Source organism: Pan paniscus, chromosome 2 (genome assembly GCF_029289425.2).
Source record: "Pan paniscus chromosome 2, NHGRI_mPanPan1-v2.0_pri, whole genome shotgun sequence".
Taxonomy (NCBI): domain Eukaryota; kingdom Metazoa; phylum Chordata; class Mammalia; order Primates; family Hominidae; genus Pan; species Pan paniscus.
In genome coordinates this window covers 25,652,058-25,791,134 of record NC_085926.1, presented here as the reverse complement: position 1 = coordinate 25,791,134, position 139,077 = coordinate 25,652,058, and the positions used below count along the sequence as shown (strand labels likewise).

The following is a 139,077-nucleotide window of genomic DNA, read 5'->3' as shown; positions in this document are numbered from 1 at the left end:
AGCAACCATGTGGCCCCCGAACTAAGATTCCTAAAGTCATTCTCAGTCTAGGCAGTGATGCTCCCTCATTTTTTTTAGGCAAGCAGCTCTTTCTCCAAATGAAACTTTGGACAGGAGCTACAGCTGAGCTGATTTGACTGACACTGTGGTAAGGGCAGCTGCCTGGGCAAACGGGAAGCCTCCTCTGAACCGTTGAGAGACTTGAGAAGAACAATGCACCAAGCACAGTCTGAAAATTTGTACAGCTTTCTGCTCGACTTCCCCTTTCATTCCTGAAGATGGAGCTCCTGAAGTTAAGCACACATTTTTTTTTCTTCTTTAGTCCCAACTCTTCTCTAGAATTTGTATTTCTCTTCTATCATAAAGATCAGTCTATTTCAATGACGGGGTGCCAAGATAACTTCTAGACACAAAAACAGGGAATTTGTTGACAGTCTCAATGGAATGTTTCATGATCATCGTATCCTGGGATTTGATTTGGCTTCAAGTAAACCAGAAAACAAAACACTGTTCATGATGATTCTTTGCTTTAAAATTTATTTAATCAATTCTTGAGAATTCTTACCTTTTTAACCTTAAAAATATACCACAGTAATGAAAATTCCATTGTTTCTGCTGATTCTGTGTCCTCCTGAAAGTTATCCATTTAACAAAGGTCTTACTCTGCATGCCCACAGTTGCTTGATGAGGGAAAGCTTCTCCACAAGTCAGGAAAATCAAATCAAATCAAAACTGGAGAGAAAGCAAAAATATTAAAACAGTCTAGACCCAGGATAAGGCTTTACAAGAGCAGGGCTTTCATCTGAAACTGTTCCTAGTACAAATCATTCTTCAAGGCCCATTTACATAATTGGCTTAACTGAGAGGTCTGCTGTCTGGCAAGCACCCACTTATAAATTTGGTTCTTCCAGTCCTATGTTAGGCAGAGCTGGCAGCTGTGCTTTGAAATTTCTCCTTTTACTATCCTGGCACACTTCTACATGTGCTTGCATAAAATTCCATCTGGTAGTATATGGGGTGATTTTCACTGGAAGACTGCATTTGGCGAGTAGATGAGATAATGCATCAAAAGTTTTCCACATGATGAAATTGCCTCTCCTAGCATTATGCTTTTTGATTAACTGACTAGGCTAAACTACATTGTTTTTGAGCAAAAGCTTTCTATTCAAATCATGTCTTACGACCGAAGGAGCTGTCATGCTCTGAACTATCACACTGACCGGGGGGCTTTCTGTAAAGTAAACTCTGACAGCTGCCAGAGGCTCTATAGAAAGTAACGTATGGCACAGAGATTCAATGAGTATGTTTGATAACTGCTCTGCCACAATTGGTGTAAAGAGAATAAATATCCAGCTGAGAAAATTATAGGTATCCAAACTCACATTACTTAATTAAGCTTAGCCAGGACTGAATGCACTAGTCATTTTGCCCAGAGCATGCCCTGGTTTCATTTCTCTTTCTTAAAATGTTACTGTATACCCATCCCCAGACTTAGGTTAAATTCTAGTTTTCTCTCTGGGTTCAAGTGTAGACTTCAAAGCTAAACAATGCAATACTTCTCATAGCTCGATGCCATATATACAAGTTCTATTGGTATCATTTTCTTTCTGTCCAGAGAACTTTCCCATTGATTCTGACTGTATTCCATATTTGTTTTATGCATCAAGTGTTGCTGATGAGAAGTCTGATATCATTCTGTTTTTCTTTCTTTTGTAGATAGTCTATGATTTATCACTGTTAGGTTTTTGGATTTTTTTTTATCCCTAGTGTTTTCAGGATTTTTCCCCCCTAGTGTTAACACTACAATTGGTTAATATTTGTCAAAGGTGTAAGGTCTGTGTTTAGGTTCATTTTTTTGCATATAGATTTACAATGGTTCCAGTACCATTTGTTGAAAAGGTTATTCTTCCCCTATTGAATTGCCTTTGCTCCTTTGTCAAAGATCTATGTGGGTCTATTTCTGGGTTCCTTAGTCTATTCCATTGATCTATGCCAATCTTATATGTCTATTCTTCCACTAATACCATGCTATCAGTTTTCCCTATGTCTTCATCCATTTTCTGTCACTATAATAGACTACCTAAGGCTAGGTAACTTATGAAGAAAAGAGTTTTATTTCTTACCGTTCTGGAGGCTGGGAAGTCTACGATCAGGAGCCACATCTTATCAGCGTCTGGTGAGGGCCTCATGCTGTGTTATAACATGGCAGAAGGCATCACAGGGCATGACGGGTACACTGAGAGCCAAACTAACTTTTATAACAGGCTCATTCTTATAACTAACCGATTCCTGTGATAACCTGTTAATCCATTAATCCATGAATGTATCAATTCATTCATTAGAACAGAGCCCTCAGACCCAGTCACCTCTTACAGGCCCCGCTTCCTAATACTGTTACACTGGGGGTTCAGTTTTGACATGAACTTTGGAGGAGCCAAACATTCAAACCATAGCAATCCCAAGAAAGGTTTACCAATATACGCTCTTTTAAAAAAATTTTTATTTTAGATTTGGGAGTATGAGTTATATAGATAAATTCATGTCATAACGGTTTGCTGTACAGATTGTTTCATCACCCAGATATTAAGCCCAGTACCCAATATTTATATTTTCTGCTCCTCTTCCTCCTCCCACCCTCCACCCTCAAGTAGACCCCAGTATCTTTTATTTCTTTCTTTGTGTTCATGAATTCTCATTATTTAGCTCCCACTTATAAGTGAGAACATGTGGTATTTGGTTTTCTGTTCCTGTGTTAGTTTGCTAAGGATAATAGCTCCCAGCTCCCTCCATGTTCCCGCAGAAGACATGATCTCGTTCTTTTTTATGGCTGCATAGTATTTCATGGTGTCTACGTACCACATTTTCTTTTAATGACATTGATTTACATTGACCTGTTCCCTACACCCCTAGCAAGACTAAATGTTATCTATCCTTTTACATTTTTTCCAATCTATTAGATTCCTCCCCCAAAAAAAGCCTTTTTTTATTTAAAAAAAAAAGTCTACTTGCACTTTGATGTAATATATTCCATTGTATTTTTAAGCGATTTATCAGTACCATTTACATATTGTGTTGACCTTTTGTTACCAATGTTGCAACTAGTTCCTTCCAGTTTCTTAGTTATCTTCTGGCTTTTTTTCCTTTTAGTGTACAGAAACTCTTCATTTTTATGCAGTCAAACCTGTCTTTTAGGTTTCATGTCTGGCAGAAGCATTTTACTTCTGGGTTTTGTTTCTTACTTAGAAAAGCCTTCAGCATCTACCAGATGCCTACAAATCAAATTCTTAATCTAATTGCAGCAAGCATGTGGAATGTGTGGCTTACATACTTTCATTTGAAATTTTCACTTTTTCATCTCAATATTCTTTTCTTATCCATATTTTTACTTTTCTTAATGTTATTTAATATCCAATTTACCTAATATATGTAATACCACCTCAATAAATATTTGTATCTTACAGGAAATATGCTTCCAGAATAAAGTGAGTAAACATAAATATACATTCCACTCCTAGATATATACTCAAAAGAATTGAAAGAGGCGTTCAAACAAAAACCTGTATGCAAATGGTCATAGTAGCACTACTTATAATAGCCAAAAAGTAGAAACAATCCAAATGTCTATCAAATGATGAATGGATAAAGAAAATGTGGTAGACCACACAATAGAAAATTATTCGATCATAAGTAGGAATGAAATACTGATACATGCTACAACCTGGATGAACCTTGGAAACAGTATGCTGAATGAGAGACCACACACAAAAATTTGCCTATCATATGATTTCATGTATATGACATCAGGAATAGGTAAATCCATAAAGACATAGAGCAGATTAGTGGTTTCCAGGGGCTTTGGGACAAGCGTAATGGAGAGTGACTGTTTAATGAGTATAGGGTTTCCCTTTGAAGTGGCAAAAATCTTTGGGAACTAGACAAAAGCTATAGTTGTAAATGTTTATGCGTATACTACATGCCACTGAATTGTAAGCTTTAAATGGTTTTTTTTATGTTACCTGAATTTAGCTCAGTTTGTTTTTCAAAACTGCAAATATATCAATAAAAATCTCTTTCTAAAGTGGAAATCTTAATCTCTACCTACCACAAGTAATTGTTCTACTGCTTAGATGATATACAGTAAGTTAAAATATTATATAAATATAAGATATCATAATATATTTATATATTAAATAAATATATACTAATCTTATCATGGTTAGTTTCCTTTCTGGAACAAATTTTGCCTTCATTTCAAAATCTCTCAGCTGTGGTTCACCATATGTAAATACGTTAGGATGACAAACCACTTGGTCTTCACCACTGCTCAGTCTTGAATTTCAATATAAAAAATGTCATGGTTATAATGCTACCCCATCTCTGAACCTGCTCCAGTTAGAAGCAGGCAGCTGGTATTCCTACTAACTGGATTGCAGACAGTATGGGCTCTAAAAAGCACAAAAGGGAATAACTGTGAGCCCTTCCCTAAAAGCAGAGTTCACTTCAGTGCTTCCATAATAGCATTGCTGTTGCATTTTCTTGTTAAAAAATCAAACAATTTTTAGCACCCACTATAAGCCAGTCACTGTTGCAGGTACTTGGGATACATTCACCACAAACTAGTCAAAAATGCCGGCTCTTCTGGATCTTGCCTTCTGCAAAGGGTGAGAGAAAAATAAATAATAAACTTAATAAGGAAATAGATTTTATAGTCCGTTGGAAGGTGATGGAGTGCTGTGGGAGAAAGAAAAGCTGAGGAGCATTAGGAGTCTAACAGGGTGGCATTTTTAATGAAGTCATCAGGTAAGCCTCTGAGAGAATGGCATGGAACAAAGACACTAAGGAAAGAAGAGTTAGACCTCTAGGGCTGTAACACTCATCATTAAATAAGGGTTGCTCCAGGCCAGGCACAGTGGTTCACACCTGTAATCCCAACACTTTAGGAGGCAAGGTGGGCAGATCACCTGAGACCAGGAGTTCAAGACCAGCCTGGCCAACATGGAGAAACCCCCTCTCTACTAAAAATACAAAATTAGCCAGGTGTGGTGGTGCATGCCTGTAATCTCAGCTACTCAGGGGGCTAAGGCAGGAGAATCTCTTGAACCCAGGAGGCAGAGGTTGCAGTGAGCCAAGACTGCACCATTGCACTCCAGCCTGGGTGACAGAGCAAGTCTCCTTCCCCCCCAAAAAAAAAAAAGATAAGGATTGCTCCAGGCAGAGCCTGCCTGCTCCAGGAAGAGCCTGTGCAAATTTCCTAAGGCAGAAGCCACAGTGTGGTGGCAATGTGTGTGTTGGTACAGAGCAGGAAATGAGATAAAGTCAGGGAAGGAAACACTTTGGTTATTAAGATGAGAGAAACAGGGAGCCATAGCAAGGTTTCGAGAAGAGGCCTTAGCTGTGTCCTGCTTGACTTCTCATTGTCTCAGGTGTATTTTCCTCAATGACTCTGGCTTAGTATGTCGCCTCCTGAATCAGATCCATCTTGTACACATTTCAAAATGTTCTTGGCTCCATCTCTTACTCTAGCCATTGCTTCAGTTTTATGCAGTCTTTGATCTTTCTTGTGCCAGAGCAAATGGATTATATCTTGCCTTAAGCTACACTGCATACCTCTTGCTTTCTGCCAAGAGATTCCTTTGAAGCTAGCCCAAGATGTCTTCCAAATCACCTGGAATTCACACATTCTTTTTTTTTTAATTTAGACTTTTCTTTTAGATACAGGGGGTACATGTGCGGGTTTGTTACATGGGTATATTGCACCCAGATAGTGAGCATCATGCCCCATAGGTAGTTTTTCAACCCACAACCCCCTTCCTTCCTCCTTCCTCTAGTAGTACACAGTGTCTGTTATTCTCATGTTTATGTCCATGTGTGCTCAATGTTTAGCTGCCACTTATAAGTGAGAACATGCAGTATTTCCCTGCATTAATTCACTTAGGATTATGGCCTCCAGCTCCTTCCATATTGCTCCAAAAGACATGATTTCATTCTCTGTTATGGCTGAATAGTATTTCATGGTGTATATCTACCACTTCTTCTTTATTCAATTCACCATTGATGGGCACCTAGGTTGATTCCATGTCTTTGCTATTGTGAATAGTATAGTGATAAACATAATGAGTGTATGTGTCTTTTTGCTATAATTATGTATATTACTTCAGAAATATACCCAGTAATGGGATTGCTGGGTCAAATGGTAGCCCCATTTTAAGTCCTTTGAGAAACCTCTAAACTGCTTTCCACAGTGGCTGAACTAATTCACATTCTACCAACAGTGTAAAAGTGTTCCCTTTTCTGTGCAGTCTCACCAGCATCTGCTATTTTTTTACTTTTTAATCATAGCCATTCTGACTGGTATGAGATGGTATCTCATGGTTTTGATTTGCATTTATCTGATGATTAGTTAAGATGAGCATTTTTTAAATGTTTGTTGGACACTTCTATGTCTTCTTTTGAGAAGTGTCTGTTCATCTCCTTTGCCCATTTTTTAACGAGGTTGCTTGTTTTTTGCTTGATTTGTTTAAATTCCTTATAGACTCTGGTTATTAGACCTTTGTCAGGTGCATAGTTTGCAAATATTTTCTTTCATCCTGCTCACTCTGTTGATACTTTCTTTTGCTGTGTAGACCTCTTCAGTTTAATTGGGTCCCATTTGTCAGTGTTGATTTTTTGTTGCAATTGCTTTTGGGGACTTAGCCAAAAATTCTTGCCAAGGCTGATGTCAAGAAGGGTATTTCCTAGGTTTTCTTCTAGGATTTTTGTAGCTTGAGGTCTTACATTTAAATTCTTATTTCATCTTGAGTTAGTTTTTGTATATGGTGAAAGGGAAGGGTCCAGTTTCATTCTTTTGCGTATGGCTAGCCAATTATCCAAGCACCATTTATTGAATAGTGAGTCCTTTCCCCATTGCTTATTTTCATCAGCCTTGTTGAAGATCAGATAATTGTAAGTGCACAGCTTTATTTCTGACTTTTCCATCCTGTTCCATTGGTCTATGTGTCTGTTTTTGTATCAGTACCATGCCATTTTGGTTACTGTAACCTTATAGTATACTTTCAAATTGGGTAGTGTGATGCCTCTAGCTTTGGTCTTTTTGCTTAGAATTGCTTTGGCTATTTAGGCTCTTTTTTAGTTCCATATGAATTTTAGAATAGTTTTTTCTAGTTTTGTGAAGAACAACATTGGTACTTTGATAGGAATAATGTTGCATCTGGTAGCTGTTTTAAGTTATTTGAGAAATCTTCAAATTGCTTTGGGCACTATGGCCCTTTTAACAATATTGACTTGCATGCCTGAGCACAGTGGCTCATGACTGTAATCCCAGCACTTTGGGAGGCCGAGGCAGATGGATTGCCTGAGGTCAGGAGTTCGAGACCAGTCTGGCCAACATGATGAAACCCCATCTCTACTAAAAATACAAGAAACTTGGCCAGGCATGGTGGCACGTGCCTGTAATCCCAGCTACTCAGGAGGCTGAGGCAGGGGAATTGCTTGAACCAGGGAAGTGGAGGCTGCAGTGAGCCGACATTGCGCCACTGCACTCTAGCCTGGGTGACAGGGCAAGACTCTGTCTCAAAAAAAAAAAAAAAAAAAAAAAATTGACTTCCAATCCATAAGCATGGGATATTTTCCCATCTATTTGTGTTGTCTCTGATTTATTTCAGAAGAGTTTTGTAGTTCTCTTTGTAGAGATCTTTTACCTCCTTGGTTAGCTGTATTCCTGGGTATTTCATTTTCTTTGTGGCTATTGTAAATCAGATTATGGTCTTGATTTGACTCTCAGCCTGAACGTTATTGGTATGTAGAAATGCTACTGATTTTTACACATTGATCTTGTATCCTGAAACCTTACTAACATTGTTCATGAGTTCTGTAGACTTTTGGCAGAATCTTTGGGGTTTTCTCTGGGTAGAATTTTATTGTCAGTGAAGAGAGACCATTTGGCTTCTTCTTTTCCAATTTAAATGGAATTCATGCATTCTTAGCCCAGGTATACAGAGGGGTCAACATTAGTGAGGCCATCCTTGACCATGGGGCACAGAAGCCAATGAGTAAAGTCTCTTTTCTTGCATTTCCCAAGCAAACAGTTTATTTTATAAGACTCCTCACAAGGTTCTGCTGGATCCAAAACTAGACACTTACAGCACTGGGCCAACCCAATAATGACTCCTTGTACTGGCTTTCCTCCTTCCCTGTTGCATTCCTCCATCCTCCACCCCTGCTTCCTGGGATTATATTTCCAAATAAACAGATTTCACACAAGTTTATATCTCAAGCTCTGCTTTAAGGGAAGCCAAGCCCAAGATACTTCCCTACACTTTCAAACTGTTTCTTTATTCCTCCAGAGTGGAGCCCCCTAGAACATGGCACCTGCCTGGGATCTTACAAACCGTCACATTCACCTGACATTTACTGACAGCCAGCTCTACTCTGATTGCCCCTTCAGTCACTTCTAGTTTCCAATTACCTTTCAGTACCTCTTGGCTGAGAGGCAGAAAATAAAGCTACACAATAGGCGGCCACTAGATTGCGAAAGCCTTGGATGCCATGCTTAGAATTTATAGGCAGAAGAGTTCCACTGAGTATTTTTAATCAGAGTGATCATGTTTAGAAAAATAACCAATGCATTATAGAAGCTGGATGAGAGGAAGAAAGTCTAGAGCCATGAAGATTAGAAACAAAAAATGTTGAGGGATATCTGCTTTGATGATTGCTATTTTTCTCTTCAAAACCAGTCATCTGTCAATAGTGCTGGGTATAAGAGTAAAGCCAGGGCCTGAAGAGACTGGTAGATGTGCCCTTCAATGAGATCCTCCTATGAAGAGCTGGGTTACTCTGGGTTCGGGGCTGTTATGGTAGGTGCAGTAGAAGGATAAACAGATGAAGTAACTTGGTGATGTGAGAAATATGGCTGAAGGGTGGATCATGAGAGTCAGATTGGATAGGGAAGGTAAAGAAGTCAGGAAGTAGGACTGATAAATTCAAAGAGTAAAAAAGTGATGACTTCGAGGAGAAAGGAGACAAAACCTTAAAATGTCCATCTTATTCCTTTATTACAATTCTGAGTGGAAGGCTTGTTATAGGAAACAGGGATACTAATCATTTAAATGAGGTTTGAGGATTATCTCTGGATTTCTAAGATAATTAGATTGAATATGCAATGAAATTCAATCCTGCTTAACTTATAGGAACTATCTCATTTTAAAGTCTAAAGTGAGAATGGACAAAAACTTCTATTCATAGAATACATTCAGCAGAAATATTAATATGGACCAATAGTTGTAGAGCTAGAAAAGTGAGGCCAGAACCAATAAAGAACCTTGGTATTGGCAAATAAGAGTTTTAGCAATTATTAAAAATAAAATCCAGAGCCATGACCCTAAATGTATTGAGAATAATGCTCATCGTGGTCAGAAACTTAAATCACACAGCATTTGAAAGATTGAAGAAGCTGATAAAAAATGCAAGAAAATTAACATCTTTCAAGTTAACTTTACAAATAAATTTGGTCCACTAATTTGGTAATTTGCCCTTGGTTTTAGTAATTTAACTTTTCCATTTTCTTTCTGTAAATGGATAATTACTTGTCTTCTTTTTCACTATTGAAAATATTTTCGTATATATACTTAAAGCCAAGATAAATGCAAAAAGCAAAGTTAGAAATCAGGTTTAGAAACTATCAAGGAGGAGAGATGGAGAGAGGGAGGTAGGGAAGGAGGAAGGGAAGGGAAGGAAGGGAAGGGAAGAAGAGAAGAAAGAAAGGGAGGGAGAGGAGAAAAGAAAAGAAATAAACTAGTAAGTAGGTTTTTGCTTGTTTGTTTGTTCTTTTATCCAATTTTAATGTGTATTGTCACTTCAGCATGACTGCATTTGTTACCTCAAATAATATCCAGAAAAAATATACCAAGGCTTTAAAAACTACAAATTAATACAAGTACCAATTTAAAAAATGGTTAAATTCCACTGTATCAGTTGCCTATTTCCACATTAATGCTCTGTAGCAAACAACCACAAATCCTCAATGACATACAAAAACAAGTGTTTAGTCTTAACCTGCCTGTGGGTTAGCCCCATAGTTCTGTGATCAAGTGGCTGTGAGTTGAGCAGGTGGCTCTGATTTAGTCAGAACTTTATTGGATCAGCTTAGCTGGGGAAATCATGCTTCTATTGTTCTGAAACTATGCACCATTACACCCAGCTAATTTTTAAGTTTTTGTAGAGATGAGGTCTCCCTATGCTGTTCAAGTGGGTCCCAAACTCCTGAGCTCAAGCGGTCCGCCTGCCTCGGCCTCCCAAAATGCTGGGATTACAGGCGTGAGCCACCGTGCTTAGCCCAGTCTTCTTTTTATGTGAAATTCTTTATTGTTTAGTCACCATTCACCAAATATCCTGTCATGTGTAGCTGTTATCTCTGATTCTCCATTCTCTATCAAGACCTTCCTCACAGCATTGGTGTAATGAATGGGAAAAACATTGAGGACAGTAAATGGCTATGAAAATTGATTTATCTACAAATCAAAGCAAAAGATATTCTCACGTTTTCAACCACTGTTAATGGATTATTTCCTCAAATCCCAAAATCAACAAGTAAAGAAAAGCATACCATAAAAGCAAAACCATAAATGAAAAGCAAAATCTCCTGATGAACAATTATTAAATTTCACATATCTCTAGATTATCTTCCTTTCAAAGTGAACTCCCAGAACCTCATTTGACCAACTCCAAGAATTAAGTTTTTGATGATTACAGCATTATTTTGAATAATAGAGATTTTATTCTCCTTAAAGATGGCCAGGAGACATTTTTCTGGAATAGTTATAGCAAATATGTACTAATTACAGGATAACTGTGAAGGGTCTTTTTCTATCACAGGTTGTACACTAACCTGCCGTAACTAACTTACTGTGGGTAATGGCTTAGTCACCTACAGTAGCAATATAATTACTCAGCATTTACAGATAGGCCTTTATCAAGTGAAGTCATACAAATACTATAGAATAAACTGTTAAGTACAGCAAATGCATAGTACAGGAAAGGCATAAGTGGTCTATTTTCCGGTTGTCTAGTCTACGATTCAGGATGATTTGTTCCTCTCAGATGCACATATTTGTGTGGGTGATCCCAAACTGCTTGAACTCAGACATACAAACGAGTTGAGAGAGAGAGAGAGACAGAGAGAGAGAGAGAGAGCTCAATCTTCCCCTGAACTAAGAGGCTCAGGCTTGAAGACTTCAGGCTGGTTAGAGTAGCCTGCAGTGACCACTATTTTCATCTGCTCTGTATACACACTTTCCTCTGTTCTTTTTGTTAACAAACTTTCCACTAGCCACAGGGTTGGCAGATGACCCAAACTGAGTCAGTCAAGTGCCACATACTACTGACCCCAGTGATTGCTTCAGGAATGTGCATGTGACCTAAGCAGGGCCAGTCAGAAGCCTTCTTTTGGCTTACTATATGAATGTTAGGAGAAATCCATTTTCATTCTAAGTGAATCAGCTCAGCACACAGGAAAAAAACTAGTTTCATTGTTTGGGTCAGGCTTTTAGCTTTTGCATAACTGGCAGGTTGCCAATTCAGATGACTTCTGACAAATATGCACTAGTTAACGCAAGGATGCTCCTTGGATTGCTGCTCCAAATTGCTTTAACTGCTCCTCCAAATGGTAGCAAACAAAAAGTAGATGGTGAGTTCAGCTATAATCTGACTTGGGGTAGAAAGAAAAGATTTGGATTAGCTATGCCATTGAAACAATGATTAACATAACAAAGAGAAGTAAAGAGTAATTGACAGTAAAAATTAATTGACCCAAAGAAGAGAAGAATGTGTAACAGCAATATCAAAATATCATATAAGCCTTATATGTAATTTTAAATTCTCCAGTAGCCACATTTCAGAAAGTAAAATAAAGTGAAAAAAATTTACAATGTATTTTATTTAATCTAAATATACCCCAAATCTTACCATTTCAACATGTAATCACTATTTTTAAGTTATTAGTGAGATACTTAACTTACTTGTATTAGTACTAAGTCTTGAAAGCCTACATGTATTTCATACTAACTTATAGCTCATCTCCATTCAGACTACCCACATTTCAAATGCTCAAATTATCAGTAGCCACATGTGGCTAGCTAGTGGCTGCCATATTGAACAGTAATAATCTGGAAAATAAAACATCTTGGTTTGTAATTTTTGATGGCAGTTCCCTAATATCTTTTTGAGCTAGCAACCAGAGTGATCCCCTACATCCAAAACCCCGCTTACTGGTACAATAAGCAGGGTAAAAATTCCATCCTGGGGATTTAAATGGCAAGTTCCATTATTACAGGTGAATATGGGCACACCCAAGCCTGTGTGCCAAGAGTCTCAGACACTTCTTGTGGACTATTATGCCTACCTACCCTGAGAAAACACAAATATAAATTCCTACTCAGCACTTACATTCAGGTTATTGAGCTCTCTCAGAGAAAATAACATAACCGTGAGCACTGGTAGCATCATAAATTCGAGGCTTTAAACCTCAAGTGGAAACTCAGTACTAGTCAGAAATCCTGTCCCTGATCAATTCCCTTTCCTGTTTTCCTCAATAGCTACTTACATCTTCATCATGTTCCTTAAGCCACTACCTTTGTATACAACCTTTTTTAAAAGATCATTTTTCCATGAGCAACCCTAATCTTTCTTCCCAGAGAAATGGAAACCTCAAGTAAGAATTGCATTTCACCAAAATTCTGTTTCCTAATTCAACCTTCAAACGTAGATACTCTTGACCCATCATTTTTGCTTATTGTCTGAGTCTCAGTCCAGTCACCTCCCATTTTCTTCGAAATTGCTCCATCAACTACTCCACCTCTTGCATATTCAACCTTTTCTTCTCTGCTTCCTCTTTCTCTTCAGTATATAAACATGCTCAAATTTCTCTTTCTTGAAAGTTATCCACATCCATTTATTGCTACTGCTTGCCTTCTCTGCATTTTTCACTGAAGCAATCTATCCTCCTTACTCCATTAAAACTGCCCTAAATAATCAGATACTTTCTCCTGAAAAATCCAACAGAGCCTGTTCTATCTTTAACTTCCTGTTTCTCAGCAGCATCTCAGAGTTGGGCACATCCTCTGTCTTGAAAATCTTCCCACCATTGACTCTATGACACCAATATCTCTCTTGACTTCTTCCATCTCTGCCACTTTTTAACAATCTCTTTGTAGCTTTTTTCCTTTTGCCTATTATTTAAATGGTGTTGTTACTCAAGTTTCAATCATCTACCTCTTTGGTTTTCCAAGTGTGGACTGTAAATAAGCAAAAGCAGCTTCACTATCTGGGAGCGTGATGCAAATTCAGAATCCCGGGCCTCACCCCAGACCCTCTGGATCAAAATCTGCATTTTAACAAGATACTCAGGTGATTTGTGTGCACATGATGCAGCTTTGAAAAGTGTTACTTTACTCTTGACTCGTCTCAATCTAGACTTTCTCCCTGAGTAATCTCATGCTCTGTGACTTTCATAACTACCCATATATTAATGACTTCCACATTTGTATCCCCAGCCCAGTTCTCCCTCATGAATTCTACTACATATATAGAATTTTTTACTGAACATCTCTGCCCATTTGCATGACAGGCGTATCAAGCTTTGTATGACTCCACAGACATATCTGGCCACATGTGTTCTAATAAGAGAGTAAACATAAGGGATCCCGAGTATTTGGATAAGAAGAAGATCATTAGTTAAGGGTAATTATAAAAGACCTCATGTTGGCTTTGGAGTTGAACTTGATCTGAACCCTAACAGACAGGTTGGAATAGAGGAAGAGATTTAGATAAATGGAAGATGACGGAAAGCATAAAGCACATTTTATCTTCAGAATTGATAAGTAACCCTTTCTCTCAAGGCAGTAGTCTTCTGCCAGGGAATCTAAAGAAAAGGAAACTACTAAGCGTTTTTTTTGCTGGTATGAGAAATTATCTAAATCTCTTGGTCTCTGTCCATTACTAATTTCTTTTCACTTCTTGAACAGACATTTATTGAGCTTCAACTACTATGTCAGGTACTGTTCTAGGTGCTCGAGATAGAGCAATAAATAAAACAGACAAAAATTGCTGCACTCACATTCCTGGTCGCAATATTAATTTTCTTCCCTTAATGAGTCATTTGAAAATGAATTGTCATGCAGGGTGAGTCCCTTTGTGATCAACTCCCTGTTAAGCTCCAGGGCTCAGAAAGAATTACAAATCATCACATGAAATATTGGGAGGCAAAGGCTTTGTACTGGGGAAACTTACAAGCAAGGCTCAGTAGGGAAAGAAAGCCTCGATCCCGCATGTTCTCTTTGCCACCACAAAGAAGCTTGCTGGAAACTGATACCCTTGTCACCCAAAAATGACTGATATGACCCCAAAATGTGCTTACATATGCTGGACCATGATATCACAAAGAGGAATAATATCTCTGCCCCTTTGCAGGGACATGAAGCAAAGTGTGAATGGAATGGTGCAAATCTACCATCAGAACTGAGAAACTTTTTCAAAGTAGATGAGTAGCTTCATCAGTGTATATAAAAACAGTATAAAACATTCTGTTATATCCTTATTTTATACAGATTTGACTTGTCATACATTCCCCGTTGCTTTGAGAGACTAAAACCAGTACCAGAGTTCAACCACAATAGTGCATCATAAAACTAGTAAACATAAAACTAGTGACACACACCCACAAATGTGAAAGTAATCTATTGGAGTTCAGTTATGAGCAGACAAAAATACTGATAACAGAACACTAAACCACAGAAAATTTACAGGTGAATTATAGAGTAACTGAAATATGTGCCACACTCCTGACACTTCCATCAAGTAATGTTTTCCTCAAACCCCAAAGGTCTTGCTCTTAAATATGTTTGATAATTGTAAAAAGTTTGAACACCACACTCATCTCTTTACATTTCTGTTTTTATATTGCATTTTAGTGCTGACAAAATGGAGGAGAAAAAAGTAAAGCTTTGATATCAGGCTTCTTACTGCTTTATTTGATTTCAGCCCCATTATCACATATTTCCAGAAATACACAATAATGCCAAATCACTTTCTCCATTTTGGGTTGGTTTCTCGGTATATTAGCTGTCAGTGTAAAATTATTGTGCCTCCTGCATGGCAACTAAAATCCCAAACAATGGTTACTGACAAATTTCTCTATAGTTCACTGATTCCTCAAAGAAAATGAATTTTCTACCCGGCTAAGATTAATTACCATTGTTACAGAAATTGGAATGCATCTGACAGCTTGAACAGAAAACACTGTGCTTTGCTTTCCTTTCTATTGTATCATAATCACATGCTCCAAAATCAATTAGAATCACATAATCTTCCTAAAGAAATGCCTACCCACTCTAAATGCTTAACTGTAGAAAAGTCAGGAGATGTGAAAAGTGGAGATGCAGGTTTGGGGAGGCATCTTGGAGGCATCTTTTCATTACCTCTAGCCTGCCCCAAGAATATGCAAGATCTGGGAAGATGATACTATGGTTCTAGGCAGCCCAAGGTGGGAAGTTCCAGGCTGTTTTTGAAGTGGGAGAGTTCCCTGCCCCCAACCCTTCACAGGACATGCGACAGGGACGTGACTCTCTGTTTGGCTACCACAAGCTCAAACTCCTTACAGAAGGGAGAGCATGAAGATGGGCAGGTGCAGGAACCAGGGCAAGTGATCTGGGGCTCTGGCCCCACAGCAGCTTATAGGGGTAGGTGTCTGCCACTCCCAAAGCCCAAGTGGGCACGTGTTACAGTGCACTCTTTTAGCCTTACCATCTGCGGATGGCCTAAGGGTTAACCAGCTCATTGGATCCTCTGCCTTTTTGCAAAGGGAGGGGGCCAGTATGACAGCTTTCTGTATCAGGAGCTCTTGTGCAGCATCCCAGAAGAATCAGGTCACACACAGACTTGAAGGATAAATACGGAGGTTTTATTGAGTGGTGGAGGTGGCTCTCAGCAGGACTGATGGGGAGCTGGACAGGGGATGGAGTGGGAAGATGATCTTTCCCTGGAGTTTGGCCATCCAGTGGCCAATTCTCTGACCATCCCCAGCCAAATTCCTCCCAACATTCCTTCTTTTCTCTCCTTCTCTGCCTCACCATTCTGCTGTTCATCTATTCATACCCTCATCTCCTTGTCTGCTTCTGGAGCCTGGAGTTCAGGGTTTTATAAGGGTACAGGATGGGGGCATGGCAGGCCAAAAGGCAACTTTGGGGGCATTAAAACAGGAATGCCTGTTCTCACTTAGGGCCACAGTTATCCAGGCTTGAGGGTGGGGCCTTTGCCAGGGAACCACGCTTTTCTACCCAGTATTTCCCTGTCTCCTCTCCATATCATTTTTGTTAGTATATCTTCCTAACAAACCACCTAAACTTTAGTGGTTTAAAACAACACGCCAGGTGGTTGGTGCACACCTATAATCCTAGTTTCTCTGATGGCTGAGACAGGAGCATCTCTTGAGCCCAGGAGTTTAAGTCTGCCATGACCTATGATTGTGCCACTGTACTCCTGCCTGGGTGGCAGAGGAAGACCTTATCTCTCTTAAAAACAAAACAAATTGCTTTCCACAGTGGCTGAACTAATTTATATTCCCACCAACAGTGCATAAGCATTACTTTTTCTCTGCAGCCTCACCAGCATCTGTAGTTTTTTGACTTTTTAGTAATAGCCATTCTGACTGGTGTGAGTATCTCAGTGTAGATTTGACTTGCATTTCTCTGATGATTAGTGATGATGAGCATTTTTTCATGTTTTTGGCTGCTTGTATGTCTTCTTTTGACAAGTGTCTGTTCATGTCCCTTTGCCCATTCTTTAAAAGGGTTATTTTTTGTTTGTTGATTTGTTTAAGTTCTCTATAGATTTTGAATATTAGACCTTTGTCAGATGCATAGTTTGTGAATGTTTTCTCCCATATTGTAGCTTGTCTGTTTACTCTGTTGATAGTTTATTTTGCTGTGCAGAAGCTTTTTAGTTTAATTAGATTCCACTTGTCAATTTTTGTTTTTGTTGCAATTGCTTTCGGGACGTAACCAAAATTTTTTTCCCAAGGCTGATGTCAAGAAAGGTATCTCCTAGGTTTTCTTCCAGGATTTTTATAGTTTGAGTTTTACATTTAAATCTTTAATCTATTTTGAATTAATTTTTGTATTTAGTAAAAGGTAAGGGTCCGGTTTCATTCTTCTACATATGGCTAGCTAGTTATCCCAGCACCATTTATTGACTATGAAGTCCTTTCCCCATTGCTTGTTTTTGTCAGCCTTGTCAAAGATCAGATGGTTGTAGGTGTGTCACTTTATTTCTGAGTTTTTGTATTCTGTTCCATTGACTTTTGTACCTGTTTTTACACCAGTGCCATGCTGTTTTGGTTACTGTGGCCTTATAGTATAGTTTGAAGTTGGATTGTGTGATGCTTCTGGCTTTGTTCTTTTTGCTTAGGATTGGTTTGGCTATTCAGGTTCTTTTTGATTCCATACAAATTTTAGAATGTTTTTTTTCTAATTCTGTGAAGAATGACATTGGTAGTTTGACAAGAATAGCATTGAATCTATAAATTGCTTTGGGTAATATGGCCAACAATCCCATTACTGGGTATATACCCAAAGGAGAATAAATCATTCTACCAAAAAGGCTTGTGCACTTGGCTGGGTGCAGTGGCTCAAATGCCTGTAATCCCAGCATTTTGGAAGGCCAAGGCAGGCAGTTCACTTGAGGCCAGGAGTCTGAGACCAGCCTGGCCAACATGGTGAAACCTCATCTCTAGTAAAAATGCCAAAAATTGGGCAAGGCTAGATGGCTCACGCCTGTAATCCCAGAACTTTGAGAGGCTGAGGCGGGCAGATCACTTGAGGTCTGGAGTTTGAGACCAGCCTGACCAACATGGTGAAACCCCATCTCTACCAAAAATATAAAAATTAGCTAGGCAGTGGTGATGTAGCACCTGTAATCCCAGCTACTTAGGAGGCTGAGTAGGAGAATTGCTTGAGCCTGGGAAGTGGAGGTTGCAGTGAGCCGAGATCATATTACTGCACTCCAGCCTGGGTGACAGAGTGAGGCCCTGTCTCAAAAAAAAAAAAAAAAAAAAAAAAAAAGCCAAAAATTAGGTGGGCATGGTGGCTCATGCTACTTGGGAGGCTGAGGAAAGAGAATCGCTTGAACCCAGGAGGTGGAGGTTGCAGTGAGCCAAGATTGCACCATTGCACTCCAGCCTGGGCAACAGAGAAAGACCCTGGAGAAAAAAAAAGACACATACACTCATATGTTCACTGCAGCACTATTTACAATGGCAAAGATATGGAATCAACCTAGGTGCCCATCAGTGGTGGATTGGATGAAGGAAATATGGTACTATACACAATGGAATCCTACATTGCCATAAAAAAAAAAAAAGAATGAAATCATGTGTTCTGCAGCAACATGGATGCAGTTGGAGGCTACAATCCTGAGTGAATTAACACAGGAACAGAAAATCAAATCCCACATGTTCTTACTTACAAGTGGGAGCTAAACATTGAACACACATGGACATAAACAAAGGAACAAGAGACACTGTGGACTACTAGAGGGAGAAGGAAAAGAGGGGGACATGAGTAAAAAAAGCTACCTATTCGGTACTGTACTCACTACCTTGGTGACAAGATCAGTACCCCACACTTCAGCATCACACAATATGCCCATGTAACAAACCTGCACATGTAACCCTGTATCTAAAACAAAAGTTGAAATTTAAAAAGAAAAAAAATTCCTGTGGTTCAAGTGACAAAAAATGAAAACAAAAAACCCACATGTATTATGTCTCATATATCTGTAGGTCAGTCAGGCAGGTTGTTGATCTGAGCACACTCCTGTAAGCAGTTAGCTGGTAGGTTGGCTATGGACTGGGTGATCAGTAATGGCTCCAGCAAGGACAGCTAGGAGGTCTCAGCTCTGCTGCATATGGTCTTCTCACCTTTCAGCCAACTAGATCAGGCTTATTTGCCTTGTAGTAGCAAAGAGAGAACAAAAGCACACAAGAGCCCTTGATGACTAGGCACAGAATTGACATACCGTCACATCCACTGCATACTATTAGCCAAAGCAAGTCAGTCACCAGTCAGTGCAGACTCAAGAGGTAGGGAAATGGACTCTGCCTCTTGACAAGGAGATCTTTAAAGTCACATTGCAGTGTTTAAAAATAGAGGTAAAAAAATTAAAGTATTTCAGTTACAAATCTACTACCCATGAGAAATTTCTGGGTCGCCTCTCTGGGTATCACATTTCAAAATTGGGGATCATGGTCTTGCTGGGACTGTATCTTACTGTGACTCTGTTTTGCACATGCTGTTACACTCTAAAGGGAAAGTCAGACAAAGGATGAGGCAAGAGGAAAAGAGGAAGATGTTGCCTGTGTCTGTGGAATTTTATTGTCCTTCAGCAGCCACCAAAAATACATCCAAAACCTTTTCTATGGCCTTATGGTGGGTGGAATAAGCTTGCCTGCCCCTCAACTTTAAGAGGGGCCATGTGCCTTGCTCTGGCCAATGGGATGTGCAATCAAAAAAGGCTTAAAATGTGCTTATGCATAAAGCTTATACTACTGCACTTAGTAGAAAAACAGACCCCATGTAGATATTATCTTTTCAGCATGGAGCAGAATCAGCTCTGCCAACCTACAGGTACCTGAGCCAGAAACAAATACTTATGGTTGCATGCAACTGAAATTGTGTGGCTGTTAGACAGCAAAAGTTGATGGATAAAGTGAATTAGAAGAGTAGAAGAAGGCAAGGAGGAAAATGGGGATTCTAAAGGCAGAAATCTAGTAGAGAGGGGATGAAATCACCATCTTCATTACGAGTTCATTGAATATACAAATCTTCTGGAGAGAAGTCATGCAGCGAGCCTTTTCTCCTCACTGAGCATTACAAGCATTGATCCAAGGGTATCTTTGTGTGTGTGTGTGTGTGTGTGTGTGTGTTTAAATATGTTTCTTGTTTAATAGTAGGTGCTGGTTGTAGCCACCCATTAGGAGAGAACTTTGCACTATTTTTGTTAGCATAACAGGATATATTGGCATTTGCTTAGGAACTGTCCCATATTCCCCCATCTGTGAAATGGAGATTAACATGCTAAGACACCTCAAAGGGTTTTGTTTTATGGTTTGGGGTTTTTTTTTTCCCAAAGAGTAATGAAAAAAGTAATTGAAAACATTTTAAAAAATACAAAGCGATATAAACACTAAATAATAATTACTTGTGAGAATTGAAATGAGAATTGCTTTGCCAAGAATCTTGGGTTGATTATAGTCCCAATATTTGTGAGGAACAGCTAATAAGAATCTTCATTAAAATTTCTAATTTTCTACTGACTGCCTCCTTATCAGGTGAAAATTATTAGCAAATCCATATCAACCGTCATGAAATGGAATGATATTCAGGGCAACCAGCTTAATTTTCTTCTGGGATACAGCTGACCAAGGTTGTTTGAAGTCACATAAGCATTGCAGAAAGACGTAGTGCTTTCAGTTAGAGAGGAAAATAATCTTTCCCCCTGGCAGATAAAGTTCCACAGGAATACTCTTGAATCATGGTTGGAAGGCTAACTGATGTGATATTTGTACTACTACCATTCCAACATACTTATTATTGATTACTTAAGCACACTGGTAATAATAATAATAGTTGCTACTTATTGAACAACTATTGTCAGGCCATATATACATTCATATGTATATATATTCTTATATTATTACAATACCTATTATGTACATTCTTTGTATATAATAGATGCCAATAAATACTTAATGAATTAATGAATAAATACTTACAAGGTAAGAATTGTTAACTCTTTCTTACAGATAAGAAAAATGGTATTCAGAGAACTTAAATAATTTGGGTAGTAAATGACAGAGTCAGAAATTAAAGAAACTTTTTTAACCCAAAGCCTTGTCTCTTTCTGTCTCACTTTCTCCCGTACACCCCCAAAAACTAGAATGTAAACTAATGGAGTCCTCATGCATTAGACATTTCTGGTTCAAATCACAGTAAAGTTACCTATAATAACTTGAGTTCTGCTGGGTCCAGCTGTCCCATGCAAGGAAAGGTAGAAGGACATGGACCAGATCAAGGTGACTTTCTCTATACCCTTCTCTGATCCCTTTGAGGCTGTGCCCTCTGAAAATCAGTTTGATGTAAAGTATCCTGGTGCTTCCAAGCAGAGTCCACCCAGCTGGTCTCTCAACTTCACTCCTTTCCTATTTCTTCTAATTGTTCTACTGGCCTGCAAAAGTACTGATCTTCCCTTGTTTGTCTTGTCCTACCAAGAGGTTCCTGTTACCCAGCTCTGGGAAAATCAACAGGTAAATTGGGGTTTCCAGGCTCCCTTTATCTTCCTAATTTTCCTCTTATAGATATGGCTGCCTGGAATACTCCCCCATCCCACTTAGTTCATCGTGTTCTTTTCTGATGTTTGCTCTAGTATAATGAACACAAAATTTGGAGCCAGAAATCCTAGCTCTGCCATTTACTAACTGACTTTGAGAATGTCTCAAAATCATCCTGGGTGATTACAGATGGTTTTCTCATCTATAAGGTAGGGATGAACCTAAACAGAAAAAAATGCACTTTAATGCAACTTTGAAGTCTCACCAAAGGTATTATTAATTCAGGTACTTCAGATAGAATACTATGACAAGTTGTGGTGAAGGGGAGCAATTTTTTACAGCGTGAGCTCTTCCTATGACCCTAAAATCATTCACTCTGGGAGACTGACCGGCCCCCTTCTATATTAGCCCTGAATCATATCTCTTAAAGGAGTTAGAAGTAATAAAAACTCAGTGAGGGCAAAAATCTTTGTTTCATTCACTGATATATCCTAAGGACCTGGAATGTAGTCAACACTCAACCAATATTTGTCGAATAAGTGAATACAGAAATTGCCATAAGTAATGAAGCTTAGAGCAATTCCATCCACTGGGGAAGTATTATATTTGTGGTTTAAGGCAGGGATTTAGGGGTCAGATATATTTGAGTTCCAGTCCTGTCTCTGCATTTTTCCATCTATGTGAGCTTGGGCAGGAGCTAAACTTTCCTAGAGCTGAGTTACATCATCTGGAAATGGGAGTAATAATTTCCTATTTTCTTAGGGTTCTTTGAAGGACTAAATGAGATAATACTTAGAAACTATTTCACATAGCACCTGGCACAGACTGATTGCCTAGGAGGAAGAAAGACACACAGTATTTGGGAGGGGATGATCAGAGGTCCTTTGGCTCATAAAATACATTTGTTTTCTCTTTGTAGGTATAAGTGATAGCAATTCAATCACTCATTCAACAACTATGTTTTAGGCACCTCCTGTGTGCCAAACATTGTTTTAGGCACATGGGATAATTTAGTGAACAAAACAAAGAATCCTGTCATTAGGAAACTGACCTTCAGGCAGAAACAAACAGAAAATAAACAATAGATGTAATAAGTAAATTAAAAGGTATGGTGGTAGAAGATGACTAATGCCTTAGAAAATTAAAAAGTGAGGGGGTTAACAGTAATCAGTAGTGTGGAGGCAGGGGGCCAAATGCAATATTTACTAGAGGGATCAGACTAGGAATTTTGTTATTGTTTTTGTTTTTGTTTTGAGACAGGGTCTCGCTCTGTCGCCCAGGCTGGAGTGCAATGGTGCGATCTCGGCTCACTGCAACCTCCGCCTCCTGGGTTCAAGCAATCCTCCTGTCTCAGCCTCCCAAGTAGCTGGGACTACAGGCGCATGCCGCCACACCCAGCTAATTTTTTCTATTTTAGTAGAAACAGGGTTTCACCATGTTGCCCAGGCTGGTCGCGAACTCCTTAGCTCAGGCAATCCGCCTGCCTCAGCCTCCCAAAATGCTGGGATTACCGGCATAAGCCACCACGCCCGGCTCCCAGACTAGGAATTTTTTAGAAGACATTTGAGCAAAGACCTGAAGGAGGTAAGGGAATAAGTCATGTGGGTGTCTAGGGGAAGACCACAGAAGGCAAAGGGAATAGCAGGTGCAAAGGCCCTAATGGGGTCTTTATGATGGGTGCATCTAAGGGTCTACAAAGAAATGAACAAGGCTGGAGCAGGAGTGAGCACAGATTATTTAGGGCTTGTGAGCTATGGTATGGACTTTTGTACTTACTCAAATGATATGGGGAAAATAGGAATGTTTTAAGCAGAGTAGTCATGTGACATGACATGGATTTATTTATGTATTTATTTATTTATTGAGATGGAGTCTTGCTCTGCTGCCCAGGCTGTAGTGCAGTGGTGCAATCTCTGCTTACTGCAACCTCCGCCTCCCGGGTTTAAGCAGTTCTCTCCCTCAGCCTCCCGAGTAGCTGAGATTACAGCGCCCGCCACCATGCCCAGCTAATTTTTTGTATTTTTAGTAGAGACGGGGTTTCATCATCTTGGCCAGGCTAGTCTTAATTGAACTCCTGACCTTGTGATCCACCCGCCTCAGCCTCCCAAAGTGCTGGGATTACAGGCATGAGCCACCGCGCCCTCCATGACTTGGATTTTAAAAGAGTTATTCTGGTTGCTGGGTTGAGAATAGGTTGTAGGCAAGCCAGTACAGAAGCATGGAGACCTGTTAAGAGACAACAGCAGTGATGCAGACAGGAGATGACAGTGGTATAGACCAGGGTAGCAGGAGCATGGGAAGTAAAAGAAGTGGATGGATTCCGGATATATTTTATTTTATTCAATTTTATTTTATTTTATTTTATTTTTTAAGATGGAGTCTCGCCCTGTTGCCCAGGCTGGAGTGCAGTGGCACAGTCTAGGCTCACTGAAACGTCTGCCTCCCAGTTTAAGCAATTCTCCTGCCTCAGCCTCCTGAGTAGCTGGGACTACAGGTGCCCGCCACTATGCCCAGCTAACTTTTGTATTTTTAGTAGAGACAGGGTTTCACCATATTGGCCAGACTGCTCTCGAACTCCTGACCTTGTGATCCACCCACCTCGGCCTCCCAAAGTGCTGGGATTACAGGCGTGAGCCACCGTGCCTGGCTCCAGATATATTTTAAAGGTCATTAGAATGGGCACAATTCAGAGGCTTGTGCCCTGTGAAGGACTGTTAATCTCCACCTATTTACAGCTGCCATGATAAATAAAGGTACATTTGAAAAATTCTACAATATTTTAGTAGGCAGATCGTTCTCTTGTTCAAAGGGGCACCACCTCCATTGCTGATTTTTATTCAGAACTTGTCAAAACTCTGCCTGTATGCTAACATCAGAGATAGACATTATGTGCTGCCTGATGGAAGTACACATTACCCTTGAATGGTATGTGTTCCTGTAAACTTCAAGCAAGTAAAGTCTCCAATTCTAACCACAAATTTATAGGAAATACAAGGGATGGAGGACACCACTGACTTATAACTAGTAAAATATAAGCATGGAAAACTCTAGAGGACAAATGACCTGTTTTTGTTTTTGTTTTTGTTTTTGTTTTGAAACAGAGTCTCACCCTGTTGCCCAGGCTGGAGTGCAGTGGCGCAATCTCTGCTCACTGCAATCTCTGCCGCCTGGGTTCACACCATTTTCCTGCCTCAGCCTCCCGAGTAGCTGGGACTACAGGCACCCACCACCACGCCCGGCTAATTTTTTGTATTTTTTTAGTGGAGACAGGGTTTCACAGTGTTAGCGAGGATGTTCTCGATCTCCTGACCTCATGATCTGCCCACCTCGGCCTCCCAAAGTGCTGGGATTACAGGCGTGAGCCACCACACCCAGCCATGACCTGTTTCTTTAACAGATTAATTGCAAGGGGAAAGAGGACTGATTCTCTTCTATTTCAAATGACTTCAGAGCTACATCTTCCAAATGTATTGACCTCTTTTGGATCTTGATTTTTTGTTTTTTTTGTTTGTTTGTTTGTGTTGTTGTTTTAGAGACAGAGTCTTGCTCTGTCACTGTCTGGAGGGCAGTGGCATGATCATAGCTCAGTGCAGCCTACTCCTGCAATCAAGTGATCCTCCCACCTCAGTTTCCCAAGTAGTTAGGACTATAGGCATGCACCACCACACCTGGCTTTTTTTTTTTTTTTTTTTTTTTAAGTTTTTGTAGAGACAGAGTGCTATGTTGCCCAGGCTGGTCTTGAACTCCTGTCCTCAAGCAATCATTCCACCTTGGTGTTCTAAAGTATTGGAATTATACGCATGAGCCACGGCTTCCAGCCTGGATCCCAATTTTTAATAAATCTTTTTTTTAATGTATAAGGCATTTGAGAAAATTTGAACACCAGTTGGGTATTTGATTATATCAGTGCATTGTTATTAATGTTTTTAGGTGTAAAAGTGACTATGGGTATTTGATTATATCAATGCATTATTATTAATGTTTTTAGGTGTAAAAGTGACTGGGTATTTGATTATATCAATGCATTATTATTAATGTTTTTCGGTGTAAAAGTGACTATAGTTATGTTTTTAAAGGAGAAAGAGAGTCTGTTTGTCTTTTAGGTAAAAATTGTCACACATTTTCTATAAAGGGCCAGATGGTAAATATTTTAGGCTTGGTGCACACAGTATCTGTCACAACTACTCAGCTCCACCATTATGGTACAGAAACAGCTATACACAGTAAGTAAATGAATGAGGATAGCTGTTGACAGGGAGGAAAAACTTCCTCTTAGTTTTAGTGATTGGAGGCCTGTGAATTATTAATAAATTGACAAATGACAGATTCACAAGAGAGAAGATAGACTTTTACTCACATATGTAAATGGGAGTTCATAGGAAAATGTGACTTGAGGTGGTCATTAGGATTTGTGGCTTATATACTATCTTAACGGGGAAATGTGGAGGGAGGTATCCATGGAAAAATAAATTACTTTTAGGAAAGATAAATAGGCTTTTATATGGAAGACAGGGTAGTTTTGTGATAGTTTGTTAGGTGTGGTGCCAGCTTCTCCCTAGTATTAAGAGTCAATATTCCCGGGTTGCAGAACTCCTGGAAGAGGAATTTATGAACATTGAGCTCTTTCGAGAGGCTTTTTAGGCAGGCAAGGGAGTTCAGGGGGAAAAAAAAAAAAAAAAAAAAAAAAAGCTTATTCTCAAATGCTTTCAGCTCAAAATAATGTTTATGCCATAGTGACTTATTCTATAACCCTTCACTAAATTTTAAGAAAACTTTACTTATAAAACAGACATTGGGCTACAGTTTGCTACCTCTGTTTTAGAGATACACATTGAAATATCTGTAAATGAAATAATATGATGTATGAGATCTGTTTCAAAATAATCACATAGGAGTAGGCATTTAGGTAAAACATGATTGCCCGTGAATAGATAGATAACTGCTGATGAGTACAGGCGGGGTTATTATACAGCACTTCTCTGTTTTTGGATGTGTTGGCAACTTGCCATAATAAAAAGTGAAGAAACAAAAACAAAAGGCAAACACAATAAAACACGATACTTAACATCTTGAATTAATCACTATTATCAAGCACACTATATTCGAGGCACTGTGCTAATCGCTTTACATGTATTCACTCATTCAGTCTTCACCACAGCCCTAAGAAATAGGTTCTTGTGTAACTGAATGTCAACTTGATTGGATTGAAGGATACAAAGTATTGATCCTGGGTGTGTCTGTGAGGGTGCTGCCAAAAGAGATTAACATTTGAGTCAGTGGGCTGGGAAAGGCAGACCCACCCTTAATCTGGGTGGGCACAATCTAATCAGCTGCCAGCACAGCTAGAATATAAAGCAGGCAGAAAAATGTGAAAAGAGAAACTGGCCTAGCCTCCCAGCCTTCATCTTTCTCCCATCCTGGATGCTTCCTGCTCTCGAACATTGGACTCCAAGTTCTTCAGTTTTGGAACTCAGACTGGCTCTCCTTGCTCCTCAGCCTGCAGACAGCCTATTGTGGGACTTCGTGATCATTGAGTTAATACTTAATAATACTTAATAAACTTAATAAATACTTAATAAACTCCTCTTAATACTACATATATATGTGTGTGTGTATATATATATTTTATTAGTCTGTCCCTCTAGAGAACCCTGACTAATACGGTACTATTATCATCCCCACTTACAGATGAGAAACACAAGGTACAGAGAGGTTAAATAAATTCCCAAGGTCACAGAATGCATAAGGGGCAGAGCCAGTATCTGAACCCACGCAGGCTAGCTCCAGAGCCTATTTTCTTTAAGTATTATACAAGTTACTTATTAAATACAAGACACTTATGGATTTGGAGAATTCTCTCTCTGCTGTCCTCTAACAATGGCTCTTTTCTAGTTAATATGCTGCTCCAGCAATGTCTTGTCTAGGGGATTACCTCCTGGATCTTTCACTCTACATTATTATTCATTCATTTTTGTGAACCACAATATAACTGAGCTTAGTTATTAAAATAATCTAATTCCTTCTATAACTGAATGCATTTTTATCAACCTTCTCCCTCTTGCTTTAGAACAGAAGACAACTAAGAAAAAAATCTACTTGAGAAGAAAAAAAAGACCCAATGGTTTGTATAAAACATGAGCATTTGAGCCCTGTTAATTTCAAGTATACAGTTTTAACCAGGCAGGCATAGATTCAGATCATGAGCCAGTGTTTTCAACCATCCTTGTGTACAAAGGATTTCACATCAGCAATATTAGCATAATCTTTAAGTAGACAACAAAAAACAAAACCATAGCTAGAAAGAACCTTGAGAGGTCATCTGATCCACCCCTACTGCTGAAAAGGGGTGGGCATAAGCTAGCCAGGAAAGGCAGCTTTCTAACCTTTCATCTCTACAGAAGGAATTTCATAAGCTTCTTTGTTAATATTTCAATGCCTTTGACTGCTTACTTTAGGGGAAATTCCTAAAGTCTGGATATGGTTCTTTTTGCCTGGACAAAGCTTTTCTCCATTTAATAATAGGTCACACCACACACGGTGGCTCACGTCTATAATCCTAGCACTTTAGGAGGCCGAGGTGGGCGGATCACAAGGTCAGGGGTTTAAGACCAGCCTTGCCAATATGGTGAAACCCTATCTCTACTAAAAATACAAAAATTAGCCGAGTATGGTGGCATGCACCTGTAGTCCCAGTTACTTGGGAGGCTGAGGCAGGAGAATCGCTTGAACCTGGGAGGTAGAGGCTGCAGTGAGCCTAGACTGAGCCATTGCACTCCAGCCTGGGTGACAAAGCAAGACTCCATCTCAATAAAAGAAAAAAATAGGTCACAAGGATAACACAATAATAATAATAGTAGTAGTAATAATAATAAATTGATATAAATATATACAAATGATAAAATAAAAAACCAATACATTTTTCTGTACTTAGCAATCAAGCTCCTGGATAATTCATTAATATGAAAAACAACACACTACTCTTTAAATATAATATCCACTCTTTGTACAGAGGATTATATTTAGTATATTGAACAACTGGATTTGAGTCTCAAGATCATTGTTAAACAGGTAATATATTGACTCCATTTTACAGATTGACTCTATCTTCGTGAGAAAAATTAGGCCCAGTGCTAGTGATTTAGATCCAGGCTTATCAAGCCCAACTCTCCCATTTCTCCCATCACACCACTCTGGAAAAGCAAACAGATCTTCTGGTAGGTTATTCACTACCAGACTACCTTTAACAGAGGTTGGCCATGGTAGAATTAAGCAATGAAAGGATAAAGAAAGTTCTTATACGCTGTTTGCTGATGTTAGACTAGATCAAAATGGCAACACATATTTTAGTTCACTGTGAGGTTGCACAGTGTTACTAACAAGCGGTCAGGGATGTGGAGAAAGGACTGACATAGCTTCTGCACTATTTTACATTTTTAAAATGAGCATATATGAGCACATATTATATATTATCTGTGCTTTTACCTATGGTATAAATACTACATATATTAAATACCTATGATATTTTTATATGTGTAAAAATATACCACTGGTGTTTTTACCTGTAAATTAAAGAGTCCTTCCCTTAAAGTACTGTGATAAATTATAAATAAAGATTCACAAACCATAAACCTGAAAAGAGTAGAATATTTATACCTAGAGAGGAATCATTTTAATTTTTAGGTTGGGATTTGGTTATCAGACTTTATCCACTTAAATTATTTGTCAGTAACTGCAATAACAAAACAGATCACATCTTTCTTCTTTTCCAAAGAAATAAAATGAGATGGTCAATCAAATTTGAATCATTCCTTCTCCCAACTCAGAACAGGGTCCCAAAGAGTTAGCTCTGCCCCTCGCTATAAGATTTCAGTGCTTGCTCTGTGGGAAGGTGGTATATTCATGAGGTTAAAAACCTGCTCTTTGGAATCAGAAGACAGTTTTCAGTCTCTGCTTTGCCAGTCTTTGGCTGTGTGACTGGACCAGCTTTTTAATCTCACTACACTTCAGATTTCTTATCCATAAAATGAGGACAACAATATTACTTAAATGACATAGCTCTTGTGATAATTAAATGGGCTAATATTAGGAGAGGCACTTGAAACAATGCCTGGCACATAAACACTAGCTATTTATGGTGGTGGTGTTGTTGTTGTTATAATTGTTATTATTACAGTACCAAAAGTCAGCTGTCTAATCTTATACTGCAAAATTTTTGGGTATTCCACTGACACAGAAAAATCAGCCGGCTAAACGTTTCAGAGAATGTACTTCCTTGCAGAGTTAGAGCAAGAGTCAAAAACTACAGCCCACTGGGCAAATCTGGCTTCTTGAAGGCCAAAACCTGCCATACCCATTTGTTTTTGTATTTTTTTCCTATGGCTGCTTTTGCACTATAAGGGCAGAGTTGAGAAGCTGCAAATGAGACCATATGGCTCACATAGCCAAAAACATTTACCATCTGGCCCTTTGCAGAAAAAAATAAATTAGCTGATTCCTAAGCTAGAGGCAGTTTTGTTCAAGATAACGTATTTAGTCTCTTAGAATTCAAGATATGTTGCTCGTGCTAAGCAATTCTAAAGAAATTACCAACATAACCATCATCCTTTCTTCTTTGGTACCAAAGATCAAACATGAGTCTCAAGTAACTAGACAGAGAATGATCATTAGTGCCTCCACTAATTATGGCTCTAAAGGTCCATTCCTTGCACTCACTCTTGACAGTAACGATAGCTCTCTTACTTTTCTAAAACCATGGATGAAATTCTCCTCTTTGTGGTCCTCCTATAACATAGATATTTTCAGTTACTGTTGGAACAAAAATTTTTGTTTTTGTTGGTATATGTGTTTGTGTGTGTACGTATATATGTGTACACATGTGTGTGCCACATACTTTGCTGAGTTCTGGGAATACCATTCTTGTTCACAAGGTTGACAAAATCTCTCTGCCATGAAGCTTATATACTACCAGAGAAAAGAAAAAAGCCCTAAAGATGTATATTTTTTCCTTACAAAAGATAATTTCTAATAGTGAAAGAGATGTGAAGATTATATTTAGTATATTGAGCAACTGGATTTGAGTCTCAAAACCATTGTTAAACAGGTTTGACTCCATTTTACAGATTGAATCTATTTTCATGAGAAAAATTAGGCTCAGTGACAGTGATTTAGATCCAGGCTTATCAAGCCCAATCTCCCATTTCTCCCATTGCACTACTCTGGAAAAGCAAAGAGGTGTTCAATAACACCACTGGGATGTGGATGGAGAAGGATTGGGAAGGAAGAAAAGGGGTTACTTTAGAATGGGTGGCTAGAGAAGGTCTCTCTCAAGAAGAGATATTTGTACTGAAACTCAAATAGAAAGAGGAAGATAATTTTCACATAAATAAAAATGTGTTCCATACAAGAGCAGAAATAAGCTTGGTGTTTTTGAGGATACACATGCTGATACACCAGCACAGTTTGAACACAAGCAGTATGAGGTGAGATTAGAGAGGGAGGTCCTGTGAGGTCTCATAGACCTTGGTAAGGTGTTTGAATTCAACCTAAGTCAAATGGGAAGCCATCAGATGATTTTCAGCAGGGAAATAACATGATCTGATTTATATTGTAAAAAGATCAATTTGTCAGCTATTACAAGAATGAATAATACTTAGAAAGCAATGGAGAGTGGAAGCAGGAAGACCAAAAAGTTGGCGCTTGCAGTTCAGGGAAGAAAGGATAACAGTGGTAGAAATGGAGAACAGTGACTACTCAGGGCATATTTTGAAAATATAATTGGCTAGATTTGTTGAAGGATTAGGAAAGGGAATGAGGAAAAGGGAGAAATCAAGGATGATTCTTACTAGTCTTGTGATCTGAGCTCTACGTGGTTGGTGGAGCAGTTTACTGAGATTCATTCATTGTTCACTCATCAAATGTTTGTTGAGACCAAGTTCGTGCCAGGTACTGTTCTAGACACAGGAACTATGGCAGTGAAAGAGATAGCAAAAATCCCTTCTCTGGTGGAATTTGTCTAGGTGGGGATGGAGAATAGGGAAGATTAAGAAGCAAGGAATTAGGTGGGGAAGGTGAAGGTATCAATTACCAAATCCTGTTGATTCTACCTCCTAAAGATGTCTTGCAGTAGTTCAAGTAGAAAATGAATGGCAGCTGCATCACAGCCACATTCAGGGGTAGCCTTGAAAGATGTTGGGAAGGAAAAATCTTCTCAATAGGCAGAGCTTCATCTGGTCACTCACTTCATACAGTAGAAGTGGCTCAAGAAGTAAGAATATATAAAAATTCCTGGGTAGTGTCCAAAGGCCTGGCCTTTAGTCACGGGTCTAGAAGGAAAAGGTCTGAAAGAGCAGAACAGTGTCTTTAGCAGAGGCATGTGGATGGACATACAGACGATGAAGGATAAAGATTCCTGCATCACACAATTATACCTACCAGAAAGTATCCATCACAGTAGAGGGACTAAATAGCCAAGTAGACAAAATGAATTTGCCAATTGACAGTAGCCAGCCTTTGTCATTGGCTGCCATATAACTTACATGAAAGGCCTGTGAATCAAGAGGCTACAGTGGCAGAAACGAAGGCTACCTGTGGGCTCAACAATATGGACTTCCACTTACCAAGATATCTCGCTACTGTTGCCTCTGAGTGTCCAACCTACCTCAAAAGTACCTGTGGTTCATCTTCATAGGTATAGATAGATACCTATTTCAGATGTGGGTTTGCCTTTCCTACCCACAGAGCCTCAGCCAGCACCACTATCTGCAAGCTTATGGAATAAATAATCCACCGGCATGGAATCCCTTATGACATAGCATCTGAGCAGGGGGACCTATTGTACAGCAAATAAGATGGCCCTATGACCACGGTTCCATAGTTTGTATCACATATCATGTCATCCAAAAGCAGCCAGCCTCAAAGAAGCTGGAACTGCCTTCTAAAGGCACACCCGAATCAACAGCTCAGTGACAATTCTGACTGGATGTGGTGCCATCCTCAAGATGCAGCACATGCTTACATCAAAAACTTTTATATGGGGCTAAGTCTGCAATAAGAAGAACATGTAGGTTCAGAAACAAAGGGAGTTGGAAAACATGAATGGCCCCACTTACTGTTATTTCCAGTGATTCAGTCACAATGAGGAATTTCATACTTTCTATTTTGCAATTCTGGGCATTGCAGAGATGTATTACTGCAACTAAATAAGATTTTATTTAAGCTAAGTAAACAAATTATTTAAGTTGGAAGTCCTGATCTCCAAAGGATACGCACTCTTGCCAGGAGACACAAGTATTACATTGAACAACAAGATGTAGATGCCACTAGGACACTTTGGAGTTCTTGTGCCCAGGAACCATAAAGTCAACATACTAACAGTGAGAGTTGACCCTAATCCGCTGGAGAAGGTAGTGTTGTGTTCACACAATTAGGACAGGGAGAATATATGTGGAATCTAGGTGATCTACATGGGTATCTCCTGGCATTTCCTTGCCTCCTGATCCCAGTGCTCTATGATACAGGCAGCAGCCACTGTATGAAAAGGGAATGGTATGCTTGCCAAGGGCTTACATTCCTGAGGATTGAAGGTTTGGGTTATACCACCCAGCCACCAAGGTCTGACGAGATGATAGCTGAGGGCAAGGGGAATTTAGAATGAATAGTGGATTAGAGAGAGGAGGAATAGCATTTGTGGACCTGAGACCAACTGCAGCCTCAGAGGCTATTATTTATCCTACTAACTACCCTCATCTAAATTTTTCCTCAGAAAGAGAGGCCCACAGGAACCATGAAGGAGATGTCCCGTGAACCTGCTTGGAGAAACAGATGTCTGTGGTGCAAGGGGTAGATTACAATGGCCATGAAAAATGGACAGTTCAGATCTCCTGCTGTGCCTGGACAGCTCACAGCCAATGACCACGCGCGGTATGGGTCCTAATGCAGGCCCATTCTGGAGAGATGTGGAACTCCTTTAACAAGAGATTTTGATTGCAAACTGCCCATCGGCCTGGCCAAAACTTTATTAGAATGGTACTTCAGATTGACACCCTTCCTACCCAATCCTCTTTCATTCCTGTGCCCCTCTCCTTCCTAGTTGTGGGAAGGAAGGCTCTCTCTGCATTCTCCTGCTCTCACCCTCTATCCTTCACAACAAATTTCTTGCATAGAAATTTCTGTTTTGATGTCTGCTTCTGAAGACCTGAACAAACATATGAATCAACTATTATTAATTTTCTCTTAAGTTTTATTTCTTCCTTAAATATAAAGACTCTGGGGATAAGGTCAGGATATTTGGATCCAAAACTCATCATATACTCATGGCACTAAACCACAGGAAATTCTAAAATTTCTAGCAGTATTTCTGGTAATCTAAATAATATATATAAAAGTGTGTGTGTGCATGTGTGTAGGTCCTTTGTTAAACCCTTGTACATTTGTGATTCGGGGCGGAAGAATTATTTGCTTTAGAAACTATCTTGGTTCTATAATTTTTAAAAAATCCTGTCTTTTTTCTGTTTAAAAGGCAATACATATTCATTTTTTTAAAAAACAGTGACAGTAAAAAGTTAAAAAATAATCTAAGTAGGGACTAAGGAAAGAGTAAAAGTCAAGGGTATCTGTACTGATTAAAGAATTTTTAGGGCCGGGCGTGGTGGCTCACGTCTGTAATCCCAGCACTTTGGGAGGCTGAGGCGGGTGGATCACCTGAAGTCAGGAGTTTGCGACCAGCCTGGTCAACATGGTGAAAACCCATCTCTACTAAATATACAAAAATTAGCCGGGTGTGCTGGCAGGTGCCTGTAATCCTAGCTACTCAGGAGGCTAAGGCAGGAGAATTGCTTGAACCTGGGAGACAGAGGTTGCAGTGAGCTGAGATCGCGTCATTGCGCACCAGCCTGGGCAGCAGAGCGAAACGTCATCCCCCCCCAAAAAAAGAGATAATTTTTAAAATTCAGCAATAAAAGAGAAATGAATTACTGACACAATCAATAACATGGATAAACCTCAAAAACATTTTAAGAAGGCAGGCACGAAAGGTTATATTCTGCATGACTCCACTTATTTAAAATTCTAGAAAAGTACATCTTACCTATAGTAACAGAAAGCTCTTCAGTGATTTTCTGGAGCTGGGGGCACTGACTGCAAAAGGGCAAAAGGAATTTTGGGGTATCAGAAATGTTCTTTGATTGAGGTGGTGGTTCCATGTGTGTGCATACTTATATCAAAATTAATTGACCTGTACACTTAAAATGGCATATAAATGTATTTGATATATAAATTATGCCCTGGTAAAGTTGATTTTTTAAAAACACATGATTTTCAATTTTGGAAGAAACTTGGGTCAAAATATTCTTCTTCATCCAGGCCACCATCTTTTCTTACCTACATTTTGCAATACCGTCTGATTGTATTCCCTTATGGGAATCAAGCTTCCCTCCAAGCTGTTCTTCACTCTGCAGCCAGGGTGATGTTTCCAAAAGAAAATATGATTATGTCACCCCCAATAAACCCTTCTTCTTCACATGTATCAGTCAGTGTTGACTCACAGAAATAGAACCACTAAGACATATATAGATATCTGCTATAGGGATTTGACAGTTTGTGTAACCAGTTACACAATTGTGAGAACTGGTTAAAGTTTCTGTAATGCAGCTATGTTCGCCTGTCATCTTCTGATGATGGAGTTTGAAGTCCACAGGGCAGGCAGTTGGGAAGGGAAGATGGATGTAAATTCCAGTAACAAGATGGAATCCACAAACAAAGTGACAGAAAGGAATCTGTCAGTTCTTATGGCCTCTGACTTTGGTGGTATGGGGCAGAAGGTCAGGTCCTTCATTATCATGAACTAAACACACACCTGGTCCAGGAGTCAGGGAAACTGACAGAGGATCCAGGGAAAGGTGAAGCAGTTGAAGACTCAGCCAGTCTCACACCAAGATGAGCTAGCAGATTAAGCAACATGCATGAGCTACAAAACAGCTGCTGCTTCACTTCCATCCTCCAAATCTCCCACAAGAATTTCTTATGGCCCACCCTAACCAAGAACATACAATAAAGGGAATGCTGTGAAATGTAGTTCAGCCTCGCCAAACTGACACATTACAAAGCCATCACACCATCCCAAACCTTAAATGGCTTCCTATTACCCTTATTGCCTTGAACAAAACTTGTAGTTATTTGTGACCTACCTTTCCAGATTTTTTGCCATTATTTCCTAATCCATCTCAGGGTATATGCACCTATGTTTAGTACAAATGTTCTGACTTCTAAACCTTCCCGCATTGAATTCCCTGACTGGAACACCCTTCCTTCTTTATCTTCTCCCTCAACCTGGCTAAGACCTATTCACCCTTACAGCCTCAGCTTCCTTTAGGAAAGTTTCTCTGACATACTCTCTTCATCACTGGTGACCAGTACAAAGCCAGGTCTATGTTAGCACCCAACAGACTTCAGCTGAATGAATAAATGTGTGCTCATGAAAATTAGAACTGATTATAGTTATGTGAACACATAGCTGGAGTCTTTGGCATAAAGGGGATAAAGTACTATAGTCAAAGTCAGTGGGTAGGCAATGTGTCCAGTCTATTGCAATGTGGGAAACTCTATTCATTTCAGCAGAAATACACACACCCTGTTTATCCCCTATTCACTCTATCCCGTTGATATATAAACCCCCACTACAACATAAACGTCCTTAGTTTGAGTTGCCCAGAAAGCAGAACCTCAGAACAAGCAGTTTGTTTGGGAGGTGATTCCGGGGAACGAGATTAACAATCAGGGAGCATGGGAAAGGGAAAATAAAAGCCAGTGAAGGGAGTGTTAGAGCTAGCTAATGCTGTGGGTAACTAAACTTCCGATTCACTGGGGACCCTCTGAAAAACTGTGGAGAACCATAGATACCCTTCTGAAAGGAGGCTGAGGCACTTAGCCACCGTCATCCCTCATTGCTCGAGTATTGCCTCTGGGGAACGTGTTCCCTTCCCCCTACCAACACTTCCAGGCTGCGGCGGATGAACAAGATCCCTCCGTGTTACAGAAAACAAGGCAGAGAAGTAGAGGAACTACCAACACTTATAGTAGGATGTTGGGAAAACATAGGAAACTAGCAAAGCTTAAAAAAAGTTAGAGGAAAGCCAAGGGGACGTGGCCCGAGTCATGAACAATTTCTGCTCCACGTCCCAAAGATTTTTATCTCCGTTAATCACTAGGTGCCAACATAAAGACAAAAAGAATAAGACATGTCAAATCAATTTCAGTTTCTTCTTTCAGAGAACTGATGGCTTGGGAGTTTAGAGAAATTTCATTATACTGAATTACAGTATGGATAATATGAAGAAAACAGGGCTAGGTGTATAAGGAGTAAATAGATCATTACTGGCTGACAGTTTAACACAAAGAATGCTGATGCAAACTTTGTTATATTCCTTCCTATATATTGTATGGGAATGGTATGCCTGGAGTACTATAGTATAGCAACCCTGCCTAGCAAAAAGGAGTTGAAAGGGATAGGAGCAGGTCAAATGTTATAGAAAATTGTTTGACCTAAAGTATTAGGAAAATATAGATCCATGGTTCTCATAGGTGGCGGGATGCAGGAGGGGTGGGGTTATTTTGTTCCCCAGAAAACATTTGGCAATATCTGGAAACACTTTTGGTTGTCACAACTGGGGAAGAGAGTGCTATTGGAATAGATTAGGAAGCGATCAGGATGGTGTTAAATACCCAACAATGTACAGTACAATCCCCCTTTTCCTAACGAAGAATTATCTTACCCAAATATTAATAGTGCCAAGGTTGAGAAACCCTAACATAAAGTATATCTGGGTATCAATACATAAATGCATAATTTCTTCACATTTAACGTTTAAAAATCAGTATTTAATTACAAATGATATGTTCTACAGTCCAGCAATACAAAGTGTTGCATTAGTACCACCAAAACCAAAGGAATTGGTGAGGCCAATAAATCTTTTCTCAGTTTTCCATTCCTGTGCCTTTAGTGGAACATAGTTGAGATCAAATTCTGGTTCCGAACAATCCAGGTTTAAAGTAGGTGGTAGTTTTTGATAATAACAAGCTAATGTGGTAAAAGCTGCCTCGACCGCCCCTGCAGCTCCCAGCAGATGTCCTGTTGCTCCCTTAGTTGAGGAAACTGCAAGGGCATATGCATGGTCTTTGAAGAGATGTTTGATAGCTCTGTTTTCAGCAGCATCTCCCAATGGTGTGGAAGTAGCATGTGCATTGATATAGGATATCTCCTCAGGCTGCACACCTGCATCTTTTAAAGCAGCAGCCATACACCTAATAAAACAAGAAAAGACATTTATCAGGACTAAGTTTAATTTTAACAAAAGTCTCTTTATCTGTATGGCTTATGTGAAACAAATGTAGGTATCCAAGTACACTGGATGAAAAGAATCCCTTGCTCTAGTAACGGAACACTATCTTGGATTACCATGTGAGTTAGGATGCCATCTGTATGGGAATAATGAGTCACACTCACTACCTTGGACTGGTTCATCACCAAGAGTTAAACACACAAGCCAATGCAAGATTGTATAATCTCAAATAAAACATAATTTCATTTATTTGCATTGGCAGTTTTCCTTGGGGAAAAAATACCATGTTGACTCAAGACTAGAATAATTTTTGTTCTAGGGATTTTTGGAGTGTGGCAATTCTTTATGAGAATTATAATTATGATTTTTCTTTCACATTTAAATTAAAAACTTGGCATACTTCCCAATAATCTACTGTTTCATTGTTTCAAATAATCTTTCAAAATCCTCTTTATTTAGGCTATAAGAATTCTAAACAAAAAGTACAAAGGCAAGCTAAGCCAAACAAACTTAAGAGTAAAAATTATATCTAAAAGGACCTCTGAAAACGTTTTGGATGTCATCTTCCTTTAGTTCCTAAGAGAAATATACATGTATGTATGTGTGTTTGTATGTGTATATATATTTCTTAACAGCCAGCTCAGAGTATAATTTGAAGTATGCTGAAAGGTTTCCTGTGAACATAACCATTTCTTCATCTATTTTGTTACTATGCTTGACATTTTTACCACCAGCAACTACTCACTAAAATTCAAAAGTAGGCCAGGCATGGTAGCTCACACCTGTAATCCCAGCACTTTGGGAGGCCAAGGCAGGAGGACTGCTTGAGGCCAGGAGTTTGAGACCAGCTCTTGCTCTGGCAACATAGCAAGACCCCAACTCTATTAAAAAAAAAAAAAAAAAGAAAGAAAGAAAAAAAGAAAAACAAACAAACAAAAACAAATAAAATAAAATTCAAATGTATAATTTAGGGGTAGGTAAACTATGGCCCTGGCTAGATGCCTATTTTTGTAAATAGTTTCATTGGAACACATTCATGCCCACACATTTACATACTGTCTACGGCTGCTTTCACATGACAATGGCAGAGTTGATCAGTTGCAACAGACTCCATGGCCCACAAAGCCAAAAATATTTACTATATTTTTCCCATTACAGAAAAGGTTGCTAACTCTGGCTAATTTAACTGAGTAAAACATAATATGATTTAAGAAAGCTAAACTATTAGCTATCTATTAACACATTATCAGGGACTTTTTATTTTATTTTTTTTGCATTTTAAATGCACTAATCTATAACAGTTAACTTAAATGTAGTCCTTAAACCAGCAGTATCACCATCACCTGTTAGAACTACAGAATCTCTCAGCCTGGGAAATAAAGCGAAACCCCATCTCTACAAACAAATTCAAAAAAAAGAAAACTGGTCTCAGTGGCGCATTCCTGTAGTCCCAGCTATTCAGGAAGCTGAGGTGAGAGGATTGCTTGAGCCCAGGAGTTAGAGACTGCAGTGAGATAAGACCAGCATGGGCAATACAGAGAGACCCTGTCTCTAAAAAAACAAAACAAAACAAAACAGAATCTCAAGCACCACCCTAGACCTACAGAATCAGAATTAGCATTTTAAATAAGATCCCTAGGTGATTATAGTTTGAGAAGTGCTGATTTGAAAAGAACAGAATCCTGTTGAAATGGAGCAAAACCAGACACATCTAGAAGGGTTGACTTTACTTTCCAAGTCTGATGAAGGGTCAAAGAGGAAGACTTTGTGAGGGAGCACACTGACGCTTAAGCACAAATGCAGGCGTGAAAAGTTGGCAAAGACACACATGGTCTTTTCCACAACTCCATTGGTTTTTAACTCAAATGCAATTTTTGTAAGGACGTTCAAATGCTTTGAAATACTTCAAATGTCTTAAGCAAAGAATTAAACAATCTTGTTTAGTCTAAAAAAGAAAAACAATAGAGATACTGTACACCAAGGCCAGATACTACAATTTCCCTAATTTGGGATTCCCAATAAAGTGTCTTATTTGGAGAAATATTTTGAAGGAAATAACCCATCTTTACCTTAAGGCACCTTCTCCTTCAGGATCAGGGGCAGTTATGTGACCAGCATCACCTGAGAGTCCATAGCCCAAAACTTCTGCATAGATCCGGGCTCTTCTTTGAACAGCATGTTCATATTCTTCCAGCACCAGCACAGCTGCACCTTCTCCCATTACAAAACCATCTCTCTTTGGATGAAATGGTCGACATGCCAACTTGGGATCTGAGTTTGTGCTCAGAGCCCGGGCTCTGGAAAACCCAGCAAGAGATAAAGGGCTAATACAAGAATCTGTACCTCCAGCCACCATCACATCAGCATCACCATGGGCTATAAATCTAAATGAGTCTCCCACAGCATGAGCTCCTGTGGTACAGGCTGTGGATACTGCATGATTTGGGCCCTTGAGTTTATATCGAATGCTGACCTGGCCTGCTGCCATATTGACCAGAATCTTAGGGACAAAAAATGGGCTAACTTTATTGTAACCTTTTGTCTGAAAATTCAAAGCAGTTTCAGAAACAACTTCAAGAGGAATCATTCCCATGCCAATTGCAACACCAGTAGCCACTTGATCAGCTTCTGACTGAGGATGCCAGCCAGAATCCTTCATGGCTAATTCTGCAGCCCCAATGGCCATGATGGTGGGAGAAGACATGGACTTGATATCTGATTTGGACACAAAGTTTTGTTCATTGAACTGACCTTCATCACTACCTCTTGGCACATAAGCAGCAACACTGCAAGGGATACTCTTATACTCTTCACCAACCAGTGAAACAATTCCACTCTCTCCTCCGATAAGACGATCCCAAACCACGTGAGTTCCAACACCAAGAGGAGTCACTAAGCCAATGCCTGTAATGACAACTCGCCTATGCAATCTGGATATTGGCACAGTTCCGAAAAACTTCCTTTTACTTCTTAACTGTTGGCATAATCTTGAACATAGAAGACGAGTGCTTGTAATTTTCAGGAAATTTTGCAGGCAGTTGGACATGATTAAGATTCAGATGATCAGAAACACATTCCTGTAAAAGACCACAACACACCTAGGAGGTATTCTTTTAAATAGCTTAAGGGCCTAAGGAAAAACATCCAAGGTGTTCCTTTGGGTGCTTGATATGAGCTGCTAATGAACACAGGGAAAATGTTACACACTTTCAATTTATACCTTAACATCAAACTATCTGTTTAAACTTACCTCCTTTTTTAGACCGTAAGTGCCCTCAGACATTTGAAGACAAATAAATGAATTGATGATTCATTCGAGTCACCAAAACAGTAATTCAATGAAAAATATAAAGGCACCTCCAGCCTGATTTGAGCTGCAGGAAGCATCCTTTGTCAGGATTACTGATAACTTCTTCTAAATAGCATTTCTGGTGTCAGTGGCACAGAAAACACATTTCAGGGCATATTCTTTTAAGTAAGTAAGTGGGCTTTATCAATCTTCAGTACTTAAGGATAACCAGCCTTTTCAAAACGCTACCCAGGGCCAAGAGCCTTAGACTGAGCGTCTGGATACATGGCTTGGCAATACACTCTGTGACCAAGCTTGCGATGGGGGAAGGGGACAAGTCTTTCCACTCCTCTAAACTTCTCCAACTGAATCATTGGTGGAAGGCGGGGTTACGACTAGTGGATCACTTCAAGGGTACTACGAAGGCCAGGGGCGGGAGTAAAAGGGTGTAGCCATTCCCTGTATCGCCTCTCAGGCACCACCACACATGTACACAGCCCGAAGAAGCATGGCGAGAGAAAAAGAAATCAGCATGGCGAGAGAAAAAGAAATCAGGCCCCAGGTCCTCGGACTCCCCTCTCGAAATTCAACGCCAACTTGATTTGAATGGAAAGGAGGAAAGGAGGGGCGAAGGAGGAGGGTAGCCAGCGATACCTGTAACGGGGCTAGCGCCGGACACGTCTCCACAGTCGGGGGCGATGACGCTCTCGAGCGCACGCGCACACGCACGTACGCGCACGCGCGCTCGCGCACACGCACGTACGCGCACGCGCACTCCCACGCACGCGTCCCGTTCGACTCTCCTTCCGCCGGTTGACTTTAAGCCGCGTCACCTTGGCGGAGGTCAGACCGTGGGAGGCGGCTGGGTCGCAGTTTGCGTGAGCAGAGACACCCCTCTCGGAACCTCAGTGACTCGCCGATAATCGAGGATCTGCCAATAACGCGATGAGGTAGCATTTTCACCCACCAAAAAGGCATTTTTCTTTGGCAGTGATAATGCCCAGATATTCCCTTTTGTCGGAGAAGGGACACCATCGTATTCTACTGGAATTCTAAAAAAGGATTAAGGAAATTCTCTGCAGTTTCAAAGTTATTGCTATAGCTCGCAACGTTATTAGTAATTGTGAGTAAAGTGGAATTAACCAAAATGGCCAACATCAGGAAATTTGTTGTGTATCTTGTGGTACATCCAAATGCCATGCAGCCGTTTAAAATAATTCTGCAGGTGAATATTTATTAATGAGATGTTGCGACTATTTGTTAGGAGACATAGTTACAAAACAGTATATATCCGTTTTTTCAAAAATAATTCTTTAAAGGTCTGCAAGATGTATACTGATTGTGATCTTTCCCTCCTTATTTTTGCTTAGCTTTATTTAATAAAGCTTTTCTACAATAAACAAATGTTTTTGTAATAAAGTTTTTACTTTTTAAAAGTTGTCACCAGGCTGTTCTGCCTATGGAGTAGTCTTTCTTTCTTCCTTTACTTTCCTAATAAACTTCCTTTCACTTAAAAAAAAATTATCACCAGATTTGAGACAGTGCTCAAAAATTGTCTCCATTGTCACAGTGGAGACATTTGTTTCTAAGTGTCTGAAAAATTCATTAACTGTTTGCTTAGAGCTGACTGCAAACCGATAAAGGGAAAATATAACATGAAAATGTAAAAAAGCAAGAAGTCGACAAGATGGTATTCATCGAACATCTGTTTTTCACATGCTATCCCAGGCGTGAGTTTTGTCCTTGCTCTTCTTTAGAAAAATGGTTGAGCATAGAATCTTCATCTGGACCTTCTAGTCATATTTATGGTTTTTTCTGGGCAATGCCTCTTGAAGCCATTGTTTCCAAGTAGAGTGCTCTGCATTCTTTCCTACCCCTACAGAAGAATGTGAGTCAAGCTTAGCTTTCCAGGTTGGTCCTGGATTTAAATGAGTTTGGAAATCTATTTTGTTTAGAATAATTCAGCAAAGCCCAGTTTGACCTTCGTCCCAGGCCTAACCTGTCACCTCTAGTTGATCCTCATTCAGTGACAAAATAGAGTTTCTTGAAGAATTAAACACATGTGGTTATAAAGTAACACTTGATGACTAAGTACCTAAACTTGATCTCTTTTCATTGCTGTCTTTAAAATAATAGTGTGAAAATACCTACAATATTTTCTCTGAAGCTGAACTCATATGAAACATACAGTTTTAATGTGCTATTTCTTTTGTAATATCACAAAATCGTCTTGGCTAAGAGGTGACAAATTAAAATCTTTCAGAAAAATAAAAAGACCATCATTTTTGTATCTACCTCTTATCACCTTTTCTTTGATCTGGAAAAGGGTGGGAAATTTTATGATATTTAATGGCTTTACATATTTGGTACCATATTTCCTGCTACAATTCCATCGTGTCTTCTTGCACCAAAATCTTCAAATGGGCTCTGCTTATCCTACCCTCCTATTAAGACTTCCTAGGTTTGCCTTAAATTCTTTGTAATCTGATTCAAAACTATCTTTCCAATTATGGCTCCCATTCTCTATTAAATGAGCTTGCCACCCAGCAAACTGATTTTCTCACTATACATGTCTTGATTGACCCTAACTTTTCTCATCTCTGTGCTTTTGCTATTTTCAACAACCACTCATTTTCTTCCTATCAATGCTTGAAGTTTGAATGCAAAAATGAGTAGAGGTATGGCTCTTGCTTTCAGGAAGTTCATGGTCTAGTAAAGGGAGACACCCATAGAAACAAGTAAGTGCAAACTGTTGAAACAGGTGCTATAGTGGAATTATTATAACACAAAAGGGACAATGAGGTCTGTGCTACCTCGTAAAGTCAGAAAAGGCTTCAGAGAAATGATCCTTGAACTGCATCTTGGAAATGAATGTTTGTCTAGTAAATTGGGTGGGAAAGGGCATCCTGGCAGGAGGAGAACAAAGGCCTGGAGAAATGAAGTGTCATGGTATCTTCCACAAACAGCTAAATATGTGGCCCATGTCAAATTTGAAGTGTGGGACAAAGCAACAGTAAACGCATGAGAGTAAGGCAGGGCCCAGATCACAAAAGCCTGGGGTATCATACTGAGGACTTTGGATTTAATCCCGTAGTTCAGAGACCATATGCTAGCCTTCATGGTATAATTTGGAGTGCAACATTCTTTTATTGATTCTAAACTCCTCTAGAAAGGACATGGTAAACTCTCTCATTCCCTTCACTGGAGTCTCTCTTACTCCTCTTTGTCTTGAACAAAGCCACTTAAAATATTTAACTTACCAGCCTGGTTCCTGACACCATTTGACTTTAGAATGTGGATAGAGGGAGCCATAGAAAACTTTTTACCAGGAGAACAACATGATCAGATGGGTGCTTTAGAAAGATCTCTATTGCACAAATGAGCAGGGTGGGTTGGAAGGATGTGGAAATGGACACAGGGAAGAAAGTTAAGAATGGATGAAACACGAGGCTCTGAAGGCAATGGCAAGGAGAGATGCAGGAGATGTTGAGAAGGAAACGTTACTAGGATATTGTACATGATTTGAGGAGGGTGGGGAGTCTCTCACAGGTAGCAAGTCCTCTCCTTTCTCACCTTCTCAACCTCTCAATTTAAGGCTTCTGTTCAAGTTGTCCCCCCTCACTGAAACTGCAGCCCACAGTGAAATTTTCCTCCCTCTAAACTAGTAGTTCTCAAAGTTTACTGTTTATCAAAATCACCTGAAGAGCTTGTTACCACACAGATTGCTGGGTCCCACCTTTAAATATGGAGCTTCAGAATTTGTTTTCCTGACAAGTTTCCTGCTGATGCTGCTGTTGCTTGTCCAACCACTGCTCTAAACTTATGACTTCTATGAAAGTAGGGACCATACTTGTCTCCTTCACAGTGCTGAGCAACTAGTAGTCACTTCATAAATACATGATGAATGAATGAATTATGGAATGAATAAATCAACATTTGATAGTACACATGCACTTTTTGTGCATTTCTCACCAAATGACTTTTGCGAAAACCAATGCCATAGCATTAATATTGTGATAACAATGTACAGTCCATAAAATCATGGAAATCACCATTTTAAAAAAATCATCTGAAATTTAAGTCCTTCCAAATAACTCTTTAGCAACACTTCTGTTAAAGTTCTTGAGTAACTGTAATCTCTTGAATACTGCCATTTATAAAGCTATTAAGGGAATCCATTATAAAAAGGGACTTGGTCTCTCATTTTCCTGGCTGCTTCCCCCACTTCAGTCAAGTTGGAGATATTCTAATTCTTCCGTTTCCTTTAGAAAAGCTGAATAAGCTACCCTAACTTTTATACCCATCGTTGTTTCAAATAACCAAAGAATGGGTACTAAATCAGCATTGAAATTCTTGTTCTTTTATTTATTTATTTATTTTTGTTCCAAAATAAAGATTTTTTTTTCCCCCCAGGATTTCACCTTTATTAAAAACATCATTTTTAGAGTTGACATATCATGGCGCTATTCTTTTTTTTTTTTTTTTTGAGGTAGAGTCCCGCTCTGTCACCCAGGCTGGAGTGCAGTAGGGTGACCTCAGCTCACTGCAACCTCTGCCTCCTGGGTTCAAGCGATTCTCCTGCCTCTCAGCCTCCCAAGTAGCTGGGACTCCAGGTGTGCACTAACACGCCTGGCTAACACTATTCTTTAATAAAACAGAAAAAAGAAAGAACTCTGTAAATTTTTCCCATGATTGGTTTGGTGATATTAAAAAGTTAACCTCCATAAAAACCATTAGCAAGGGGAGGAGTTGAAGTCTTTCAGGAATTTGTATAGTGATTCACTATTGTGTGACTACATTAAGTGATTAACCAACAACTCTATTCAGTACCTGCTGTGTGCAAAGCAGTCTGAGACAGATGACACAAGAGACTTTTAATCAAATAGGGAAGACAAAACTAATGATAACTTACAGTGACATAGCGTTTTAGTTGAGGAAACAAACTATTATGAAGAGAAAAACAAAAGTCATTTTGCTCCCCCCCAAAAGTACCCTATGACCGTTCTATCTGTCAGGGGAAAGCCTTAGCTGACAGCTTTCTGCCCTTCACTTGACACCTCTGCTTCAATACCAGAGCATTTCCACTTTGGTGTTTTGTATATAGACAATCTTCCTATGTTTTTGTTTTTGTTTTTTTTGTAGAGATGGGGTCTGGCCATGTTGCCCAGGCTGGTCTTGAACTCCTGGGCTCAAGCGATCCACCTACCTCGGCCTCCCAAAGTATTGGGATTACAGGCGTGAGCCACCATGTCCAGCCCCTAAAATTTTATTTGAAAAAAAAAAAAAAGAGTTCTGTTGCATTTTTAAAAGTTACAAGTACTGTATAATATATACTATTCTCATATAATTAGTAAAGGATAAATAAATGTATCAATGGAAAAAGAAACCCAAATTAAGAGGAATAAAGTTTGTGATAGCTATATCTCCAGACCCAAGCCCCCAGTCCATTGTGTAGTTGGACGAGACTACATTTCCCAGACTCTCCCCTTTTATCTTTTTATGTGTTTTTAAAATTTTTTTTTATTTTTTGTAAATCTGGCCTTACTGAAATACCCCCTTTTATCTTGATGAGGCCTCATTCTTAGTAATGATATGGTAGAGAAAATGCTGTGTGTCATTTCTGGGCTCATGTGGTTAAAAGTAGGTGTGACTTTTTTTTTTTTTTTTTGTCCAAGCAGGCTGCCTGGATTTGTAAATAAAATTTCACTAGAACATAACCATGCCCATTTATTTTCAAGTATTGTCTGTGGAGCAACAACTGCAGAGGCAGAGTTAAATAGTTGAGACAGACCTTATGGCTCACAAAGCCTAAAACACTATGTGGCCCTTTACAGAAAATGTTTCTTGACCCTTGTTCTAAGGGATGGAAGGAGACTGGGTCCACTGACATTATGACACCTGCATTATTAAAGTGTTATATGAGCCAGAAAGAAATTACTCTTGTGTTAAGCCCCTGAAAATTTTAGTTACAGACGCTAGTAACATACTACTATCTGTTGAACACACCATACTTGGAAGGTGGTCCAAAGATCTACATATTTATTAAAAGCGTACGTATATTTGGGAGACGAATAGTCATTGAAGTGGATGTCATAGCTTAGGGTCTTGTTCGGAGATTCTGGAAGAAAATTTCAAGTCTTAAAAGCAAACAGATGAAACATCAAGAAATTTAAAAGAGGTTATTCAGGCAAATCACTTATCTTAAGAAATAAAGTCAAGAAAAATACTTGGTGAGGTTGAAAAGGAATTTCTGCAAAGAAGGAAGCCACTGGTAAAGTACACTTTCAAGGACATGGTGGGGAAGAGACTGGATTAAAGTAGTAAGGGATGCATCTTCTAAGAGGAATAAAAGACCTTGATCACATGATCTACCTAAAAAACAAGTCACAAAATATTACTTACCCTTACTGTGTGGGATGCAAATTTTTATTCTCTTCCCTTCCCGCCCCCGACATTCTATAATATTGCGTAATTATTATGCATGTGTTTTACGCTGGTCACCACGCGGTAAACCGAATCCACAATCCATTATTATGTCGCAACCTATGGTTTAAAAATACACTTCTTTACAGAGGAATCATATACTAGTTGAGCTGGAACTTAGATTTTCAGTCATTAGCCAAATTCTGAAAAGAATCCCTATAACAAACCCAGCAGAGTTTATAGCCATGGTTTTGTTTTTGACGTTTGTTGCTCCTTCCTTCTGTAGTCTTTCATCCACATCTATGTAGAACGTCCTGACAATCTGCGAAGAGAAGGCTCTAAGGTGGTTTTATTTGTGGGGAAAGGAGGGAGGTACATGCGGTTTCTCTACCTTAATAGCTGGATCAATAAGGCTGGCCCCGGGGCGCAGAGGGATCCGGGTTTCTGAGAGGCACGTGCCAGCACCATTCGCCCGATACCTCTAGACCAAAGCCGGCCTCCCCTCCAGCCGAGCTCCTCCGTCCTAAAGGACTCGACATCCTCCTCCTCCAGGCCCACACCCCTCAGCCCCGGCGCCCAGGCCCCGCCTCTCCCTGCGGAACCCCTTCCCAACCTGTACGACCAGGCCCCAACTCTGGGTCGAAGCACCTCGCCCCTGCCGGCCAAGGCCCCCCACCTTCTTCCGAACAGCCCCTTGCCCCTCGCGAAGGAGCAGCCGTAGTTCCCAGCCGAGCTCCCCAGCTCCTGGCCCCGCTCCCCGACCCCGCCCCTGCCGGCCGAGGACCCCGCCCCTGCCGGCCGAGGACCCCGCCCCTGCCGGCCGAGGACCCCGCCCCTGCCGGCCGAGGACCCCGCCCCTGCCGGCCGAGGACCCCGCCCCTGCCGGCCGAGGACCCCGCCCCTGCCGGCCGAGGACCCCGCCCCTGCCGGCCGAGGACCCCGCCCCTGCCGGCCGAGGACCCCGCCCCTGCCGGCCGAGGACCCCGCCCCTGCCGGCCGAGGACCCCGCCCCTGCCGGCCGAGGACCCCGCCCCTGCCGGCCGAGGACCCCGCCCCTGCCGGCCGAGGACCCCGCCCCTGCCGGCCGAGGACCCCGCCCCTGCCGGCCGAGGACCCCGCCCCTCCCGGTGGCTGCGGTTGCTGCGGCGCGCTGAGGCGCCTGCTCAGTGTGGGACGCGGAGCGCGAGGGGCGGCGGCGGCGGCCGCTGGCGCTCAAGCATGGCGGCGGCGGCATTGGGCAGCTCCTCAGGCTCGGCGTCCCCGGCCGTGGCTGAGCTCTGCCAGAACACCCCGGAGACCTTTTTGGAGGCCTCCAAGCTGCTGCTCACCTATGCTGACAACATCCTCAGGTGCAGGGCAACGGGGTCGGACGGCGGGTACCGGGGTGGGTGGGCCGCGGCGCCTTGTTCGGCCAGGGACTGGGGCGTCCGGCCTGAGCTTCAGAGGGCAGCGACGCCCGGACAGACCGGGACCTGGAGCTGGTTCTGCTCCTAACGTCCGAGCCCGCCGGCCAGGGGCCTCGGGACCCGGCCAAGTCCCACCCCCGCTCGAGAAAAGGAAGTTTCTTTGCAGTAGTGACTTGGCACCTGCAGTCAGGGTGCTGCGGGTGAACTGGAGTCCCGGAAGCGGGGCTGGGCGGAGGAGAGGTAGGAAGGCGTGCTTCAGACATTGCCGCTCTTCTCGTCGTTTAGCGGCCTCAGATATCAGGACACAACGGTAACCGCACCGCGCGTGTCATTCCCCCTGCGTGCATTTTTCGAGCGGAGTGGCTTACATTTCCACATACTTATCAGAAGTTACTCACTGACAAAGTGATGTTTTCTTCCCATGTTGAGACTATCCGAGTACTAAAGCATAATGCTTCTGAAGTGGTGGGTTTTAAAATTTTTAATCTTTTTTCTGCCCACTTTTGTTGATTGAAACATTATAGTATTTTGAAGTTACAGTTTTTATATTAATACCTGGATTCTACTATGTAACATAACCCTTTAAGAATTCGTGGAGGTAATCGCCTTGGATGAGAGTAATTCTCCTGTCAGCAAAATTGCACTTCTAGAGGTCTAAGGGACCTTGTAGATTTTGGGAATTGGGAGGCAAGTTTGATTATTCATTTTGAATAAGTACCCACCTCAAGTCTTCAGATCAAATGATCTGAAGGGACATGGTGTGGGGGGGTAGGGAAATGGAACTGAAGTTAAAGGAGCGCCACTTGCTTTAGTGGTGTTACCTCATTTATCAGGTCACCGTGATTAATTAGGTTCTCTGTTCCCCTCAGCCCCTGGTGCATTAAGTGTTTGGTATATTGTCATGAAGTCTAAAAGGAAATTCTCGGTTTCAAGGTTATAGGTTTCATATGACCCAATTTTAGACATTAGTTACATGTGCAGTTTTTAAAATCCATGTCAGTAATATTTCATTTAGGCAATGGTAATGATTTTTAAAGTAAATTGAAGGGAAAATATATTGAGCCCTTATTTTGTGGTAGATGCTGTGAAGGATGCAACATGTGGCCTGTTCACAGCTACATAATTGTGACCTGTGTGGGGACCACCTTCGTGCTCTGTGACACCTTCTCAACTCACCTTTTTTACTCTTTGAGGCCTTACAGCTCTTCACAGTACAAGGATGCCAAGGGACTCCATAAATGAACTGATAGGCTGGGTTCTCCAGAGCCCATTAGCTGAGACTTACCACCTGGAAAGCCACCAGGCTATTTAAAACCCTACTAGTCAGAAAAGAGAGGTGGCCTTATAATGAAGACTCACTTCTGCTTTAAATCTACTGAAACCAAAAATGCTGAGGTTTAGTATGAGGGGGAAACCTTTGCATGCAAATAATGACATTTAGCATCATAATCTTCATTATGAATGTTTACTAATGGCTTGTTTCTGATTTTCGTTTTTGAGATGGAGTTTGCTCTTGTTGATGAGGCTGGAGTGCAGTGGCACGATCTTGACTCACTGCAACCTCCGCCTCACAGCTTCAAGATTCTGAAAGATGAGGGGTGTGACAATGAGCGCAAAGGATAGTGGACACACTGGAATAATGCTGAGAAATTAAGAGTTTAAGAAAGTCTTTGTGCGTTGCTTTTCCAAGGATAGGAAAGAGGATATGGTGGGTTTGAAGTCTAATGTCCCTACAGCCCTCTAAGTCTTTGAGGGCTTTAGGGTCAGGCCTTTTGTATCAGTCTATACACAAAACCATGGTCAGTTTACTCAATATACTTAATAAGAAAAAGAATTTGAGGAACTGGATGTGACTGTCATTGCTGGAGCCTGTTTGCAGTATACTTTTACTGAGAAAAATAGATTAATGTGAGGTCCAGAGATGATATAAAAATAAAATTGCTCACTGGGCACGGTGGCTCACACCTGTAACCCCAGCACTGTGGGAGGCCAAGGTGGGCGGATTGCTTGAGCTTAGGAGTTTGAGACCAGCCTGGGCAACATGGCTAAACCCCGTCTCTACAAAAAAATTAAAAAATTAGCCAAGCGTGGTGGCAGACACCTGTAGTCCCAGCTACTTGGAGGGCAGAGGTGGGAGGATGGCTTGAGCCCATAATCATGCCATTGCATTCTAGCTTTGATGGCGAAGTGAGACCTTTCTCAAAAAAGAAAAAAAAAATGCTCACTAGAAACTAAAGAGGAAAATCTATATTGTATATCAATAGTTAAATGGTAACAACATATATCAAAATAACAAAGGCCAGTCGAAGTGGCTCCCACCTGTAGTACCAGGGCTTTAGGACACCCCAGGTAGAAGGATTGCAGCCGGGGCAACACAGTGAGACCCCATCTCTTAATAAAAAAAAAAAAATAGCCAGGCGTGGTGGCTCACCTGTAGTCCTAGCTACTTCAGAGGCTGAGGCAGAGGATTGCTGAGCCCAGGAGTTCTAAGCAGCAATGAGCTTTGATGGCGTCATTGCACTCTAGCCAGAGTGACAGAGCAAGACTTTGTTTTTTAAAAAACAAAACAAAAACTATATGAGAACTGATGTGTATTTTATAAGAATTTTTAAACAATTGTGAAAGCAGGAAGAAACTAGAAAATTAGCCCAGAGAAAGACCCAGCATGTAGAGATCTGAAAGCTGTGAGGAAAAGAGTAGATTAAAATAGCTCAAGCAGTTTTGAACCAGTAGGATATATCATCCTGGTGGTACTGACATGTTTATCACCCTGTGAAATACATTGAGTGTCAGGAAAAGATGCCCTATTTATCGAAAACCAGCTTTGATAAATGTAGGATTATTTTACAGTTCAGTTTTCTTAAGTGATAAGAAAGAGAGGCTCACCTGTGAGACAGTGTAGCATGGAAGCCAGGAATGCGAATGTTCTGCAGTGCACAAGGAAACTCCACTGAGAAAAGGCCCCACATGTTAATGGTGCTGAGACTGAGAAACCCTAATCTAATACACAGAATAAAGAGTTGAGAATGAAATTTTCTTTGTATTTCACAACCATCTGTGATTCTCAAATTACATATAGTAAAGAACAATGTTTTTGTTTTAATTTCCAATCCCTTATGGACCTATAACTTTTGTAAAATACACTGAAAATTTCATGGCAATATCAAATTGCTGTATACCGAACATTCAATTTCTCTACTTCTTGCTTCATTTTTATGCCCTTGTAAACAAAGAAAAAATTTCTATACTACTTGTGTATGGGTAACAAATAATTTGTAGATTAGCACCAATCTGTGGACATTTTGAATAGCAAAAAAAATAGAGCATTTGTCTCTGAATATTCTGTAATAAACTTATATGATTTTTGAAATTAGGGAAAAGTTTAAAAACATTCATTTAGTATTTATGACACTTTGGCCAATAGGCAATTGACTGGTGAAAAACAAATGCAAAATTTGTTAAAACTTATAAAATTAAAATATTTGGTTTTTGGTTTTGTTTTTACGTCAGAATACCTAGAGAACATGTGTAGATAGGACAAAGTTGATAAGTCATTTGCTAGCATTTGCCTACTCACCATATCATACCCCAGGCAGGTGGCTTCTTATGGAAGTACATCTTCCTATGGATCCCAGATACTGCCTCAGGAATCCTCCTTAATATAGTACTTAAAGAAGTCACTATCACTTTAAGGAAGTTGGTGTCAGGTATGAAACTTACCATCCTAAACTATGTTCTGAGGGTCTTTTGAATATAATACTATGATTAGCTTAACCTTACATTCTTTTAATGTTTTTTTAAACAATTCTGATTTATCAAAGTAATTAAAAATCTCAAACCAAAACTTTTCATGTGCTGGTTACTTGTCCCAAGTGTACTATTCAAAATCTTAATTATGGTAAAAGAAATTTATGTCTTCCTTTTATTGCCATACTGTCTGTGTCAAGAATATGTCTTGGGCCAGGTGCGGTGGCTCACACCTGTAATCCCCAGCACTTTGGGAGGCTGAGGCGGGTGGATCACCTGAGGTCGAGAGTTCGAGACCAGCCTGGTCGACATGGTGAAACCCTGTCTCTACTTAAAAAATGCAAAATTAGCCGGGAGTGGTGGTGCACCCCTGTAATCCTAGCTACTTGGGAGGCTGAGGTGGGAGAATTGCTTGAACCTGGGAGGTGGAGGCTGTAGTGAGCTGAGGTCACGCCACTGCACTCCAGCTTGGGAAACAGAGCAAGACCCCTCTCTCAAAAAAAAAAAAAGAATGTATCTTAAACTGAAGCGAGACCCCCCCCCCCCATCTCAAAAAAAAAATGTACCTTAACAGCACAGAATGTAATTTACTGTTTTTACTTATAGTAAAAACAACCATTGGTTTAGGGAAGAAAGAAAATCAGGTGACTATAAAGGTATACCTAGGTCATGTTTGTCGAAAGTAAAGTCTTTGAAGAACTATGACCTGGTTTTTTTTATATATAATCAAACTTTTGTTTTTTGTCAGAAACCCTAATGATGAAAAATATAGATCCATCCGGATTGGAAACACAGCCTTTTCTACTAGACTCTTGCCTGTCAGAGGAGCTGTTGAATGTTTATTTGAAATGGGTTTTGAAGAGGTAAGTATGTTCAAGGATTTCCTCTCCCCTCTTCATGCACAAAGCAGCCATTATCATGTTGGCGAATAATTGTTTGAATAAGATAATGTTTTTTAATTTATCATTTTGGGAATCAGTAGAAGTAGTTATTTCTTCATTGATTGGACATTTAAAAATCACAACAAGTATAGTTTAAAATTTCAGTAAAATATAACAACGCTCCACAGAGAAATTCTTACAAGTCTCAATTCTTTAAAATAAGGGTCATACATGCAACCCAAGGACCAAATGTGGTTCACTTTAGGCTTTTAGCTAAAACCTGATTTGTGAGCACACATGAATACTAATAGAGTCTAGCTACCTGTTTGTAGTAGGAAATGAAAAGAGTCTGAAGTAAACAGAAAAACTGAGTTGAGCTGCCACACAGAAGGGGTTTCTTCTGTGACAGGAGAGGAGTCTCAGTATTTTTTTTTGTTTTTACTTCAAATGAATATTTTGGTGTTATCTTTTGGAATCTTGTGGTGTAGTTTAATTTTATGACACATCGAAAGTAGTTATTAAGATTCTGAATTTTCTTTATGTTTATATCCTTAACTAGTTCTCCTTTGTAGAGCATTGAAAGAACTTGAACAAGTTACAGAGACTCAATAGTCAGTGGTCGTCAGAATAGGCAATCGTAGAAGTTGTTAAAGAGATATGCTGAGCTGCTATGTAAGATTCACTTTTCTTCATGCCTCTCTGCTTCCCTCCCCAGGTTCCATTTCAGGCCCTGAAGTAACAGTAGTGAACAAAGTAGTAGATATAATCCCATCTCACATAGAGCTTACATTCTAGTAGGTTAAACAGCCAGTAGATGTGAAAACAAGATGAGTGCAAAGAAGAAAATAAGACCAGGTAATAGAATAAAAAGTACTTTGCATGGCAGGCAGTGGTCAGGGAAGTCCTCTCTGAGGAGATGACATTTGAGCTGTGACTTGAAACATCTCAGGTACCTGAAACTCTCAGGTAAGAGTGTTTCAGGCAGAAGGATTAATGTGTGTAAAGGATTTCCAGCAGAAGTAACCGTGAAACAGAAATAAGCTGCATAGGGAGGCAGAGACCAGGACACGTGGGGTCTTGAGGACTGTGGCAAAAGACTTAGACTTTATTCTAAGTGAGATGAGAAGCCACTGGGAATTTTTTTTTTTTTTTTTTTTTTTTTTTTTTTTTGAGATGGAGTTTCGCTCTTGTTGCCCAGGCTGGAGTGCAGTGATGCAATCTCGGCTTACCACAACCTTCGCCTCCTGGGTTCAAGCGATTCTCCTGCCTCAGCCTCCTGAGTAGCTGGGATTATAGGCATACGACAGCATGCCTGGCTAATTTTGTATTTTTAGTAGAGATGGGGTTTCTCCATGTTGGTCAGGTTGGTCTCGAACTCTTGACCTCAGGCGATCCGCCCGCCTTGGCCTCCCAAAGTATTGGGATTACAGGCGTGAGCCACCGTGCCCAGCCTGGAAAGTTTTAAGTAGGGAAAAATATTTTTGAAGATTATTCTAGCTTGCTGTAAAGAGAATTCCTGGAGGTGGTGGGATGGGGACAAGGGATGAAGCAGGGAGACCGGTTAGAAAGCTTATTATATTAGTCTAAATAAGAAATGGTAGTGGTTTGTATAAAGTCCATGAAGGCAGGGCTTTTTGTCATTTCTGTTCCCTGTGTTGCTAGCTCCTGGAATAATGCTGGTGCATTACAGATGTTAGGTACTCAATAAAGATTTGTTGAATTAAGTACTGATGGTGGAGATGGAGAGAAGTAGATGGATCCAGGATTTCTTTTTGTGACAGAATCAACAGGACTTACTGGTGATTTAGATGTAAGATATAAGGGAAAGGAAGGAATCGGGGACTTACCTATGTTTTGGTTTAAGCAACTAATTGGATGGGAGTATCATTAATTGAGATAGAGAAGCCTTGGAGAGTAGCAGATTTTAGGGGAGAAACCAACCACCTGTCTTTGGACAATTGTGACCAATTTGCTGTTAAATATTCAAGTAGAGAAGTCAAGTAAGCAGTTGGATATATGAGTTTACAACCCCAAAGGAGAGATTAGGCAGGGGATATAAATTATGGTGTCATCTGATTATAGATGATACAAAGGTATCCGAACATAAAGAATTTAAAATTCCTTGTTCAAGGAAATGCCAATTTTCAAGATTCAAATTGGTTGGGAAAATTGAGTAAATGACAACGGAAGACTCTACCCATTTCTCATGTCGAAGTGTCACATATTCAATAGAATTAGATTTGTCTTTCATTCAGCAAATATTTGAGTGCCAAGTAGGGTAGCCAGCCATTCCAGTTTGCTCAGTACTGTCCTGGTTTTAGCAATGAAAGTCCCACATCCCAGAAAACCCCTCAGTCTCAGGCAAACCAGTGTTGGTCACTGCAGTGCCAAATAACAGGCCACACTGAGACTTGCAGAAGTATTTGATGCAAATGGACTCACAGTTTCAGAAAAGATTAACAGGTTTTGATATGACTAATTTATACTTAAAGTTTCTGTTCGGCTTTAGACATCACACCTCAGGACTTGAACTCTACCACCAAAAAGAAAGTTGGTGGACTTTTTAAAGAATAATTACATGAATACATAATAGTTGTACATTATGGGGTACAGGTGATATTTTGATGCAAGCATACAAATGTGTAATGAACATATCTGAGTAATTGGAACATCCATGATCTCAAACATTTATCATCTCTTTGTGTTAGAAACATTCAAAATTCTGTCTTCTAGCTATTTTGAAATATACAATAAATTGTTTTTAACCATAGTCACCGTATTGTGCTATAGAACATGAGAAATTATTCCTCCTATTTAACTATAATTTTGTGCCCATTAACCAATCTCTTTCTATTGCCCAGTCCCTTCTATCCCTCCAAGCCTTCGGTAACTGCCATTCCACTCTTCTTTATTTTTTAAAATTTTTATTTAATTTTGTAATATCTTTTTACAATCACTCTTTTCTTCTATGGGATCAATTGTTTTAGGTCCCACATATGAGTGAGAACATGTGTTATTTGTCTTTCTGAATTCTGGCTTATTTTACTTAACATAATGTCCCTCCATTTCCATCCATGATGATGCAAATGACAGGATTTTGTTCTTTTTTATGGTGGAATAATATTCCGTTGTGTATAGATACCACATATTCTTTATCCATTCATCTATTGATGGACAATTAGGTTAATTCCATATCTTGGCCATTGTGAATAGTGCTGCAGTAAACATAGGAATGCAGATACCTCTTCAATATGCTGATTTTGGAAAATGGTGGATAGGAGACAGGACTAACTTGGAGCTCCCAATTGGACTAACAGAACAGTGCCTGGAAACTCACATCGTGAACTTTTGCTCTGAGAAATACCAGAGGAACATACCAGGAAAACCAAAAGAATTCACAGACCCTTTGAAAAAAGCAGCTTGCTGCTGCAGATTCCATGAGACAGAGGAAAACCTGTGAGTGCCCGAAGTGTGACAGGGAAAGTCCACTGGGGAACCTGAAAATCAAGATCACGGGAGAAGGGTTTAACCTTACCTAGAGCTGAAATTAATTTAGAGAGCTGAGTGAAATATAAAAGTAGAACAAGCAGCGAGAAGAGCCTGCAGGCATTCCTGGCCACCAAGGAAGCCATTTATGACTTTATCTCACAGGGGTCCTTGGGGAGGGCTGCCAGTGGAATTGGGGAAAGACCACAGGGAGAATGAAACTTGCAGCTGAACACGAATTTTCCTGGACTGGGGTGTGTAGGGGAGGTGGCAGATGGGAAATGCAGATACTGCAGATACAAGCACAGAAGCCAAGGCAGACGGAGAGGGGTGAATCCTGAAAACGCTGATTGCTTTCTCAGTGGGGAGACTTGTAGCCTGGGGCAAAATCTCAACCCTGGGTACACTGCCTAGATATAAACATGGTGCTATTGGTGGGGCATGGTGGGAGTGAAACTGGCCCTTCTGGCTGTGTGGGAGCTGGGTATGGCCTGTTATTGCTGGCTTTCCCCCACTTCCCTGGTGACCTGTATGATGCAGCAGAGATAGCCATAATCCCCCTGGAAACATAACTCCATTGGCCTGAGAACCACACCCCCATCCGCCACAGTGGCCACAACAAGCCCAACCCAAAGAGAGTCTGCTCTCAGACATGCCTAACCCTGCCTTCACCTGATGGTCTTTCTCAACCCATCCTGGTAACTGAAGAGAAAAGACATAATCTCTTGGGAACTCTACGGCCCTGCCCACTGCCTGAGAAACCCAAATACTTATGCAGGCAACCCTAGGGCAAGCTTACATCTTCTTGATACTACCGCAGCTGATGGTGTCTTGAAAGCATCACCTTCTGGCTGGGGGCCAACCAACTGAAACCATTACAGCAACTCATTAAAGAACAACTCTGCCCCAAGAAAAGAGAAAACAACAGCTAATTCCACCACCTGTAACATCCTGGCTAACCAGAGGTCTTGAGTCCAATCGCATGACAGCTTTACTACCAGCACACCTGGAATTCGAGAAAACCAACACACTAAACAAAACTGCAACCAAGGTCCCACCCAGAGTCCACTTCACTCCCCTGCCACCTCCATCAGAGTAGGTACTGGTATCTATGGCTGAGACGTGAAGACAGATCACATCACAGGACTCTTTGCAGACACTCTCTAATACCAGTTCAGAGCCCAGTAGCTCTACTGGGTTGCTAGACCCAGAAGAGCAATAACAATCACTGCAGTCCAGCTCTCAGGAAGCCCCATTCCTAGAGGAAGGGAAGAGCACCACATCAAGGGAGCACCCCGTGGGGCCAAAGAATCTGAACAGCAGCCCTTGAGCCCCAGATCCTTCCTCTGACATAGTCTATACCTAAATGAGGAGGAACCAGAAAAACAATTTGGTAATATGACAAAACAGGGTTCTTTAACATCCCCAAAAGATCACACTAGCATAGTAGCAATGGATCCAAACCACGAAGAAATCTCTGAATTGCCAGAAAAAGAATTCAGAAGGTCAATTATTAGGTTACTTAAGGAGACACCAGAGAAAGATGGATACCAACTTAAAGAAATTTGGAGTGATACAGGATATGGATGAAAAAAATCTCCAGAGAAATAAATAGTATAAATAAAAAACAATTACAACTTCTGGAAGTGAAGAACACACCTAGGGAAATGCAGAATGCATCGGAAAGTTTCAACAATGGAATTGAACAAGTAGAAGAGAACTTCAGAGCTCAAAGATGAGGCTTTCGTATTAACCCAATCCAACAAAGACAAAAAAGAATTTTAAAAATGATCAAAGCCCCAAGGAAGTTTGGGATTATGTTAAATGACCAAATCCAAGAATAATTAGTGTTCCAGAGGAAGAAAATACATCTAAAAGTTTGGAAAACATATTTGAGGGAATAATTGAGGAAAACTTCTCTGGCCTTCCTAGAGATCTACATATCCAAATATAAGAAGCTCAAAGAACACCTGGGAAATTCATCTCAAAAAGATCATCACCTAGGCACATAGGCCTCAGGTTATCTAAAGTCAAGACAAAGGAAATAATCTTACAAGCTCTTAGGCAAAAGCATCAGATAACCTAAAAAAGAACACCTATCAGATTAACAGCAGATTTCTCAGTAGAAGCCCTACAAGCTAGAAGGGATTGGGGTCCTATCTTTAGCCTCTTTAAACAAAATAATTGTCAGCTAAGAATTTTGCATCCAGCAAAACTAAGCTTCATAAATGAAGGAAAGGTAGTCTTTCAGACAAACAAATGCCAAGAGAATTTGCCACTACCAAGCTAACACTACAGGAACTGCTAAAAAGGAGCTCTAAATATTGAAATAAAACCTCGAAATACACCAAATTATAACCTCCTTAAAGCATAAATCTCACAGAACCTATAAAACAATAAATAACATAATGAAAAAAAACAAAGTATTCACACAACAACTAGCATGATCACTAGAATAGTACCTCACATCTGAGTACTAACATTGAATGTCAGTGGCCTAAATGCTCCACAGAATGTCAGAATGAATAAGAATTTACCAACCACGTATTCTCTGTCTCTAAGAGACTCACTTAATACATAAAGACTAACATAAACTTAAGGTAAAGGGGTGAAAAAAGATATTCCATGCAAATGAAAACCAAAAGCCAGCAGGAGTAACTATTCTTAGACAAAACAGACTTCAAAGCAACAGTTAAAAAAAGACAAAGGGGGGCATTATTTAATGATAAAAGGGCTAGTCCCACAGGAAAATATTACAGTCCTAAATATGTATGCATCTAACACTGGAGCTCCCAAATTTATAAAACAATTGCTACTAGACCTAAGAAATGAGATAGACAACAACACAATACTAGTGGAGACTTCAATACTCACTGACAGCACTAGACAGGTCTGCAAAATTGACATAGAAGGGACATACCTTAAGGTAATCAAAGCTGTGTATGACAAACTCACAGCCAACAGTACACTGAACAGGGAAAAGTAGAAAGCATTCCCCCGAGAACCAGAACAAGACAAGGATGCCCACTTTCACCACTTCTATTCAACATAGTACTGGAAGTCCTAGCCAGAGCAGTCAGACAAGAGAAAGAAATAACATCAAAATTGGTAAAGAGGAATAAACTGTTGCTGTTTGCTGATGATATGATCATATACATGGAAAACCCTAAAGACTCATCCAAAAAGCTCCTACAGCTGATAAATGAATTCAGTAAAGTTTCAGGATACAAAATTAATGTACCCAAATCAGTAGCACTATTTCTACACCAACAGCGACCAAGCTGAGAATCAAGAACTCAACTCCTTTCACAATCGCTGCAATAAAATAAAATAAAATACTTAGGAATATACCTAACCAACCACATGAAAGACCTCTATAAGGAAAACTACAAAACATTGCTGAAGGAAATCATAGACAACACAAACAAATGGAAACACATCCCATACTCATGGAAGGGTAGAATCAATATCGTGAAAATGACCATACTACCAAAAGCAATCTCCAAATTCAATGCAATTCTCATCAAAATACCATCATCATTCTCCATAGAACTAGAAAAAAACAGTCCTAAAATTTTTAAAAGCAGCCTACATAGCCAAAACAAGACTAACCAAAAAACAAATCTGGAGAAATCACATTACTTGACCTCAAACTATACTACAAGACTATAGTCAACAAAAAGCATGGTACTGGCATAAAAATAGGCACATAAACCAATAGAATAGAAGAAATAACTCAGAAATTAAAGCCAAATACTTAACAGCCAACTGATCTACAACAAAGCAAACAAAACATAAAGTGGGAAAAGGACACCTATTCAGTGGTGCTAGGATAATTGGTAAGCCACATGTGGAAGATTGAAACTGGATCCTCATCTCTTACCTTATACAAAAATCAACTGGAGCTGTATGAAAGACTTAAATCTAAGACCTGGAACCATAAAAAATTCTAGAAGATAACATCAGAAAAACTAGTCTAGACATTGGCTTAGACGAAGACTTCATGACCAAGAACCCAAAAACAAATGCAATAAAAACAAAGATAAATAGATGGAGCTTATACTGAAAAGCTTCTGCACAGCAAAAGAAATAATCAGCAGAGTTAACAGACAACCCACAGAATGGGAGAAAATCTTCACAAACTAGGTATCCGACAAAGGACTGATATCTAGAATCTAGAAGGAACTCAAACAAATCAGCAAGAAAAAAAATCCCATCAAAAAGTTGGCTAAGGACATGAATAAGCAGTTCTGAAAAGAAGATATACAAATGGCCAATAAACATGAAAAAATGTTCAACATCTTTATCAGGGAAATGCAAATCAAAACCACAGTGTGACACCACCTTACTGCTGCAAGAATGGCCATAATTAAAGAATCAAAAAATAACAGAAGTTGGCGAAAAGGGAACCTTTTTACACTGTTGGTGGGAATGTAAACTAGTATGACCCCTGTGGAAAACAGCATGGAGAGTCCTTAAAGAACTAAAAGTAGATCTACCATTTGATCTAGCAATTCCTGTACTGGATATCTACCCAGAGGAAAAGTCACTATATGAAGAAGATACTTGCACAAGCATGTTTTTAGTAGCACAGTTTGCAATTGCAAAAATATGGAATCAATCCATCAGTCAACAAGTGGATGAAGAAAATGTGGAGGCCAGGCAGTAGTGGCTCATGGCTGTAATCCTAGCTCTTTGGGAGGCTGATGTGGGTGGATCACCCGAGGTCAGGAGTTCAAGACCTCCCTGGCCAACATGGTGAAACCCCATCTCTACTAAAAATACAAAAATTTGCTGGGCATGGTGGCGGGCACTTGTAGTCTCAGCTACTCGGGAGGCTGAGGGGAGAATCACTAGAACCCGGGAGGCGGAGGTTGCAGTGAGCTGAGATCATGCCATTGCACTCCAGCTTGTGTGACAAGAGCAAAACTCTGTCTCAAAGAAAAAAGTGGAATACTATGAATACTATTCAGCTATAAAAAAGAATGAAATAATGGCATTTGCAGCAACCTGGATGGGATTGGAGACCATTATTCTAAGTGAGGTAACTCACTTAGTGAGGTAACTCAGGAATGGAAAACCAAACATTATATGTTCTCACTTATAAGTGGGAGCTAAGCTATGTGGATGCAAAGGCCTAAGAATCATACAGTGGACTTTGGGGACTTGGAGAGGGGAAAAGTGGGAAGGGTGTGAGGGATAAAAGACTATACTTTTAGTCGAGTGATAAGTGCTTCAAAACCTCAGAAATTACCACTAAAGAACTTATCCATGTAACCAGACACCAACCCCTTCCCCAAAAACCTATTGAAATAAAAAAATAGAATTAAATAAAAGAAATTTTAAAATGCTTAAAAATTTAAGCATAAGAATTTTTTTTAAAAAATTAAAGATCATTAAAAAATGGTTACTTTTTTTGGATATGTGCCTAGCAGTAGGATTACTGGATCATATGGTAGTTCTATTTTTAGTTTTTTTGAGGAAACTTCATACTCTTTTTCTTAGTTTACATACTAATTTGTATTCCCACTAGGAGTGTATAAAGATTCTTTGCATCCTTGCCAGCATTTATTTTCTGTCTTTTTGATAATAGCTATTTTAACTGGAGTAAGATAATATCTCATTGTGGTTTTGATTTTCCTTTCTCTGATAATTAGTGATGTTGAGCATTTTTTCATATACCCGTTAGCCAATTGTATGTCTTCCTTTGATAAATGTCTATTCAGATCTTTTGCTCATTTTTATTTTTATTTATTATTTTTTGAAATGGAGTCCCACTTCGTTGCCCAGGCTGGAGTCTAGTGGCACATTCTCGGCTTACTGCAGGCTTCACCTCTCAAGTTCAAGTGATTCTCCTGCCTCAACCTCCTGAATAGTTGGGACTGCAGGTGCACGCCACCATGCCCGGCTAATTCTTTTGTATTTTTAGTAGAGATGGGGTTTCACCATGTTGGCCAGACTGGTCTTGAACTCCTGACCTCAAGTGATCCGCCTACCTTGGTCTCCCAAAGTGCTGGGATTACAGGCGTGAGCCACTGCGCCGGCCTCTTTTGCTCATTTTTAAATGAGATTTGTTTTTTGCTGTTAAGTTGTTTCAGTTCCTTTTATAGTCTGGTTCTTAATCCCTTGTCATTTGAATAGTTTGCACATGTTTTCTTTCACTTTCTAGTTTGTCTCTTCACATTGTTCTTTCCTTTGCTGTGCATAAGCTTTTTAATTTGATGTGATACCTTTTGTCAATTTTTGCTTTAGTTGCCTGTGTTCTTAAAGTCTTACTCATGAGGCCAGGCACCGTGGCTCACGCCTGTAATCCCAGCACTTTGGGAGGCCAAGGTGGGCGGATCACGAGGTCAGGAGATTGAGACCATGTCTAACACGGTGAAACCCCATCTCTACTAAAAATACAAAAAATTAGCCGGGCGTGGTGGCGGGCGCCTGTAGTCCCAGCTACTTGGGAGGCTGAGGCAGGAGAATGGAGGTTGCAGTGAGCCAAGATCGCACCACTGCGCTCCAGCCTGGGCGACAGAGTGAGACTCCGCTAAAAAAAAAAAAAAAAAAAAAAAAAGTCTTACTCATGAAATCTTTGCCCAGACCAATTTCCTGAAGTGTTTTCCCAATATTTTCTTCTAGTAGTCTTATAGTTTAAGGTTATACTTTAAGGTCTTACACTTAAGTCTCTAATCCATCTTTTTTTTTTTTTTTAGACGGAGTTTCACCTCTTGTTGCCCAGGCTAGAGTGCAGTGGCACAGTCACTACTCACTGCAGCCTCTGCCGGGTTCAAGTGATTCTCCTGCCTCAGTCTTCCGAGTAACTGGGATTACAGGTGTCCGCCACCATGCCCAGCTAATTTTTTTTGTATTTTTAGTAGAGACAGGGTTTCACCATGTTGGCCAGGCTGGTATTGAACTCCTGACCTCAGGTAATTCACCTACCTCGGCCTCCCAAAGTTCTGAGATTACAGGCATGAGCCACCACACCTGGCCCATCTTTTTCTTTTTTTTGAGATGGAGTCTTGCTCTGTCGCCCAGCCTGGAGTGTAGTGGTGCGATCCTGGCTCCCTGCAACCACTGCCTCTGGGGTTCAAGTGATTCTCTTGCCTCAGCCTCCCAAGTAGCTGGGATTACAGGTGCCTGCCACCACGCCCGGCTAATTTTTGTGTTTTTAGTAGAGACGGGGTTTCGCCATGTTGGCCAGGCTGGTCAGCTCCCTACCTCAAGCGATCCACCTGCTTCAGCCCCCCAAAGTGCTGGGATTACAGGCGTGAGCCACCGCGCCCAACCTCTAATCCATCTTGATTTGATTTTTGTATATGGTAAGATATAGATGGGATCTGGTTTCATTCCTCTGCATATGGATATCTAACTTTCCCAGCATGGTGGGCTTTTGTAAATGGAATATGAACCTAAGACCTATCCCAAAATTTTCAACTGTATATTAAAATTCTGGATACTTTTAGGCCCACTTGTCTCTGAGGCTGCATTCTTTTTTATGACAGTTTCTGAGAGTGATGTTGAAATGAAAAAGATTAGGATCCAAATGGATCTGTGACCCTACAGTTTATCTCAGTGGAGTAGTTTTCCACCAGGAGCCATACCTGCCCCCTCCACCTGCACCTCTTTCTTCAACCTGTTGAAGATGAGTATGGGAAATTTGCTAGGGCAGTTTGGTGGTTTTATTGACTGGACGATATTTTCAGCATTTAGTGGTCAGGGTCAGGTTTGCTAAATATCCTATAATAAGAATTGTCTCAACAAAAATGCCTTGAGAAATAAATTTGTTAAATACTAGAATTCTTTTTGATTTCTTTTTTTTTTTTTTTTTTTTTTTTTTGAGACAGAGTCTAGTTCTGTCGCCCAGGCTGGAGTGCAGTAGCATGATCTCGGCTCACTGCAACCTCCGCCTCCTGGGTTCAAGCGATTCTCCTGCCTCAGCCTCCCGAGTAGTTGGGATTATAGGCGCCTGCCACTGCGCCCAGCCAATTTTTGTATTTTTAGTAGAGACGGGGTTTCACCATGTTGGTCAGGCTGGTCTCAAACTCGTGACCTTGTGATTTGCCCGCCTCGGTCTCCCAAAGTGCTGGGATTATAGGTGTGAGCCACTGCACCTGGCCTCTTTTTGATTTCTTAAAATATTATTACATCTAGTGCATTAAGCTTATAATTTTGTCCATTTATGAAAATAACAGTGCTGTTGGTTAAATTTTTTGATATAGACACTTTGGCCATAATTATATCTTCTTTTAGGACTGGTTGTAAAGAGACTGAAGGGAAGGGAGCATGGCATGAGCAGCATATCTGTCTTACTGGGGCCCTGTCTGAGTTGTGGACTGAGACCTACATCTAAATAACCTGTCATGCTCTTTTTCCTTCTCTGTCCATGGAGTTGTTTGCCTTTCTCAGTACTGTTCCAGTAACATTATGAGATCAGATGCCTTCATATTTGGTTTTAAACCAGATGTCTGGTTTCTCTTCCTAGGCCTCCTCCTAGATATGAGAAGATTCTTTCTAACGTTGAAAAAGTCGTTGTGTTACAATTTGTGCCAGTCGTCTAATCATTACAGTTGTACAAATGTTCTCTGCTCATTCCCTTCAACTATTTGTGCAAGCTCATGGGTTTCAGTCTCTGTTCAGTCGAAGATGGAGTCACTTATAGCATAACGATTAAGGTCGTGGAGTCTGAATCCCTGCTCTGCCAGTTGTTCTGTGGCTTCAAGCAGGTTAATTTCCCTGAGCCTTTGTATTTTCATGTGAGTATTGGCCGGGCATGGTGGCTCACGCCTATAATCCCAGCTTTTTGGGAGGCTGTGGTAGGCGGATCACCTGAAGTCAGGAGTTTGAGACCAGCCTGACCAACGTGGTGAAATCCTGTCTCTACTAAAAAATACAAAAATTAGCCAGGCGTGGTGGCGCATGCCTGTAATCCCAGCTACTCGGGAGACTGAGGCAGGAGAATTGCTTGAACCTGGGAGGTGGAGGTTGCAGTGAGCCGAGATCACACCACTGCACTCCAGACTGGGCAACAAGTGCAAAACTCTGTCTCCAAAAAACAAAAAAAGTATTAATCTAATACCTACTTTTCAGGGTAGTTGTATTACTTGAGATGATGTATTTAAAACGCCCAGCATTTTGCTTTGGGAGGCTGAGGTGGGAGGATCATTTGAGGTTAGGAGTTTGAGACCAGCCTGGGCAAAAGAGTGAGACCCCTGTCTCTCCAAAAAATAAAAAAAAAATCATCCAGGTGTGGTGGCATGCACCTGTAGTCCTAGCTACTGGGAGGCTGAGGATGGAAGATCACTTGAGCCCAAGAGTTTGAGGTTATAGCTTTGAACACTCCACTGCACTCCAGCCTGGGTGACAGAGGGAGACCCTGCCTGAAAGAAAAAAATGCCTAGCACAGTACTTAGAACACACAAAGACAATACATTGTAGTTGTCTTTTTTATAGCAATTATGAATCATACATGGAGCTTGCTGGTCTAATCCAGCTTTTTAAAAAGGATTCAGATGGAATTGACTTTCATGTCATTGAGTAATGTCTTGTTCAGTTGATTCCTGTAGGTCTGCCATCACCAGGGAAATACAGTAATGTTGTCGATTTTGGAGTTTAATTTAAATGCTCATGATCTGCAGGTCTGTGTACTACAGACTGTTGCAACTTTTTTTTTTTTTTTTTTTTGAGACTGAGTCCTGCTCTGTCACCTAGGCTGGAGTGCAGTGGCGCAATCTCGGCTCACTGCAACCTCTGCCTCCCAGGTTCAAGCAATTCTCCTGCCTCAGTCTCCCAAGTAGCTGGGATTACAGGCACCCGCCACCAAGCCCGGCTTATTTTTGCGTTTTTGTTAGAGACAGGGTTTTGCCATGTTGACCAGGCTGGTCTCGAACCCCTGACCTCAGGTAATCTGCCCATGTGAGCCTCCCAAAGTGCTGGGATTACAGGCGTGAGCCACCATGCCCAGCTGCAACTTTTTATCTCGTTTGCAGTTGGAGAAATTACTGTTTTTAACATTGTTTCTTTTCAATACCTGGAAATTTGATCAAATACATTGTCATTTCATTTCACCTTTTTTCTTGTTTTGTAATTTACTGTTTTACATTATAGAATTTCTTGTAGCATTTTATTTTAAAGCATTCTTAGCATATTTATAGGTATTCTTTAAATGAGTCACTACTGAAATACATGATTTTTATTTATTTTGTTTTGTTCGGATTACCTTCCTATTACTGTTAACCATCCATAGTTTTGGATTGACTATCAGGGTGTACTTTTCGTTATCTTGGAAAAATTAGTTGACCCCATACACAGACTTCTAATCATGTAGCTATTCTTTAAAGACTCAGATTAACAAGATTCAAAGGTTGTTAGATAACTTCTTGTTGGTTTTATGTGACCCTGGATTCTTTTGTGTGGCTGTATCTCTACTGTCATTATTATTTCATAGGGAATTTCATAGAGAATAGTAGTATCATATACTATTGCAGAGAGGATAGGAATATGCATTTTTGCAACCCTTATGAGGCCTTCTGACTTATTGTTTCTAGAAGATCAAATATTTTTTCCTGAAAGTCCTTTGAACCACATTAAATAGGCTAAGGATTAAATGCCAAAAAGGAGATAATTTTTTTTTTAATTTTCTGGTTTATGTTTAGGCATTATTTACCTTAGGCTGTATTTAAAAAGAACCATAATGGTAAGAAAACAGTATGATTTTAGAAACATGCATTCTATGCTGTTGGTTTCATTATACGTTTTTGTGTGTGTGTGCACAAAAGAATGACTGCATAAAGCAAAGGTTCACATTTTTTCTAATTTTATAAATTCCAGGGAGAAACACATCTCATCTTTCCTAAAAAAGCTTCAGTGGAGCAGCTGCAAAAAATTCGTGACCTGATTGCCATAGAGAGAAGTAGCAGACTGGATGGCTCAAATAAGAGCCACAAAGTAAAGTCATCTCAGCAACCTGCAGCCAGTACCCAGCTTCCTACAACACCATCTTCAAATCCCAGTGGGTTAAACCAGCACACAAGGAACCGTCAAGGGCAGTCATCAGATCCACCATCTGCTTCAACGGTAATGTTAGAATTAAACCTTCTTTAACTGTTTCTTTCAAAGTGTTGAAACAGCAAAAGCTTTGGAATGTGTTATGATTTATTCCTGAATTTATGCCCCATATTTTATTCTTAGTTCTTATAACTCTAAAACATCCAAATTCTTCAGCTCTTTAAAAAATTGTCAAATTTCCTCTACTGCATTAATACTTCTGATCTAAATTGTACCTGCTGCCTTTCACTGTGGGGGTTATTTCCAACAGCACAACCATTATCAATACCTTAATTCAATAAAAAAGCTTCTTTAGGTTTAAGGTAATTAAGAATTCATTAATTTAATGATAGTGGATGCTAGCAAATTAGTGAAATTTTGTTATTAATATATACCATATATACTTGTGAAGAACTAAAGTCAAACTTACAGGCATTCTTGATAAACCGAAATGATTCCATTTGATAGGAAATTATCCTGTTTACAAAAATCTCTTTTGACCAAGGTCCTTACGTATTCTATTCCTAAGTTTTTACTGTCAGAAAAATTCTTGTGATATTTCTGTAAGTCTAACAAGCACCTCAATGGATTTTTATGCCCCTCCCTGAGATCATGTGCATTCCATTTTGAATACCTTAGGTCTTCATCAGTTTTGCAGTTAAGGTTGGTACAGTTACAGAAGCTCACTTAACATCTTTCTTGGTTTTTAACACCTTTTCTTAGGAGTTTTCCAATTACAGTGTTAGAATATATTTTTTAAGATTTCCTACTTTATCTTTTTAATTGCAGTATTATAGTTTAAAATGCACATAGTTAACCAATCTGCAAAAAAGCTTGCAAACATTTTATTTTACAAAATATCTCTTTCCTGGGCTAAGTAGTATTTTATTAGTGTCCTGGCTCAGGAAAGCCATTCACATTTTCTTAATCTTGTTTAAACTTCTTTTCTTTTGTTTTGTTTTTTTCTTTTTTTGAGACAGAGTCTCATTCTGTCCAGGCTGTAGTACAGTGGCAAAATCTTGGCTCACTGCAACCTCTGCCTCCCAGGTTCAAGTGATTCTCGTGCCTCAGCCTCCTGAGTTTCTGGAAATAAAGGCATGCACCATCACTCCTTGCTAATTTTTGTTTTTTCTTCTTTTGGAGGCGGAGTTTCACTCTTGTTGCCCAGGCTAGAATGCAATGGCACAATCTTGGCTCACTGCAACCCCCACCTCCTGGGTTCAAGAGATTCTATAGCCTGCGCCTCCCGAGTAGCTGGGATTATAGGCACCTGCCACCACACCTGGCTAATTTTTTGTGTTTTTAGTAGAGACGGGGTTTCTCCATGGGTGCCAGGCTGGTCTCAAAACTCCTGACCTCAAGTGATCCACCTGCCTTGGCCTCCCAAAGTGCTGGATTACAGATGTGAACCACCACACCCAGCCCTTTTTTTTAGTTCTTAATCTTACAGTTCAGATATAGTTCCAGGTCTTTAAAATCCTGTCAGTCACCAGAAAGCCTCTAAACACTACACTAAAAACAGAATGTCATTCTGTTGGCAAAACACATTCTAGTGTAGAAGAAAATAAATTTTCTCAAAGGTGTATGCTATTAGTAGGCTAGTGTATATCAATTCTTACTACTCTAGTCCTTCAGACAAAATATCTTCTGTGTTGAAGTTGAGAGAAATTAGAATGAATCTTGTTTTTCATAGACAACTCTTGGTTATTCGTGGATCACTGGAATATATGTATTTCTTTAAAGTATTTTGTTAATTATGCTTTCATCATTAGTTGCTATACTACAGAATTTGACAGTTTTCTTCTACCTTGCCCATTTTGAGTGGAGATACTGAGAATTAAAATGTACCAAAGTCAGGGAGCCAGAGAGATATTTTTTAAAGCATCTAACCTGTGTATAAACTAGATAAGTCCTAGTGAACTTATAACTTTTTTTTTTTTGGTTAAAACTATATCAAGTAAAATGTCGATGTATAAGTCAAGATGATAGTCACTGATGTTGACGTTTGCCAGTAAGCTTTTAAGATACAAAATACTGGAATATATTGATACTCAATAAATGATGATAGTGGTGGTGGTTGTTAGAAAGTTAATCTTGCTACTTTTTCTGGACATTTTATGTTAATAGAATTATAGTATGTAATCTTTTGTTTCTGGCTCTTTGTGTAACATTTTTGAAGTTCTTCGTATTGCAGGATATATCAGTATTTTGTTCCTTTTTATTGTTGAATAATATTCCATTTTAAGGATATGCCACATATTGTTTCCATTCATTAGTTGATGGACATTTGGGTTGTTTCCCATGTTTGCCTATTATGAATAATGCTGCTGTGAACATTCACATACAAATTTTTGTGTAGACATATGTTTTTATTTCTCTTGAGTAGATTCCTAGGAGTGGAACCACTGGGTTGTATGGTAAGTTTATATTTATGTTTTTAAGAAATTACCAAGCTGTTTTTCAAAATTGTACCATTTTACTTTATCATCAGAAATATGTGAGGCTTCCCGTTTCTTAGTATCCTCACCAACCATTGTTACTGTCTTTTAGTATACCCATTTTAGTGGTTGTTAAGTAGTATTTCATTTTGGTTTTAATTTGCATTTGCCTGATGACTTAATTGATTTTCAAACTTGCTGGTTGTACATGCTAAGTGTTTAGTGTTCCTAATGGAAGTAACTTTCTGATAATCCTTTATTTTTATACCCATTGCCTTCCAAAAGCAGATTCAAAACAGCAAGGACAATTTTTCAATGACATGGTACCTCAGAATGTTAGAAGCATTATGTTTCCAGCTTCACAACTTTATCTTGGTTGAAAATGTGATTCTGAAGTATAATATGCTTAAAATATACATTCAGTACTTTTTACTCAGCTAATCTAAATGTATGCTTTTATTTAGCACATGACTACTTTGAGTATGTATATGAAATTGTTAGGAACTTTTCATCAACTCTTTATCACTCTAGAAGTTACTGCCAATTTATATATGGGTATGTGTTTATTTAAACCAATTATCATAATTTGTGATTATTTCATTGAAATTATAAAAGTTGTATATTATCAGATAATGATAAATAATAAAACGAACTAGTTAATTTTAAAACTAATTTTATCTCATAAACCAACAATAAGGAAACCTGTTAGTCTTAGTTTAGATCTGTGTGCGAACTTTTTTTGAGACAGAGTTTCACTCTTGTTGCCCAGGCTGGAGTGCAATGGTGTGATCTCGGCTCACCGCAACTTCTGCCTCCTGGGTTCAAGTGATTCTCCTGCCTCAGCCTCCGTAGTAGCTGGGATTACAGGCATGTGCCACCACGTCTGGCTAGTTTTTGCATTTTTAGTAGAGACGGGGTTTCTCCATGTTGGTCAGGCTGGTCTCGAACTCCCAACCTCAGGTGATCCGCCCACCTTGGCCTCCCAAAGTGCTGGGTTACAGGCGTGAGCCACCGTGCCCGGCCTGTGTGCTAGCTTTGTAAGAGAAGAAACCTATTTGAACATAAGATTTAAACATCCACTTTCTTTTTCATGAACCTACCACTCTTAAAAGTTAACTAATACCTGCATGCCCTTTGATAGGGGATTACATTGTGTCCTTATATCAGCATACTTAGCGTCTGTTAAAAATGAAGATGTGATCTGTTTTCACATGAATAACATTATTATATGGAAAAAAGGTAAACTGAGAATTCCAAAATTGAACAACAAATGTTGTCTGTATATGTGTAATATTTTGATTTTTCTTATTAGAAACATACACACACACACACATATATATATGTTCATTTTTTAAAGGTTTGGAAGGCCATACACAAACATCTTAACCATAATGTACTCTGAGTGATGAAATTATGGGTGCTTTCATATTATTTATACTATTGAGTATTTTCTGAAATATTTTTTGAAGCAACATGTATTACCTTTATAAATAGAAAAGTTTTTCTTTAAATAAGTTTATTGAAGTCACAAGTTGATTAAAACATATTTAAAATAACAAAACTTTTATGTCTAAAAACAAGTTCTAAATTTTAAAGCCTCAAAATAAAGGGTTGCCTAAAATTAAAGAGAGGGCAAGTAGGCTCAAGCCTTGATTTGTTGTGTGTGTGTGTGTGTGTGTTTTTTTTTTTTTTTAACTAAAGAAGTGAATTTGCTAATCTAACTTCCATTGATTAATTCCCACGATTTGACAAAATTATACACATTGTACTTTTTTTCTTATGAAGTCTTAAATATATCTCATATCAGAAATCAAAATAATTGGAAGTATGATTAGTGAAGGAAAAATCTCTTTGATCTAAAACCAACAGATTTCACATTTTAAACTTCCATTTGTACTCTAAGTAACTTTAGTCTCTCAATTAACTGCTGCCTTATGTAGCATTAGTACATGGTTACCCAGCTGCTGTAATCACCATGTAATCAGCAACCTTCTATTTTTATGACTTAGTTTTTTCAGAGTTGTGCCAATGAATATGTAAAGAAATAAGGCAAGAATATAAACTTTATTGTTTAAAATATTTTGAGTGCCATTAAAACTACAATGAATGAGGTAATTTCCAGATTGAAAAGAATTAAATTGAAAATAAAAATACTCTGGATGAATTCTTACCTTCTTGGTAAATGAAAGTCTGCATTTAGGAAAAATAAAATGAGACACTATAAGTGCTTCATTTTAATATGAATTTTTTCAAATAAAAATGGGCACATTTCTTTTTTTTTTTTTTTTTTTTTCCTGTTTCTATACTAATCCTAGTAAAGGAGCATATTTGTTTCCATGGCGAATTCCCCGGACTTGTCATCACCAACTCTACATTTCTTTTGTCAGCTGTTGCACCCATCTCTTCTGTAATGGAGGCAATGTGTCTGCTCTTAATAAAGGCCAGTTGCTCCTCTCTCCCTGTATCCCTTCTCCTCTGTTCACCATGGAATCTCACATGGACAGTGCCCCATCTTGGACCTGTTCTTTTCTTGGGGAATCTTCCTAGTGGCATTTAAACCTTGTTTTAGGCCGGTTTTCATTTAAGGTTGTTCCACTGGCATCACACGCAAATTTCTGAACATAATTCCAGGCTGGCTGAATCAAAATGGAAGAGGGGTGAAGTTTGGAATCTACATTTTTAACAAGCAGGATAATGTTTAAGAGCTTTACCTTTAAGCTCTCCTATCTTAGAAACAAGGCAACATACAAATATCCCTGGTCCTCCATGCCCTGTCTTTCTCACCTCCTCTTCCCAGTACTCATTGTTGCATCTTTATTTCTTATATACGTTTCTAGTGGGTCTCCATACTTTAATTATATGCCCTATCAGTAAAATATTTTTCAGCACATATTGTCAATATATTTTTGTTCATTTGTTTATGTGTTATATACATGTACTACTACGGCAATATACTGTTCACATTATAAGACAATGTAAAGAGGATCTAAATAGTAAATAATATGTTTAATTCAAAAATATTTATTTATTTATTTTGAGACAGGGTCTCACTTTGTCGCTCAGGCTGGAACGCAGTGGCATGATCACAGCTCACTGCAGCTCTGACCTCCTGGGCTCAAATGATCCTCCCACCTCAGCCTTCCAAGTAGCTGGGACTACAGGTGTGTGCCCCAAGCCCAGCTAATTTGTCTTTATTTTTTGTAGAGATGAGGGTCTTGCCATGTTGCTCAGGGTGGTCTGGAACTCCTGGTCTCAAGCAATCCGCCTGCCTCAGCTGCCAAAAGTGCTAGGGTTATAGCCATAAGCCACCATGCCCCACCAAAAAATTTATTAATACTATATTACCTAATGAATGTATACAAATCCATATTTAAAATAGTCTTGATAATTTTGAATTTAAGGGGCTTTGTTAGATCTCATTAGATTGTTAGTGATTTTCTTTTTTGCACTAAAATGTAGCTGTTGAAGTGCTTATGCTAAAAAAGCAGATGATGTGTTTGCCTTGCCATTTTCTCTTTGTTAATGTGTGCTTTTATTATTAGTATTAGCCTTAGGGCCTAGAGTTCTTTGTAATCTTTTTAAGCTAGATTGAGCGTTAATTTAGTTAAAATCATATAATCTGTAATTCCACTTAACCCAGCCCATTTGAACTGCACAGCTTTGTCACATGACAGCTGCAGAAGTAGGAGTGCGGGTGCCACTGTTAACCCTTTGACTTTATGACATTTTTTTCTCTTACCTCAGGGTAGCTTCTCCAGTCTGTGAGGGAGGCACTGTTAATTCAGATAGTAAATATTATTATAACTTAATTGTTTTACTTGTCAGACAAAATATAAACAGAAATTCTCATACTTTCTGTCCACATCTTCGTGGACCTTCTCGTACAGTTCCTTTGCTACAGCTTAGCCAGCCCACTGTTGCACATCACTTGTATGACTCAGTCTCTTGCAAATTGTTTTCCTTATTAATGCTATCGTTAGACTGTATTCTTACTATGATCAGTGATTTCCATGTTGCCAAATTTAATTGACTTTTTTCAGTTGGTTTTTACTATTCGGTAGTCTTTTTTCTTTTAAGCTCAAATTTTTATTAATAGCCTTGGAACAAATACATTAATATTTCCTTATAGTCATATAGTATTATACAGTTTTGAAAGAACTTTCACATATACCAGTCGAACCCTTACAACAGCCCTGTGAGGTAGGCAGGGTAGGTGTTATTTTCCTACTACTATTGAGAGCAAAGCTAAGAGGTGAAGTAAGGTCACACAGTTGGTGAATGATGGAGCTAGGACTAGAACCTAGGCCTTTTGACTTGCTGCCTCCCTGAGAACATTCAAGTAATGATATCCAATGCTATATAACAAATATTTATCTCCTATGAAGCTGATCAGGTCTATTTTTATACATTTTACCTGTTTTTCTATTACCTTTCCCTAATATCAAAAAACTCTAAAACTGATGAGACATTTGAGACATTTCTTCTCTGTTACTGGACTTTTTCCTTAGATATATCAAGCACTAGCCTAAGATGAAACTTATGTTTTGAGGATCCTTGGCTATAAATTCTAAATTATGATATGAACATTTATTTTACAAAAGTCTGCAAATATATGTTGAACTTAAGAAAAACAAAACAGGTCTGTTTATATTCTCGAAAGCTTTCCATCTTTCCCAATATGACTTTAAGATGTGTATAAGAGGAAAACAGGGAAAGTGTTCAGCAATATTACAGTATTATTGGGAAACCAATGCAGAGTGCACATAAATGCAAGTCACATCACGCCACACTAGTTTGTTTTCTTTGTTGGCCTTTTAGAGGATGGAGAACCATTAGTGTCTTACTTTCAGGTTTGATCCCATCTTATATGTGATATCCTCAGCAACTAGTTAAAAATGTGATCTGAATTATACCAATTGGAGGACTCAAGCAGCAGTGATCAAAACATACATGTATGTGATAAAAGGGAAGAAAACACTTGTTCTTCATTGGTTTTGCCTAGGTCCAGTGTAATTACTTATCAAAACAAATTTTAACCTATAGCATCTCTGTTAAATTTAGAAATGTGAAATATGGTAGAGTTATCAACTTGGAATATAAGACTAAAACTGTAACTGACCCAAAACTGCCTGTCAAAAGCACAGAAAGCTCAACAGGCATAAAAACTAAGGAGTAAAACCCAACTGTTCTGATATAGAGTGAAAAACAGCAAATGCAAACCATCAGGTTAAAGTGAATCACAAAACATTAGGCATGTAGAGAATGTTTTAAAAATATGAAAATGACACTGAGCTGTATTACCAGGAATGATATTTTTTAAATTCCAGGTATGGCCTTTTACATTTAAGAACAATGGAGAGAAACAAACCTATGGGGTAGGTGCAGAAAATGAATGGGATTTAGAAAGGGAGTTCAGTTGGGGAATTAAGGAAGGCCAAGAAACAAATACATTCAAAATGGATTTAGAATCTCTCCTCCAAATCCACGCTTTCCAAAAATGTTTCCTAAATTGAGAGATTTGGTAAAAATAAAAAAGCTAGTGACAACAAAAGTGGCTATATTACCTTATAAAATAAAGTAGTATTTAAATGTAGATTAGAAATCATGCTGTAAAAGATAAATCTGCTGAGCAGGCTGTAGAACCTAAAACTTAGGTGCTGCCGTCAGTGATAAAAGGCAGAAAAGTGTCTCAAAAACAGAATTGCCATATAAGGACTCAACATTAATGAAACTATTAAGAAACAAGTACTTAACTGTTTGTAATTGAAGCCTAATGAAAAGCACATTTTGTATGTTTACTAAAGAGATCTAACAGTTTTAACTAATATGAAAAATACTGCAGTCTTTTAAGGTAAAACGAGAAGATATAGAATATTCTAGTTCAGTATATTGGGCTCAAAACCAGCTTTCCTTTTGAAATGCATCTAGACTAGACTATAATTCCTTACATAGTATCATTGTCATCATCATCTTCATGTTTTTCTCTTCAGTGGGTTTGCTTCATTGGCTGTGTTCTATGACGAAACCATGTTGATGGGAATAAGAATATTTTTGGGCCCAATCATTGAGGGATTAGTTGGAACATTTTGAACTGCAGTTGTTGCAGGAACTGGTTTGACAGGTGTGGACCGAGAAGGTGGAATCTGCACTGTTAAATCTTTGGCTTGTCACTGACATTGGAGTTGAAACTTTATTTGTGACAGACACTGTTTGTGGGGTCACTATAGTAGGAGTGGTAGGTTTGCTACTAACAGCACCAACAGTCAGTCGTAGAACTAGCCTCCCTTGGTTAGGTCCCTTTTTAATTAAGGACTTCAGCCTATAGTTTGGAGCTGTTAAGCAGTATCTATCAGGTGGGAGTCTAGGTCCTGCATATGGCTTAATCAGTGGCAAAGGGGTTTGATTTTTCTGCCTTGCAATATCCAGTAAGAAACCTCTTGGGGGAAGAGAGGTGAAAGATCAGCACGACACTGGATTGCCAGTCTCACATCATCTGCATCAACATTAGGTTTCTTAGTATGGCTTGAATAAATTTTTGCATCATCCAGAATTGTAGTCACATTTCGGAAAGCAAATTCCAAAATTTGATTTATAACCTTTGGTTTGTAGTCTGTGATTCCCATATCCTTCGAGATCTGTGCCATCACCAAGGCATCCCTAGGAGCGTTCTTGGGAAGTGCCATCTTGCCCAATTCCATGTTATCCAGCCACTCGTTATCCGGAGAGAGAGCCTATTGGTAGTCTTTAACTTAGTTGGTCATTTCATGGTTTTTCTCCTGCTGCAAGTGGTTCAAGTGCTGACCCAGTTGCTCGTATCAAAACAAACAAACAAACAAACAAAAAACACTTGAGTCATCTCTAATGTGTTCTTTTCCTTTTCCAAATACTCTTGACTTCATAGTACAGTCACCAAAACTTATTGATTTTATTTCTTAAGTTCTTTTCGTATCCATTCACTTTTTTTTTTTCCTAACAGTTGTAAAACTACCCTAATTTAAGCCACCAGCTCTCTTGGAGTTCTGCAGTAGTCCCCCATGGGGTCTTCTGATGCCTGCTTTCTCTGCATAGTGGCTAAAGTGATATTCTGAAAACAGATCAGATCGTTTTACTCTTCTTGCTTAAGTCTCTTTAATGGCTTATCATTGCAATGAAAAGCGACCAGAAAGATCTTTATCTCTCCACTGCTTTCCCCTTAGTTCTCTGGGTACTAAACACTGATCTCTCTGATCCTTCAAAATATGCTAAGCAATCCCCATCTACCTTTGTGCTGTTCCTTCTGACAGGAATGGTCTTTTCCTTCCCTTTTTGTTAGCTTCTTCTCATCCTTCCTATTGTGCCACAAAAAAGTTCAGGTTCAAGGACCTTGTTGTAAAGTCTCATTTTATGCTATATATTTGCTTAATAATATTTACCCTATGATTAATTTTTAACCATTATATCCCCAGCACCTAGCAAATAAAGGATAACATTTGAGTAAATGAACATTATCAGTATTTGCTTGTTTTTGTATCCATAGACTACTTGCTTTTTGAGGGTAACGTCCATATCTATTTTGGTCTCCATTATTTTTCCAGTATCTAACACATTCACACACAGACAAATATTTTTGAGTTACTGTGGTGGGTCTGTCATTATTTGTTGAATACCTTTTCCCTATAGACCTTAACTTGATCATGTCTGTCTTGTGCACCCATTCCAGTGCTTAATACAGTGCCTGACATGTAAGTATTTGGTAATGGTTTTTTGTTGTTGTTATCGACCTGTCTCTACTTTGCAATATGCACATTTAACCCATTCACATTTATTCTAATTGCTAATATGTTTAAACTTATTTCTGATATCTTATTTTGTGTTGTTTATGTTCTTGCTTTTTTTTCTTTTCTCCCTGTTTTGTTTAGATCAAGTTTTTTTTCTATAATAGGTTTATTCCTTTAAGAGTTAGGAAGTTAAATATAATCTTTTTAGTCTTTTAATTATTGACCTGAAATCTGTAATGCAAGTTTTTAATTTTATATTTTTCTACCAACATCTTCCCGTAAGACAAGAACCTCTGTTCTGCTCCCTTCCTTGCTACCTTTCCTATGAAAAAATTGAGATTTTGCTTTCCAATTGTGATTATCTGTACCAATCGAAACTTGTACTGGTGCTTTTATTTAGATCCTGCTCTCAAGTATGTATTTATTTTTAAAAATTTATGTAAGCTATATTTTTTTTGGCTATAATAACTTTCCTAATAATTCCTTTAGATAGGATTTGAGAGTGATATACTTTCTGTATTGTTACATATCAGAAAATGTATTTATTTTGCCCCTGTACATGATTAGTTTAACTGGGAATGAATTCTGTGTTCCTAATCATTTCCCCTCAGATTTTCAAAAAAAATTGCTTCATTGTTTCCAATGAAATATCTGACATCAAATAATTTTTTCTTTGCGTGTAATGTTTCTTCTTACTTGAAGACTCTTAGGATTTTGTTTTTAGCCTTGCTATTGTAAAATGTCATCATTATATGCTTAGCATTTTGTTTTGTTTTGTTTTCCATACGTACTAGCTCTTCAGCTATGAGAAATTTATTTCTGTTATTTTTTTGAGCAGTTGCCTTCTCCATTGTTTTTACTGTCTTTCTGGAATTTCCCTTAACTGGATGTGAGAAGTTTTGGATTTATCCTCAATGTCTGTTTGTTCTTTTTATCCTCATTCTCAGAAAATGCCTTTGGTTACTAATTGACTGATCACTCTTTAGCCATGTTTATTCTACCGTTTGACACCATCTATGCTTTCTTCTTTATTTTATATTATTTATTTTATATTACTTATTAATTTATTTTTGAGACTACATTGCCCAGGCTGGGTGCAGTAGGGCAGTCACAGCTCACTGTAGCCTTGACCTCCTGGGCTCAACGATCTACCCACCTTAGCCTCCTGAGTAGCTGGGACTACAGGCACACAACACTATGCCTGACTACTTAATTTTTTTTTTTTTAAGAGATAGGATCTTGCTCTATTACCGAGGTTGGCCTAGAACTCCCTACTCAAGTAATCCTTCCACCTTGGCCTCCCAAAGTGCCTGGCTTCTTCTTTATTTTAATGTTTAAATTTTTATATCTAGCCAGGCGTGGTGGCTTATGCCTGTAATCCCAGCACTTTGGGAGGCTGAGGCGGGTGGATCACAAGGTCAGGAGTTCGAGACCAGCCTGGCCAATATGGTGAAACCCCATCTCTACTAAAAATACAAAAATTAGCTGGGCATGGTGGTGGCACCTGTGCTCCCAGCTACTCAGAAAGCTGAGGGAGGAGAATCACTTGAACCCAGGAGGCAGAGGTTGCAGTGAGCCAGGATCTCACCACTGCACTCCAGCCTGGGCAACACAGTGAGACTCTGTCTCAAAAAAAAATAGTAATAAATAAATAAATAAAATTTTTACGTCCAAGATCTATAGTTGAGTTTTCTCTGAATATAGTGTACTATTGAAACTTTTTAAAATTTTTTCTGTATTTGCTGTCATTGCTACAGGATTAGTTCTTCTGATACTGATTCTCATGCATCTCCCCCACAGTTGTTGTAGATCCATATGTATTTGAGAGGTCCTGCCAGCTTGTCTGTGAATACTGCATTTGCTTCTAACAGTTGTGGAGAAGGGCAGTACATGTTGCACAATGGGATGTGCCAGTGGCAACAGTTCTGAGCTTGGTTACTCCCCTTTCCTTTTGTGACTCTAAGTATGCACACTTACTGCTCAGAGGCAGACCTCTTTGTTGATAAGGTGACAAGGAGGGAGAAGCCGAGATAATTAGCTGTTCCTCCAGAGTCCAACCACTCTTCCTAATGCTTGCCCTGAGGACACTTCCTATTCTGTAGATCCTATGGCTTCTCTGCCCTTGGGATTATTTTGGAAACTTTTTTTTACTTTTCATCACCATCCTCTCTGGAGGTTTCTTCCTTTAGTCCTTTCATATTTGCCTTTTCTCTTTCAGGAACTTCTCAAAATTCCTGGTTCTTTAAGAGCACACCTCTTTTGCTACTGCTGTACATTACAGGGATTTAAAGTGGAAGGGGCCATTAGATGCATAGATCAGAGCTCTGTATTGATCCATGCTTGTATTCAAGAATTCCGCATATCCTTATTTAAATATATCCTTAATAGTATATACAAAAGGAAAAAAATAGATAGATCTTAGGCTCTGACACAAATGTGACTGTCTCCTAATACTAATGTTATGAAGTTTATGGGTATAATTATTATATTTAAGTGAATCCATACATTCCCTTCTATCTGTAAAATCATAAAACCACAGTGTTTTTTTATTATATATTATTTTTGTAGCATATAGTGAAAAGTTAATTTCAGTTTTTTTTTTCCTATTAGGTTACTGCTGATTCAGCCATTCTAGAAGTTCTTCAGTCCAACATTCAGCATGTGCTGGTCTATGAAAATCCTGCTCTTCAGGAGAAAGCGTTGGCTTGTATTCCAGTCCAAGAACTAAAAAGGAAATCACAAGAAAAGTTATCAAGAGCTAGAAAATTGGATAAAGGTAGTAGCTTTACATAATCATTTATTGCTAAATGTAAATCATTGCTAAATAAACAGAAAATACTGAAATACAACTGACCCTTGAATAACATGGGTTTGAACTGCATGGGTCCACTTATATGTGGATTCTTTTAAACCAAATGTGGATTCACAGGATGCAAAACCCATATACGGAGGGTCAACTCTTTATATACATGGGTTCTGCAGGGCTGACTGTGAGACATGAGTATGTGTGGATTCTGGTATAGGTGGGGGTCCTGGAACCAATCCCCAGCATATACCATGGACAGTTGTAGTGCCTTTTGCTCTTATACATTGTTTTACAGTGTTATACATTATAAATACTTAACCTATTTCAATTTGAATTTTTAAGAAGTACGATAATAGTATAATTTTATTGCATATACCTCATGGGCACATATCACCTTTTTTTTCAATTTTTTAATTGAGGTAAAATACATATAACAAAATTGACCATCTTACCCATTTTTAAGTGTACATTTCAGTGTTATTAAATATAGTCATAATGTTGTTCAGCCATTACCACCATCTATAGCTTTTTTTATCTGTAAAATTGAAACTATACTCATTAAATAATAATCCTTCCCCAGCTTCCAGCAACGACTATTCTACTTTGTCGCTGTGATTTTGACTATTCTATCTTATATAAGTGGAATCATACAGTATTTGTCTTTTGGTGACTGGTTTATTTCACTTAGCATAATGAACCTCAGGGTTCATCCAGTGATATGGTTTGGCTCTGTGTCCCCACCCAAATCTCACCTTGAATTGTAATCCTTATAATCCCTGTGTGTCAAGGGTGGGACCAGTTGGAGGTAATTGAATCATGGTGGTGGTTTCCCTGATGCTGCTCTCATAATAATGAGTGAGTCCCAGGAGATCTGATGGTTTTATAAGCATCTGGCATTTCCCCTGCTTGCACTCATTCTCTCTCCTGCTGCCGTGTGAAAAGGTGCCTTCTGCCATGATTGTAAGTTTTGGGAGGCCTCCCCAGCCATGTGGAACTGTGAGTCAATTAAACCTCTTCTTTATAAATTACCCAGTTGCAGGTATTTCATCATAGCAGCATAAGAACAAACTGGTACATCTAGGTTGTAACATATTGCAGAATTTCCTTCTTTTTTTTTTTTTTTTTTTTGGCAGTTTTTACAGTTTTATTTAAACACAAAACATGCACATGAGCTGTCTACTCATTTTCTTCGCTGTGCAGCCTGGCATTGGGGTTGGTGACTCTGATGGCCAGCTGGGTGGCTCTTTCCTTGATGGCTTTGCAGTTCTTGGAGGAAACATTGTGAGCAATCTCAGCACAGTAAGTTTTGTTGCACATCAGCAGCACTTCAACCTCCTTGACGTTGTGGACCAGGAACTTGTGGAAGCCACTGGGCAGCATGTGCTTTGTTTTTTTGTTGCTCCCATAACTAATGTTGGGCATCAAGATCTGGCCCTTGAACCTTCTATGAACCCTGTCGTCAATACCTCTGGGTTTCCGCCAGTTATACTTAATTTTTGACATATCAGTCAGACTGGTGCCGGATGAACTTCTTGGTTCTCTTTTTGATGATCTTGGGCTTCACAAGGGGTCTGAGGGCGGCCATGAGGCCGAAGAGGAGATGGCTGCCACCTCTGTAGGCAGTGCTGAGGAGGAGAGAGCTTCCTTCCTTTTTAAGGTGAATAATATCCTGTTTATGTATATATCACATTTTGCATATCCATTTATTCATTTATTCATGGATACTTGGGTTGTTTCAATATTTTGGCTATCGTGAATAGTGTTGCTATGAACGTGGGTGTTTAAATACTTTAGTCTGAAATCCTGGTTGCAATTATTTTTGGTATACACCCAGAAGTGAAACTGCTGGATCTTATGGCAATTCTATTTTTAATTTTTTGAGGAACCACCATACTGTTTTCCACAGTGACTGTATCATTTTACATTCCTGCTAAGAGTGCACAAGTGTTCTAATTTCCCCTGTTTTTACCAACACTTATTATTTTCTGATTTTTCAATAGTAGCCATGCTAATGGGGATGAAGTGGTATGTCACTGTAGTTTTTGATTTGCATTTTCCTAATTCATGATATTGAGCATTTTTTTCATGTGCTTATTGGTCATTTGAATATCTTCTTTGGAGAAATGTTTATTCAAGTCTTTTGAACATTCTTCTTAAAAACTTTTTTTTTACCTGAATATGCATTTGCAGTTTAATCATTGGTATGTGAATATTTTTAGGTAAAGTAGAACTTTAGCCCACAGAATATATGATAGCATCATTAGTGAATTTAAATTAGTGAATTTTAATGTGAATCTAACAGAAACCATATTCAGAATTAATCCATATGAATAGACCATTGACTCACTTTTATGAGTAGAGAGACATTATTTATTGATTAAGAGTAGGTTTTGGAGTCAACTGTCTTTGTATAAATTCAGCTCTGCTACTTCCTGTGCATCACTGAGCAAGTAATTTAATCTCTATGACTCAGTTTCTTCATGTAGAAATAAGAATGATAATTTTTAGAAATAAATAATACATGTAAAAGCTGGGCATGATGTACTGGATAATAGGAACTGAGGTAAACAGGCCTTTCATGTAAGGTTTTATGCTAATCTACCTAGGAATTAATCTAACTAGAGTTGTTTTCATGTTTGCTTTAGCCGTAGGTATCAGAGGCTTCAAATTCCTCCAGTGTTCTTGTCGTCTCCCCCATTGTCTTTAGGCTTCCCTAAGAACTCCTCATTACAGTCTGCATTTATCCTGCTTGGTGTTCGTTTAGTTGTAATCCATTGTTATTATACTGGAGCCCTATTGGTGTGATGGTAAGGTATCAAGGAGAAGGTTCTATAATCTTTTGATTAAATCTCAGTATTTTAGTGGGCCTATATCTCTGGGCCTGTGCCTTTCACAAGTGTTTGTTAGCCTTTTTACCCCCATAGGTGAGACAGGAAGGCTACAAGGGGCTGGAGTCAGGGAAATATATGTCCTTCCCCCAGTTCAGAGAAGACTCTGGTAAAATCTTTTTCCCTGGAGAGGCCTAAATTGTGAAGAACACTCTGGGTATACCTCACAATTCTTACTCTTCCCATCTTTTCTAGAGCCACAAAGGATTTGTCTTGGTTCTTCATTGTGAAAACCTGGTGGGCTTCCTGCAGACAAAATGCACAGAAGTGTGGGGACCTCTCCCAAGACTGAATTTCTTACTCCCAAGCTAGTCCATACTCAGCTTCCAGCAGTTTGTCAAAATTGCTATTTAAATGTCCTTACCAGTTTATGGCTCTAGTGACTTCTTTTCCATGTAAGCAGATTTTGGCTGTGATTCTCTATATTTGTCTATCTTTTTGGACTTTGGGGTGATAGTTCACTCTGTGACCTCAGTTCTCTAATGGGTCCAAGAAAGGTCACTGATTTCAGTTGAGCTTTTTATTGTTTTAAAGGTGAGAGTATTGACCTCTGCTTGCTAGAAACTGGAAGATGAAACCAGAAATCCCTCTGAAGGCTTAACTATATGTGTCTCTTCCTTTTTTAACCATTTGATCAATTTTCACAAATGTCATTTATATATTTTGCTACCCTTTGTATTTTGGTAATTTTTGTCTTTTTAAAAATATTACACTATGCCATTTTTAAATTTTTGATGACTGGCTTGGGCCTTAGATTTACTTCTGCTACAGGCCTGCTAACCTTAAGACAGTTGTTCTCTTCTTGTATTAACAGTTTTTTTCCTGTGTGTACAATAAGAATGTTTATTAATATGTGATTATACAGGCCCTGTCCAGCTTCAAAGTACTGTGGTCCTTGATACGATGACTTATAGAAATGCCTGTTTATCAGGTACTTACTGAACATGTTTTGTGTTTGAGTCATTGGGCTGGGCCCTGCAGGGGAGAGACAGGATAATAATATAGCCTTGCCTTAAGAAGCAGCTAAATAGAAGATGAGAATTCAAATATGCAGATCGACTGAGTGTAAAGCAGAGTCCAACAAATGTAATGTATGAAGTATAATTTTTAAAACATTATGTTGTAGACCAGCTTGGCCAACATGGTGAAACCCCGTCTGTACTAAAAATACAAAAATTAGCCAGGCTAATTTGCAGTTGCAGATGCCCATAATCCCAGCTACTCGGGAGTCTGAGGCAGGAGAATCGCTTGAAACCGGAAGGCAGAGGTTGCAGTGAGTAGAGATTGCACCACTGCACTGCAGCCTGGGCAAAAGAGCGAAACTCCGTCTCAAAAAATAAAAAATAAAAAAAACCATTATGTTGCTAAATGAATAAACTTCAGTGAGAAATAGCATAGAGACAGAATGTTCCTGTTTGTGTCCCTCATATTTCCTCTCTCTAGGCAAATAACAACCAGGAAATTGCTCAAGGAGCAAAAATATACAATAAAGAGCATTAGTTAGGTGAACGTTATGTTTATCCTGATGCATTTGTCCATCTGTCCTCACGGTGGGAATGGTCTTATCAGTGGACCAAGAATCCTTCAAGTCCATTAGCTAAGACTTAAAGTCCATTTCCCATAAAAATCTGCTGATGTTCCCTGCTAACATTTGCTCCAGCATTTTTTCTTTCTAATTATAAAGATAATACAGGGGTTGTAGAAACTTTGGAAAATAGGGAGAAGACAAACTATCAATAACTTCATCACATTGGAGTATGTGTATTTAAGATCTGTGTATATATTCTTTAACGCTTAAAAAGTTTTAATTAAAATAGGAAAGAAATGACACAGCAGATTAGTAGTGAAAATTATGAAAATCAGTAAAAGATTTTTTTTTTAAGGGCATGAAGGATGAGTGGGATTTATAAAATATGTCAAAATACATACTAAGGGATTGGGGATTTTCTTCCAAGTGTAGTGATCAACATGCATAGAGGCAGAGAAGGACAGGCTCTATTTGGGAACAATGAATAATACAGTTAGACTGTGTGTAGGGTAGGGTGTATATAAAGCAGTGGAAGATCAAGTAGGCTGAAACCATATTTTGGTTGACATTGAATTTCAGACAGAGCAGTGTATACCGAGTTCATTTTTAATGTTTTCAAAAAAAATTAGTAAAATGAAACAAAGCATATTTCTAATAAGGTTTGAAATAGTAAAGACCAAAGAAATTCAAAGGAAACACGTCTTGGCCAAAAGACTAATGTTATATTGTGACTATAATTGAACATATAGCATAAATGTTACATAACCTTATTCATCAGAAAGCAGAAAATAATTTCTCAGGTGTTCTCGAATAGGTAATTCAGCAGGATTGACTATTGAAACTTTGAGTGACATCAGACTGTATTTAAGGAAGATTAATCTAGTAATAACTTGTGAAATGAATTAAAATCAAAAGAGTACAGGGAGAGAAAAATTAAAACACAATAGTAATCTAATTTACATAAGAGGGATAAGAGGGTGAACAGAGGGTTGAGATTACAAGGGAGAAGATGGATGTGAAAATTGTTGGGGTTATAGACTATGTGGAATTTGCAGTCAATAGGATAAGGCGTCATGTATATATAAGGAAGATGTCAAAGATGACTGGGTAACTTTGAATCTAGGCAACTAGGAAATTAAAGGAGTCAGTAGAAACAGGTTTTAAAGGGAAAGGAAGAGTGAGTTGAGGTGCCTACTATCTGGACTGCCAAGTGAAAACATAGGCCTGGAAATTCGATAAGAAGTCAAGCCTTGAAATACACTTTAGGATGATAGGTAAAGCCATGCAGGTAAATGAGATTGCTGAAATTGAGAGGACAGGGTGGAGAGGTAGGATTACAGAGGTTCTAGAAAACAGTGTAGCACTAGCCACATATGGATATTTACATTTAAATTAGATGAAAAATCAAGTTCTTCAGTCACACTCAGCACATTTCAGCTACTCAATAACCACAAGTTAGTGACAACCCTACTGGACAGTAGGAATAGGAATTATTTCCATTATTGCTGAAAATTCTATTGGATGTCAATATTTTAGAAACAGCAGGATATGGGAAGAGGAAGAGTAACAAGTGAAGGAAACATATAGTGAAATAAGTGATATGGTAGGCATAATGAGTATATCAATTAGGATTAGGTTGTGCTATGAGTAAAATGACTGGTGGCTTAGAGATTATTTTCTCATGTAAGAAATTATGGAGGTAGTCAGTCTGGAGCTAATGGTGAGCTATCATCAAAGACCTAGGTGCCTTCTGTCTTTCGGCTCAGATGTACATGTTTTCCATCCTTCACATCACCTCGTAGTCCAAAATGGCTGCTGCAGCTCCAGCCATTACATTTCCAGACCAAACATCAGGAAGAAGAAACGGAGAAAAGGCATAAAGGTTTTATCTCTAATTTGAGCTTCTTCTCTTGAAGTAGTCTTCCTTGGAGTAACATGAAGCTTAGTCATTTAGCCACACTTAGCCGCAAGGGAAGTTGGGATCTGTAGTTTTTTAACTGGTGCATTGTCATCCCTCCAAAATTGAAATTCTATAAATGAGGAAGAAATAGCAAGTGGATATTATATGGCCACCATCAGTCTCTGCCCCAGTGAGTGAATGGCACTGAGATGATGACGAAGCCCCCGCTAGCCAAGTTGGTGGTTTTCTTTCATTAGTGCAGTGGACTGTTTTTTCCTTTCCAGACAAAATCATATTCTGGGTCTGTGGACTGGGGAAAGTGTTTTGGTTTGATGCAGAAATGGGGACCTTGTGGCACTGCCAAATGAGATAGAGAAGCATGATTTGATAGCTTTGGCCTGGTAGACTGAAGGTTTGTCATGATTGCATGTTCCAGATACAGGTAGAACACCTTTTTGGAGGAGGAAGAACCCATTTTTGAAAAGTGGTAACAAAATATATCTTGGCCTACTAAATTGTATGTGAAGATATGAGATGGAGAACATGGATGAGGCTACCTCTACTGATGTTTTTACCCATTTTCTCATTCTCTTTTGTATATTGAAGTGGTTTTCAGAGAATGGAGTTAGGTCTAAACTTGTTGATTTTATTTTGTCACTGAGAAGTTACTAGAAATCTACGTTTATATGGTATTTTTGAAGATGGTAACTTTAGAAATTTGAAGTCTTAATTATATTTTTGAAATAAACCCAGTATTCACAGAATTTAGCATCTAAATCAGGCTTCCCTTATCTCTGAGATTTCTGAGCTTTCATCGTACAGGAATACTTTTATTTCTCTGAGCCCCTAGTTAAGGATATTGTTTAAATGAGGAACATTGACCCTTAATTGGGTGTTACTGTTTAATAGTCATACTTTCAGCTGGATTATACCTGGAGTATGTAACAGAAGTACAAATACTCTGTTTTCCTTTCCTTTCTTCTTGGTCTTGATAATGACTATTTGGTGAACAATTAAAATTCTAAGTAATATTTTGAGGCATGTTTGTTCAGTCCTTTCATCATTCAAATATTTATTAAGCATCTAGTGTATAGCAAGCAGAACACTAAGTGTTGGGGATATAGCAGTGAACAAAACTAAGTACCTACCATTATGGAAAGAGACACACACACACACTAGTGAAAAGTGCTAGGAAGACCAATGGGAGAACAGATTGAGTGACGACTAGTAAGATGCTGTTTGATACAAGATTTTCAGGGATGGCTTCTCTAAAAAGCAATGATTTCCCTTTTAGGTAGAAGGCATGAGCAACTGCAAAGGCCTCCTGAGGTGGGAGTGAGGTTGGCAAGTTTAAGAGATGGCAGGGAGAGCATGGTGGCTGTAGCCAGTGAACAAGACAGAAGGAGATAGGGTTTGAGGTCAGAGAGGTAAGAGGGTATTTAAGTTTCCTGGGGCTACTATAACAAATTACCACAAACTTGGTGAAATAAAAAGAAATTTGTTCTTACAGTTCCAGAAGGCAGAAATCCAAAATCATTATCACAGCGGGAAATCAAAGTATCCCCAGAGCCACGCTCCTTTTGGAGGGGAGAATCTGTTCTTTGCCTCTTCCAGCTTTTGGTTGCTGCTGGCAGTCCTTGGTTTGTGGCTGCAACAGTCTGGTCTTAAGGCCAGCTTCTTCAAATCTCTCTCTGTCCCATCTTCACATTGCCTTCTCTGTGTGTAAAATCTCCATTTACTTGCTTTTTATGAGGTTAATTGTGATTGAATTTATCCACATATTCCAGGATAATCTCCCCATCTAGAGATCCTTAAGTTTATAATATCTGCAAAGACCTTTTTTTTTTTTTTTGCCACATAAAGTAACTACATTCATAGGCTACAGTGATTAGGATGTGGATATCCTCTGAGGGCCATTTTTTAGCCTACGACAGGGAGCCAGCTGAAAGAACAAGAGTTGGGACTTTGAATTTTATTTTGAATGAGATGGAAACCCATTGGAGGGTTTTTTAAGTCACATAATCTGGCCTGTACTTTTAAAAAGATTACTGTAGCTGCTGCATGGTAGGCACTAGACTGAGAAGGAGAATGACAGTCCTCTGTTTTTAAAACTTTGTTTTTAATGTAACTAATCCATTAATATCTTCCTGTTGGAAAGCTTTCATATTATATGGGAAACGCCAAACTCTCCCTGCCATTCAGTTCTGTTCCTTTTCATGTCTTGTCCTGGATATTTATACCTGTAAATAATTATCTATAAAAATAGTTTAAGTTGTGTGAGGTTTATTTAAAATTTATCATCTCATATATATTCAGCTCCTTGGTGTTTTTCATTTACAAATATGTATTGGACAGCTTTTTAACTCCATAGTGTTTGATTGTACATACACTATTATTTATACAATTCCTTACTGATGGACATAGAGGTTGTTTCCATTTTCTCTGTTCTAAATGCCACCACAGTGGAGATTCTTGTAAACCATGTCTCCTGGCACACATGCACAAGTATTTCTCTTGGATAGATACTGAAATGTCAAGTGTGTGTAATACTTTTATATTATAATGGATCCTGCCAAATTGCCTTCCAATTTATACTAGAAGTGTCTAAGAATATTTGTTTCCACTTAATGAAAGTATTGAATTTCTTTTATGGACTTTGTGAATTTTTCTAGTGGGTTTCTTAATGTTCTTACTGATTTATAGAAGTTCTTTATGTATTTAGAAATTTATCTTTTTGAGACAGAGTTTTGCTGTTGTCGCCCAGATTGGAGTGCAGTGGCGCGATCTCGGCTCACTGCAACCTCCGCCTCCCAGGTTCAAGTGATTCTTCTGCCTCAGCTTCCTGAGTAGCTGGGATTACAGGTACCTGCCACCATGCCCGGCTAATTTTTTTTTTTCTTTTGTATTTTTAGTAGAGATGGGGTTTCACCATGTTGGGCAGGCTGTTCTCCAACTCCTGACCTCAAGTGATCCTCCCACCTCAGCCTCCTAAAGTGCTGGGATTATAGACGTGAGCCACCGTGCCCGGCCAGAAATTTATCTTTTCTTTGTTAGACATGTTACAAAGTTTTCCTCCCAGAGTTCTTTAGTGTAGCTTTTGAAATTCAAAAGTTTTTATTTTTAACATAAGAAAATTTAATTTTTTTCATTATTGATTTTACAGTTTGTATCTTGCTTGCTTAAGACCTTCCTAACCCAAAGTCATAAACATAAACATACTCACCTATAAACTTCTATTATTTTATATTATTCCAGAGAGTTTTTTTTTAATGAACTATAGTAGGGATCTGATAGATAGCTATTTGTCCTAATATCATTTATTGAAACAGTCCATCCTGTTAGAGCTGCTTTAAAATGCTAACTTTATTAAATACTGTGCATTTGCTTAGAAATATGTCTTTCAGAACTCTTTTGTTTCATTGATCTGTTTATTCTTCACTAATACCACAATGTTTTAAATATTAGAGTTTTATAATATGTCTTGATACACGGTAGGCAAATTTACCTTATGATTCTTATTCAAAGTTGTGTTGGCTATTTTGTGCATTTTCTCTTTCACATGGGATTTTGTAGTTAGCTTGTCAATTTTTTTTTTTTTTTTTTTTTTTAATGAGACAGAGTTTCACTCTGTCACTCAGGCTGGAGTGCAATGGCATGATCTTGGCTCACTGCAACCTCTGCATCCCAGGTTCAGGTGATTCTCCTGCCTCAGCCTCCCAAGTAGCTGGGATCACAGGCACCTACCACCAAACCCAGAAAATTTTTGTAGTTTTTAGTAGAGACGAAGTTTCACCATGTTGGCCAGGCTGGTCTCGAACTCCTGACCTCAGGTGATCTGCCTACCTTGGCCTCCCAAAGTGCTGGGATTAGAGGTGTGAGCCGCCACACCTGGCTAGCTTGTCAAATTTTATGAAAAAATATTTTATAATTTTAATTGGGATTGTATTAAATTATAGATTAATTTGTGGAAGGTTATCAGCTTTAGAAATATTGAGTTTTCCCTCCAGGAACTGGCCTTTTTACATTCTCTGTAGTTTTTTTTCTGTAGTTTTTTATTTTGAAATACATCAAACATAAATACAAGAACAAAGTATAATATATCATATACCTATGACCAACATCAAGCTTTATTAGATTTTATCATTATGCTATATATGTCCTTCATATTTATGTTTTATTATCACTCTGTTTTAATCATAAAACATTAAAGATAGAGATGAGAACCCCCTATATATGTTTTTAAGATTGATTTTCCCTCTCCTTCCCTTCTTGCCAGAGATACCATGGTCTTGAATATGAACAAGAGAGATCTGTTTATGGAAAAGTGGGTATATTATCTGTCATGTTATAACTTACTAGGGTTGTTATATATACTAGAGATATGGTTGTGTTTTTATGTGTTTGGGGATGAGTATCCATGGATGGATTATATTGTACAGTTGAAGCCCTAATAGAAAGGCTAATAGGATGATTTTTTAAATGTCTGGAATTCTGTGATTTCTGCCTTTTGTGATTGTTTCATGTTTACTTGTGTATATACCTGATAACAAATTCAATGTATCCCATTTTTAAATGTTTTTCAAAATCAAATTTATTTTTCTACCTCCCTTGTACTTCAGGATCAATTCCTAACTGACTATAGTTCCCTAAGAGGTCATTGTGTTCAGCTCACTTGTTAATGCATAATGTCAGTTAGGGGATATAAAATGGTAAATGTTCTACTGTTTTTAATGTGCAGTTATACATGTCATTGTATTTCAGCCTAGTGCATAATAAATGACAGTTTCTTCTTGCCTCTTATTAGTGAAAACCTGAAAATCATCTTATGTTTTCATATTTTTCAGGTTCGTATTTGAGAATAAATATGTTTGGATAGTTTAAGTTTTGTCAGTTTTAGTTCTTACTTGGTTCTCCCTTAATTTCTCAGGTATCAATATAAGTGATGAGGATTTTCTTTTGCTGGAGCTTTTGCACTGGTTTAAGGAAGAATTTTTTCACTGGGTGAATAACGTTTTGTGCAGCAAATGTGGTGGACAGACTAGGTCTAGAGATAGATCATTACTGCCCAGTGATGATGAGCTGAAGTGGGGTGCAAAGGAAGTGGAAGATCATTACTGTGATGCCTGCCAGTTCAGCAATCGATTCCCAAGGTGGGTGCCCTGGATGGTAAAGTCAGAATAATCTCTTAATGAAATAGTTAGAAGAGAGTTTTTACTAAATGAACTTTTTAATATTTAATTATCAGAAATATATTCCTCTAAAACACAGGTGAGCAAACCGTGGCTGGCAGGCTAAATCCAGCCGACATCCTGTTTTTGTAAGTAAAGTTTTACTAGAACATAACCATGCTGATTTATTTGCTTATGGTCTGTTTTTATGCTGCAACAAGCAGAGTTGAATAATGGTGACAGAAATGATATGACCCACAAAGTCTGAAATATTCACCATCTGTCTTTTATAGGAAATTTGTTGACTCTTGTTCTAAAGTATAACTTGAGTATAGTCATAACATGTTTAATGCTATAAATCTTGTATTACTCTTTTTTAATTCCTAATTTTTAACTGTCTGATAGCTAACAATACTTATAATAATGCTGAGGTATACTTTTACCTTCCATATTATCATCGGATGATTATTTTAAACACATAATTGTATTCACTCTCACAATAATCAGCATTATTATTATCAGTCTTATTAGCAGAAGTTTGTTTTAGTTAGGTGCTTCCCCTGCCCAACCTAACCTACTCCTCATATCTCTAAATTTTAAACTAAGGACATTTTAAATTTTAAATTAATTTCCATTCTTTAATTTATAAGCCTGTTTTCAGATTTTCTGACTTGGCAATGTTTATAAAGTCTGGTTGTATTATCAGTCAAGAAAAGATACCACGTTTTAAAAATATCTAATTTTTTTTAGCTTAGGACATAGTTTCTTATCATGTGCTTGTTTTAACCTCTAGCTCTTCTCTATATGGGGAGGCTGAGGCAGGAGGATTGCTTGAACCTGGGAGGCAGAGGTTGCAGTGATCCAAGATTGTGCCACTGTGCTCCAGCCTGGGCGACAGAGTGAGACTTTGTCTCAAAAAAAAAAAAAAATTTAATTACCTAAGTTATAAATTCATTTATTTAGCTTAAGAAATGCTTGGTTAAGCATTTGCTTAACAGACTTGTCATCGCAGAGCCCATTCATTTATACCACTGTTTCCTTTCCTTCCAAAGCACGTGGCTGACCTCTCTGCTCAGCTGCAGCACTTTTCCTGCTCAGCTGTTTCGGTTCAAAACCCATCTCAACACAAAATGCAAAATTTAATGTTCTCGAATTGTCTGGTAATTTTATAATTGGAGTAACTTCTGAAAAGAATGTTACAAATAGATCCCAAAAAACTACTTCCAAATTAGCAGGCACCTTTAAATACTTCAAAAGAGTAAAATTTTAATCAAAATGATTATTAGAAAGAAAGATAATATTTTAGATAAAATTGAATTAAACTAAGCTAAAATTTTTGTTGAGTAATTTGTTAAAGTTGTTTACCTTTTAAATACAGTGAGCTAGTTATACCACTTTAGTGCTAATGCTTTAGGCAAATTGCCTAGAGAATTTGCTTCTCCAAATCTTACATTATTCAAAACACAGATCAAATAAAAGCTCTCCTCACCAGCCACTTTCTGACCTGTTGTATTGTTTGATCACTAATCTGACCTGCTGTATTGTTTGATCACATTCTGCCATATATTTAAATTATTTGTGTTCATTCCTTTCCTCAGGATTGTGAACACCTTGAAAGCAGTACTACTGTTTAATTATTTTTCACCAAATGTTCTAACATTGTGCTTCATATATTCTAGATTTCTAAATAAATATTTAAAAACAAATTAAAGGCCGGGCGCAGTGGCTCACACCTGTAATCTCAGCACTTTGGGAGGCTGAGGCGGGCGGATCACGAGGTCAGGAGATCGAGACCATCCTGGCTAACATGGTGAAACCCCGTCTCTACTGAAAATACACACAAAATTAGCCAGACCTGGTGGCATGCACCTGTAGTCCCAGATACTCTGGAGGCTGAGGCAGGAGAATCACTTGAACCTGGGAGGCGGAGGTTGCAGTGAGCCGAGATTGCACCACTGCACTCCAGCCTGGGTGACAGAGCGAGACTCCGTCTCAAAAAAAAAAAAAAAAATTAAACATTTCTGTTTAGCATAGAGGTAATGTAAATTCTCTTAAAAATCTTGATTTTGATAATTAAGTTTTTTTTTCTTTTTAAACCAGATATAATAACCCTGAGAAACTTTTGGAAACAAGATGTGGACGGTGTGGCGAGTGGGCCAATTGTTTTACACTGTGCTGCCGAGCTGTAGGGTTTGAAGCTCGCTATGTTTGGGATTACACAGGTACAGAATGTGGAATGAGCAGAGGGTAGTAGGGCTTTGCAGGCTTGCAGGTTTGGGTTTACATTCTGAGCCCATGATTCTCTGTTACTTTTTGGCCTTGTCAGTCTGACCTTCCATTTGCCTTGTGTAAAACAGTAATAATACCAACCTTCCAGGTTTTTTGAAGGGATCACAAGAGTTTTGTAAAACACCTAGCACTGGGCCTGGTGCTTTGCACTATAAATATTCCTTTTTTTCCCCTTTATTTTTTTATTGATGCATAATAGATGTACATATTTGGGGGATACTTGTAATAATTTAATGCATTTATATAAATTCTACAGAGCAAATCAGTATTATTGGGGTATCTGAGATCTTAAATATTTGTCTTTATGCTGGAAACATTTGAATTACTCTCTTCTAGCTATTATGAAATATGCAGTAGATTATTGTAAACTGTAAACACCCTATTGATCTATCAAACACTAGGTCTTATTTCTTTTATTAGCAATTTACCGTGGCATTTATAGTGATGCTGTTTATATATGGATAAAAACATGTAATAATGTACCATAGAAATCTTCATTGCTATAGGGATTACTGTAAAAAATGTAGTAAACTATAAACTTAAAGCACAGTATACAGAAATAATAAAAGTCATGTGATATTTGCATTGTCCCTATTTAGAAATGACTTGTGTGGTCTACATGTTAAAAAGTTGTTTTCCTTGTGTTTCCATTTTCTAAAGAATTAAATGAAACCTTCCATTAATAGTTAGTGTTCTCTTAAAATCAAATATAAAGCATGTATTGATCAGAGATTCTATTAGACTTCCTGCTGGTTCTGGGCCTTAAAGTCCAGAGAGAGAGACTGTAGTTTCAAAAGTGGCATTAACTCCTTCATGATGGTAAACTCAGGATGATATTTTTTATGCTGCTCTTTAATATGTCTACCTTCTTAAGAGTTACAGCGCACATTAAGCCTAAAACTGACCACGTTAAAGGAGATTGGAAAAACATTTTTAAGGATTTCAAAGAGACAGAAATTAATACAGGTATTCTAAAATCCTGTGTGCCACAAAATGCACTTATTAACTGAAATTCAGAATATTATGCATTACTTTATGATTCTTAGGAGTTTGTGTATAGTTATTGGAAGTCATTCTGATTTCATTGTCTTTTTTCCATTGCTCTCTTTTCTCTTACTTGAGTAGACCATGTCTGGACAGAAGTCTATTCTCCTTCTCAGCAGCGGTGGCTGCACTGTGATGCATGTGAAGATGTCTGTGACAAGCCACTCCTTTATGAAATAGGATGGGGCAAGAAGCTTTCCTATGTCATAGCATTTTCAAAAGATGAGGTAGGGCATAAAAGAAAAAAACTTTTTTCCAAAAGTAAAACATATTTTTTTCTTTTTTGACAGTTTTATGAATGTATAATTAACATACAATAACCTGCATATATTTAAATTGTACAGTTTGATAACTTTTATTTGTATACACTGAAATCATCACTGCAAATCAGTATTCATTGTATGGATGTGCCATAGTTTACCATTTCACCTGTTGATGGCTATTTGGGTAGTTCCCAGTTTTTTTCACAATTTCAAATTAAGCTGCCATGAACACTCAGGCACACAAGTCTTTATATGGGCATATGCTGCCTTTTCTCTTTGCTTAATGCCTAGGAGTAGAATGGCTGCATTATATGGTAGATATACATACAACTTTTTAAGAAACCGCTAAACTATTTTCCAACGTGGTTGTGCCATTTTACATTTTCGCAAGCAGTATGTAAGTTTCCAGTTTCTCCATGTCCTTGCTAACATTTAGTATGATCTGACTTTTTAATTTTATCCCCTTTAATAGGTGTGTAGTGGCATTTCATTATGGTTTTTATTTGCACTTCCCTAATGACAAATAATACTGAGCATCTTTTTATGTGTTTGCTTACCATCCATATGTCCCCTTTGCTTATTTTTTTTTAATTGGGTATTGTGTTTTCTTACTGTTGGGTTTTGAGAGTTCTTTATATATTCTTATATAAGTCCATTATCAGATATGTGCTTTGCAAAGATTTTTCTCCCTATCTGTAGTTTGTCTTTTTATGCTCTTAATGACTTTTGAAGAGAAGAAACTGGTGTTCAGTTTACCAATTTGTTGTTTTATGGATTGTGCTTTTTGATGTTATATTTAAGAAATTTTGCCTAGCCCTTGGTCACAATGATTTTCTCCTATGTTTTGTTTTAAAAGTTTTATATTTTTGGTTTTACGCTTATGTCTGCAATCCATTTTGAGTTAATTTTTTTATATGATCCAAGGTGTATGAAGTTTTTTTTACATATGGATAATGAATTGTTCTAGCACCATTTATTGAAAAGATTATTTTTTCTCCATTGAATTGTCTTTCCACTTGTATCAAAAATCAGTTCTGTAATATAAATCTAATACAATAAAAATGGATAAAATTTTTATTTGTTGAATTTTGTGGAATCAGCTTTGCAGATAAATTTTAAAAAGGTAATGTTTTGAAATTTTCACTTTTTTATCATAGCATTTCTGGTTAAACTGTCAACTGTTTAGGAATGAATAAGTGACGTATTCTCTTCCGTTTATTTTATAGGCTTTTAAGTTTTATTTTATTTTATTTTATTTTAATTTTTTGAGACAGTCTCACCCTCTTGCCCAGGCTGGAGTGCAGTTGCATGATCCCGGCTCACTGCAACCTCTGCCTCCCAGGTTCAAGCGATTCTCCTGCCTCAGCCTCCTGAGTAACTGGGATTACAAGCACATGCCACCACATCTGGCTAATTTTTTTTGTTTTTTTGTTTTTTTTAGTAGAGACGGGGTTTCACCGTATTGGCCAGGCTGGGCTCCAACTCCTGACCTCAGGTGATCTGCTCACCTCAGCCTCCCAAAGTGCTGAGATTACAGGCATGAGCCACTGCACCAGGCCCCATGACTTTTAAATTTTAAACAAAGGATAGTATTCTAAAAATTGCATTTAAGGCTGGGCGTGGTGGCTCATGCTTATAATCCCAGCACTTTGGGAGGCCAAGGTGGGTGGATCACCTGAGGTCAGGAGTTCGAGACCAGCCTAGCCAACATGGTGAAACCCCGTCTCTACTTAAAACAATACAAAAATCAGCCAGGCGTGATGGTGCATGCCTGTAGTCCCAGCTACTCAGGAGGCTGAGAAACGAGAATCTCTTGACCCTGGGAAGTGAGACTGCAGTGAGCTGAGATCACGCCACTGCACTCTAGCCTGGACAACAGAGCGAGACTTCGTCTCCAAAAAAATGCATTTAAAAATTACATACATTCTAGGTATTTAGTAAATAAAGGTTGATGGTTGTAATCTTGTTAAGTATTTGTATTCTGTTATTTGTTTCAGATAGTTGATGTCACTTGGCGATATTCCTGCAAACATGAAGAGGTGATTGCCAGAAGAACTAAGGTTAAAGAAGCATTACTTCGAGACACTATTAATGGACTTAATAAGCAGGTATGGGGTGGCTATCTTTTTTGAAAGAACAGTTGACATTTTTTATGTAATCGAGAATAGCCATTTATTAGCCTATTGAAATTCTTAAAGTAGTAGCATTGTTTTATAAGCAAGAATATTTTAATATTCTTTTTGAATATTAAAGAATAAAAATATTCTTTTTGTTCATTGAAAATTTTGAGGACTCATTTTAAATATTATGAGTTATTTTGGATTAAACTGTCTCATCTCAAAGTTCTATGAAACAATTTCAATATTGGTAGTACCTGACAAAAAGTGTGTTGTCTTATTTATCAGTGTAACTGTGCCTTGGATATGACACAGACTCATATTTATGTATTATGTATGTACATACATACACACACACACACACACACACACACGCACGCACGTCCATGTGAGGAAATTTCTGAAGCAAGGCACAGGAAGTTATTAACAATGACTACTTCTGAGAAGAGGAACTGGAGTTCCAAGATGAAAGGTTCAATTTTTATTTTATACCCCTTTGATAGTATTGAAATTTTTAACTCTATACATGTGGGTTTTTTTCATAAATTAAAAAATAAGCAGTGAATTTTGCTGTAGCAGGCAGTTAGAACAGGGCAGAGCACATTAATCCAATCAGTGACAATGATTCCAGGTGAGGTTTCAGTCTATTTTGAATCTGCACTTACTCCTAATGTGTAGCCCTTCAGAGATCTCTACCTGAAAACCTGGATTATTTGCTATATCCCTTTGCATTAGAACACTCTGACCCTCAGTTTATTTTTACCCCAGCACTGTGATTCTGCTAAAAATTCTGCTTTGATTTCCAGCACTTTAGACTAAAGGCTTCTCAGCCTCTTCTCATGCCACTTAATAATTGACAAATGACTGGAAGGGAAAAGAGGTGCAGTATGTGCCCTTCACCTCAATTCTTTTCTTCTCTTGGAATCTTGACTTCTGAAGTTCTGGCTGCCTTTACAGCTTTCTGTTGCACTCAAACAGGTGTTTATATGTGAGTGTTCTGTGTGTGTGTTTCCACTAGCTTTTCTAGCTTTTCTCAGTAAGACATTCTGACACAAGCCAGTCTATCATATCCAGAAACAGAAGTTGCTACCTTCATTATAAATAAATCTAGGACAGTAGAGCTCATAGAGAGTTGGAAATAGGTGTTAAATGATTTCCCAACATAAAATTTATAAAATTATTTAAGTTTTCCACAGTGTCCTTTTTATTTGCTGAATAATATATGTTTGAAAATAAAATTCAGTACTTGTTTCAAGACCTCTTAAAATGCAAGTGTTTTAAGTATATTCTTGCTTAGAGATGGACCTATACATTCCCCTAATCTTAACAACTTTTTTAAAAAACATGAATTACAGAGGCAACTGTTTTTGTCAGAAAACAGAAGGAAAGAACTTCTCCAGAGGATAATTGTGGAGCTTGTTGAATTTATATCTCCCAAAACCCCTAAACCTGGAGAACTTGGGGGAAGAATATCTGGGTCAGTGGCTTGGAGAGTAGCCCGAGGTGAAATGGGTCTACAGGTATTTAATTCATTCTAGCATGATGATCCTTTTACTTTCCTGCTTCCTATACTATGCTCTTCCTATACTATCCTCCAACTGCATTGACTATGACCTTTCAGTTAACTTGAGAGTAATTATTTTAAAATGCAAACATTTGAAGAGAACCAGTAATTGATTTACATAGCATTATAGTGTAAGAGTTAGCAAAGCATTTTTAAAATGGGACTTAAAATTTTTTTTACCTTATGTAAATTTTTAGTGCAGTGTAACTTTTACTGAAGAATATACAGGAAAATGCACAAATTATAAATGTACAGCTTAATGAATGTTTACAAATTTAACACCCATGTAATCGCCAACCAGAATAAGAAATAGATCACTGGAACCGTAGAAACAAGCGTGAGTTTCTTTCCCCACTGCCTTACACCCTCTAAAGTAATCATTATTCTGGCTTCTAACATCATATATTAGTTTTGCCTGTTACTGTGCTTTATAAAATGGAATCATATAGCACGTACTGTTTTGTATATAGCTTGTTTTGTGCAACTTTGTGTCAGTGAGATACATGTTGCAACATGTATGGTATGTTCTCATTGCTGTATAATTTATTGTATGAATGTAATTTTTCACTGTTGATGGCTATTTGGGTTATTTCTAGTTTTGGCTGATATAAATGGTGCTGCTCTGAACATTTATATTCACGTTTTCAGTGAATACGTTTAGGCATTTTGTTGGATGTATACCTAGGAGTGGAATTGCTAGGTAATAGAGTATGAGTATATTCAGCTTTAGTACATATTGCCAAACAGTTTTTCAAAATGGTTATGCCAGCTTATACTCTCACCAGCAGTATATGAAATTTTTCGACATCTTTGTGTACACTTGGTATTGTCTATCTTTTCATTTTAGCAGTTCTGGTGGCGTATAGTAGTATCGTGATTTTAATTTGCATTTTGGTGATGACTAATTATGTTGAATGCCTGTTCTTTAAACTTTTGGATATTCTCATTCTCTTTTGTGAAGTGCTTATTTAGGTCTTTTAAAATGAGATTCTAATGCATTTAAAAGAATGCTGTTACTTTTTTCCTCTCCAGATGAAAACTTTATGGAGTGGAGAAAATACAGAATTTGGGGAATTCAGCTGATGAAAGTGTTTATTTCTTGGTATATGCTTGCATGTATCTGATATTGGCTAGAAATTGCTGGTGGCATGATTACTGTTACATTAAAATTTATTTTAAGATACCACATGATTAATCTTCCAAAATTAAATAACAATGGAAATATAATTTCCATAGGTAGGTCCTAAAGTTAAGGGACTAGGTAAAAAACAGTGTGCTAGGCTTTGTAACAGGCATTAGGACAGTATAATAGACTGTCCTTTGCCCTTAGGGAGCTAAAGTTGAGTCACTGGAGAGCATTTAATAAAATGTTTAGGAAATTTGCAATGAAAAACGCTTGAAAGAAAAATAACTCATCACAGTATCAGTATCAAGCAGTTCCAAACAAATTGAAGTTGTATTTATCTACTTTTTATAAATTTGCCATTGTTACAGTTCATTTCTCTAGTAACAGAATATGTTTTAAAGGAGTGAATTATCACTAATAAATTTTATGTTTGCTTTTTAATTTATCCCATCGTCTGTAGCAGGCAGTTAAAAGTGTTGGTTCAGCCATAGGATTACAAGATCCAAATTCAACAAATAATTTAAATCACTGCCAATGCAGTGTGTTACAAGTATAAATCTAAATACAGCCAGTTAAAAAGAGCTAATTTAATTCGCAGCTGTGTTCAATTTAAAACATGGATATTATTTAGGTCTTCATTTCTTTTTATGCATGGGTGTGCTACCTCTTGCATGGCATGGAAGTTGATTAACTTTAAAAATATGAATTGGGTTGCATACCACATTGTTTTCCCTTTTGAAATTTTTTTTAAGTTTCTTAATTGCTGGAGACCATTTTAGGGCCATGGATTTAAAAAGAAATCATTTTTTCCTTTAGAAATGGATGTTTGTTTTAAAAGTAAATAGAAAAACATTAATCCTAAATACTTTTGGAATTAATCTTGCAATCAATTGGAAACAGAAGGAACATTGGTACTATCATTTCCAGAAAGAAAAGTTTTATTTTAATCTTAGAATTAAAATATTTTATAAAATATTAATGTTATTTTGGACTAGAATGCAAAGATTGCCTGGGATTTTAAGGTTAAAATACAAGCTTTTGTAATAATTTTACACATGCAGAAGACTGTTTCATGCTATACCTTTCAGCTGCTCTCCTAGCTTAGTGAATTAGGAAAGGACACTGAGGAAATGGTTGAGGACTCAGGATGAGAAAGAATCAAGTATGTGGAGAGTAGAAAGAACAGCATCCTAGACACAGGAAGCAGCATGTGTCAAAGCTGTGAGGCAAAATGAGCTGGACCTTTTTGAGGAACTAAAGGAAAAGTAATGTGATGTGAGTGTAGAAATGAAAGGGAAGAGTAACAGAAGATCTGGTTGGAGAAGCAAGCAGGGTGAACCATCACATAAGGCCCTGGTAGCCGTGGTAAAGAGCTTGGAGTTTAAGTCACTGAAGTGAGTTAAGCAGGAAAGTGACATATCCTAGTTTACATTTTTTCAAAAATCATTTTCATTGCTATGTGGAGCATGGATAGGAGAGGTAAGAGTTGAAAGCTGGGAGTCAGCTTCAGGAGACAATTGTAGAAGTCCAAGTAGGGGGATAGTGGTGGTGGTAGAAAAGAATAAAAATTAATGAATTCATTGAATGCAAAATCACAAAAATATAAGTCAGAGCTCATACTTCTTGTTTTTCTCTCTAGTAATGTTTAGAGTTATAATAACATCATACTGATTATATTTAATTTATAAAATAATTTCCAAATTTTCCAATGGCACTAATTTTTTCTTTTCAATTTTGAAGGATTCTCTTACCACTCTGCTTAGTAATTTCTCTTTTTTCTTTTTTACATCTTTCATAATGTTGAAAAACTAATTCTGCTTTCTTTTTAAGAGAAAAGAAACCTCGTTTATTCCCTGTGAAAATGAGAAGATTTCTAAACAGCTCCACCTTTGTTACAATATTGTGAAAGATCGTTATGTTCGAGTTTCAAATAACAATCAAACCATTTCTGGATGGGAGAATGGTGTGTGGAAAATGGAATCTATATTCAGAAAAGTTGAAACAGACTGGCACATGGTAACTTAATGCATAAAACCATTTAAAACTTTTGTCATTGTTTAAACAAATATAGATTGGCTTCATTTTTCAGTTGTGTAAAATATGAAAACTGATATATCAAACTTATTTTCAGTAATCCTATAACCTGGAAAAGAAAATTTGTCCCCAATATGTAATCAAAAGTCCACTAGAAATTCTTGCATTTATATCAAGGAAGTATCTGTTTTCATCAAAGAGGATGAATTTAATTCTTTCATGGGGAAAAATAATCAAATGTATGATCAATCCATATGACTGATTTTTGCATGAACATATATACATATATATTCTATTTGATACTGTATATATACATATATTGTGAATTAATTCCTTCACAGATGTGTATTGATTGCCCATTAAATACAGGCTATTTAGGGAGTATAATAGATTTAGTTCAAAGTTTCAGAAAGCTAAACATCTAACAGGCATTCACTTCAAAGAATGTGGATGATTGAGCAGCAATATTGGTTATTTCTTCTCTGTATCTTAAAAAAATAATTAAGTAGAGGTTAGGAATATAGCAGTTCATTTATACCAAGTTGCATATTATCGTCACATGCTATCAGTAACAAATAAGAGGCTTTGCTTTAAAACTGCCTGCTCCTTAGAAACACACCAAAATAAACTTAAAGCTATTCACATGACCTCAGTAGATCTGATCATATTATTGATAGATTTTCATAGGAATTAATTAACTTATAGGAAGCTTTTAAAGTTAATTTACCAAGATACTTGAGTGGGAACTTGTTCACTTGTAAAATATATTGGATAGATTAAAAAAGTGAGTCACATATAAACAGCTGCTAGTGTTTATGAGCATCTGTTACATGCTATCACTGTACTAGGCATTAATCAAATTACCAAAAACATACAGAGATAAGGTCTCTGCTTTTCTCTTTTTCAATCGTAAGTTTTTGTTCAAAAACTTATCTTGCTGCTTAAACATAGAAATACTCCATTTATATCACATTGTCTAATACTAAAAAAGTTGAGGTATTTTTGTATTAATAACTTACAGGATTATTCTAAATTTTGGAATTTTCTTCTTTAGCTAAAGAAATGCATAAAAATAGAGATAAAATTTAAAATTTCAAGATATCTGTAATTAGTTGTACAGTTGATGAGAGAGGATGAACATCTTCTAGAAGAGTATCCTTAGCCTAAGAATTTCTCTGAACAGAAAGCAAGATAGAATAAAAGGGTTTTTTATCGAATGACTAGTCTATACTTGCTAAAATGGAGAAAAATCATGTGTTTCCTCCTAACCAGCAATGTTAGTAAAGTAGTAATGATGGGGAAAATAGTGATGTGTTACAGAAGATGTGATATGCCAAGAAACAGAACTACTGTATGGAGTATGTCTTCTTTGTCTTATACACTCATTTGTTCATCAGCAAACTTGTACTGTTGTGCCAGGCATTATTCTCAGCTACGTGAACAAAAAGATGATTCCTGACCTCACGATCTAAAAGGGGAAGCCAAAGCATAAACCGCCATCTTAACCATGATGCAGAGTGCTATAATAAGGATATCAACACATTGCTATGGAAACAGTGAGGTGGGAGTAATTAGCTTTGGCTGTAGGAGTTGGGCAAAGCTCCACTGAGCAGACGACATTTGAGCTGGACACTGGAGGTTGAGTAGGTGTTCATCAGGCAAGGAAACAAAAAAAAAGGCATGGAGTACGTGGCGTGTTTCAAGATCTCCAAATAGAACATTTTAGCCAGAGAGGGGCTATAGTGTGAGAAAGATTTAAATAATGTAAATGATAGACAAAGGCCATTAAATAGAAAACACACCCCTATTCAAGTAAAGCTTATGCCTTGATATACTTTTATGAAGGGTACCATTTTTTTTAAGTTGAGTGAATTTCTTTCTAGCTACATGTATTTAGTATCAAATGAAGAAAAATACTAGAATCTTTACTTGTAGAGAGTGATAACTCGGAAGTAACAATTGTCATTATAACTTGAGTATTCCATCTAAATCAGTATTTCTGGTTCTGTACTAGCATGCCCCCAATTAGGGATTTTCTAGCTCTGTTGAATAGTAAACCTATTTCTCACCACACTTTTTCTCAGTAATCTCCAACCAGGTATCATGACAGATCACATGCAGCCTGCTTTCAGAGTTTTAGAACAGATTCTTTACCTCTCAAAGAGGTATCCTCCCAGGAGCACAAAGATTAAAATTTGCTATTTAGCAAATAACATTGTTCAGTAATGTCTGAATTGAAAAGAATATAAAAACTAAATCAAGAAGACCAGTACGATTTTTGGGAGGCAAGTGATAACACCTTGATAAAAGCAGTATTAATAGCTTCCTAACTAATCTCCATCTGTCCTAATCCTTTCAAAGCTGTGATCCATGCTCTCGCTAAAGAAACATTTACAAAAACTTAATCCTTAACTGAGTGCTCTTAGAGTAAGACATAGCTCCACGTCTTTTCCAAATCTGGTCCTTGCCTTCTTCTCTGGCTTTGCCTTGCACTGTGCTACCCCTTGCTCTCTGCATTGCAGATATATTGTCCCTTCTCCCTTCTTCACAGAACCTCCTATACTTCCCTTTTTTGATTAATTTATTCTTAACCCAAGCCTCACTCCGTCAGGTCCCAGCAAATTGAATCCATTTCCCTCTTTATAGATTCATTGTACCATATACCTCTCTTTCATGACATGTATTCAACAAATAGAAATGAAAATAAATTATTTGTCTCTTTCTCTAATAATGTTTACATTAGATTGTAAACAATTCTTAGGGAGAGACCTTGTCTTTTTCTACTCACTTTTGTACTCTCAGTATTCATATATCTGGCATAGTACCCGATACATAGTAAGTGTTTAGTAAAGATTGGTGAATGTAAAAATGTACGTGGCATAAATTCTGCATCACCCTAGGGCTATGTAGAGCACTGTAAGAACCTCACTTTGTTGAGTGTCCTTTGGATGGTCTTAGATACTTTTTGGTTTTGATGAGTTTTATCCCTCTCTTTGTCACTACAGTCATTTTAGCATTTTGGCGGGGTGAGGGGGCGGGTGCATGGCATTATGTCAAGAATTCATTCAGCACTCAGCAGATACGCACGTTGTCAAATATTGTGCTTGGCAGTCAGATGTAATGGTGAATTAAGAGGCAAGCCTCAAGGTGCGTATCAGCTGGTAAAGTGAAAGACATGTGGGTCAACTGTTTAGATTAATGGGGGTAAATGGTAGAAGAGTATGTGTTTGTTTATGATACTGAGAGAAAGAAGACAGAAACAAGAGCCACTAACACCCTGAATCTGAGTGAAAAAAACCTCATACTCCAAGTATTTTGTTTTGTTTTGTTCACTCTACAAGTATTTTGTTTTGTTTTTTTTTTCTGTTCTCTCTACAACAATCAACTCAGACCTCTGACCAAGTATGTGGAGGGGTGGGTTCCCCCAAATAAGCAAGCAAGCAATTCTGCAGCAGAACCAGCTGAGTGACCTCTAATCCAATCAATTCTAACATGATCTTCCTGGAGATAACATTAGATACCAAATGTTCAGGGCTTAGTCCCCAAGACTGTCCCCTCCCCACTTGAGATGCCAATCACAAGCTCCAGTTTGTTTTACCTGTGCTTCTGACCAACTGGCTATCAATCAGGTTCCTATGACTCTCTCCTTGGAGTCAGTTAATTTGCTAGAGTGACTCATAGAACTCAGGGAAACACGTTTACTGGTTTATTATAAAGAATATTACAAAGGATGCAGATGAAGAGATGCACAGGGCAAGGTATAGGAAGGCACATGGAGCCCCTCTGCCCTCCCCGGGTGTGCCACCCTCCAGGAACCTCCATGTGATCAGCTCTCCAGAAGTTCTCCAAACCCTGTCCTGATAGGCCTTTTATGGAGACTTCATTGGATTTTCATAACCATGACAACAATGTAGAAATATGATTGGACAAAAAGGGTGTGATCTGATACTAATAGCCTGACAAAACCCAGCAAAGCCTGTCTGTTCAGATTCTTCTTGGTCTCTCTGTGCAGCATTTCTACCTCCAGGGTATGGAACAGGACATTTTCTGAAATAGGGGTTTTATGACCCATAATCAGACAAGGTAGGTCAGATAAATTATTTATGGTCAGCTCCAAGAAAGCAAGTTGTGGGAAGATTAGAGTATATTTTTAGTTTCCATGGCCTGCCTTAGAAATAATAAAGGCTATGGGAGTTATGAGCCAGGAACCATGAATGAAAATCTGGAGATATATATGCACATATCATAATATCACACTGAGTCAGAGAAGGCCTTGCAGAAGAAGTAATATCTGAGTTGTCTTTTGGAGAGGAGGAAGAGGGAGAGTTTCTTAGTATGAGGACAGGATATGGAAGGGGAGGTTGTTTGGGGATATGAGAAATAGTGTCTTCAAAAGCACTGAGGTGAGAGACATCTGGTATATTCAGGAAAGAGTGAGAAGTAGAGAATATGGAGGAGAATAGTGAGAAATGAGACTAGAGAGGTAAATAATTGTCAGGTCCCAGAGACTTTGATTACCTTGCAATTATGTAATAGGAAACCATGAAAGTTTCCTATTACAAATGGAGTAAATTGGAAGTATACATGGAAATCTTAAAAATTCTTATCCAAATTCTACAAATGGAATAAATTGGAAGTATACACAGAAATATTTACAGTGGGAAGTACGAGTGGATTCATGTTTGATTTTCAAGATAAAATGGAATAACCAAAAACAAGACTCATTGCAAGTACCGGTTTACCAGCAACAATTTGAGATTCCTTGAAATACAGCTGCTTTGCTGGGTATCTGTGGGAATGATGGACTTCAGGGTGCCTGCTGTATGGTGAACTGAACTTGAGTGAATCTTAGCAGCCTAAGTAGAACAATAATTTTAAGAGTGTATTAAAGAAGAGCTTCAAACAATATAGTCCAAACTGAACCTCTAGGGAGCCATAGCAGCCTGACATGTAGTAATCAAAAAATCTTTGAGCAAAATCTTCTGTAGAATATTAGTTACATAAAGCCAACATGCAAATTGTTCTCAGTCCTGAAAATAGTGGTTACAGCCACAACCTAAAGACAAGTTCTATTTTTATACATTGTGAATAGTATGGCTTATGCCTAAACCGTAGACACACAGGTCTTGTTCTCACGCAAAGGTTGTATATGCTCATATGTGCTTACAGACATCAACAAGGAGCAAGGATGGGTCACTGGTGGGAGGAGGGGTTGGGTGGTATATATAGAATACAGGAGAAAACCTCCATGATTTCTGACTTTACTAGCACTCCTGCTGAAGTAGGATAGCAACACTCACCTTTTAGAGACCTACAGATTACAAAACCAAGCTTACAGAATGCACACAATAAATTTAAAAAAAATTTTTTTAAAGCCAACAGGCAAAAATATGTCTATCAAATAACTCACGATGTTAGGAACAATCAACAGTTGTAAAAAAATTTTTTTTCTCTAAACAAGTGAATGTTTGCTTTTTTTTTTTCCTTTTAAATAAATTATAGTTACTGATTGTGTTCATATTATACATAGATCGGACCAGAGTTGGAGGTTTTTTATAAATTCTATTGTTGTGGTACATTTTAATTTACTAAACTGAGTATACATATTCTTGGTAACTTTCTACCACCTCTAAAAATGAGTCTTTGACAGAATATATTGTGCAAAAAAAGAAGATAGGAATTTTCTGTATAAATAGGGTGTTTTATCTCCATATACTGTTCTTTAACATAAGAGACCTTTTTTATTTTGCTCATAGTATGTTTGAATGTTTAAACATTTAAGTATTAAATCATGAACTCTATCTTATTCTTTAACTTTCTAGAGTCTTAAAAGCTGATGATGCCTTTAGGACTGAAAATTTTAAGGCTTTAATAAATGCTGTCAGGCATGTTCAACAGCTACTATAAACCTTCTCTTAAACAGTTAAAACCACAGTTCTGACCCAGACCCACACAATATAATTAAGGCAGTTATTGGAGTAAGCTAGATTTGAAGTTAACCTAATTTCAGCCTATCATATTTTATACCCACTCTTTTGAGGGACATTTGAATCTAGTGAGCTCTGAAAATATACAAGATATAGAAGTGCATATTGAGAGATAAATTTGAGTATATCTGTTAATATTTATGTCTTAAGATTACTTTCCTTAAGTCTTTTAGTTCTTTTAATTCACCTTTCTTCCAGTAACCTCTCTGTTTGGCTCTTCTTTCCCAGATATCCCCCTTTGCTAGCCATTCCTTTAAAGGAGCAGTTAACCTGTGTGTAACCCAGATGCCTAATAGTTTAGGATGGGTGAAACTAATGACTCCCGGGGAACACTGGTGGAGTCCTGAGTCCCACATCCTCCTTACAAGCAGCTGTAAGAGGAGCATGCAGTAGGAACATATATGAACACCAGAGGATGTTATAGTGGTGTTGTCCAAACTTGAGTGGAGCAATTGACAGTTCCACATCTAGGTTTGTCAACAACAAATAACAGTTGGCTATACATATCTACTCTGAGTAGTTTAAGAACATTTTCTTTGAGAGTGATTGTTCAGTTGTTACATAATCTCTAACTCACTGATTCTAAAAATTTTCAGATTAAATTAATGGGCAAACCTGGAAGAAAAATAGCTATAGGTTGGTTGTCAAATAGATGGTGATTAGAATACTATTGGCGATTGATTTTTTTACTTGATGTGAGTAAAGACCAGAATACAGAATAGTACATGTAACAGGATATTCCATGGCAGATGTGTTTTATATGGTACTTTCAACTATTTGCCCCTGAGCTAGAGTATGAGTTAGATGTTTCTAAAAAGATCCAAGTCTAACATGAATATATATATATTTGTATACAGATCTTTAATACTTAATATTTACTAAATGTTTTTATTTTTATTTTTTTTTTAGACAGAGTCTCGCTGTGTCACCCGGGCTGGAGTGCAGTGGCACCATCCCGCTCATTGCAACCTCCGCCTCCCTAGTTCAAGCAATATTCATGTATCAGCCTCCCGAATAGCTGGGATTACAAGTGTGCACTAACATGCCCGGCTAATTTTGGTATTTTTAGTAGAGACGGGGTTCCACCATGTTGGCTAGGCTGGTCTTGAACACCTAACCTCAAGTGATCCGACTGCCTCAGCCTCCCAAAGTGGTGGGATTACCAGTGTGAGTGACTGTGCCCAGCACTAAATGCTTTTATGAATCCAGAAACTGCCCCCAGAGAGCTTATGATTTGATGAAGGTAGGTCAGAGTATGGGCACTATAAAGGAGTATAGTATAAAAAAATAAAAAGGAGCATTGGCAATTCAAGGTGGGATGAAATTGTGGAGGATTTTTTCTTTTCTTTTCTTTTCTTTTTTTTTTTTTTGAGATGGAGTCTTGCTCTGTCACCCAGGCTGGAGTGCAATGGCGCAGTCTCGGCTCACTGCAAGCTCCGCCCCCTGGGTTCACACCATTCTCCTGCCTCAGCCTCCTGAGTAGCTGGGACTACAGGCGCTTGCCACCACGCCCAGCTAATATTTTGTATTTTTAGTAGAGACAAGGTTTCACTGTATTAGGATGGTCTTGATCTCCTGACCTCGTGATCCACCTGCCTCAGCCTCCCAAAGTGCTGGGATTACAGGTGTGAGCCACCGTGCCCAGCCTAACTGTGGAGGATTTTTAAAGCTAATAGATTAGACTTAATGTAAGAACCAAGTACTTGCTGTACATTTCAGACCAGGCAGATGACATAAAGAGAGTGGGATTTTAAAACATTAATCTGATCAGAGCCAGGCACGGTAGCTCACACCTACAATCTCAGCAACTCAGGAGACTGAGGCAGGCGTTCAAGACCAGCCTGGGCACATAGTGAGACCCTGCCTCTAAAAAATTTTTTTTAATTAGCCAGGCATGGTAGTTGGAGGCTGAGACAACAGGGTCATTTGAACCTAGGAATTCAAGGCTGCAGTGAGCTATGATTGCACCACTGCATTCCAGCCTGGGCGACAGAGGGAGACCCTGTGTCTAAAATAATACACTTGAAAATAAAAATATAATCAGAACAATTGGAATTGTACAACAGTAGTCAATTGCATTAAGATAAGTGTAAAGTCCAAACTGTAGTAAGTGCAGTATTAGTGAGGAAGGGGTTTCTTTCCAAGAATTATTTCAAACAAATACATAGAATTTTGTGGGAATTCAGACGTAAGGGATGAACGACTGAAGCGTCAGAGTCTTAAGAGTTTGAGCATGGTTGAATAGAGTGACCTGTGAAAGACCAAGGCTGTGGATGTCAGTTTTCATGGCAATGTTTTGAGGAGTGTAGATAAAAGTATGAGAGGGGATGAGCTGGAAGCAGCCAGTAGGCTTAGATGCCTTAAATAGTATACATTTAATGTGCTAAAGGGCATTGATGAAGGAACAGGGAGCATGCTATTTAGAGAAGTGAGCATGGATATCACCTTTTAAACCATTAGTTAGCAATGGCTCAGGTATTTTCTCGATTTAGAGACTATAGCATACCATGTCACGCTAGGAAAGCGTATATGAAAATCCAGACTTACAAAAATTAAAGAATAGTTGCATTTAAAAGGATTCTTCATTTTCAGCAGGATTAGTCATAAAACTCGTTTTAAAGAGTTGAACTTCTTAATATAAAAGAATATGATTTACCAAAATTTGGTTAGAATGCAGTCCTTTAGAATTGCACTTTTTGGGGACATCTGCATTCAAATAATACCTGTCTTCTAGGGTAAAAGATGCCATGGGAAAAATTGCCAAAAAAAATGTTAGCAGTAAGAACCTTTTCAACAGGGAAAAGTTAGTTTTTAAATAACCACTTGTACATACTACCCTATGACAGTAATATTCTTCACTAAGTTTGTTTTCTATACTATTTCATTTTTTCTGACAGTTCCTTTCTCCCCATCCCTACTCCTTATAGGTATATTTGGCCCGAAAGGAAGGATCATCTTTTGCTTACATTTCCTGGAAGTTTGAGTGTGGGTCGGTTGGCCTAAAAGTAGATAGCATTTCTATTAGAACAAGTAGTCAAACTTTTCAGACTGGAACAATAGAATGGAAATTGCGATCTGATACAGCACGAGTAGAACTGACAGGCGGTAAGCATTTGCCTGGAGAATTAATCACGAAATATGTATTTACCACTCTGAAAACCAATTGTACTTATTTGAGATGTAGCTCTTTTTCGTACCTAAGTTATTAATACTATTTCAGTAAAAAAAAAGAAAAATTTAATAAAACCTGTGTGATCCCATTGTAACAGAAAGGCTGATGTTTTCTGTTGTGAAATACAAATGCAAGGAAAAAATCATTTCTTTGTTTCAAAGGATGCATTTCTTCCATAAAGAATAATTTGTATTTATTTTTAAGGGTTTATTTTAACTTATACATCAGCCTATATAAAATACATTTCAAAATGATCTGTGCTCTTTAAATTACCAAAAGCAAAATGTTAATTTTTTTTTTCCCTCTAACAGATAACAGTCTTCACTCCTATGCTGATTTTTCTGGTGCCACTGAAGTTATTTTGGAAGCAGAATTAAGCAGAGGAGATGGTGATGTCGCTTGGCAACACACCCAGCTGTTTAGACAAAGCTTAAATGACCATGAAGAAAATTGTTTGGAGATAATTATAAAATTCAGTGACCTTTGAGAACCTGAACATTATAGAAAAGCTGGCAATAATCAAGGACTTACTCAAGTAGTCTGTTGGTTCAGTGCATGCTTAGTTGGCAGTTACCACCCTGTGCTAGCATATTTCTTTTGCTAGCTATCCATCATGTAACCCTCATGAAAATTATCTTTATACGTGGACTATAATAAAATATTGAATTAAAACCTTTCTTCCATATGTGACTATAATTTGGAGTAAAGTCTTGTTGACTCAATATGGGATTTTAATCTAAAAACTGTAAGTATGGTTTTAAAAGTTAAATAATGATATTCATGATTAAATGCTATTCATGATTATGATAAAATCTTGGGCTTATGATAGTAATTTGACATTTTCTGATCAGCCATTCATTTCTTCAGAAGTGGTTAGAGTCTCCTAATATTTTTAATTAATGTGAAAGTACAGTAGCTCATAAATTATATAATGCATGAAAATTTATATGATTATAAATATTCAGGCATTTAAGAAATAAAATGAAGTATTTTGCCTTACATCATTTTAGTGGTTATTTTGGCTAAATAAAAATCTTTTTTCTAAACATTGAAAAATACTTGAATAGATATGAGTTATGAAAACATTTAACATTGACAACATAAACTAGGATACATTTTAAATTCCATAATACGTGGACATTTTGAAAATGCCTTACCTTTGAGTTATATTTTTATCTACCTCATTGAATAAAATATTCTTGATTTTGAAACTATGTAACTATATTATACAGTATATATTGTATCAAGAGGTTTTGTGTATATTCTGTATAACCTCTCAAATTAAGTTTAGTGAACATTTATTAAGCATTTATGTACAAAGCATTGTGATAGCACTGTGGAGGAAGCAGTGGTGAAAAAGACATAGCCCCAAGCCTCCAGATTCCTTTGTGATATTCTGCAAAGTGAGTTCTCAACTCTTTATACAAGAAAAAGACACACTCAAGAGTCTCACCCTGTGCCACTCAATAGAACATGACATGTGTTATAAAATATATAATAAGATCCTGAAACAAAGGTCTTATATTTATTCTTTTTTTCTTTTGAGAGATGAGATCTTGCTATGTTGCCTAAGATGCTTGGAACTCCTGGGCTTAAGCAACCCTCTCACCTCAGCCTTCCAAGTAGCTGGGACTACAGGCATGAGCCATTGCTCCCAGCTAATATTTGCTTTATAATTGCAGTAAAACTCTGTTGAGAATCATTTTTTGCTAAAAAGTTATATTTCAAAAGAAGTAGTTATGCATCTGAAATTATTAATATGTCTTGAATATAAGAACGTTTTCTGGAACTCTCAGACTCAAAATTTTAACCTATAGTGGCCAAGTACTTAAGATTGGAAGAACTTGACGCTTACCTGTCTTGTGGTGTCTGCTATTGGCACAGTGAGTATTTTGATGATCATATGGGCTAATCCTGTTAACCAGCATGAAAAAACCTAGAACTTTTCAAGCAGTTTTATAAAGATGGTAATAGAATGTAGGAACTCAACTGAATGGATGCATTCTAACTTTTACTGTGGCTTTAAGCAGAAAACATTATTCGAGTTCAAATGTTTTATGTTGTTATAGAGTTGAACTGTCAAAGAGAAAAGGTAGTTGCACCCTTTTTTTTTGGAATACTTTTCAATATATATACATATTTTTCATTTTACTTTAAGTTCTGGGATACAAGTGCAGAACGTATAGGTTTGTTACATAGGTATATGTGTGCCATGGTGATTTGCTGCACCTATCAATCCGTCATCTAGTAGGTTTTAAGCCCTGCATGCATAAACTGTTTGTCCCAATGCTCTCCCTTCCCTTGTACCCCACCCCCCACCTGGCCCTGGTGTGTGTTGTTCCCTTCCCTGTGTCCGTGTGTTCTCATTGTTCAACTCCCATTTATGAGTGAGAACATGCAGTGTTTGGTTTTCTGTTCCTGTGTTTGCTAAGGATGATGGCTTCCAGCTTCATCCATGTCCCTGCAAAGGACATGATTTCATTCCTTTCTATGGCTGCATAGTATTCCATGGTGTATATGTACCACATTTTCTTTATCCAGTGTCATTGATGGGCATTTGGGGTGGTTCCATGTCTTTGCTAATATAAATAATGCTGCAGTAAACATACATGTGCACGTGTCTTAATAGTAGAGTGATGTATATTCCTTTGGGTATATACCCAATAATGGGATTGCTGGGTCAAATGGTATTTCTAGTTCTAGATCCTTGAGAAATCGCCACACTGTCTTCCATAATGGTTGCATTAGTTTACATTCCTACCAACAGTGTAAAAGCATTCCTGTTTCTCCACAGCCTCACCAGCATCTATTGTTTCTTGACTTTTTAATAATCACCATTCTGACTGGGATGAGGTAGTATCTCATTGTGGTTTTGATTTGCATATCTCTAATGATCAGTGATGTTGAGCTTTTTTTCATATGTTTATTGGCCACATAAATATCTTCTTTTGAGAAGTGTCTGTCCATGTCCTTTGCCCACTTTTTGATGGGGTTGTTTTCTTCTTGTAAATTTAAGTTCCTTGTAGATTCTGGACATTAGATCTTTGTCAGATGGGTAGATTGCAAAAATTTTCTCCCATTCTGCAGGTTGCCTGTTCACTCTGATGATAATTTCTTTTGCTGTGCAGAAACTCTTTAATTAGACCCTATTTGTCAATTTTTGCTTTTATTGCAATTGCTTTTGGCGTTTTCGTCATGAAGTCTTTGCCCATGCCTGTGTCCTGAATGGTATTGCCTAGGTTTAATCAGTGTGTAAAAATCACAAGCATTCCTATACATCAACAATAGACAAGCAGAGAGCCAGATCATGAATGAACTCAGATTCATAATTGCTACAAACAGAATAAAACACCTAGGAATACAGGTAACAAGGGATGTGAAAGACCGCTTCAAGGAGAACTACAAACCACTGCTCAAGGAAATAAGAGAGGACACAAACAAATGGAAAAACCTAACATCCTCATGGATAGGAAGAATTAATATCATGAAAATGGCCATACTGCCCAAAGTAATTTACAGATTCAATGCTAGTCCCATCAAACTACCATTAACATTCTTCACAGAATTAGAAAAAATGAAATTTCATATGGAACCACAAAAGCACCCGTATAGCCATGACAACCCTAAGCAAAGAGAACAAAGCTGGAGGCATCATGTTCCCTGACTTCAAACTGTACTACAAGGCTAGAGTAATCAAAACAGCATGGTATTGGTACTAAAACAGACATATAGACCAATGGAACAGAACAGAGACCTCAGAAAAATACACATCTACAACCATTGCAACAAACCTGACAAAAACAAGCAATGGGGAAAGAATTCCATATTTAAGAAATGGTCCTGGGAAAACTGGCTAGCCATATGCAGAAAACTGAAACTGGTCCCCTTCCTTATACAAAAATTAACTCAAGATGGATTAAAGACCTAAAAGTAAAACACTTTTTTTGTTTTGTTTTGTTTTGTTTTGTTTTGTTTGTTTGTTTTTGAGACCGAGTCTCATTCTGTCACCCAGGCTGGAGTGCAGTGGCACAATCTCGGCTCACTGCAAGCTCTGCCTCCCAGGTTCACTCCATTCTCCTGCCTCAGCCTCCCAAGTAGCTGGGACTACAGGTGCCCACCACCACACCTGGCTAATTTTTTGTATTTTTAGTAGAGATGGGGTTTCACTGTGTTAGCCAGGATGGTCTTGATCTCCTGACCTCATGATCTGCCTGCCTCGGCCTCCCAAACTGCTGGGATTACAGGCGTGAGCCACTGCGCCCGGCCAAAAACACTTTTCATAAATATATTTCATGAGATTTTCAGCCCTGAGCCTACCCAATATATGTTAGTAGATATTTTATTCAGAAAAGTTTGGAAATGGTACAGAAGGTATGGGACAACACAGTTCTTGATGATGTGAAAAGTTAAGTGACAGTAAACTGGTAAGGCAAAAGTAACTTAGGCAAAGAATGGCCGATAGTACAGACCCCTCAGTGAGTGACAAATATTAAGGTACATTTTATTTAGGATCTTCTGATTAATAAGCTTTCCACTGCCATTGCACATTATTTAAAAAGAATCTATACCCTGGTTTCAGGTCAGATCCCATCATGATGAATTCCACAGACACTGCTTGTTGCTGCAGTGTTTTATTTTTAAGAAAGTCCTTTGCTGGAAACCACATTCTCATGGTGAACGAGAAGTACATCTGATGCTTTGGTCAATTCACAAGGAAAATAGTGCTTCTGATTAAAGGAGGGCCAGAGAACACTTTGTCATAGAACACTTCTGAGATAGAAAGGGTTGTTAGAGATAATTTAACCCAGATTTCTTACTTTTCCAATGAGGAAAACTCAAGCCCAGAGAAGGGAAATGACCTGTCCTGACAGTTCAATGAATCAGTGGTGTAGGCAAGATTCATTTCTACATCTATCAAGTTGCAAGTTTATAGAATCAGAGACCTGTAAGTGGGTTGCTGTTTTAATAGGTGTTATGTGAATATAGAAACTTTAATAGAAATGTTCAAGTTGAGAAGGTATTACAATTGAAGTTAGAAGTTATTAATATTGAAATATAGAAACTTTAATAGAAATGTTCAAGTTGAGAAGGTATTACAATTGAAGTTAGAAGTTATTAATATTGAAATATAGAAACTTTAATAGAAATGTTCAAGTTGAGGTGTTATAATTGAAATTGATTTTTCTAACCATAGTTAAGCTTTTCTAAAGACTTTTTTTCATCTACAACAATAAGTTGTGTTTTGATTTTATAGTACCAGCAGATACACTCTTCATAAACTAATAACGGATCCAGGTAGCACACCTTCCTTAAATACTTTTGGGAGAAGAAGAGGAAACCAATACAGGTCATGATTGGTTTTATTTCTCTTAGCATGTATTCGGTTACACTCTGCATATTGACCAAAACAGTTTTATTTCTAATAAGAGATTTCGAATAGACCTAAACCAATAGTCACCACTTTTTGAGTTTTTCATAAGTGCCAGTGACTTTCATTGTCTCATTTGATCATGATGGCATTGTACAGTAGATACTGTATCTTATCCCCATTTTATAGATGATGAAACTGAAGAATTAAGTGGGAGCCAGTATTTTAATGGCTGTGTGTCCAACATCCCTTTCCTATTTCTTAAGCCACAGTGAAAACAGACTTAGAAGTTGAGACCTTGCTCTCTTCTCTCTTAGTTTTCTGAAGACTGGCTCTGGGCATAACGAAATTGTTTTATAACGATATAACAAAATATTATAAAGTAAAAGTGCTGCCTGCACTTCCCATGCTCTACATTATTTTCCAAGTTAACTGCCAAAAATTTTACATGTGTCCTTCTAAAGGTTTCCTGTGGATTTTCATGTCTATATATGTATACACAGAAACATATACACACACACAGTTTTCATGTGTTTGCTTTTTTATGTAAATGAAAGTATATCCTTTTCCCGCTTGTTTTTTAACAGTGTGTCTTAGAAATCATTCCTTGGTCAGTCATGGATCTGCTACACTTATTTTTTTAACTGCTTCACAGAATTCCGTAATTTATCCATTCTATTATTTACAGATATTTAGATTTTTCCCTTTTTTTTTTTTTTTTGGTTATTAAAAGCCCTGCTACAATGAGCATCCTTCTACACATTTCTTTTACATAAAATACATGCAAAGATATGTGCATTTTAAATCGGACTAGCTACTGTCAAATTGCTCTCAAGATAATTTACACACCCAGCAGTAGTGGTTGAGGACACCGATTTCCTCCCATTCTTACCGAAACTGAATATCGCAGCTGTGGTAACCATCCACCAGAGATCCCCGCCTCTTAGCTTCCATACCCTTTGGGTTGTCCCTTTTATACTAAATTAGAGCTAGCCCATGTGTCCAATAGAATATAGTGAGTAATCATGTGGTATTTCCGAGGCTAGGACATAAAAGCCTTGGCTTTCTTGGACGGCTCTCTCAGAAAAAGCCAGTTGCCATGCCCCTAGGACACTCCAGAAGATCTGTGGAGCGGAACCGAGGCCTGCCTCCAATCACAAGCACCAACTTGCCGGTCTTGGAAGTGGTTTCTCCTGCCCCAGTCAAGCCTTTAAAAACTTTAGCTTCAAGGGAATGAGACACCCCAAGTCACAACTGCCCAGCCAAACCACTAATGAATTCCTCATGCATGCACAGAAACCATGAAAGATAATAAATGATTTTTTAAAGACATTATTTCTGAGTGATTTGTTTATACATCATTAGATTTCCAAAATAGCAGTTACTTTTGCCATTCTGAACTGTGAAAAGTATCTAGTTTTAACTTACATTTCCCTGTTTACTTGTGAGGTTAAACAGTTTTTCAATATTCATTGACCATTTTTGTTTTCTATTTAAATTTTCTATGTATATGTATTATATATAATTATATGTTAATATGTTTACAATATGTAAAATTGAATTTATGTATAAGCACACTCATACCTTTTTCTATTGGATGGGTTCTTTGTTTTGATAATCCTATTTAATATCCAACTCTTTTTTTTTTCTTTTTTTGAGACGGAGTCTCACTCTGTCGCCCAGCCTGGAGTGCAGTGGTGCGATCTCGGCTCACTGCAAGCTCTGCCTCCTGGGTTCACGCCATTCTCCTGCCTCAGCCTCCCAAGCAGCTGGGACTACAGGTGCCCGCCACTACGCCTGGCTAATTTTTTTTTTTTTTTTTTTTTTGTATTTTTAGTAGAGACGGGGTTTCACCGTGTTAGCCAGGATGGTCTCGATATCCTGACCTCGTGATCCACCCGCCTCGGCCTCCCAAAGTGCTGGGATTGCAGGCTTGAGCCACCATGCCTGGCCAATATCCAACTCTTTATGATTGCTTTTCTAAACATCAGCTTGCACTTGATGATTGTATTATCTTCTCTATCTCTTGAGATTACTAATTAGAACTATTCTAGAAGTCTCGTTACTGAAATATTTGTTTTCTCTTGAATTATATCACATTGTTCACCTTGGTTCTCTTTTATGTTTTCCTTAAATGTTTGATCCACTATATTCATAATTAAGGTCTAAACTGATAATAACAGGTAACTGGCCTAGGTTTGCTCACTGATGACGTATTTTTTTGCCCGACCCTTCCCTTGGGTGGGAGGGCTGACTGTGGGACAGTATAAGTGGTGGGCGTGGCATGCCAACCATGAGCTTTACCATGGGGTTCCTGGGCATCAGGTATGCAGACCCTCAGACCCTCACTCCCTGCTCAATACTTAGGTTCATTTGTTTTGGTGATTTTCTTTTTTTACTTCTTTCTTATATAAAGCACACACACAATTCCAAAGTGAAAACTGTATATCAAAGTGCAGAAGTTTTGCTTCCAACTGTTTTCTTCCTTCTGTGTTTCCTTCTTCCACCCATCCCACCCTCATGGGTAACCATATTTATTAGCTTGGATTTATTCTTCCATCTTTCCCATTTTGAAAATAAAAGCAAAAAGCATTTCTCCCCCTTTCCATCACTGTAGACACTATTCTATACTCAGACACCATTTTGCACTTTGCCTTTTTTACTTAGCATTTCATGGAAGTCATGCTACCTCAGTGTTTTATGAGCTTCCTCATTCTTTGTACATCTGTGTAATATTTCTTTCAATATATGATAATTCACAGTTTGACTTATCTCGTTTTTTTGACATTTAAAAATTAGTAGATTAACATAAAATCTGGATTTTTTAAGCTAATATCGAAAAATCGGATCACGTAACAACACTGTGGTTCATAATTCCTGTATGGAAGCAGTTGGCTAGTACCCATGCCCCGTTTAAGACAGGACCAGTATAGGACCAGTACTTCCTGTTCACCATAAACCCCACATCCCTGTCTCTGGCTTCAGTGCTGAAGCCTAGTGTCAGTCACCATTTACCCCAAGATTTACACCAGTGTTCCTAGAGAAATACTCCTCTGTTCCCTTGTCTACCAAGGTTATAAAATCCAAGATGGACTAAATTGGTTGAATTTATTTACACATTAATTCATTCATTTTCACTTGTAATCACTTTACTCATGAAAGTTACCTGCCTGTACATATTAGAGTTTGTGACTGCCTCTAAAGGAATGTACTGTTTTGTATATATTTTAGTCAAGTTTAACATAACTGTTTCATATTACAAATTCTTAAGATGATTTGACATGTCTATTAGCTTTTGGGGAAGTTGTTGACTTTGAATTGGTAGAAACTTAGACTCCATCAATGAGCTACATAAGATTGTAGGAATCATTACTCTTATCAAATACAAAATATAGGAGACTCACCAATTTGTATGTCTTAATTTCTATAACTCGTACATTTTCTCAACTTTCAATTTTCTGTGAAGCAAATATTCCCAATCTTTGTAGTTGTCTTTGGATTCTTGCAATGAGTAATTCTCAGAATGCTTTGTAAATATCACCACTGCATTTTGTGAAACTAGCTCTACAGAGCTGGCTAGCTCCACCATAGCACTCTCATAGTTTAAAAGAATTGTCATTAGTATTTTTGTTTTTTCCCCCAGTTATTTCCTGCTATTATTTATTTTAGTTTTAATAACTAAAATACAAAGAAGTACAAAGAATAATATGACATAAACCAGTGCACTCTCCACTCAAGTAATATATATTAGCACTGTTTTATTTGCTTCATCTTCTAATGAAAAACGAAACACAGCACATGTAAAGATGAAATCTCCTGTGGAACCTTGTATTAGTCCATTCTCACACTGCTATAAAGATATTACCTGATACTGGGTGATTTATAAGGAAAAGAGGTTTAATTGACTCACCGTTCTGTATGGCTGGGGAGGCCTCAGGAAACTTACAATCATGGCAAAAGGGGAACCAGGCATACCTTACGTGGCGGCAGTCGAGAGTGTAAAAAGCCCAAAGGGATGCTGGGTGCGGTGGCTCACGCCTGTAATCCCAGCACTGTGGGAGGCCGAGGCGGATGGATCACCTGAGGCCAGGAGTTTGAGACCAGCCTGGTCAACCCCATCTCTACTAAAAATACAAAAATTAGCCCAGCATGGTGGCGCGCACCTGTAGTCCCAGCTGCTATGGAGGCTGAGGCAGGAGAATCTCTCGAACCCGGGAGGCAGAGGTTACAGTGAGCCAAAATGGCGCCACTGCACTCCAGCCTGGGTGACATAGTGAGACTGTCTCAAAAAAAGAGAAAGCCTAACGGAAACTACCATTTATAAAACCATCAGATCTCGTGAGAACTCCCACAGTATCACAAGAACAGCATGAGGAAACTGCACCCATGATCCAATCACCTCCCACCAGGTCTGTCCCTCAACACCTGAGGTTTACAATTCAAGATGAGATTTGAGTGGGGGAACAAAGCTTAACCATATCAACCCTCTTCTTTTTTTTTTTTTTTTTTTTTTTTTTAGGCAGGGTCTCACTTTGTCACCCAGGCTAGAGTGCAGTGGCACAATCTGGGCTCACTGCAGCCTCAACCTCCTGGGTTCAAATGATCCGCCTGCCTCAGTCCCCCAGGCAGCTGAGACTACAGGCACGTGCCACCATGCTCAGCAAATTTTTGTATTTTTATGTAGAAACAGGGTTTCACCATGTTGCCCAGGCTGGTCTTGAATCTCCCCAAAGTGCTGTGATTACAGGCATGAGCCACTGCGCCCGGCCGGACCCTCTTTCAGTCCCATTTCTCCTACCTTCCACAGAGGCACCTGCAATCAGGAATTCTGTTTATTCTATGATCTTTTGCTATATACATATATTAATAATATACAATGTTGATTCGTATGGTTTTAAGTCTACATAAATAGTATATATAGTACATAAGGTTCTGCAACTTGCTTTTTTATTCATTTTCTATGTCCATGTTGATACATATAGGTCTTGATAACTCCTTTTAACTGCTGTATAGATTCCATCATTTAACAGTACCCCAGTTTATTTCTCCCTTATTGACTTGATGGACATTTAAGATATTCTTAGTGTTTATTACAAGCAGTTGTTAGTATCACAGCTAATGCTTTATCTCCTTGTGGATAAGTGCAAAGTTTCTCTCGGATATATTCCTAGAAATAGAACTGATGGGTCATAGGATATGTATATTTTCAAATGTATTGCCAGTTGTTCTATAAAATGTTTAATGCTAATTTACTCAAATCCTGCTTCTCTACATCTTGGCCATATGCAGTATTGTTAAACTTTATAATCTTTGCCAGTATGATCTGTGTAAAATAGTATTTTGTTACTTACTTTGTTTTTTTTTTTTCTGATTATGGATGAGTTTGAGTATCTTTTCACATGTATTGATCATTTGGGCTTTCTGTTCTGTGATCAAATATTTTGCTTTCTTTTCTTTTCTCTTATTTGTCCTTTTCTTCTTGCTGGTTTTTAGGAGGTCCTTATGTATTCTGGACATTAATCTTTTGTCTGTTATATATTTCTATAATATTTTCTCCATATATGATCCATCTTTTAAATTCATTGATTATTTTTTGTTAGAAACAACACAACAAAGCCATATTCTCTACAAGATCTATTTAGAAAGATAACCTTTCACTTATACCTCTTTATAAGCACTGAAGCCAATCTAACTAGAAAAAGGGCTTTGTGGGAAGAAAAGGACAGTGGTTTCTGGTAGCAAAAAAAAAAAATAATAATAAGGTGTGCTAAATTCCTGGAGTCCTTGAAATTCAACACTGAATAAAATTTTATGTTTGATGGCAATGTGCTTATAATTTGGAGAATGTTTAGGCTTAGACAGAAGTAAATGCTTGAAAAGGAAGGCATTTTCATGCTGAATTCCTTGGTCAGAAAGACATCTGAAATGTTATGTCATCCCTTTCAGACACAAAAAACTCAAAAAAGCAAAGAGAGTCTTTGATCTTCACTTAATAAATATGGAACCATCAAATCTCTTGAACTCCTTGTAAACTTAAATTTGAAACAGATTAAATGCTGAGGGGGAATGATAGCAGGAGAGCTTTTTGAAATGAATCATTAAGTAGCTGAATTTCAAAAAATTCATGGTTGAGGAAATGAGGATGGTAATTTCACTTGGATCCAAATCATCTGACAGTATGAGGAGTGTTAGCACTGAATGGTCATGCAATCAAGCCATGTATCTTTGCCACTAAAGGAAAATATGGTATTTTTCAAAATAAAATACTATTAGCCTGAAAATACCAGGTGGCAGAGGAGTTACCCAAAGGATAAAGCACAAACTCAAGTACCACTTTTTCCATGTATGGGAGTATGTGTCTACATTGAAGTCACAAGGTTCCTGAAGACCAAGATGCTTCACTTCCTGCTCTCCTTCCGCTTCTCTGTAGAAAACGTCCATGCCAGTCCCTGGATGCACACAGGAGCTGCATGAATGCCTAATATAAGCATATTGAGTAACCATGATTCCTAAAACGTATTTTCAGTGGGAGAATGAAAACATTTTCCATTTGATAGCTCAAACTCTTCTCTCCGTATCATAAACCATAACTCATGAAATCTTCTGGAAACTTCATTTTGCTTTGTGACTGTGAGTTAATTTTCTTAGTTTGAATGCAGTGTTGTGTTTAAGCCTCATTTTCTGATAAAAGTATAATTTTTATTTCACTGCAGAAGGAATTGCATACAGATTAAATTATACTTCTATTTGTGAAATAATTCCACCTGTAAACTATTTGTGAATGTATTACAATGGGAATACATGAATAGAAAGAGAAAGAAAAGAAATTACAAGATGTGTAGTTAATATTTCTGCTATTTTCCTTTTGTAATGGAGCCTTGCACTGTGCATGATCTCTCAGACAGTGTTCTCCAGAGCAAGGACTATGCATCACACCATATGAGGGGTGTGTCTAAAATGCAGTCTTCTGGGTCTCATGTAGGAGGTTTCAAGTCAGAATCCTTGGCTGAGGCTAGGGAATGTAGTTTATTAACAAGTCCCTGATTTTTAAACGGACAAACATTTGAGAACTGCTGTTCTAACCTAATGCTCACATTTTTATAATGAGGAAATTGAAGGTCAGAGAGTTAAGACATTGGCACAGGTTACACAAGTTAGTAATTCCTTGACCAGTGTTTAATATTTGGAAGAGTCTCTAATTGCTAACCTGTCTCATTCTCATTTTTACCAATATTTTACTAATGTGGGTTTTTTTGTGTTTTATTGTAATTTCCCTTGAGTCATTATATGCCGGCTGCTTTTTTAACTCGAAAAAGGAGTAACTTCAGCTTTTTCTGGTTCTCTTCTCTCAACTCATTTACAACAGAGGGTTACCTCCAAAGGGAGAAGAGGAGAAAATAAAGGAGGGAGAAAGAAAAATGGTGTCTTAGATTAACGGTGCCCATTTCTTTGCATCATATTTCATCTTGAACCCAGTACAGTTTGTCTTTTACCCATTCACTCTGCTGAAACACAAGATGGCAAGCCCCTTAGGGACTGTGTTCTGTTCTTTTTTGTTGCCCCTACTATACTTAGCACAGCACCCAAGAGGGACATAGTAAGAGGCAGCAAACAGTAAGCAGATCAACTACAGAATTAAAAGAATCCAAAGTGGATTCCCTGCCTCTCCAGGAAACTGTGACTCCTTTGGGGTATATTTAATGGTTTAGCTCCAGGACAAATTCTAAAAATTTTGCATCCACTGTGCTGTAGATTATTGTACAAATTTGTGAAATGTTATTGAAGATCCACTTTTGAGCTCTTCTTTATGTTAGCCTTTAAGTAGTAGTCTCAGATACATGGATATTTCTTCATTCTCCCTCAGTCAGGGGGACTAGATCTCTCTCAACCTGCATTCTGGTTCCTCTTCTGATTGAATCTATCAGCATAATTCAACTTGGCTTTCTGGTACCCTAATCAGTTGAACAAGTGATCATCTTATATTGAAATTGCCATGTATGTTATTTAAATTAAAATGTATGGTTAAAATCATCACTGGGATAGCTTGACAGCAGTGCACATACCATAACCTTCTTAAAACTTTTTTTTCATGGTCAATTCTTATCTATCTTTCAGTTCTTCCTGCCTAACTGAGGTCTTTTACCAAAGCTCAATTTTGAGTCTTTGTTCTAATTTCACTATGCCTTTTACAGAACTGAATATATCTCATAGTTTTACTGATCAACCTAGATGTAAAGGACTCCCACAGTTCGACTTCAGGCAGGCAGATATCTCAGTGATGTCTGAGTTTCACATCTTTGGCCACCTGAGTTCCATATCTATGCAGATATTCCACTGCCGTTCTCAAACACAATCCGGTCTTTCGTATGACAAGCTTCTTGTTAACGAATGTGTAGGAGAAAACTCGACATTCATAATATAGTTGATTCAACCATTCAGTTATTATTGACAGTCTAATCTGTGTCAGGAACTAAGTACTAGGAATATAGCAATGAATAAAATAGACAAAACCCCCTGTTCTCATATAATTTATATTTTAGAGAGAGAGAGATGAGTTTTAAACAAAATATACACATATTTAGATAGTAATAGATAGATGTTTAGATAGTGATAAATTCCAAAGAGAGTAACAGTGAAATGATTGACAATTTGGTGTAGCTTTATTGTCTACACTCACCTCTACCTGCCAGATGTTGGTTACAAGGAGGACACATTACCATTCATTACCATCTCTCACTGTGAGTATTGAATAATTTAGATAGGCTATGCATTTTGCACACTTCCTTGAGCTAGCTGCAAGCATCCCCCTTTCTCCCTCACTGGTTGCCCTCCCACCACTGTGTCATCAGGATAAACCCCATGCACCTTTTCTTCATATGAAATAGTTTGCTCTCCCATGTGTTGTGTCAGTGATGTTAACTGTGGCCCTACTTGTTGTTGGAGGTTATTGAAGGACCAACCATTGGCCTAGTAGTATTGTACTAAACATTGATTCAGAGGAATGTTGAAGTGAAACTCAGGGCTTATCAGCATCTTTCCATCTCTACCTGGACCAATTTGCCTTCTTGCTTTGGTCTCACTAATGTCCCGTCAGTCTAGTGGAGCTGCCTTGTTAAATAGTTGTATAGCTTTAAGTAATTTCCTTCTCTGAGTCTGTTTTATTATATGATACATGAAATAATAACTCCAACTTTTCAAGAATGTAGTGAGGATTTGAGATATTTTATGTAAAGCATTAGCATGATGCTTGGATACAGTAAGATTCAATGAATGGTAGTGGTCATTGTGATTGACCTTCTCTCTTCCTGGAGGGCCAGACCTGGTCAAACCTTGCCTTCCTGAAATTCAGCCTTGGCTACTCCTGTGTAGATGCCTTTCTTTTCATTCATACTTGCTTCAGCCATAACATCTCTTTGTAAATTTGCAGTTATTTCCAAAAATGTAACAAGAAAATCAGATTCTGAAGAAATTGTTAGTCCTAAATAACATGCAGTAAATATTAATTTAAAAGCAATTAAAATTTATTTTTATGCAGCTGTGACTCTGGGGTTTATAAATTTTAAAACAGTTTAATTATTTTTATTTTTTCTTATAATTATCTTTCTTATAATACATGTTCACTATAGAAAAAAATAACATACAGAGAAGCAAAACTTTAAAAATCACCTGTAATCCCATTGCTCAGAGATAATCACTGATTGGATTCTGGTATGTATCTTTACCAAAATACATATTTATCTTAAGACAGGAACAATTTTTAAGTTAATATATCTTTTTAAAAATAAAAATAAAATTGCACTATACATAATGTTCTGTAATTTAAACGTGAATCATAATGTATTTTTCATTATTTTTTATGACTGCATAGTAATCAACTATCTAGATGCATTATAATTGGAAGCAAACCAATTGCCTGCTGGATTTTTAGTGGTTTTATTACTTTGTGGTTTTGTTTTTACTAAGTTTTTTTAAGACACAGTAAGTTGTTTTAAGAGAAACAATAAATGGTAAGATAATCAGCTATCTGCAATTTTTAAAAAAAATCAAAATACCCAGAACATGTCCTGAGATGATATAGCTGCAGTTCAGTTTTCTATTCATTAATAACATCTTAGAGAGTCACCAATTTGTTGTGACTGTCACCAAGGCATTATACTTTTCCCTCCCTGCTGCTTTTATTACTGGATACCTCCTATTTTCAAATACTATAGTGGAAACTGAGGATGCAACCCCAGCATTCAAGGAACTACTCTACTTCTTGGTATGGGACTAACACTTTTAGGGTGTGAAATATTTAAGCAAGGGTTTTTAAACAGCATTACACTACTATGAATTAAATTGGCTGGATTTTATGGTTCATGTATGATTAGTACAGAGATTTTTTGTTTGTTTGTTTGTTTGTTTTAGACGGAGTCTTGCTCTGTTGCCCAGGCTGGAGAGCAATGGTGCGATCTCGGCTCACTGCAACCTCCACCTCCTTGGTTCAAGTGAGTCTCCTGCCTCAGCCTCCTGAGTAGCTGGAACTACAGGTGTGCGACACCACACCCGGCTAACTTTGTATTTTTAGTAGAGACAGAGTTTCACCACGTTGGCCAGGCTGGTCTTGGACTCCTAACCTCAGGTGATCCGCCCGCCTCAGCCTCCCAAAGTGCTGGGATTACAGGCATGAGCCACCACACTGGGCCGAGATGTTCTTTATATTTGAATCTCAATTTTGTTAACTATTCTAAACATATAGAGCATCGAATATACCATTTCCTGATCTTCTTGTTTCCTACTTGTCGTGTGCTTAAAAAACAAAAAGTAATCTATTGCTTAATCTCATGTACCATAAAGATAAAGGAATATCAGAAGAATTGGAAAGAACTTCTGTAATTTGTGACAGATATGTTTGGCATTTCAGGAAGACAGTAATTTTGAAGGAGAAGTGAGATTAAAATAGAGCCCGATGGCTAAGTGCAGGCCTGGTGGTTCTGGACTACAGCTTGTTTACATGAAAGCATAGAATTTAGAGATCCACATTAAGCTGAACACACTAGCCTCTGTGAACTGTTTTAAAGATTGTGGCATGCTGTGATTAACTCAATATTGTGCAAAATAGTTTTAGACCCCAATCTCCTGACAAACAGATTCAACATAGGCAAAGTTTGAATCTGTTTACAGTTCATATATCGATAAGATGTAGACAACATTCATTGTATAAGAAAGTAGGTTTCAAAGATACAGTTAAATCTCAGCTTTCTGCAGTAAGTATTATATCTGACTAGTATTAATTAACAGAAGGTAAATGTGTAAAAATACAATTAATAGATTGCATCTTTTCAAACTCAGCCTCATCACTGCATAAAATTACAGTATGTGACATTATGAAGAAATCACATATACTTTGGGTTCTTATGGTAAATTAAATTGATCCAGCAACCATTTAGATGAACTACCAGCATCTTAAATGGAAGATATTCCACACCAACCCAAAATCTACCTGCTCAACTGCAAGAGATTCCCTTTCCCATCTTTCCTATTTCTATCAATAATGCCAACTTACATCATGAAATCTTATGAGGTCCATCTTGTTGATTCTTCTTTTAAAATATTTCTATCTTCCACTCATTCCTCTCTAACCCCATAACATGGCCAAGCCCTCATGCCTTCCTAATTGGCTTCTGTGCTCTAGTATCTCCTTCTTCCAATATATTCTACATGTTACTGCAAAGTGATCTGTGATCTTCTAGAAATATTTATTTAATCAGATCCATCCTCAGTTCAAACTCCCCCTTCATTCTCCACAAGAAAAATCTTGGTTCAATTCTTACCACATAGTAGGTCTTCCAGAAATGTTGAGTGCCTGATGGGCTGACTCACTGATTGGTTTTCAAAATGTGACATTTTAGTTTTATTTTAGCTCACTCATGTGAGTCCTAAAGTTTGAACTTATGACTCTGGTACTGTATTTCTTCTGGGTTGTTTTCATTTCCACTATTAAATGCACTGTGGTATTGTAAAATGATTGTTGACAGTGAAATAAACTAATGTGATTAAAGCTTTAACTACACTTCTGTCTTATGAAGTAATTCAGAGTCACAATCTAACTTGCACCTCATTAAAACCTAAATCATTCACAATGTGTGTCTTTAAGTTGAAGATACTGATTTCCATAACCCTCACTGGAAAATCAGTCTTATTATTTTTCTACTTCCCTGTGGATACTCAACTTTTCTTCTCATTGTTTTATTTTTAGACCCAGCCGACCCGCCAATCATCTGTCTGTGAGCTACTCACGGACAAGACCATTACTAAACAGGATTGTAACATTAGGGTTTATGGCTAAAGCATAAATGTTTGTAAATCAGCTGAATACATTGAGCATACAGTTTAATCACTTTATATTGAAGAGAACATTTAAATGAAATGTTAAATGTTTGCATTTGAACTGAAAGTATTTTCTCCTCTTCCCCACTGCCCCCATTTAGGATTTCCAAAAATTGTGATTAAATTTCAGCAAGACTTAATATCCACTTTAGAATAATTATATAGCCAAGATTAAAATGATTCACATAATCAAATTTACAAATTGAACAAAACAAATGAATTCTACTAGAGGTACAAGGAGGAGCTGGTAGCATTCCTTCTGAAACTATTCCAGTCAATAGAAAAAGAGGGAATCCTCCCTAACTCATTTTATGAGGCCAGCATCATCCTGATACCAAAGCCACGCAGAGACACAACCAAAAAAGAGAATTTTAGACCAATATCCTTGATGAACATTGATGCAAAAATCCTCAATAAAATACTGGCAAACCGAATCCAGCAGCACATCAAAAAGCTTATCCACCATGATCAAGTGGGCTTCATCCCTGGGATGCAAGGCTGGTTCAATATACGCAAATCAATAAATGTAATCCAGCATATAAACAGAAACAAAGACAAAAACCACACGATTATCTCAATAGATGCAGAAAAGGCCTTTGACAAAATTCAACAACCCTTCATGCTAAAAACTCTCAATAAACTAGGTATTGATGGGATGTATCTCAAAATAATAAGAGCTATCTATGACAAACCCACAGCCAATATCATACTGAATGGACAAAAACTGGAAGCATTCCCTTTGAAAACTGGCACAAGACAGGGATGCCCTCTCTCACCACTCCTATTCAACATAGTGTTGGAAGTTCTGGCCAGGGCACTTAGGCAGGAGAAGGAAATAAAGGGTATTCGATTAGGAAAAGAGGAAGTCAAATTGTCCCTGTTTGCAGACGACATGATTGTAAATCTAGAAAACCCCATTGTCTCAACCCAAAATCTCCTTAAGCTGATAAGCAACTTCAGCAAAGTCTCAGGATACAAAATCAATGTACAAAAATCACAAGCATTCTTATACACCAATAACAGACAAACAGAGAGCCAAATCATGAGTGAACTCCCATTCACAATTGCTTCAAAGAGAATAAAATACCTAGGAATCCAACTTACAAGGGATGTGAAGGACCTCTTCAAGGAGAACTACAAACCACTGCTCAATGAAATAAAAGAGGATACAAACAAATGGAAGAACATTCCATGCTCATGAGTAGGAAGAATCAGTATCGTGAAAATGGCCATACTGCCCAAGGTAATTTATAGATTCAATGCCATCCCCATCAAGCTACCAATGACTTCCTTCACAGAATTGGAAAAAACTACTTTAAAGTTCATATGGAACCAAAAAAGAGCCCGCATCACCAAGTCAATCCTAAGCCAAAAGAACAAAGCTGGAGGCATCATGCTACCTGACTTCAAACTATACTACAAGTCTACAGTAACCAAAACAGCATGGTACTGGTACCAAAACAGAGATATAGATCAATGGAACAGAACAGAGCCCTCAGAAATAACGCCGCACATCGCACATCTACAACTATCTGATCTTTGACAAACCTGAGAAAAACAAGCAATGGGGAAAGGATTCCCTATTTAATAAATGGTGCTGGGAAAACTGGCTAGCCATACGTAGAAAGCTGAAACTGGATCCCTTCATTACACCTTGTACAAAAATTAATTCAAGATGGATTAAAGACTTAAATGTTAGACCTAAAACCATAAAAACCTTAGAAGAAAACCTAGGCATTACCATTCAGGACATAGGCATGGGCAAGGACCTTATGTCTAAAACACCAAAAGCAATAGCAACAAAAGCCAAAATTGACAAATGGGATCTAATTAAACTAAAGAGCTTCTGCACAGCAAAAGAAACTACCATCAGAGTGAACAGGCAACCCACAAAATGGGAGAAAATTTTCGCAACCTACTCATCTGACAAAGGGCTAATACCCAGAATCTACAATGAACTCAAACAAATTTACAAGAAAAAAACAAACAACCCCATCAAAAAGTGGGCGAAGGACATGAACAGACACTTCTCAAAAGAAGACATTTATGCAGCCAAAAAACACATGAAAAAATGCTCACCATCACTGGCCATCAGAGAAATGCAAATCAAAACCACAATGAGATACCGTCTCACACCAGTTAGAATGGCAATCATTAAAAAGTCAGGAAACAACAGGTGCTGGAGAGGATGTGGAGAAATAGGAACACTTTTACACTGTTGGTGGGACTGTAAACTAGTTCAACCATTGTGGAAGTCCATGTGGCGATTCCTCAGGGATCTAGAACTAGAAATACCATTTGACCCAGCCATCCCATTACTGGGTATATACCCAAAGGACTATAAATCAAGCTGCTATAAAGACACATGCACACGTATGTTTATTGCAGCACTATTCACAATAGCAAAGACTTGGAACCAACCCAAATGTCCAACAATGATAGATTGGATTAAGAAAATGTGGCACATATACACCATGGAATACTATGCAGCCATAAAAAATGAGTTCATGTCCTTTGTAGGGACATGGATGAAATTGGAAATCATCATTCTCAGTAAACTATTGCAAGAACAAAAAAACAAACACCACATATTCTCACTCATAGGTGGGAATTGAACAATGGGAACACATGGACACAGGAAGGGGAACATCACACTCTGGGGACTGTTGTGGGGTGGGGGGAGGGGGGAGGGATAGCATTGGGAGATATACCTAATGCTAGATGACATGTTAGTGGGTGCAGTGCACCAGCATGTCATATGTATACATATGTAACTAACCTGCACATTGTGCACATGTACCCTAAAACTTAAAGTATAATTTAAAAAAAAAAATGAATTGGTAGAGACAATTCCTAGGGTGCTCTGATGTATCACATCCTCTCAATTACCCCAGTTGATAACCATTGCTGTTATTTCTTTACCTAGGTTTTAGGTCCCTAAATATTAGCTGATAAGAGAGTCTCCTTGTCTCTTAATTTTTATAAGTACTCTGGGAGATGTGCACAGCTTGCTGATCAGTGACTGAAAATGAGGGAAATGAAGAAAATCTGAATGTTTCTGGCTAATATTGGATGATTCTGGATAATTAACTTCTGAATAATTGAGTGTAATATACATATTTCTTTGATTCATAGTTAGAAGCTTTTTTAGCTTTTCTGATTGCACACTCTATATTTTCTAATTGTAGGCTGAGTGTCAAATTGCCCATATTCCAAAGACTGGAAAGAAACGTGGGAAGTTAACTTATGTTTCAAACTTATTTAAAATGTGCATAATTTTTTAAGCTATGTAGACTATTTTTACCAATAAGCTAAGTTTAACATTTCTCTCACTGTGCTGGAATGATGCTGCTACTGTAAAATGCTATTGTGTAGATTGGAAATTTAGAGAGTAATTATATGTTCAAAGGGCTTCAAGCCAAGTTCTACTTCATGTTTCTTAAGAGCTTTGCCTCCAGCCAGTGTGGTAATACTAGGAGAAGTTACTCATTCTTAAGTACAAGACACCTGTAGCAGAATCTGCAAAGACCCGAAAATAGTTACTAAACAAGCTATTCCCTGCTGAAGTGGAATCTGTAGAGATAGATGATTTAATAGGTGAAAGATGCAGGGACCTCTTTTATATGCTTGATGGTGGGAATTATCTTTAAAATCTTTTAAGGATTATTTTTACACAAGGAGCACTGTAGAAGTTTTTCCTGGTTTATTTTAGTACTATCAAGGCTGTTACTTGAATTAGAAAATGTCAAAAGAATGATTGTAGACTGTTCATTTGATTGTACCAAACAATGAAGGGCATTAAGTGTGGTAATCTGAGGCACATTTAGTAAAGATTTTTGGAAAAGTTACATATTACAGTGGTTTTCCTCCTCCTCATCTTCCTCATTGTTCCCCCTTCTGTTCATTCACCTCTTCCTCCTCCTCCTCTCCCATTCCTCCTCTTCCTTTTCTTCTTAAAAATGAATTGGTAGTTCTGACATTCGTATATATAGACTCTAATTTACCATTGGGCTATGTTCCATAAATATGTTTGAAGTCAGTTAGCTGACATAACAGAAAGACCAAGGACACTGAAGTACGCCAGAGTTGGCTGAATCCTGGCTCTATTATTTCTTAGCTGGGTTGAGTCGCTTTACCTTTCTGAATCTCTTTTTGCATGTGTAGAAAAAGAATAATATCTTCCTTACTGAGTTGTTATGAAGATTAAAGAGAATATATATAAAACCCAAAGCACAGTGCTGTGGACGTTGTAAGTATTCAATTTATAACAGTAATAGACTATAAGTAGTAGATACAGCTATAGTTGTCAGAACTAAGAATTAACAGCAGAAATGTAGGTGACTACACTATGTGTTAAATGAGTTTTTGCGGAGCAGCCGAGAAAATCAATCTTAATTAAAACTAAGGTGAACAAAAATTTTTATAACGTTCAACTCAAAAAAACAAAGACACTTAAGGCCAAATTTTTAAAATTTTATAATGAAATTAGCTTTAGCCTATGAGCAAGAATATGTGTTTTCACAAGCTATAGAAGCTTTTCGATTGGAAGAAAGTCATAGAAAATATTAGCACTGTGTTTTTGACAATGTTTAATATCTGTCGGTATTTGAGAAGAAGCAAAACAGAGACAACTGGTTGAGTGCAGTGGCTCATGCCTGTAATCCCAGGACTTTGGGAGGCAAAGGTGGGTGGATTGCTTGAGCTCGGAAGTTTGAGTCGAGCCTGGGCAACATGTTGAAACCCTGTCTCTACCAAAAAAATACAAAAATTAGCTGGACATGGTATCTGTGTGCCTGTAGTCCCAGCTACTCCGGAGGCTGAGGTGGGAGGATTGCTTGAGCCAAGGAGGCAGAAGTTGCAGAGTTGAGATTGCGCCACCGCACTCCAGTCTAGGCGGCAGAGTGAAACCCTGTCTCAAAACAAAACAAACAAACAAAAACAGAGACAACTTATTTTTCATCTTTTCATGTGCATAGAGCTTTAGAGTTTATAAATTTGTTCATAGGTGTTATCTCAGGGGTTGTACCAACTGTAAAGTTAGAGACACTGAGGCTTAAGCAAAAATCACTTGCTTGAAGTCATAAAATAAGTTAACAGCAAAATGGGAACTAAAATTAGTTTATGTAATTTATGGAAACATTTGCTGAGTGCATGCCAATCCTGGGGAAATGAAAATAAATATGTCTTCTACTACTTCCTCCTGCCAACACCTAACACAATCTAGGTCTTCCTCTCTAAGGATTTTAACTTTCCTCTCTGCTTGGGCCAAGTAAAGAATGGTGAGCTGTGCAATCCAGAACAGAACATTCTCCCTGGGCTTGCCAATTCCTGGGCAATGCCAATAAGGCATTAGTTGTCTGTCATTCAACAAGAAGCCTCTTGGGCAGGGGCCACAGGTTCCCTCTTCCCCCAAGTGTGCACACATACCTTCGAAGGTCCCAGAACCAGAGAGATTTTCTGTTACATCAAGGCAGAGTGGACTGGAATTCCTCCAGAAAATCTACATCACTCATATTTGGGTATTTTGGTTGTTAAATATGTATTAATAATAGTTCACCACTGATACCTAAACTGCCAACCTAGTACCTCTCAAAGCACCAAAAGTTAAGGCATCTTATTTTCTACAATTCAGCGACATTCTGTGATGATCATTCTCTCATAATAGTTTTTTCAATGTTTGTTTGTTTGAGACAAAGTGTGGCTCTATTGCCCAGGCTGGAGTGCAGTGGCGCGATCTCAGCTCACAGCAACCTCCACCTCTTGGGCCCAAGCCATCCTCCCAACTTAGCCTTCCGAGTAGCTAGGACTACAAGCATGCATCACCATGACTGGTTAATTTTTGTATTTTTTTTGTAGCGACGGGGTTTCACCATGTTGCCCAGGCTGGTCTCAAACTCCTGGGCTCAAATGATAGGCCCGCCTCAGCCTCTCAAAGTGCTGGGATTATAATCAATGTTTTTAAAGATAAGAAAAATACTTTGCAAAATTAGAGACGACACAAACAAATAGAAAAACATTCCATGCTCCTGGATAGGAAGAATCAATATCATCAAAGTGGCCATACTGCCCAAAGCAAATTATAGATTCAATGTTATTCCCATTAAAGTACCACTGACATTCTTCACAGAATTAGAAAAATTTATTTTAAAATTCATATGGAACAAAAAAAGATCCCGAATAGCCAAGGCAATCCTTATTTTTTTTTTTTTGAGATGGAGTCTCACTCTGTCGCCTAAGCTGGAGTGTAGTGGCGCAATCTTGGGTCAATGCAACCTCCACCTCCCAGGTTCAAGTGATTCTCCTGCCTCAGCCTCCAGAGTAGCTGGGACTACAGGCGTGTGGCACCATGCCTGGCTAATTTTTTATATTTTTGGTAGAGACAGGGTTTCATTGTGTTAGCCAGGATAGTCTTGATCTCCTGATCTTGTGATCCACCTGCCTCAGCCTCCCAAAGTGTTAGGATTACATGTGGGAGTCACCGTGCCTGGCCTAGCCAAGGCAATCCTAAGCAAAAAGAACAAAGCTGGAGGCAACATGCTACCCAACTTCAAACAATACTACAGGGCTACAGTAACCAAAACAGCATGGTACTCGAACAAGAATAGACACATAAATCAATGGAACAGAATAGAGAACCCAGAAATAAGACTGCACAACTACAACTATCTGATCTTCAACAAACCTGACAAAAAGGAGCAATGGGAAAAGGACTCCCTATTCAATAAATGGTGCTGGGATAACTGGCTAGCCATATGCAGAAAATTGAAACTGGACCCCTTCCTTACACCATATACAAAAATTAACTCAAGATGAATTAAAGACTTAAATGTAAAACCCAAAACTATAAAAACCCCGGAAGACAACCTAGGCAATACCATTCAGGACATAGGCACAGGCAAAGATTTTATGACGAAGATGCCAAAAGCAATTTTAATGAAACCAAAAATTGACAAATGGGATCTTATTAAACAAAACAGTTTCTGCACAGAAAAATAAACTATCAACAGAGTAAACAGACAACCTACAGAATGGGAGAAAAATTTTGCAAACTATGCATCTGACAAAGGTCTAATATCCAGCATCTATAAGAAACTTAAAACAAATTTACAAGAAAAAAAAAGACCCATTAAAAAGTGGCCAAAGGACATTAACAGAGACTTCTCAAAAGAAGACATACATGCAGCCAACAATTGTGTGAGAAAAAGCTCAACATCACTGATCACTAGAGAAATGCAATTCAAAAGCACAATGAGATACTGTCTCACATCAGTCAGAATGGGTATTATTAAAAAATTAAAAAATAAATAACAGACGCTGGCGAGGTTGTGGAGAAAAGGGAACACTTTTACACTGTTGCTGGGAGTGTAAATTAGTTCAACCACTGTGGAAGACAGTGTGGTGATTCCTCAAAGACCTAAAGACAGAAATACCATTCAACCCAGCAATCGCATTACTGGGTATATACCCAATTGAATGCAAATCGTTTCATTATTAAGACATATGCATGCATGTGTTCATTGCAGCACTATTCACAATAGCAAAGACATGGAATCAACCCAAACATCCACTAATGATAGACTGGATAAATAAAATGGGGCACATTTACACCATGGAATACTATACAGCCATAAAAAAGAATGAGATCATGTCCTCATGTCCTTTGCAGGAACATGGATGGAGCTGGAAGCCATCATCCTCAGCAAACTAGTGCAGAAACAGAAAATCAAATACTATGTGTTCTCACTTATAAGTGGGAGCTAAATGATGAGGACACAAGAACACATAGAGGGGAACAACACACACTGAGTCCTGTTGGAGGGTAGAAGGTGGGAGGAGGGAGGGAAGCAGGAAAAATAACTGATGGATACTGTGTGTAATAGCTGGGTGATGAAATAATCTGTACAACCAACCCCATGGCACACCTTTACCTATGTAAGAAACCTGCACATCCTGCACCTGTACCCTAAACTTAAAAGTTAAAAGAAAACAACTTTCCATTCCGGTTTTGTAGAGCCCTACCATGAGGTTGAAACAACATATAGACAACATGTCTAGGATAGATGTTTTAGTTTTTAAGAGCAGGAAGTGCCGCTTTACCTTTTCTCTCTGTTTGCAGTATTCACAGCATTTTAAGCACAGAGCCCCTGATTAAATAAAAAGAGGTTTTGAAATCTTAAGGATTCAGATCATGAATGGGTTTTATTACTTTTCTCCAAAGCATAATATTAATAGATTACTGGGTTTCTCTTCCAAAATCCAAACAGCAAATAGTTTTTGTTAAACTGTGTTCTCTTCCCCCAAAAGGAAATTCTAATTAACTCAACAGATGCTGGCGAGGTTGTGGAGAAAAAGGAAGGCTTTTTCTCTAAGCAATTTTCAACCTCTGAGCAATTTAAAGACTGGGGGTTGCATTACAGTTGGTCTTAGTTTTTCTAATGTCTTTTGTTAGCCTCATAAAAAACTCCTATGGATATGAATCTTAATAGATTTCAGTTCTGTTCTATTTTCACATTCCTGCTTTTCCTGAGGGAGTAGTAATAGTTTGGTTATTGTTGGTCTGGCATGCAGCTGGAAAAAGAATGTGGAGTTTATGGGAGTAGGGGGCCTCTCTGCTTATTGCTGCTGCCAGAAATGTATATTCTGCAACTCCTAGGTTTTGTGCAAACCTTGTGCTGTAAATGGAACCATGTACCTTGATGGTTATACATGAGTCCATCAAAGTTGGACTTGGTTGCCTATAACCTATTTTGTCAAGGAAGAGATAGAGAGATTATTAATATTCTGGAATACCTTCTCCCTTCCTTCCTCCTCTCACTCTTTTCAAATGGCCTCTCACCCTTGGAGAGAGTTACTTGTTTGGATGAAGAAACTGTGTTTTGAGGAATACTCTTAATGTATCTATCAGATAGCTTATTTGTCATGCCAGAGAGCAGAGGCTAGAACCCTGGCATAGTTACACATGGAATGTGTAACTTTTAAGAGAGATGTTAAGTGACAGACTCAAGATTACACAGCTAGTAAGTGTAGTAGCCACAACCAATCTCTTGACTTCTTCCTTTTCTCCAAGTCTCTCAACTTGCTCATGGCATTGTTTTCTTTCCTTCTCAGTCTAGACTCTGGGTTGAATGATTTCAGCTTCTGCCTCACTCACTCTACCAATCCCTATTCCTCAACTGGCCCATTCTCCCCTGCACTACCTGATATTTGCCAGGCTGGTGAAAACCATGCAGTCAAGGAGACTGTCCTGCCCTACAGCCTCTTTCCACTTTGCACACTCTTCCTG

General features: G+C 38.2%; 3 protein-coding genes and 1 pseudogene across 9 annotated transcripts; 1 reads left to right on the top strand and 3 right to left on the bottom strand.

The window, feature by feature from the left end:
• Positions 1-37,224: 37,224 nt before the first annotated feature.
• On the bottom strand, positions 37,225-48,143 carry OXSM (3-oxoacyl-ACP synthase, mitochondrial). Of its 3 annotated transcripts, none has more exons than XM_008951628.6 (3): positions 47,811-48,143; positions 39,777-40,784; positions 37,225-37,669 (listed from the first exon to the last, which is right to left on the bottom strand). In XM_008951628.6, exons 2-3 carry the CDS (start codon positions 40,751-40,753, stop codon positions 37,267-37,269), a joined length of 1,380 nt encoding a protein of 459 aa, XP_008949876.1. In that variant the 5' UTR covers positions 40,754-40,784; positions 47,811-48,143; the 3' UTR covers positions 37,225-37,266. The 3 variants fall into 3 exon arrangements, with proteins under 3 accessions (XP_008949876.1, XP_003826203.1, XP_008949877.1); XM_003826155.6 differs by lacking the exon at positions 47,811-48,143 and adding an exon at positions 41,651-41,778; XM_008951629.4 differs by lacking the exon at positions 47,811-48,143 and adding an exon at positions 40,958-41,676.
• A 368-nt stretch (positions 48,144-48,511) lies between these two features.
• On the top strand, positions 48,512-112,729 carry NGLY1 (N-glycanase 1). Of its 5 annotated transcripts, none has more exons than XM_024928238.4 (12): positions 48,512-48,768; positions 53,321-53,435; positions 67,761-68,006; positions 80,782-80,947; positions 92,221-92,443; positions 94,562-94,683; positions 95,876-96,021; positions 98,055-98,165; positions 99,530-99,694; positions 102,695-102,880; positions 111,813-111,990; positions 112,369-112,729. In XM_024928238.4, exons 1-12 carry the CDS (start codon positions 48,638-48,640, stop codon positions 112,542-112,544), a joined length of 1,965 nt encoding a protein of 654 aa, XP_024784006.2. In that variant the 5' UTR covers positions 48,512-48,637; the 3' UTR covers positions 112,545-112,729. The 5 variants fall into 5 exon arrangements, with proteins under 5 accessions (XP_024784006.2, XP_034811882.1, XP_008949878.2 ...); XM_034955991.3 differs by lacking the exon at positions 95,876-96,021 and adding an exon at positions 95,625-95,716 and having other exon boundaries at positions 48,527-48,768; XM_008951630.4 differs by lacking the exon at positions 99,530-99,694 and having other exon boundaries at positions 48,527-48,768.
• On the bottom strand, positions 70,424-79,754 carry LOC117979609 (transcription initiation factor TFIID subunit 9B-like; annotated as a pseudogene).
• LOC117979610 (large ribosomal subunit protein eL32-like) lies at positions 80,956-91,541 on the bottom strand. The gene is given in 2 exon segments (XM_034955993.3): positions 80,956-82,474; positions 82,476-91,541. Coding segments are annotated over 2 exon segments (408 nt in total). The 5' UTR covers positions 82,563-91,541; the 3' UTR covers positions 80,956-82,153.
• Positions 112,730-139,077: the final 26,348 nt, after the last annotated feature.

Coding starts and splice junctions, on each gene's coding strand:
- OXSM (XM_008951628.6), bottom strand. CDS start 40,753: ATGTCCAACTGCCTGCAAAATTTCCTGAAAATTACAAGCACTCGTCTT. Junction 37,670..39,776: donor GAAGGAGAAGGTGCCTTAAG/GTAAAGATGGGT, acceptor TTGTTTTATTAG/GTGTATGGCTGCTGCTTTAA.
- NGLY1 (XM_024928238.4), top strand. CDS start 48,638: ATGGCGGCGGCGGCATTGGGCAGCTCCTCAGGCTCGGCGTCCCCGGCC. Junction 53,436..67,760: donor TTGAAATGGGTTTTGAAGAG/GTAAGTATGTTC, acceptor TATAAATTCCAG/GGAGAAACACATCTCATCTT. Junction 80,948..92,220: donor AGCTAGAAAATTGGATAAAG/GTAGTAGCTTTA, acceptor TTAATTTCTCAG/GTATCAATATAAGTGATGAG.